The following is a 144,179-nucleotide window of genomic DNA, read 5'->3' as shown; positions in this document are numbered from 1 at the left end:
TTCCTCTTCCTCCTGCTCCTCCTCTTCATTTTTGCTCTGCGCTGGGTTTGAAGCCAGCCTCAGCATGGCACGCAGCTTCTCAACATCACTCATCTGGCTGGCATCAGACCCTGCAGTGAGAGGGGCGTTCTGCTGGGAGTCCATGCCGGTTCTTTGATGGAGACTCTCGATGTACTCCAAAGCTTTCAGCATGTCGGCATTAGGCATCTGGTGGACATTTCCTCTCGGGGAGTCTGATTCACTTCCCCGCAGTCTGTGCTCTCTAAGCGAAGACCCGTGAACATCACAAGAACTGAGGAAGAGAAGGATCGAGAGGAGGTTGGCAAAACAGATGAGGAAAGGCTTTCCTGTCGTGGGGGTCTCGGGGAGTGACAGCATGGTGACGCCTGTAGAGGAAAGACAAAGAGACACATGTCAGTGCTGACCTTTACACATTAATCTAACAGGTTCGCAACGGTTACCGCTCTGGCATTTCCTAAATGTCTTTTGCTCGCCACTTTAAATTTCTGGCCTGATCATAACGTTGCAAACCATTGAGACATTTGTATTGATTTTGAGGAAGTAGACCTATTTTTATTTTTTTATTTTTTTTAATGAGAGGAAAGCTTTTGATCCATGACTTTTGTGGAGTGATGTGGACTAGGTGAAAAATAAATAAATAAATTAGTTCAGTCTGAATTATCTGACAATTACGATAAAAAAGAACATTGTCAGTGTTTTATATTAAATTTTGCCTCTATTTAATATAAAACAGCTTTTTACATAGTTTGTATTCTTGTTTTATGTTTTACATATTTTTTTTCATATTGTTTTTAAAGAACATGCAAGATTGCAGGGAAAATATATACGGTACTTAATATATAAAATAAATAACCTAATGTAAAATAGCCTAAATATTTAAAAATGTATAGATCTTTGTATCTCTTTGAGTATAACAGTATAATCAAGACTGTTAGCGTCCATTTCCCTGCCTCCTGCCTGTTGCTGGTCTTTGCGGATCATACTGGACCCATGCCTCCAGCGGCAGTAACAGCAGCGGTATTCAGCTCCCGTGCAAATCTCATTAGTCGTCAAATTGCTGCTCTCTGTGAGTCACGGCCCCGTTGTCAAGGTAACCCGTTAAGGCTGATGTTCCCGTGTTACCTCTCGTTTTCTGTAAACATCACCGCTTTCCAGGCTTTAAGTCCTGTTTCGCCTTAAAACAAATTGTCTTTCAGTGGGATACAGTAAGAATTCACTGAAATGTTTTTTTGTTTTTTTTTAATTCATTGAAGACTTAAGTTAGTAATTTTGATACAGAAACTTAAAAAGAGGAGGCAAATACCATTACGTAAAATATGCTACCCAGTAGCAAGGACGCGTAAGCAAATACCTTGTTTACTTTTTTTTTTTCATGTTTGAATTTAAATAGCCGAACTTCACCTAACCTGTTTCTTTTTTTCTCACTATCATTGTGGTAGAGGAGTAGACTAGTTTTTGTAAGCTACAGGCGGTTTAAATTCAAATGAGGCTAAATGAGAACAAAGACACACTGCGGGCAACGCAACCCCTTCGCGTCAACATCTGTGGCGGTGCATCAGGTTGGCAAACAGCGAGTAAAACAGAATCTTAAGTAAAATAATAATAATAATAATAATAATAACAACTCTGTATTTATCAATAAGAGTGTTATGGAATATAATCAAAGGAGCTCTGTGTGAGGTATGACACCAGTAACACCGAAGTCTTACCTTTGTAGTTAATTTCCGTGGAGCGCGTTGAGTGAGCTGAGCATCTCTCTGCCTCGCAGTGTGAGTCTGGTTTCAGCACCGCGGACAGCTCCTCGTGCTATTAGAGGAGCCACCTGACTCGTGCGTCAGAGGGGATACGCAACACGCGCGCACGCGCTCACACACAAACAACACGGCGCGAGGGCGAGCAGGTTAATTTGAGTCAGCCAAACAGACCCGCTCCTGTGTTTGTCTATGGAGCGAAACTAGTTTTCACCCAGCAGCAACAAGATAATGAAATGAATGACAATAAGGCTATATTTGGGACTGACTTAAATGATGAGTCTCAGAAGGCGGTTATAAGCATGCATTACATCAAAACCTGCGGTTTGTTGTGGTCTTCAGACATGGCGGTGAGTGGTAAAGAAGTAAAGCTTCTCGGCTGATTCACTTTTTACTAAAATGCTAAGTGAATGGCGTTAAGTAGCAGTAAAAGGCTCAGCGACTGCTTTTATGGTAGCCTATGCTGTATATACTATGTAAGTGTTTAACCAGGGGCCGTTCAATGGCTGATGTCACTGGCTGCTGTTTCTGCTGCAGCACGGAGGGACAGAGACTGTTTAAGTCCATCGATGACTCACATACGGACTCCGCCAGAGACCGAGACGGGCGGGGTGACAGAGGGACTGCGGAGGTGCGTGCGTGTGCGTGGGTCTGTGTGTGTGTGTGTGTGTGAGAGAGAGAGAGAGAGAGAGAGAAAATTAAAAGAGAAAAAGAGAGACAGAGAGAGCACTTTTGCCGTCAGCCAGTGCGCACTGTGGTCTCTATTTTTGGCTGCCTGTCAAATCTTGTCTAGCATATATCAGTGTGTGTGTGTGTGTGTGTGTGTGTGTGTACGCGCTCTTGCCGTTTCATTCATAAATCTCCTTTGCTGCTGCGTTGGATATGAGCCCCAGCTCTCCTCCGCTGACCTGCTCATCTACGCAGCTCTTCTCGCTTTCAGCTTTGTCACAGTTGCACTACAAAAATAGCTCTTTTTGTGCAGATAAAAAACAGTTTTCAGCATATTCAGATTCGATGCCCTTCCCATACCGACTTACAAACTGTTGTAACACATTGTAAACCTCCAGGAAGGAGGTCAGTGTTTTTTGGTAATAACATTCTTTCAATGTTTCTGGTTTGGAGCTTTTAACACAATATAGAACCAAAATAATCATATGCTGCTGGTTTAAAAGCCACCGTGCTTAATGCGTTCAGAGAGAAAAAAAACACACACACAAGGATGAGTCATACATCCTTTCAGACTCATTAAAGAGCTTTAAACGCTCAGTCCTGTCACACTCACAGCTTCTAGATTTGAATTCATTCTGAGTCACACGTAATATTCAGCGCTGATCTTTTTTCCTTTGCTTGTTTTTCAAGGGCCACAGTGAGCGTAACCTTCATAAGAACAAAGTTCACCTTTCTAATGTTTCAAAATCCAGAGACCGGAAGAAACCAGGACAAAGGAGTTGATTTTAATCTCACGTCTCCTTCAGCCTAATTACACTTTCCCTCGTGACCAACACACATCCACATGCATACACCCACTGTGCCAGTTTTGTACATATGAAGCTCAAGCCGTCTCGCTAATTGCTTGTGGTTGTGTCCGTGGCAGGATTACCGGTAAACAGAAACCAATTACAGCTCAGTTCCATTTCTACTGACTGTCTTCTGATAAAGAGGAAGGGCTTTCTCAGGTCAAATGACAAGTTTCTTACTGGCAATTAACATTTTTCTCCTTCTCGTATATTGTGTGACGGTTTAGGGGTCACATTTTGTACGTAATAAGTTGGATTTTGTTTTCCAGTACAGTAAGTGGGAGGATTTTTGCCTCTGGTTGCAGTCTTCTTGTAATATAAGCAAAACAGCTGAAGAGACTCACTGGGTTCCAGTCCTCTCTCACAGGGATGATAGTTGAACGAAGATGGAAATCATTTACCGCCATCCTTTATGTCATGAAACAAAAGTTTCAAAGTTCATTCTCCACCTCACTCAGCGTCACTTTGTACTCATTATATTACCTATTGTCTTCAATATCTGAATAAATGTGAGCAAAGACATTAGAAAACAAAGCATTTTTACGTGTGGATATTTAATGATTCATATCAATCCAACACAGAGATGATGTCCTAAGTTATAGGTTTACATTCTGATTTCATCTGCTGACAAAGACTTTTTGATATGGCTAAAAGCTCTGGCACACATGAGTAAGGGGACCATGGATGGGCAAAGCTTTGTCAAAAAGTTGTATTGATAAATGGCTTAAAATAATTGTAAGTAATAATTGTACTTGTTTGTAGAGGCAGTACACACAGTGTGGTTTTCTGGTGTTATAGTCAAATCCTGCAATAAACCAAAAGCCATTACCACCAGTAATTGGGTTCATAATGCCTAAGAGAGTGGAGACATTATTCTCTGGATTTTGGTGCTTAAGACATTTAGGCATGTGGGCTTGAGTGTATCTTTGTAAATAAAGTAAGCCAGGTAACTGATTTATCTATTTAATTATTTTTATCTTTTGGATCTGTTGTGAACAGGCAAGGAAAGCAACTACTTGTTGCCCCTGGCCAGTAAGGCTAGTAGTACCCTCGAGGGCTGACAAACTTTCAACCACAACAGTGACAATGCGTTAAGCTTTCACTGACACAAAGGGGACCTCCCTAAGGGGCCCCAACCTGACACAACTCTGCATACTCAATCCCGTTACATGTCGAGTGCACAGCTCTTTAAAGTAGTGAAGTATCAAAACAAAATAAGTTATCTCTCTGGAGATGAAGACCAGAAAAGAAAAGAAAGCAAGACAATTAATGTTGTTAAATAGCACACTGAAAGCTACTAGTCTAACCTTAACTATGGGGGAGAGACATTTGGATAAAATGACATCCACAAATGACATTTTGTTAGCTTTGCTAGGAGGCTGATAGAATGTGAATAAGATAGAACTTTAAGTATTAACACTTAATAATGAGCCAACTTAGGTAGGACACTAAACAGTAAGACACTAGAGGGGGATCATTTGGACAATATGTTTTTCCTGTAATGTGAATTAACTCTTAAACGTAAATCTGCCTTGGGCCCCCAATACTTATGGGAGCAATGAATTTCCAGACTGTTCCTGTCTTTGCACATATGCACACTTGTTGCAAGGAGTTCTAGAGCTACAGTATATAATGATTTTCCTTGGTTGATGCAAAGAAGAAGAACGGTCCAAAACAACAACGCCTAAACTCCTTCCTCAGGACCGGATGTGAGTAAGCAGACTTCAGATCAGATTCTGACTCAGATGTTACTAAATACTGAATGGTGCATTGGTGCATCGCCAAGTGACATCACCTTTTCCTTGTAGAGTACGCCCATTTTAAATCTCAGCTAGGAAAAGACAAACTGCTCTGAATTTGGCCAAAAATGAGTTTATGTGGGATCTCATTGCTGATAGTACGCAAGCGTTGTTTTCAAGATGCAACCAGTGAAGTGTATTAATGCTGCTGTTTGTGGGGTGTCAGGTACAAAGCAGAAGAGAATCTGTATTTCAAAGTGCTCTTCACACGCAAACGCTCACCTCTCCTGGTTGAGGGCATCTCTCCTTTCTTTACTGTTTCTCTCTGTGTGTTTGTCCCCTGGCGACTGACCAGCTGCTCCCCATTCATTACTCCTGGGCCTGACAGCCAATAATTCTGCTCCTTAACTCAGGTTGTCAGAAGCTTGGCAGGCACAATGTAGAGACAGAGGCAGAGGGAGTGGTTGTGAATGGAGCTTTGACGTCATCCTCTTTACATGGGTCGATTGTGTGTGTGCGTGTGTGTTTGCAGGTCTGGGAATAGGTGTGATGTATCAATTTTTGCTCCTTTGTGAGATGGGAGATGTGGCACCAGACTGTGTCAGAGCCTCTCAATGGCGGTTATAGCACACCAGGGCAGATACACAAAATGTTCCCCACCACATTTGTCACCTTTCTCTGAAACGACGAAAACAATGATGTCACCAGTTCTGGAAACGACATGTTTACAGCCCTCATGTCGCTCTGCGAGGTTTGCACATCACTAAAGGAGTCTGTGTGCTGCTGAGAGAGAGACAGAGGAACAACACACGACGCCTGACATTTATGAAATGTTGTTTTTGTGAGACAGCCATTAAAAGACATTTATGCAACTGTGCTCAAGCCCATTTTCATGTCGCATTTGCTGTTCAGATGAAAAGAAAGAGACACACTGCAGGTTTTTTAAAAAAACCCCAACAAGATAAAAAAAATAATCATGTATCCATAGGAGCATGAGTCACTCGTTGACTGATGCTTTGTGAGGAGAATGCAGTGGAAACAATCAAACCACTTTGGCTGTTTTTGAACATCTAAATGGACTTGGCAGAGGTTTTAGCATGAATGCAGAATTACAGCAGGAAGCAAAAAGTGCAGGAGCAGCTTTGAATAAATGCTCACGGGTGTTAGTGACATCTGTAGCAGATATTAACACTTTAAACCTTCAATAAGTATGAAACATTTCACATCGACTTAATTATCACTGCCAGTTTTAACAAGTCTAATTATGGAGGTGGGCATGTATGTATATGTATATGTATATGTATATGTATATGTATATGTATATGTACACTGATCAGACACAACATTATGACCACCTTCCTAATATTATGTAGGTCTTCCTTGTGCCTCCAAAACAGTAGTGACTCATCACAGAATGGACATGGGCCTTCTGAGGGTGTCCTGTGGTGTCTGGCAACAGAATGTTGTTAGTGGGGGCCTTTGGGTCCTAAGGGTTGAGGGGAGGGGCAATGCAGAACATTGTATTTTCACAAAATGGTCAATGTTATTTACTTCTCCTGTCAGTGGTTTTAATGTTGTGGCAGATTGGTGTATATGCGCATGTATGGTGTTTGACATTTTTATTTCACGTTACATGTTATTTATAATGTCACCTTTCATAACGCCACTTCTTTTTTTTCACAATGCCACCACGCCTCATGTTTCATCTAATCACAGGCTCCCAGCCTCAGCTAGCTCCTGTTAGCTAGGGCAGTGTTTCCCAGCCTCTTCAGCCTGTGACATCTTTCTTCTGCTTAGCTCGTCAGTTAATTATTTTGTGACTGTAACATCTTGTGGGCTTATAAGCTCCTGGCAGGTAATTGCTAAGGTGGACTAACACTAATGTCAAAGTAATTCTAAATTAACCAAAGCAGCTGACCCATGTGTCATGATAATATAACAAGGCTTCACATGCCACGCATCTTGAAGGAAAAGTAGCTACGGACTTGCAGCTACAATGAATATTCATCCGTGAGACTAAAATGTATAATAGTGCGAGAAAATACACGGCTATCAGCCATAACATTATGACCGGTCATAATCACTGGTCAAGTGAATAACACTGATTATCTCGTTGTCAAGGCACCTGTCAGTGGGTGGGATATATTAGAAAGCAAGTGAACAATTTGTCCTCAAAGTTGATGTGTTAGAGGAAGGAAAAATGGGCAAGGGGAAGGATTTGAGCGACTTTGACAAGAGCCAAATAGTGATGGCTAGATGACTGGGTCAGAGTATCTTTAAAACTGCAGCTCTTGTGTGGTGTTCCTGGTCTGTAGTGGTCAGCATCCATCAAGAATGGTACAAAGAAGGAAAAGAGGTGAACTGGAGGGTAGGCTGGCAATTTCTGAAAACGTTAATGCGGATTCTAATAAAATGACAGTTTACACAGTGTATCACAGTTTGTTCTGCTTAGATACAGACCAGTCATGGCGTCCATGCTGATCCACTGCTGAAAGCTTCTACAAGGTGACATGTGAACATCAGAAGTGGAGCACGGAGCAATGGAAGAAGGTGGCCAGGTCTGATGAACCACGTCTTCTTTGACATCACATGGATGGCTGAGTGCATATGCGTCACTCAGCTGGGGAACACAGGGCACCTGGATACAAGTTACCAAGGTCTGAAACAGCGTTTTGGTGGTGATACCTATCAAAGTAACATTCACATGAATGCCAGGACCCAGGGTTCTCTGAGGAACATTACATCGTAAAGAGATCAGTCATTCACTTCACCAGGTGGTGATTATAATGTTGTAGCTGATGAGATATTATAGCCGAGTAAATTACCAAATTACCAGCGGGTCGTCTCAGAGCTGCTGTCTAATAGGTGTCCTGGGGTGAAAACTATGACAACTCTGATGCTGACTCAACAATTCGAGTTTTGCTGCTGTACAAATGCCAGAAATCAATATTTGTGAAGTTAATGATGTTACATTTACAGAGGAGAAAAGGACACATTGTGTATGTTGCCACACATATTAGTTCATTTTCGAAAAGAAAAAGCATTTGGGCACATTTTGGATTTAATGATCAACACAATCAATCAGAATTGAGAGTTTGCCAAAGACTCCCAGTTCTGTGTGTGTACTTTATTTTACAGCAGTGGCTCAGGATTGCTTTGATGCTGTTGCTCTAGGAAACAGGAGCTAAGTGGCTAAATTTGACAGCAGCCGCTTGTATCAGGCGGACTGTGATTGGTTGAGAGAGGGAGGTGTGACTCGTGACAAATCCAGTTTTAAAAGGAGGCGTTATGAAACACATGTCACTTAAGGTGCTATATTAACAAGAATGATGAGATCACATTTCTGTAATTACATAATAATAAAACAAGCTTCAACCGTGATAATTCCTTAAATGAGGAATTAATTTTGCTTTTTTGAGATGTTGCTTTTCTGTTCTGTTTCTGTTTTCTATTACTCGTCTGTACTGTAAACACAGTTGGCTTTCCGCGAAGTGAACTTCTCGAACCAACACGGTTCCTGTAAGACAATGTTCTCTTATCTTCACCACCTACTCACTTGTTTCTATTCCCGGCCACACTTAATCAGTCTTGTCACAGCGCATCACACGGCAACATGGCTTTACCACAGCAATGGGACAATAGTGCATGATCTTTCTTCTCTGATGTATTAAGCATCTCTGTTTTCTCTCTGCTTTTCTTGCCTAAGGCAGCTGATGAGTCCCGGAAAAAAAGAGGCAAGAATTAAAAAAAAAAGCACAGATAAAAAGAAAGTTGTCTGAAGGGATTATAAAGAAAGAAGCATATTTTCCTTCCCATAGTCTGCTGCATCTTGAAGTATTACCGTCTACGCTCAAATTATTGCCGCCAAGTTACACGATTAGGTTCACTGAACTTTGTTTGAGCGCTATAAAAAACATCCACACTTTGCTCATGAAAAACAGTACAGTGAACCGTTGCATGTCGTTGTCCTGGGCTTTAATGTTGCGGCTTTTGAATACGCGTCCTGCCTCATTCCTCCATCTTAAAGTCACAGAGCAGATGTTGTGTTGTCGGCACTAAGGGAATACTGGTTGTTTACCTCCTCCTGAAAGACAAAAATAAATCTGCCCCTCCCTCCACCGCCACCCCACTGGCATCTCCAAGAAGCAGAGTATATCTGCTGTGACACACCAGAACACAGAAGGGATACTTGTAAAGGACTAGGGCTAAATGGGAGCATTATGAGTAAATATAGATATCCATAGAGAAGAGGTGCAGAGGTGCAGAGGTGAGGCCTTGACACCATTTGATGGTCGGCTTTTGTATCTGGTGTATCTGCAGGGACAATGTTGAAGCTTTGAGCCTCCAGTCTTCACTCTCACCCTTTGCTCCAGTGCCAGAGTGGACTCCATTTGCACCATAAAAACAACAACAACACATAATATAAAAGTTGCACAGTTGAAAAATGTATAAAACAAACAGATGGTCTGTCTGTGAAGCCTTTAATGTTGCAGTTCTGCAACATTTCTTCTTCTATAGTAAACAGATTACTCATCAAATAAAATTTCTAATCATCCCAACAGTGAGGCTCTTGGGGCTCATCGCTGGTCGTGTCACACTTTTCACACTGAATTATTTCAGAAAACAGTAATCAGTTGATTAATTTTGTACAAACAAATACCCGCAATACCAACCGATTTCTATCAATCTCTACTTTTCACTAGCGCTAATGATCAAATTTTAGCATGATGTTAGCGTGACCATGTTTAATAGCAGTTAAAATGATAAAAAGCGCAAATTACCGCACTACAAAATATCATCTGATGAAAGACTGTGTATAAAGTTTTAGTGGGAATTGTTACCTATGACTGATTTTAGCCAGGAGTTCCTTGCTTTAGTAATGACATTCATCTCGCCATATGGGATACCCGTCTGTGATGCAACGTCCTGTTTTATTGCGTATCCGTATGATGTTGATGGTTTCTATAGCAGTATTGTCACAATGATCGTATTAAGAGGTGTTTTGAATAAGGTTGGAGGTCATCGAAGGCCTAAGTGGAAAATGCACGGCCCGCCACTGGTAATGCCTGAACAATAGCTAAACAATAGGTTGTTGGGAACACTAATAACATGGCAGTACGGTGGTGTAGTAGTAGTATTGCAAGAAGGTTCTGAGCCAACTGGCCTTTCTGTGCAGAGTTTGCGTGTTCTCCCTGTGCCTGTGTGGGTTTTCCCTGGGTACTCAGACTTCCTCCCACAGCCTAAAGACATGCTGAGAGAATGAGAGAAAATCACTGGTGATCTCTAATTGGCCGTAGGTGTGCACGTGAGCGTGAACGGTTGTCTGTCTCTTTGTGTCAGCCCTGTGATAGACTGGCGACTTGTCCCGGATTACCTCGCCTCTCGCCCAATGACAGCTGGGATAGGCTCAAGCCCCAAGCAGGACAAGCGGTTACAGAAAACTAATGAACACTAAAAACCTTGGTTCACTTTTAAAATGTGGTTTGGTAACATCTGCAAGGGTTTTGAATTCTCTGCTGGTTTCAGTGAGCAGTAAATGCTCAAGGATGTCACGGTATTTCAACTGGTTGTAAACTCTTGGCTATGACTTTTTAATCACAGTTGTTACATAATCCTGGACTGTTGTCAGTAATCTTTAAGATATGTCTCAAAGAAAAAAATAAATGAGAGAGTGGTGAAAGACACTGATGGACTTCTGGGAACGAGGGAGTCAAGCTATTTCCAAAACCGCTTTGGCCTCACAAACTGATATGGCCTCCCACTTCAAGTCTAAACTTCTCTCTCTAGCTCTTTTTCCATCCTCTACATAGCCAACTCTGTCCCTTTTTCACACCAAGAGCAAGAGCAACTAGCACTGTCTCACTTGTCTTTAAAGGACAACTGATAAAAATGTACACCACACCAGATGCAGCACTAACGGTAGAAAAACTACATTTACGATGCAAAGTGTCCCAGGTATGCTTGTCTGTATGTAATTGTCTGAGGCAACATGATGATGATGATGATGTTACACTGCAGCCGGTTGAGTCATAGGGTAATGGGAACCATAGCAGACATCGGAAAGCTCCACTTATAAACCAGCTAATGGAAATGTCACAGTTTACGTCTGAGTGCTTTTATGTCAGTTACGTTTTACAGCCCCCATCCATTAAGCCCAGTGATTCTTTGCATAAGGCCCATGATATTTATATCCAATCATATCTATGTGCGCTCTCTTCATCAAACAGACTTGCCACCGCAATATTCATTTCATTCAGTCGCTTCTTTTCAATCTCTTCGTTTCAGTCTCTTCATTTCACAGCTAGAGGAACCATAATAATTTAGCACGCATATGAATTCAGCCGCGTTACACATTTATTGCTCAAGATCATCTATTTTGATTAGATTTCTTCCCCTAGTTTGGTCTTTCTTTTTTCTCGCTCTGAATCTTCAGTTAAATATCTTTCTAAATGAAATGGCATTGTTCATATTTCATCTTTTGGTGTATATGGAGCATAATGATGTAGCAAATGTGATGTCCAAGTATCGAAAAAACCCACGTAAGTAGTTGCCTGCTGATCGTAAAAAGAAAATCATAAAAGAGTTTCCTTTTATGAGCTTTCACACTAACTGTGATCCATCTGTTTTTCGAGCACAGGGACAAATTAGAAGGTGCAGCGTCAATGGAACGAAATCTCTTGTGGAAACTTGTGGGAGCAGATGGTGGGGGAAGCCTGCGAGAACGGTAACACGGAGCTCCTGACACTGGCCAGCAAAACATAAACCAGCCATACAGTCAATACTGTCTGCACCAGCTTCCGTCCCCAAAGGCTGGAGAAGCAGAAGCCACAACTTTTCTGAGTAATCTTCCTATTTTGGCCCTGTTGCTCTTTTTAACGTGCAGAGTGTGCAATCTTCCTTTTGGTCATTTAAAAATGTTGCCACAGATGGGGTATCTGTTGCTTCCTGTTATTGATTCTCTTGATCCCACCGCTCTCACTGCACACATCTCTTGAATCATTTATGGTCAGCTTTTTCCTTTTCTCAGCCTGAACGGATATTCAGGTCCTCTTCTGTGGCCTCGACCGCCTGTTAGAAATGTTGCCTTGCAGCTAGAAATTCATGGTCAGGAACTGTAATAAATGCAATGCAAAAGGTATACACACACTGGTGGCTTTTAATTTTACAAGCCTTATCTCGGATCGCAGGATTTCCATCGGCATTCAGTATGTTCAGATTAGGGCTGCAGTGACGCATTAACGTAATTTATATACACAATATGTCGACACGTCGGGATGTTTACGTCCATACCCAATTATGACAGCCAGGCATGCTGAGAACAAGAATGAATGTCATTTGACTGATATCCTGTTAATAAACAAAGAACTTATACTTGGAGGAAATAAACATCCAGTTGATGTACTGGTTCATTAGAATTAATTGAAAAGATTATGGAATCTTTTGTGGACCACCTCTGGTGCATAAAAAATCTCATGTGCGTAGGTACTCACAGATATACACACAAGTATTCAACCAAACTCATTTTTAGTCAGCGACCATTGATTTCAAGGCTAATGGAAGCAACCAGGACCAGTTGCTATTTTCTGCAACTCTAAAAAATTTTAGCAAATGCTCCTTAGCCTCTACATGAACCGTCGCATGTCATAGTCCTGGGCTTTAATGTCGCGGCTTTTGAATACGCATCCTGGCTCATTCCTCCATCTTAAAGTCACAGAGCAGATGTTGTGTTGTCGGCACTAAGGAAATACTGGCTGCTAATGTGCATGCAGTATATGCATGAGTATATGTTAACAGTGCTGCATTCTTGGGAGGTTGGATCCAAATGCAGGGCACAAAGGGAGGCAGAAGCAGGAAACAAAATAACTTTTAATAAAAAAAAAAACATCAGGAGCAAAAAGCGCTGCAGTTGTGAAGCAGGAACTTCCCAAGACCAAAAGCAAGACGAGAACCCAGAAATACAAGGAACTGAACATGAACACAAGGGAACATACACAGAGGTGACTTCACATACTTGACAGGAGTAACAGAACAGACAACTTGAGGAAGGGAAAGGCAGGACTGTATAAGCACACATGGGCGTAAGGAGTAGAGAGACACAGATGAAACTAATGAGGACGGACCATGCAAGAAGAAACCAATCAAACAATGGGGGAAACCAAACTGAATTACAAGAGAGGTACCACAAATACAAGATCACGACAGACAGGGCAGTAGGTATTTTGCCTATTGTTATGCTTCATAGTTGTGATTGCTTAGCTTTGTTGGACTTTAATTGATTTTGACTGTGTGGGTGTTTAATGAAACTCAGACATGGAAAACCTGTTGTTTTCCGATTAAACCGTCTGCTCCCTCATCGTCCTTAACACAAAGAAAAACAACAACAACAACAAAAGAAAGTCACAACAACAGAGCTCATCTCATGAAGGTCAAATGCCATTTCCAGCAGACACAACTTCTGCTGCTTACACCTCGGGCTGGCAGGTATCCCAGAGAGGTCCAACAGCCTTTGGTTAATATTTTCACCTCGCTGCTCCTCAGCCATCAACACCCCGGAGGTACCAAAAATGGTCAATAGGTTATTCTGTCTCGCCGCAGGGTGAGAAAGAGCACCGGTTCTTTCAAAAGGGCTGGACAACTGTTGATAGATGATGATGTTGAAGCGGTTGAATGTCGAGCTCAGCATCAGAACAAGCCCCGTATCTCCACTCATTAACATCCGACCAAAGCATCTGATATCGGAAAGCAGCAGGGGTGGTCACAATAACATAGAAACTTGACATTTAGGAAATCAGATAGGAATAATACCCTTTAACAGCTTTTGTTTCATATTAACCATACCTCAGCTTCCACTAAATCTGTTTTTATATTGTTAATATTGTAATATTGTCCAGGAGAAGGTGTTCATATGCTTTTCAGTTGGAATGTGGAAACAACATGTATGCTATAAACAAGGCGTGTGTAATGAAGTATTCACAGTATGAATACAGTCAGTCAACAACATGACAACCTGAAAAACCTGCTGATTATTTTATTGCACACACCACCCGGTGTCCAAGGAAAAAGTCCAGAAAATGCAAAACACTGTCCGTGCACTGTTTGTATGGCTTCCCTGTGGCTCAGGTGCGTAGCATCTCAGCATCTCCACTTTGATTCTGGTAGATAACCCATATCAGTACTGCCCTCTATTCACTTTCTATCAAGTCATTCTAAAATGACCTCAAAGTAATCTTAAGAGAGTGTAGGTGCTTGGGCGGACCAGTCTGGATCAGCTTCCACACTCGCTAACACACTCTGAGGTTTGCCCTCATAAGCATATTCCTTCTAGACCTGGCCAGGCTTAACAGCCTGTCATAACATGTAACATCCACGGAAAGCGCAAGACTTTTTGTTCTCAGTGTCTGTGTCAGTGTCGCTCTCTGACGGCTGCATCTAGTTATGAAACCTTGGTAAGTGTTCGTATTTTCCTGCTGACTGGAAGCTGTTAAGATTGTGACATGTACCTTTATAATGTATTTATAACATATCTGTTATTTATACAAAAATACTATATAAATAACTTATAACTCTTGTAATTCTTCAGTGATCTGACTGCAAGTGTGGTAGCAAAATTTAAGCTGTGATTTCTATCTTTGTGTTTAAAAGAAATAGAGGGCTAACGATTGCTAAAAGGTGAATTAAACTGTCACTTTGAATGTAATTTATACATCGCCATCACCAGTGGCAATCAAAATTCAGTGAAGATGCTTTGCAGAGCCCAGAGCCTGAAACATTCAGAGCAAGCACTAAGACGATGGTGGCAAGGATGAATTCCTGTTTAAAGGGAAGAAATTTTATGGTTTTGAATTTTGAACATTTCCTGCTTTATTTTCAGTGTTACTTTCTGTCTGTTGCAGATGCAGTGATTCCACTCACCTGTCTTGCCTCGTGTCTTTTGTCTGCATGCTCCTCCCCTCATTGGTCTCAGCTGTCTCTCATTATTCCATCAGCCCGTGTGAGTGTATATATAACCCTGCCTTTCCCTTTGTCAGGTTGCCTGTGCTGGGCGTCTTGTTCATCTTACCGTTCAGTTCCTTGTGCTTCCTCGTTTCATTCATTTTGGATTTTTCATTCATTGTAACCGCTTGTCCTCCAGAGGGTCATGGGGGGCTGGAGCCGATCCCAGCTGTCTCTGAGCGAGAGGCTGGGTTCTTCCTTGTGTGTTCCTCACTATATACAGGATAAACATGGAAGCATATAAACATGATCTAAACATGATTACACGACGCATGGCGCATCATATGTTGATGACTGACAGTGGAAAAAGTCGACAGAGACATATTCTTGTTCAAATTAATTATGAAATGTGGTTATACAGTGTGCTCCTAAGGTTACTACATTAAACAAATGTCCAGTGACATGTGTCAAATGAGTTTATCACCACTGATAAGAGCTGATGGCCGCCACGATAGGCTCTCCAATCTAATCCATCTTTATTTATAAAGCACTTTAAAAAAAAACAACAAAGTGCTGTACAGAAGAAATTAATAAAAGACATCAATTAATAAAACTAAAACATGAGCTACCAGCATGAATGGACGCTACTGGGGACATTTAAAGACATCTTGGCAAAATTCTCCAAATTAAGTGTTGACAGTGAGTTAATTAGGCTTAAAATAAATGTCTGTTTTAATGGAAGAGGAAGAGCTTTTGCATCTACATTTGATAGACAGCCATAACTACCTGAAAGGCAATTTAATTAACTGCATCTCATAATGGTTTGCTAAATAACAGTCCTCTTATAATGGTTATAAAAGTAGTAATGTATTCATCAAATTCATAGCGTGTATTGTATTTCACTTTGTTTGATTTGTTCTTATGTAGGCATTCTAACTCTGTCGGGCTACAACAGCTCCCTCCAGGCTGATGTATTTGAGAGTGTGTGTGGCCCAGAGGCATGCTTGCAGTCAGCAATAAACGAACCACAGACGATCACTTCAGGAAACACACTGGCCAGCTTCAAATTCCCATAAAGCCCGAGACCAAACAGATATTTCTATTCCAACCAAACACTTTTGCATCTGATTTCACATGTCCACCCTCCATCCCAGACTGGAGATACCATTGATTGAAGTCCATTTTCACAATCAGGGGTTGTGGGTAAATTTTCAAAGCTTTTGTTTTGTGTTATCCGATCCTCTTCCTTCTCCGCAATTGTGAACAATGACAAATTGCCCCTTTAATTGCCAGTTAAGCCCGCCCTCAGCCGAGCAGTTGCTAAGTGCCCGGAGAGAGACAGGAAGCAGCATTAAGACTGCGGCTGTCTGCTGCATCCATCTGTGACATCCAGTGGGTTAGGGAGGTAAGGAGGGGCGTCTGCAAGTAGAGCCAGGATGACTCATAGGTCAGATTTGCGAGAGTGAATGGGAAAGCGTGTGTGTGTGTGTGCGTGTATACCTGAGTGTGCTTGTGTAATGACATCCCTGCATTTGCACATTATGCAAAGTTGTGGCTCTGTGTTAATTTATTTTTAAGAGCCGGCAAAAAGCATTCATTTGCCTCCACCCTTCTCCGACTGAATCATTCTCCAACTGCGGTTTTACAACCCCCGATTAAAAAATACATTAAAGTCATATTTGCCTTTGATGGAACATTTTCTTTTTATAACGTCCGTTCTTTCAGAGCGAGTCTCTTATCACAGACAATTTACACACAGAGCCAGTGAGCTGGCGCGACTGTGATGCTCGTGGAGCTATTTAAAGGAGACCTTATGAAACAGTCTCTTCCATTACCGGCTGCTATGATTACACCTAATTGCTGCTGGCACTATATTTTATAAGAATCCAAAAATAAAGGTTATGATGGGAGCAAAAATCAAAGTAGGCCACGAGTTCTGGTTCCCTGTGTGGATTACTGAGTAATAGCAGAGTATCTCTTCAAGATGGGTGGACTTTGTGCCCTACACACCAGGCTACACTGTAGGTAAGGCTACATCAGAGCTAAGCCACAGCTATGACATAGCCTGCGCCATGATGATGTGCAGATCACATAGGGATGCAGATGGCAATGCTCATGAACCGGTCCAAAATCCCTTTCCTTGCTTATGAGTCTTAGTGGCCAGATGCTGGGTGATAACCTATCCCAGCTATCATCGGGCGAGACACAGGGAGAACATGCAAACTCCACACAGAAGGGCCCATGGATTCGAACCCAGGACCTTCTCACTGTGCCGCCCTCTGTGTATGCAACCATGGATAATACCTATCTCCACATTTTAAGATGGATCTTCACCTCAACACCAGGTGTTCCAGTTTGGAACAGCTAACATATTTCTCTGACATGGATAACAAGAGTACTTTGCAAGCATTCCCTTCTTTAACTCTTTAAGCATTTGCCTTTTATCTTATTTAAAAAAAGACAAACCATCAGTAGCCTCATTAAAACCAGCAAACATTCAAGCACATAAGTGGCTGGCAATGGTGGAAGGTCCTCTGGGGTGGAAAGGATTGGGAGTCTACAGCCACACTGAGGTTGCATTACAGAGATTAACACCAAAAGCACAAGCTCATCACTCAGAGCATGCCCACTGAGAGAAAGAGAGAGAGAGAGAGAGAGAGAGACGCCCCACTCTCTTGGGCAGCAGCACAAGATAAATACGTGCGCTATTTTATTATTTTTTTTCCAGGTTCAGGGACCAAGATGAATTAAACGTTGATCTGTGTGATATTATAATACTAATAATGACAATACAACAAGAAAAAGCAACACGAAGGCGACAAGAACAGATTACCGTATATCCGAATACAAAGCTAAAATAAGGCTGGACTTGTTGAGTTTTCTTTAAGATCCCTTGCTACTCATCCAAGTGGAGAGACTCAGGTGGATTTTCACTAAACCCTGCATCTCCGTGCGCCTCAAAGTCAGCAACACTGAGGCCAAAACATTTTCACCCAGGCAAACACAGTGCAATGTAATTCATGCAGCTCAGTGAAGTGAGGAATGCACAGACATTGTACACTGGAGAAACAAAACAAATCAATCAGAGACACACGGCTCGACAACAGGAGAGTCAGCCCATCATGCCAGGATTCAGCTGTCCACCTACACCTGAAGGACAAGGGACACTCTTTTGAGGACAACAACATACACTTTTTATTCACGGTGAAGGAAGCCATGTATTTAAAACCTGTAAAACCCCACTCTGAACAAGGGTGGCGGACTGAAATATACTAAATTAGTCACTTAAAAACTGTCTTAACATACGTCCACAAAAAGACCCATTCACCCTCATTCACCACTTGAGGCTGTAGTTTCTAGCCATTGATAGGTTGTTAGTGTACCACTGATTATGGAAAAGCTGATTCCATCCAGGATGATCTTGATCAAGTTCAACGTCTTCAACAACTCAACACCCCATGCTGTGTTATAATCTCACCTCGGATTATCAACAGTCTTCTTTTCTTGTTTCTATAATTTTTTTTTTTATAGAAGCTTACAAACCATGCCACAACAACAACCAGTCAGTACTTTCTTGGCTGTCGGATTCTGGATGCGTCTCCATTCCATCTCCCTTGTCACACATCAGATGGCTGGCGCACCCAAACAGTTAAAATACTCAGTTGATATTTCTTTTCATTAGCTGCATATTTGTCTCCCCTTACTCTAAACAGAGCTGCAGCCAGAATGCGCGCCTCCGATTTGGGCGAAGAAATTCATTGTGAGAACTGACTAAACAACTGCATGATCTTGGGAGTGTTGACGGGGGTGCATTGGGAAATCAATTATCTTCTTCGCGCCAGAGAACGGATGCGAGACCCCGCGCTTTTCATGTCATATCATGTTGATGCCCACGCAAAAGACTTTGATTACTGAGAAAATCTGACTGCAATTATACTGAGTCACTGGAGAGACTGAGGGAGGGTGTGTGCATGCACGGAAGGAGCATAGACACGCATCGCCCTCTGTTCTTATGGCTACACTGGCCCCGTCAGCTCATTTAAACAGCCGCCGTGACGCACACACATTCACGTACACACACCTGCATGTATTATCACCAGGCTGTCTTTCACTTCCATCCAACAATGAATCCCTCTTTGCTCAGGTGCACAGCTGGTATCCATGGAGACCAAAGATGGTGCCTCTCTGGATGGTTGCCCTCCTGAGGAGCAGCTAACATGTAATGTCATTGGATTGGCAGTGAGACTCAAGAGAAGCACAAAACACACACGCAGAGTTCATTGTTGATATCCCAGCAGGCTGTGGGTGCTTTTTATATTTTATGAAATGTTTAGGACCAAAACAATGCATTACATAATGTAGAGGAAATTCGTTTTCTGTTTCCAGAACTGAGTGACATATCTGAGTCTTCAGCTTCAACAGGTCATACATGAACAACAGAACAGATCGATGACCGGAGCCTCCCCATGACAAACAGTATATTGCAAAAACAACCTTATGACCGTGAATGAAGCATAAATTAAATTAATGCCTGACTTTTGGCCAGGAAACTGGGGCTCTTGTCCAGAGATGGACTATTACTTTTTCACATGACTCACTCATGACTTCTGAACCACAAAGCTATTTGTGGTGCAGACTTTGCTCCCTTTTATTAATTCTTAAGAGAGTTACATTGATGACATGTTTTTATTTTGGAAAGGAACAATATCTACTCTCTATGACTTTTAACATTCAGTAACTATTCAGGCTTCAAATTCACTGGATGCATTGATTAACTTTCTTAAAAATATATATAAGATATAAATGCATCTTAAATCTTCTTTTCGTCTCTATAGACGAAACCCACAGATCGAAACACAGTTCTGCATGCTAAAAGATTTCATCTCCTCCCCTTAAGAAAAGTTTATCTATAAGCCAGCTCACCACATTTGAAAAAATATGCAAAAGTTCTGAAAAATATAATAAATCTAAAAAAAATGCATTGGTTTAACAAGTTGTTCCATATACAAGTGTTGCTATAGCCTTGCCCTTTTTATATTTCTTTTCCTCCATGCACCTTGATATAAGGTGAACTCCCACCAAAAATACAATCTTTTACATTGTGGTTAGGCTTAAGTTCCCAAACTACATAGATGGGTTTAGCTAAGCACCGTGCTTTGTGTTAAAAAGACACTTAAACATATGTTATATGGCCAACTTTTCCAACATGCAGCAGGCTTCTCCACCCTTCTCCTCAAAGTCATTTCCTGGCTGAGAAATTTTGCATGCACTTATTGACACGATAGCAGCAGGGCACAGAAAATTCGACAACTCATATTTATAGTGATTCTGTGCCAGGCTGTGAATTGCCCTCTTTTCACCAGCTAGGTGCAAGCTTCGTTCTCTGAAAACGATACTGATGAAAGTGGTGGGACTGAACCGACACAGTTGATTTTCAGATTATCAGGCAATAGCTCAGGAAGAATTACAGTAACTTTAAATAAATAAATGATTCAAAATATAACCTGTTGACAGGTGTCAAAACACAGAGCGATTCAGAAATCTGTCAAACAGCGACTGACAAGACTACTCTATTGCCTTTAAACTATCTCTCATCTCATGCTGATACTTTTCCAGAGCTCCTTATAAGAGCTGCCAAGTGATAGCTTTGAGACTTGGATTTATGAAAAGAAACCTTTTCGTATAAATATCACAGTGGACGGAAGGTGTCAATGCGGAAAAACAGATATTGAAAAAGAGGCTGTGTGAAATGTCAAGGCCAGGTAGGACGAAAGACCTTTCACGAAAAGGTTTCTATCGATGTGGAGATCCATTCTTGATGACTGGGCAGCGTGGGGACAAATGACATGCCTAAAGCTTTGTTTGCATGTAGAGAGACTGTAAAACTACAAAACTATTCTAAAGAGAGTAGAAAGTAGGGCATCTCTGAGCATATTCTTGTTAAGGCCGGAGAAGTCCTGAATTCAGCTGGGAATATTGCTGGAAGGTAAAAAGAGAAGTCTGAGTTACTCTTGAACGGTACAGAGAATAAAGTAGGAAGACTGTGAAGGTCAAAGCACGTCTTCTTGCCCTGGTTTATTGTCAGTAAACTCCTCAGAGGCATAGAGGCGGAGATGGATTAGATTGGATCTCGGACAGTGGAAATTGCCAGGCTGCTGTGGTCATCACGTCTGTTTGGTGTCTGTGTAGGTATTGGGTAGCAATAAGATTTCCTTTTGTTAATTTTACTTTGGAAAGTTTTTTAAGGTGCTTTCTGTGCAACATCCACCCAGAGAGCTGTCACTTCTTCCAGTCCATTCATTACCTGTACCATCAAAGAATTACAATAATTCTCCATCAATAATCAATCCTTTGAGATCCAAACTCCCAACAACAGTAGACTTCAAAAGAGGCTTTGGATCTTCAGTTTTTCTGTGTGGTAAACAATTTTCACCCTTGCTCCTGGTGGTCTCTAGCTGCACTGATAGCACCACTTCTGAGACTTTTTCTTCCACACCACCACAGTGGAAGAAAATGGAATTTAGTTATGCTGCCGAGCATACAAATGGCATTAAAAGGACTCAAAAGCAACAGTTCTTTAGCAATCCTCCCAGACAGCCCTCATACCTCTGTGTGATTCATTATGTTTTAATTAGTTCCGTTCATTTCTGCTGCTCCAAGGAACGACTACATGTTGCTTTTCACCTGTTCAGTAGAGCGGTCCATTGCGCCTTGCTGCTCATATCGATAGTCTTTTCGAAGCTCGCACTTTAAAAATCAGATAGTTAAAAAAGACGTTTATAGTCACTACATGGCAGACACATAATGCTAGTAACAGCAGCCCTAATTTAGTTATTTTTGGAATGGATGGGCCAAAGCCTGAACTGATAGCAAGAGGTTTTAAATTGCTGGAAGAGAGAGAATTTGGGTTTTATAGGTGCCACTAAGACTGCCTACTACCTGTATCTATTGTGCTGGAATTATTCATGAATTTCTTCCTCTTGTATTAATTCAAATACACTGTATTTCATAAAATATTATGTTTTATCTAATAAATTAATTTAACCATACGAACCAATGGTGCATACAGTCACGCCTTCAATAAAAGCTTTATAAGATCTCAGATTGAAGTATTGACCTCTGCAAGAAATACATCCTTTTTTGACTTTAGTGAAAGTAAAGTCTGTCGTTCCATTTCAGCTTGTTCTCAGTGTAAAACCCAGGGTATTTAAATTCCTCAGCAGCTCTCTGTCTCACACAGCATCAGTCGTGGACCATAACAATGTCTGTCATTACTGAGCACAAAGTCAGCGTGGAGTGAAAGTCGGGGTGGATGGATGGGCCAACAAAACATCAAGCTTGAATACAAGAGACAGTGGTTAAAATATTTTCTTGCTTTCTGACAACAGCATTGGCTTCATATCAGTAGTGACCACAGTCGTTAAAATACATTACTGGGGCAGTATAACCACGACGACAACAAACCTCCCAATCTTAAATGCTGTGAGAGTTTGGGATTTTCTTTGTGTACGTGCGGTATTCTCTTTCCCTTGTGTTTCATCCAAGGAACGACCTCCGGGGACAGAAAAATGCAGCTGGGAAGTTCCTCAAATGACCACTGATGTTGACAAGTCAGAACTTGACCACAATTTAATCGCATGGTTGTTGTGACAAAACATTTCTTTTGCAGTGATTATGGGAGGCGCAGGGAACCCATGACGTCCATGGTGTCTAATTACAAAAAGCTGTGTCATTCCACAAGTTATGGACAAATTTAGTGTTTTTTAAATGTAATTTGGATGATTTATCCTCAGCCCAAATGAAAGGGAAGCAGATTTCACATGTGTCAGAGTTATGACTGAGGTCTGACTACAGTGGGAAGCTGCACTGGAGACCTATTGTCAGCTAGAGCATAATCTCAACAGAAAACACTAAAATGGACCATGCTGGAAAGTAAAGGCCTGTGTTCTTGTGGATAATACAGCTTGTTGCTCTTTCTCTGTCCTTCTTTCCTCTGTAGTTGAATTAATCTCCGTTCCTGACGCAGGAAGATATTGAGTAAAACCGTGTGTCCATGCGAGTTATCATTGTGTGACATCTTCCCCTTGCAATTACTGTTGTTTTGTCCCTCTGCCTATAAATACACCGCGAGCATGAGTCATTCAGTGCCATCCACTCACTGAATGCTAAATCTCGGCCTCTCTCAAATAATGCAGGCGACAAAAACTTTAATTAAACAAATACAGCGCCAGCAACAGTAATACAATAACCATGAAATAATGAGTCGCTTGTTCTGACTTCTCACTTCGATCTCTCTCACCGCCACTTTCCTTTCAGACTGAGAGTTGCCATTCAGGTTATTTGCGTTGGCCTCTGAAGCCACACGGATAATAAAACCACAGCGGCCGGTCAATTATCTGCCCAGACGGATGGAGGCAGCAGGCAGGAGGATATGCTGGAGACGCTGCGGAGAGTTCAACCAATAAGGCTGGTTGATTATTGACGTTTAAAGCATTTTATTTAATCATTGTTCAATAAGTGATGTTTAAATAGATGCTGGCATGGATGGAAGAGATGAAAAGAGACACGCTGAAAGCAGGTCCCAGGCCATTTTAATCATCTTAATTACAAGTAGGTGGCGTCCTCTATCTACCGCTAATTATTTGGTTTTTCCTTCCTCAGTAGCACGACAAGATAGTAGGGAAACAGCAGTATTATGTCTGTAAAAGGTTCTTAGTCAAACTATATAATAAGGGGATAAAACCCGTCACGTGACTTCCAAACATTTTTAAGACAACCCAACAAGTCCAGCTGTATGTCTTATATCTTTCAGCTTCACTTTTTTACACCTTACATAACCCAGTAAACCAAATATGTCAGGCATATGCCTAATTAGCAGCATTTAAAACAATAAGGCCCAAACTAGGCCAAATCGCTCTGCTGCGTTTACAGGATGAGCTGCAGAATAATAGCTCACCGGGAGAGACACCTGTCGCATAGCTAGAAACAGGATCCCTTATAAATATATGCACTCAGGAAACACTCCACTGGAAACACCTGTGCTCTTGCTTATTCATGCAATAATCAACTCAGCTGATCGTGCAGCAGCAGGGCAATGCATAAAATCCTGCAGCATTGTTGCTGTTGTCGTTGTGTCGTTGTTGATGTGCCACGCTGCTGCCAATCGCCTGGGACTTTTCCGGGTGTTTACTCAACGCGGTGTGAAAGCGGAGTCCAACCTCCAAGCAGATGAGCAACAAGAGTAGGGGACCACATGTGGTTCCACTCCTGTCAGTCAGAAACAGAAATGTGAGGCTACCTGTTTTAGACTGTATCATTGTCTGATGAAATTTCAGCTTTCATTATGATAAGGTCAACGTTAGGCACGAGGCATGAATCCGTGGATCCGTGGATCCGATCTGCCTTGTGTCATCAAGTGTTTGGGTGATTTCTTGGGCTTTAGGTTGCTCAGCACCAACCAGTCTCATTTGAATGCCCCCGTCTATGTGAGTATTGTTGCTGTATGTTCAACATTTTACGGCCTGTGATGTGATGCAACCGTGTCAACATGGAGCAAAATCTCAAAGGAGTTTTTCCAACGACTTGTGGAATCCATGGCACCGAGAACTGATGCTGAACGCCTCCACAACCTGTTGGGAAAGAAAAGGAGGAGCAATAAAACAAAGAAGAAGAAGAAGAAGAAAATGTGCGATTGGGGGATTGTGGACTGATTGAAAAAACAACTCAGCTCCTGTGCTGTCTTTGCTGTCAGGTTTATGTATTCCTAGGTCGATTTAATCTTGGTACTCTGTTCAGATGAATGAATGTGTGTGTGTGTGTGTGTGTGGCAGAGGTCCAGAACAAGAGCTGGCTTGTACTCGTCCTTAATGTCCCATATCTTTAGATTTGCACAGCCTTGACTTCTTTCTTCACTCTCATAGCCTGGCTCTTTCGTCATCCTCTTTCACACACACACACACACACACACACACACACACACAGCCCCTGTTCATTAATATAAATAACTGTTCTGCAGACCTATCCAAGCACACGGCCCATTCACAAGGCTATTACGCAGCTCAGTGCTAAAGGCCACAACCTGCTTGATGGCAATCATGCACATGATCTTGGTGTTAATGAGAAATTGTGATAAATAGCTAGATAATATAATCCGTGTCCAGAAATTCTTATTGGCAACCGTGTAATGTAAATATGGAATTGAGCATAGTGAAATGTTTTAAATGATTGGTGACGGGAAAAGGAAAAATAATTAAAACTTAGAAAACACTTTTGACCTGAGAGAAACATGGAAGTGTCTAATGCTTCCTTTAAATGGAACCTGTGAGCTAGCGGTTACCACATGGGAACTTGTGTAACCAGAAAAAAAACTAGAGAACCCCCTCTTGTGCTATTTACAATCTTCTCTGTAAACATGACCCCATTTCAAGGTAGAATACATCAGCGTAAGACACTAGTAGAGCTACTTTATGAGAAAACTTTTAGAAATGTGCTAAATACGGCCCTGGTGGAATTACAGCGGAAGCAAAAACATTAAGCTGTATGTATTCTGCTAGGCCGCCGTAAATGTCCTCTTAACTGCAAGCCACTGCGAGAGCGACAAGTCAAAAACAAAAAAAACTTCAATCTTCCATCCTCCACAGTTAAAAAAAAATTAAAAATGAAAGACTTGTGACTGAGAGCAGAAGGCCCACTCTCCGACGGAACAGCAACAGATTGGGATGCATAATTGTGAGTGACATCGTGAAAAACAGGCGAGAAACAGCTTCAAATATCACACAATATTACCAGATACAGCACAGTTCAGTCAAAACATGATCAATGAGTGTGTGCACAGAGTGACATGATGGAAACCATTCATAAGCTCAAAGAATTGCTTTTAAGCAGCACAGAAATAAAGCAGCTTTTTAAATCCTAGTTCAGTTGAGACGTATATGATGGCAGAAACGTTGTGTGCAGAAAGACAGGGGAAGAAATCCAACTAGATTGCATATAGTATGTATGTTATGTTTTTTATTTAAATCATGATCTTTGAAGTAAATAAAGTAATGTTGGATGTAAACCTGAAAAAGAAATTGCCAAAAAAATCTGCCAGAACCAGGCCTTTCAACGAATAAAGCTCCAAAGCATGCCAGCCAAGTGCTGAAAGTACTTCCCAAAACCCTGACATACCAACTTTCCCACCACAGGAACTTTATCAGAGTTTGGCACTGATGAAGTTCCCCCTGTTTTGTGCATCGGGAGTGCAGGATCTCAATACGATAAAATTGTTGGGTGTCTTTTTTAGCTCCTACTTCGGACTAGGCACCGAGTACAATCTTGAGTGACATATGGTAGACTATTCGCTGAACACATGAACCTTGCACTGGCAAGCACCGTTTAAAAAAGACATGTGAGCATTGGTAAACTTGTAAAATGTTAAATGCCTTAAAAAGTGGAATTCAATTCATTATTGGTTGTGCGAAAGCAGACAAAGACAAGTCCTTGAAAAAAAAAATATATATATATATACATATATGTGTAGTTCCTCCTTTGAGGTCTCCAGGATTATTTGCTCTGAAAGTGCCAATAAATCCTTTAGGGTCCCTGTGGACTACCATGGAGAAGAGAATGTCAGCTCATTGTTGCTCTTGTGTGGATGAACTAAAGGCTTAGCTGATTGAAACATGGTGTAAAATGTCACCCTCAGAGGTTACTGAGACTGACTGATACCCTGCCCAGACTGCAAGCAGAAAGATGGCAAACTTAACTCTAAATTATTATCAGCACACCAACTGTACATGTGTTTTTAATTACCCAAAATCTGGAATATTTTAATCAAGTGCGGTTGTGCTGCCAATCTCCAAACTAAATGCCTTCTTCTATGACACTTGGTGATCTACAGCAATGCAGTGTATACATGTGGCTAGTATAGTGTCCAGCTACTTTTGGAGTTTACTTCAGCGGCAGTCAAAACCTTTTGTTTGTGTGAGACTATGACTATGAATTTATTTTTTAAAAAGCACTTTAGTCAATTAAACCACTACGAATGTTCCTTTTCAAAGCTGCTGATGTAACAACCACCAGATAATTCAATATTCCATCTCAAAATGTAATAGAACTCTTTTGCTAAACTTGTTTGCGGTGATGTAACATTTTCAGTTAATAAAATGCTAATCATCCATTGATGAAATAATATGGCGTTATTAGGTGCATCCATCAAGATGTTCCCATGTGAACAGGCTTTATTAGATTCGCAACCAGTGCAGAATCAAATTGTGGCTTATAATTACTAATATTATATGGCAGTTAATACACAATTACCCTCCTCGTACCCCTCACATAAATCCAAACAAGGTGTGATTTAGAAACTGATTGACAGAGCAGCTCTGCAGAGGTGTCAGAGCCATCTACTCACTCTGCAGCGGAAATATTTCCTGCATGTACTGTACGAGTCCTTGGCACACTATGTACCGGTGCGCACCACAGTAGAGTACATGTGACTCAGACTCGGTGGAGAAACACCACACCGGTCACAAGATCTGATTTCAGTTCAGGTCACAGACCATGCAGACCAGATCGGACCGAACTGTTTCTCTTACTTGTTGCAGTTGTGTTTATTAGCGACACTGATAGAGTGCAGCTTTCATAGGGATAATGATGGAGAATCTTGCATCGGTGTATGGTTGTCATGGTAACAAGCCTATGGGGGACAGCTCTTTGAGTGCTTGATTAACCGCTGTGGCTCAATTTGCCGTTCATTAGACAGGTGTGTTTAAACAGACCGTAGAAAGCTGTGTCTTGTGCAGTCTGCTTTGTTTGGCTTCAAAGAAAGCGTGTGACTGCATGGATCAGCTTTGGTCCAGCGAGAGAACTAAGGAGGGATCTTGCTCTTCGAAACCTTGACAGTGAACCGTGACTGTGCTCATTAGTAGTAACCCAGGGAAAAAACTGGCAGGAAGGCGCAACACCTCCTACTGACTTAATGAAGCTTTACACACAGCGCTTACAAAGCCACGGCCAAGTATTTTCAGACCTGGGTGAGACTTGCCATGCCTGGCTTGATGTCTCATGTGTGGCCACGCACCCCCAATGTGTCACATTAGTCAGAGTCATTTATTAAAGGAACAGCTCATGGAGTGGGTGACATGATATTTCAAGGGACACATCACATCTCGTACTTTTGAGAAAGTGTTGTTGTTTTGGAAACAAAAGATAGACGGCAGAAGTTAGACAGAAAACGTTTGGTTCTAATGTGAGCCCTCGATGAATGTGATATGATCTTATTAGACCACGACAATTCTAACAGTAGAACGAGTGCAACATCTTGGGAGATACCCATATTGGTTTTGTTTGCCGGGCGTAAAATAAGTTGATTGATACCGGATGCCGGACAGTTAAATTAGCTTGGCTGGCTAGCATTAGGCTGCACTTTTACATTTATCAGTCTGATTTAGAGTAGCATCATTCTTCATGTATGATTTTCACAAGAAGTGTGGGACAATTCCTTTAAGCATTAACTCACATCATAAGCATGACCCAACCAAAACACCTTTTGGTTGACAAAAATGCTCTTACTGCATTAATGCATTTTGGCCACTTGGGGGCAGTCTAAACAGCTAACCTTGTATAAACCGGGGGTGTCCAAACCACGGCCTGTAGGTCAACTGCAGCCCCTAAACATGTAATGAAATATGGCCCACACAAAGAACTTGCGCTCGACTGTATTGTACTATTCAGTTTTAACAGCAGGTGGCGCCAGCGTCTTCAACCCTAACCCTTCTCCGCAAAACAAGATTGATCAAAGAAGACTTTTGCCACAGGTGACCAGACTTGGAAGAACCAAAGAAACACAAGGTAGCAAGTGAGTGCATAACATTTCAGACATGGTAGAAAAATGTCTTCACAGACAGTGAGGTGAGACTTACTCCTGCTCTTCCAAACATCCTTTAATCCAAAGCACCACTGAGTTACAAGGAACAATGAGTTAAAAAATATATTCCTATTGAAGTCTTTTAGGACTGAAGAAGCTACTTGGATGAGTGGTGACACAATCCCAACAAGCCCAGTTGTCTTTGTTTCAGCTTGGACATACTATAACCTCGATGACTGAGAATCTTCCACAATGTCTGCCATGATTGTACAGTAGCCCAGAGCAGGCAAAAACAATACTGGCTCTAGAGAGGGACACCTGCATTTCTAGCAGCCCCCAATGGTTCTTCATGTAGATGAAACTAAATCCTATATTGGACCTTTAAATAAAAATCCAAATGCCAACCAGGACCATGACTGCACAGTGGTCTAAAACCACAGAGGTAAACATCGATTCTCCTCCAGCTAAAGTACAATCAGCAGAAAAAGGAAATGAGCCACGAGTCCCTCTGTAGGTTCATTAACATTTACAAGAGATTAACTGTCTTTTCCTTTTATTCAGCATTACAGAGCCTCTTTTTTGTCACGACTGGTAGCCGTGATCCCTCCAGACTAGCAGCACAGATGCAAATTAGCCTTTGGCTCACGTTTCCATAGTAACCCTCATTAGATAAAATGTTGACTCCTGGCTGTTGTTTGCGTACAGGAAAACAAGGCTTCTCACACCCTGAAAGAAACACATTTAATTTCCAGACAGGCCAACATTCAAGCCTATTTGCTTTTTTCTTTCGTTGGGGATGACAGGTGTGTGCATGCGTTTCCTAGTTAAGGAGCCGTTGACAAAAAGTGACAGAATGACGGTTTATTCAAAAGAGGAAGAGGTGAGCGCACAAAACAACAATTATTGTGCTTCAAGGAAACACTAGAAGAACGCCTTGAGCTGAAATCTCATTAATTTGGAGATTGTGAAAAAAGGAGAATGGAACTTCAGACAAACACTATATAATGAGAAGCTTTCTGAGATTAGACACTAATGGTCTCTGAGATAAAGATCAGAAGGTCAGAGTCGATGTGTGAACTGGAGAGAAAATTGTGGTTTTCATAACAAACCCATCAGCTGTGCATCTCTAAGTACACCTCCATAACTGCTGCTTCCAAAGACCATGCTATTACTTTACAATGAGGCTGTGAGCGCTGGTGTATGTGAAGTAGGATTAGGGTGACATGCTGAAATGCAACAGCAGGAGACTGAAGGAGGAGCTTGGGACAGAAGTGTTAGCTAATCTTAGTTTAGCCAAGTCTCTCCATACCAGTCAGGTCAAAAAGGAAGGCGTGTGAAAAACACTTGATGGAAGGAAAGCAGCAGAGATTACCTGAACTCTGCACACACACACAAATATTAGAGCATCATTAAGCTGTCGGACGCTCTTGACCAAGTAAAGTTACCTCTCAGAGAGATTTTCAGATTGTTCTCTATAATACCTGTCATCCCTACTAAGAGCCTGAGTGACGCAGACCTGTTACATTGATGTAATTGCTTTGGGTCTGTATTATAATTCACTCCGTCTCCATGACCCAGAAAAGGTCTGGCAATTTATCACAGCCAGGGCAGGCTGCCCTGGCAGCCGAAAATTGATTTAGAACTCAGATATGAATTGGACTGAGGCAAGCAACCAGCTTCACGCTAGCTAAAAGTGGATGGAGAACCATGAGCTACATTTATGAGGTATTTAGTAAGTTGCTGTTGATATTAGTTAACAGCAATAACTGCAGGCAACATGCCAAAATTTGAAAATCAGAACTACGCATACACTGAAAGACCCTAAGATTCAGTCTGAAAGAGATAAAGAATAACAAAAGATTGAAATCTTTTTAAAGATGTTTAAATAGATTTACGACCACTAGGGGGCAACAGAATTCGCTGTGGACACAACACTGATAACATTTTAGCTTTAAGAGTTAGAAAACAGGTCCTAAGGACCCTTTATTTGGAGTTCTGTTTTTAGCCAACTGACATGTGAGTTCAATATTCGCTCTTCATTTACTCTAGAACTACGTATTTGATTTCATGGCTGTCTATAGCTACACTTCCCTCCCTTTCAACATTCAAATATTTTGTTTCACTCCCCCAGAACGCTCAATTCTTTGTTTTTTATTAGTACAGATGACCTCTGGTTTGCTGGTATTATAAGGATAATGATTATAGCAGCTTTAAATCTGTATTGTTGCATTTTGTTTTTTGTCTCCATTCGCTGCCTAGTTGCCTCGTTGTCTCCACCAGCGTATTGCTGACTTCTATTGTCCTGTTGGTGTGGGGCAAGAGGTCAATTGGGTGGGCGGTTGATAAGAGCTGAGGCTGTAGTTACGTGCGAGAAAACTAAAAGCTAAAACAGCCTCAACAGATCTAAGAGGAACTGCAGAGGTGGCTAATAATAGCTAACAATTGCTGCTACTACATATTTTTATACAGTATGACATATTTTATAATGTGTATATCTCACAAATTCCATATATCAGATGTTTTATACAGTATTACTATATCTTGTATAATTTCATACATACACTCATATAATGTCTTTGAAATGATTTATTGTACACAATATTATACATTTTATATTACCACAAACCTTCATATCCATATTTATTGCATTTTATAAATGTATTCTTGTATATTATATTGTACATTTTTGTGTATCTTATATATACCATTTTATATATATTTTTTGTATGTTTTATATCTTTAGACATTATACTTTTATTTTTTATTTTGAACCCTTGTGGACTGTAATTCCTCCTGTCCCTGTGTAATGATGCTACTGGTACCAAATTTCCCACAGGATAAATTAATTAGATATCTATCTATGTATTAACTGTCGGTTCACCACTACATGTGACCCTTTTCACAACATATTGTTCGCATAAAAACCCTGACAAGTGCAGCTTTAAATTTGATCACATTTGGTTGAAAACACGAAAAATGTCACTGGAAATACAACTACTAATATTAATGCTAGTTTTATTGAATCTCGTTTAATGAGATTTCCACCGACAGCCTGTTTTTGGGGTGGATCAGTTATACTTTCTTACAAAACCCAATTTTTTGAAAGAATCTCCAGTCAGAGTAATGAGGTTTAGTGAGACGACAGAAGGGGGACGGAGGGTGGGAACAGGGAGAAAGGTGGTGGGTTTTGAAATGACTCATTTCCAGACTCATTAATGGCGCGTATGTGTGAGGCAGGACGCAGGCCCCACCATCGACTCCCACCGGGGGACACTAATGACAAACATCCTGCTACACAGGGCAGGAGACGCTCCATGCATCACATCTGCTTCTTACGCTCGCTCTCCTCACTCTCGCTTACTCCCTTGTTTGCTGTCCCACTGAACCCCCCCTCCCCGCGCTGCTGTTGTTGCACCCTAAAAGAGGACAGCGCAGTTCGGAGACATATTCCCGGCTGGCTGTCAGAGACGCAGCAGAGTGTTGCCTTCAACTTCCTTGTTGATAATAAATGAATGGTTCAGTATGTGGTCGGGTGTGCTTGTTGAACATGAATAATTCAGCGGCGTGTTTATGTTGTGTAAGAAATAAGATTTAGAATGCTTCAACAAGTCTGCATCTGTGTCAGGCTGACAGGAAGTTAAGAAGATGCGGAAAGGCACACAGAAAAGCTCCTGTGTTGCGTTTCCTTTCACACCAGTTCTCACTGCTTTGAGCTTGTGGGTACAGAGATACTGAAATGATTCTCTCTTTATTTGGTCTACAAACCCAAGGAACGTGTCAGCTAAGACTATCTAAAGGAAAGGATGTAAATATATAATACTTGCATATGTAATTATTCTTTTACTAAGATACTCCTAAATCACCACTCAGAAGTCAGGGTATTAGTTTCTTGTGGATGATTTTAGTGTACACTATCAACTTTTGGTGAGTCAGAATGGAGTAAAAGAGGACCTTGACCATGACACACATCACACCGACAATGACAACAGCCCAAAAAGCATGTATAAGTATGGAAGTAGACAACATAGTAGGTGGCTGCTGTGTCCAAATATTCCTCTTTTTTCCTCCTTGTCAGACAGCCTTTGTTCTACCTTTTGTGTTCATCACTCCCCAGTGTTTGTCCTCGGTTTATTCTCAGGGCTTGTCACCTGGTTTTTGGAATATTGTGTTTTCGCCTGCTCCCAGCCTGGATGTCTTATTTCTTTCTTCTTTCAGATTGCTCATCTGTGTAGGACTGTGTGGATCTCAAGAACAGGCTTTGCATTTCTTAATTTAACTTTGACGCCTGAGTTGATCGCTGTGCTTGAGTTTCTGCTCTACCCATGTACACACCTTGCTAGAAAGAGAAAAGGAAACGTTGCCAGGTCTGTGAAACGTTTCGTTTTGACCACAGAGGCTCAGATTGGAGTTCCTGTATCTAGAGTACAACAATAGCTGGCTGAGCATAGACTGTATATAAAGATGTACTACCCCTTCGTGTCGTCACCCACAGGATTAAAAAAGGATATGAGAATCGACATGGGTGCCACCATCTTTGCAGTCTCAAAAGTGGTCAAACAGAAGGAGGGTGAGTGGAGTGAAGACAGCTAGCAATCTGAGACGGAAACCACCTGTCACTCAAATCAGCCATGACCACAATTCAGCATAACTTGGATTCATTCAAATGGGTGGGTTACATCAATATTCGCCCTTGTACAGTTGTTATGAATGGGATAATTAACTTTATATACCATTCATTCATTCATTCATTCATTCATTCATTCATTCATCTTCTATACCCGCTTATTCCTGTTCAGGGTCGCGGGGGTCTGCTGGAGCCTATCCCAGCTGTCATCGGGCGAGAGGCGGGGGTACACCCTGGACAGGTCGCCAGTCCAGCAGGGCCCTTGATATACCAAACAAGTATATATACAGTATATTCTTTTATAAATATGACGCTGCAAACATGTTTATTTCTACTGTCATTTTGGACAGTCAATCACGGAGCATGTTTTTGACCCTTCTGTCTTGGCTTCATCTTTCGCCACTGGAAGTTGCTGTTTGCTGGAGCTTCATTTGGGCTTTTATTACAGAGAAAAAAATAAAAAAAAAAATAAAAATAAACCTGACATGGCTTCAACCCCATTTAACTAACCACAGACTAGTTGGGCCTGCTGTATATAAACAATGATGCCAAGCTCAAGCATACAGAATGGCTTTGCGGTCGATAACATCGTTTCCATTGGGAGCCAAATATGGAAAGTGGTGTGTGGAAGGACTGAGGGAACTGAAACCTGCTGAGGGTCTGTTAGTACCATTAGCTGAAGCCATAATTTCTATGAACCCAAAACTGATTAAAGCAAGCTATCAAGCATCCAAATTGTCTGTGGCAAATATATTGTCTACTGCTCCAACAAGCAGTCATTCTATCACAACTAGTTCAATGACCCAAGACCAGACATGTCTATCAGTATCTCTACATAAGCCTCACTTTGAGGTCTAATATCTAATTACAAAGGAATTATTTTCAAACGGTCCATCATCACACTGAACAAGAGGTAGTGAATTTACATGATGACGCCTTGGTTTCAAATTCAAGTTGTGATTGTTGCCTTTAGGACTAAATGCTATTCTTCAAGCCCCAGTGCTGCTGCACTCAGAAATAGCTTCAGATCCATGTTAATGTCCTGAGGTGACCTGCGTCAGAGGCGAGGTCTGTAAAGAAAAATCTGGGCATGCAATCTGACAGAGTTGGAGTTGTTTTGCAGAGAAAAAAGGATGAAAAGCTGCAGAAAAGACGACGCTGGCCTAATCCTAATCCCCCAAATGTGGCCGCAGAATGTCGCTGTCAGTGTCAATTTAGTTATAATGCACATTTAAAAACAACACATGTTGACAAAGTTCTGTACCATTCATACTGTGTTCTGTACAGACAAAGTAGTCAAAGCATGCAAATATACACCCATCAGGCATAACATTATGACCAATATTGTGTAGGTCTCCCTTGTGCCTCCAAAACAGTTGTGACTCATCAGAGAATGGACATGGGCCTTCTGAGGGTGTCCTGTGGTGTCTGGCAACAGAATTTTGTTAGTGGGGGCCTTTGGGTCATGTGGGTTGAGGAGGGGGGCCTCTGTGGATCATCCCACAGATACTTGATCAGTTTGGGAGCACAAAATAGAGAGTTGTTGTCAAGTGGTAGGGCAAAAAGGAAGGAACTGGGATTGGGCCAAAGACTTTTACACACACATTCAAAGCCAGAGACTTATCTACTAATATGGTGAATACTTAGGCAGTGAAGTCATAGCATACAATCTTTTCTTCATAAGAACTAAATGTCTAAAATCTAAGGAGGAACAGAGAAACAAAATGACATTGTTACTGATTTCCTGCCTTTCAATTCATTTATTTACAATGGTCCTGAAGTGAAACTGATACATGCACATGCAACTGACCCAGACCCTTGCAGACACCTTTGGGCCCATCGGGACTGTTACGCTGTCAATACGTGTACGTCACCAAACCTAATGCGCGTGTTCCCTCTGGCCGTGACTGTCGCTAATGTTGCCGTGGCGAGCTGTCATTGCAGTGAGTTGTGGGACTCAGAGCCCGCAGCGCCACTGACAGCCCGGGTTTGTGTGCAGGCGAGTGTGTGCACGTCTGAGAGAGAGGCTAGGTTGAGCCATGCGGAGAGGCAACACAAAAGAGCGAGAGGGGAACTTGGAACTGCCTCCTGGCGTCTTTTCCCTTTCAGACAGGATATCTGTTAAATGAAAGAGAGTAGAAGGGCCTGGGTGAGCCGTTGCTGCTGTGGCCTTCTATGTCAAATCCGCATGTGATGATCCAACCTGATAGGTCTGTACACGTAGTCCGGGATCCTTCAGGGGGCTCAAAATGTTAGAAATAAATGAACAAACTGAAGAAATTGTGTCTTTGTGCACTGTCTCTGTAAGAAATAGAGGATTAAATGAGGGTATGTGCAAAAAAGATAAGCTTTGGTACTGATTTACTTATTAAATGCCTTATTCTGCATTTTTCTAATGGTAATGTAGATATTCTATTAACAAAATGACAATAATAAAGTCAGACTTCTCCTCATTTTATCTTTTTAATGTTCCTCTTTTGTAAGAAGAACACTACAACACTGCCCCCCACTGGTGAAACGTCAAAGCGCACGGTGAAATGAAAAATGAAAAAAAAAAAAAGATAGTTTCAGTTCAAAAGGATTGATTTATTTTCACTACACACTTAAATTACAGAGTGACAAATACAAACCATATGTACAGTGTATTGCTTTCGTCAAGTAAACCTAACTCAATGATTGTGTGTATGAACAGCGTGTGTGTCCATCATCAAGCTACAGCTAATACATCTCAGTTTGAACAACCTTTCAAGTGCGTTCCAGGTACGTTTTTTATTTATTTTTTTATTTTTATTTTTTAAAATACTCGAGACCGAGTGGGCAGGAGCGAGTCAAGTTCAGTTAGAGAGCATGCAGCTCAGGAAGCCAGTCTTCCGCTCAGTCCCCTGCAGGGTGAGTCATCAGCCCAGACCAGTGCAGTGGTTCTCAGTGCGGCGTCAGGAGGGGGCTCCAGCAGGGAGGGGTCACCACGGAAAGAGGCGAAGTCATGGATATACAGTCAAAGTGTACAGAATAATAGTAAATAATCTGCTTTACGTCTACCCTGTCTGGCTATGTTTAATATTTACATGAACTGGGCGACTGGGCAAATTATCCCAAAATATAACATTTAAAATGACCATTGTGACTTGTCATTTAAATGAGCATAAATATTTAAAGGTCTTAAAATATCCACATGAGGCCTAACTGCATGTGTGGTTTCGTGCTGGGTATGTTGAGGCTTGGCACTGAGTCAGAATGTGTTCTTACTGTCATAAATGTGGAGAGCAGCGATTATTCAAAACACATTAAAGAAAAAATTATCTGAGCAAATGCCTCCCCTGCAAGTCTTAGTCTTCAACTAAGATCTAAAACAATTCACGATCACAATCTTCTTTGGCAGTTTCCACTCTTTCATGGATGTCATCTCCCAGATGACATTGTTTGGGGAGCTTTTATTACAGTTACAGGGTTTAACAGCTGATGGTTAGACTCTCTTAAATATGAGGACCTCCTGGTCTTCTCTCCAGATGCTGCATCTCCTCTGTCTAGTAGTGGATAGGTAACACGCAAGTTTTTCGGGGCAAAGTTCAGCCTGAATCGTCTCCGCTGTTCTCAGGACCCCCCTTCGCGTTCTCCTCCGGTCCCGTGCCGCTGTCCGACTCCTCCTCTATGGTGATGCGCGTGTCCGCGGAGGAGCACAGAGAGCTGATGCTGCTCTGCTCCGTGCACAGCGCGCACGCCAGCGGGGAGGGCAGCGCGCCCTCGTGACGCAGGTGCCCAAAGTGGTTGCCGTGGTTGCCGCAGAAGGGCAGGGACACCTGCACCGAGCGCAGCCCCGAGACAGCTGCGGGGAAGGTGAGGCTGTGCTTTTTGGGCAGAGCGCCCCACTCCCGCTGCTCCTCCTCGTGCACAAGGCGCGTGAAGATGTTGATCCTCCTCTTCTCCTTCCTCTTGGAGCGGAAGTAGCCCAGCATTATACCGCAGAGGAAGACTCCGTAGAAAGACATGACTATTAAAATGTACAGATACGCGTTCCCGTCGCTTTTGCCTTCCTGGGAGTCCGCGTTGCTCTGTGTGTGCAGGGAGAGGGATTTGGATGATGCTGTGGAGTTTTCCATGTGCTCCATTTTTACGTGCAAACTTTGTGGGGAAACAAGAAAGTGCGCTGAAAAAAAAACAACAACAGAGAAATACATCAATAAATGTTAAGGTATTTGCGCCTTTACGCACGCTTTACGCACGAGGTTTCCAATGAGTAGAGTTTGTCTTTACGCAGGCTTTACGCACAAGGTTTACAGGTTTTTGTACAAGTTCTAAAACTAAGTTTTTGAAAGGATGGCCATTGCAATGGAAAGCAAAGACAATGCAAAAAGAAAAAAGTTTCAGTTCTAATAAATCTAATAAATGACATTCCGTTCAGAGAAAAGTTTTCGCGTCTCGTTTATATTCTTAAATATATTCTTTTACAAAAAAACATTTTACTGAGTTTCTTTTGAAGGTATGCTCATATATTAATTTTAATTGATTAGGCAAATTTCATATTGCTTTTTTTTTTTTTTTAGAAAACAGTCAAGAAGTTAAGAAAAAGTTATAGAAAGCTAAATTAACAATCTGTAAACAGTAAGTGCCATGATTTATCAACTCACCAAACTGAAGAGCTATGTCCAATGCGAACCTTTACCACTTGTGTCTTCTCACGGCTCTTCTGGAGTTTGGCAGGGCTACTAAATGGATGAAGTTATTTATACATAGACCCTGGAGTGTCATCATAAGTCACGTGGTATGATTGTAAGACGATCCCCGAAGGGGTGTTGATGTTGAAAAAAAAAAATAATAAATAAAAAAATGCGATGAAGTACACATTTGAACATTATTCACGCCTCTGGGGAATTCTTATGAAATCATCACATGGTTATGAGTAAATCAGAATACTGACAGAATGCTGAGGAGTCCAAGAGAAAGAAGCCCAGAGGGGACGTAATGGAAAAATACAGACTGTTCGAAACTGGCGCTGAATTCATCGAGTCACCCACACAAATTCTCAAAGATGGCACTGGCATTACTGGAACAGCCTCCTTTTTTTTTTCTTGCAGGCTTCTGTATTTTCTGGCCCACAGACAATAAATACATCCACTGCCTTTGTCTATCACACAGGAGTTTTACAAACCAGCCTAAAGCTTCTGAAGTATATCTTGTAAAGTTGTAATATCAGAGAAAGACAGGCAGGAGATATACCATGTACTGACAAAATCTTTAGTTTGGTAAAAGAACTGATAGAACAGTGAAGAAATACTCTTTTAGGACTTTAACACTTTTAGTTATTTAAAATCCTTCTTCAGAACAAGTACGTTTGCATTAGCAAAATGTTCTCAAAGCACCAAAAATGCACAGTCTTTTTGTGGGGAAGCTGCTGGCACTGCTTCTTTGGGCTGTAGATCTTTGCTATGTTATGCTGTCATGATATATTGCATGCTGCAAAGAGTCAAAGAGATTTATTTAAATGAGACAATTTTAGGAGTATGTATTTTTGGTGGAACAAGCAGCACACAGTGCAGTGGTTAGTAGTATAAGGAGGTTAAAAGTTCAAACTTGTTGGTCAGCTGGGGTCTGTTTGTTAACCCACTGCCTGCACTTGTTTTCTTTGGATGCTACGGCTGCCTCCCACAGTTTAGAGACATGAATATTAGGTCTGTTTGTGTCTTTGTGTTAGTCCTGTAATGAATTGAAAGAGAGATTGAAAACACATCTGAGCTCAGTGAGAAAAAAACGACACAGCCACCACACGCCTTGCCCGCACCATAACAAGTAGCCCTGACCATCCCCTGAACCGGTTTTTCACCCTACTCCCATCTGGCCGCAGATACAGAGCCCTGGACTGGAAAAAAGCGCACTTTAAGAAGAGTTTTGTACCCTCAGCCATCACTGCATTAAACAAACTCCAGTGACAATAATCCATCCCCTCTATTCTTTTGTGTTTATGTTGTCTGCACTGTCCACTTTTGCTTGCACTGTGTTGAGGAGGGAGGGTAACTGGGGGGGGGGGGGGGGTATGGCGTGTCATATTATATGTTATATGTTATATGTGATGTGTGATTTTTTGTATGAGACTGTGATGTTAACATCAAATGCTGCTGTCTTTCTTTTATGGAATGAATTGATGTGTGAAGAAGAATATCCTTTATAGGACAATAAAGACTCTATCTTCCATTTTTATGGCTCCCACATGCTTGTATGTATGCCTAACAACATCAGGGCATTCTTGTAATGAGAAGACGGATGGTGCCCTGAGGTATCTCTGTCCAGATCTGGACCATACCTCACTACGCTGCTGGACAGTCTGATTTGCAACCTAGCAGTGTCAGAAGAGCCGAAACATGACATCCCAGAGGTGTTCTATTGGATTTAGGTTAGACGAGCATGGGGGCCAGTCAATGGTAGCATTTCCTTTGTCCTCCATGAACTACCTGCACACTCTCAGCACATGTGACCGGGCATTGCTGTGCAACCCAGGACCCACTGCACCAGAGTAGGATCTGCCAATAGGTCTGATTATAAACCCCCTCTGCTACTTAGCTAATACTATTCAATTCAATTCCAATTTCACTGAATGGTGCAATAATTCATACTTACAAATAAACGCGAGTAAAACTAAAGAAATGCTGATCGATTTCCATAAAAATTCACCTGTCCCAAAACCCACTTTCATTAACAGTACAGCTGTGGAGGTTGTAAGCCAGTACAAGTATCTGGGCACCATCTTGGATAACATTTTTGAGGCCAACATGGACTATATCTGCAAAAAAAAAGCCCACCAGAGACTTCTTTTTAAGGAAGCTGAGGGATTTTAGTGTTGACAGCTCCTAACTTTTGCAGTGATTTGCTGGTACGGGAACCTCAGGGAGTACTGTCAGACTTTGCCAAAAAATCACTGGCACTAGCCTTCAGCAGCTTGACAATGTTTATCAAGCAAGAGCCATTCAGAGGGCAAAGGTCATCTTAGCCGACCCACATCACCCTCTGTATGCTGAGTTTCGACTTTTGCCATCTGGAAAGAGATAATATCTCTTTCCAGATGGCAAAAGAAGCAGATATCTCAGATCATTTGTTCCCTCAACTGTAGTAGTAATAATAGTCTTCACGGTGTCTGTTTCAGTGGAACTACACAAAAACGCAAACCACAAAACTATTAATTTATTATTTTATTATTGTTTTCCTTGTTGTTCTATGTCAATTTCCATCACCTCCTCATGTTTTCCTTTCTTTTTTTTTCTTTCAGGGTGGCTCTTCAAGTGCCTGATAATTCAATAGTCCGACTGAACTCCACCCTTTTAAACCCAGACAGAGCCAAGGATCAGCCTGCCAACACTGGGTATCCACGCCTCTGTGACTGCTGAGCATTAATGGTCCAGTTGAATTAGGCTCCAATTACTCGCTACAATTATTGCATCAGTGAAGGCTGATTTCACACATTCACTGGCGTCCAGATATAAATGAATATAATCATCCGCCTGTCTTCTGGTGGCATCCATTTCACAGCCAATGAGGCTCATGTGCTCAGGACAAAAGAATTATGAGGCTTAATTCTTTCAATTTAATTGATTAGACGTGGTGGGTGTGGCAGAAACAAAAAAGCTCTCACATGTAGACCAAACACAATCTTTATTTACTTCATTTGAGTACTTTTTCAAAGGCAAATTACAAATAAATAGTTGGATGCACTTATGTTACAAGGCAGGTTTTCTACAAAGAGAGGGAGTGGAGCTCCCAAATTGTTCTCTGATAATTTAAGTTAAAATAGACATTAAACATTTGCTTTCTCTGCTGATCACAGCTCCACATGTGTTCGATTAAGGAAAAACAGAATCAAATCAGTCAGAAATTACAAAGGCGCAGTTCGGAATCACAAAAAAAAGGCAACAGGTGTCACATTGTGAGGGATGCTGGGGCTGTGTTTGTGCTGTGTATGGACATGATGAATCACTGTCATTCTCATGCAAATGACAGAAAATAGGCACAGGGACAAGGCTTTAAAAGGAATGAATGACTTAAAAGTGTGCTCATTATTCAGCTACTGCACCGCACACACACATTTGGAAAGTTATGTTTATGTCCTGTTTGCCTTGCAGGCAGAAATGGTACATTTTCCTATTGCACTGCGATTTATCAAATGCAGCAATGATTACACAGTAATTTCCTCTGTAAAACAAGCAAGTAAATGTGCACTAGGAAAATTCAATAGAGTAAACAACAGTGCATCTCTTTCTTTTTAAATAAGCCTAGCAGTTGCAAGTGTTTGTCATTTCCTTAAACAAGCCTCGCTGTTGAAGGGTGAGAATCATTAGAACACAGCTTAGGATTTTTTGACCAACCTGCCCTCATTTGCCCTCAAACGACTTTGTGCTCAAGATGTGCTGACGGGAGAGACGTCCCACGAGTGTGAAAGTCACACTCTGACTGCGGGTGGGAGACAAAATAAACCGCTGACAGAACTCAAAACAAGTAACAGACGAGAAGAAGAAAAAAAGAAATTAACCATCTCCCGACCTGCAGGAAATGCAAAAAAGAGCACGAGAAGGAATTTAAATGCTGTGAGTCGAGAGCCCCCGGGGAGAGTCAAAAAGAAGCCGATCTACACGTATGCGTAACACGAATCTAGGGTGAGCACAAAGCAATGAGGCGACAAACTGACCTGAGCTTCAACTGTGGCAATGACAAGAGTTCAACAGACGACTTCAGCTAAAACAAGCTCTGTTTCATAACTCACATCTGAAACAATAAAAAACGCAGGGGTCTCACACCTAGACAGAAAGCGGACAGTGTTTTCCTATAAGCATTTTCTCAGCCTGCCTTTCACAACAAATTCAAGTAAAAGCCACAAAAGCTGGTTAATCCTTCTTTCTTTGAGATTTTAGGATTATTTAGATTTACCACAGATTTAGGTCGCTGTGGCTCTTTCACTGACGGGGTAGACGGTGGGAGGAAGGGTGAGAGAGCACCGAGTTTCACTGGAAAGTGTTGTTCAGATCTGTGCTCTGAGAGTAAACTACGCTGTGCTGGTCCTGGTCTTTATTTCCCACCGTACATTCTCTCGATGTCGTCCTGGTAATGTGTTTTCAGCTCCTTGCGTTTGAGCTTGAACGCGTCAGTCACTAATCCTGTCTCAGGGGTCCACGGGTCGGGGCTCAGACGGATCTTGCGAGGGATCTCAAAGCGCTCTAGCTGGGCTACAGCGGAAGAAGACGAAACGTTTACTCGTAACTTGGTAAAAGCAACCCATGCCTGGGGATCTGAGATAAAGTTCGACTCCATCTCACCTGCTAGTGCAGCCTCAGTGATGACCTTAAGGACCAGCTCCTCCATGGCCTGGCTGTTGCACAGCTCTTCCAATGACCCTCGGATTCCATACTCACCGGCCAGAGCCAGCAGGTGCTTCTGATTAGGGACCACAAAGCCGATCACATATGTTTCATCACTGGAAGAGAGCAGCAAAAGAAAAATTATGTGTAGTAATTATGTAAAACTAGTCTCTAGCTAGTCTCTAGGCCAAAAAAGGTCATGAATGTGAGTGAGGAAACTGTCAGTTTACCCTCATAAGGAGTTGGAAACAAGACACGACTGAGCAGAGTGAGAACAGACTGAAAACAGTGGTACTGGTCCTGTGGTACTGAAAGGAATAGGAGGCTAAGCCACCTTCACAACCAATTCTAATGTGGATGCAGATTTTTAACAGGACCCTTGATCTTCCTGTGTGTGGCGTCAGCCATCAGCACGAGACTGTACCAGTTCCTCACATACAGGCGACAGTGAGGAACCTTCCCAGCATTAATTTTAAGTTCAGGCAACCTGATGAATAGCAGCATCTGTATCTAGTATCTGTTCTTATCAGTTTAATGCCTCATATGTCCAGGGAGCATATATTAAATAGATTTTTTGACGGAATAGGAGCTCTCTCTGTTCACTCCATGCACGGATCAGTTATTGCAGTTATTGCAACTCTGGGATTTTTCTGAAGAAGCTGTAGCCTGGAAGCTGGACCAACGTCCCAACCCAAAAATCTTTAATGGGGGAAATTTAGCCTGGAACAGCTTTGTTGTGAACTGATTATGCTCTGGCAAAAAAGACCAGACGGACCAATCAAATTGTTTCCATGTCACTAGTTTGATAATCCGTATGTTCTTGGCTGAGGTGCCTCGAGCAAGCACCTAAAACCTTCCAAACTGCTGCCCAGGTGCCTGGCATGGCTGCCTACTGCTCAGAGTATGCTCACTTGGATGGGTCACACACCTGTTGGCGTAGGCACAGATGTTGTCAATCAGAGGACAGTTCTTCAACATGGCTTCCACCTTGCCCAGGGACACGTACTCTCCCGCCTGGAGCTTCACCAAGTCTTTCTTCCGATCTGGAAACACAGCAGAGTCAACTGCTTGTACATGCAAATGGCCACGTGCACGTGTATAAGTGTGGAAATGTGTGTGTACATTTCAAAAAGAAGGGAGGAAGGACCCATTTGCTACTGAACTGTGCGTATCTGACTAGTGTCATCTAGATAAAAGGGGAAAGCTGGGAGGTTCTGGCTCTGAAGTAAACAGGACAGGGGAGTCATTTTTAAAACTGAAGCACAATCTGATTTGTTAAAAGGTTTCCTGCCAGAGAGATGAATGGAAGTGGAGCAGAGAGGCTGTCTGGAAGAAACCCAAAAGTGAGATGGACAGTGTTGATAATTTGTGCTTTTGATGTATTAGTATCTAAACCAAGGCAGAGGTCCTGAAGGACACTTTGAATTTGTATATATAACCTCTAAAGCACACTCAATCCACACATCTCCCCACGCCTCCTCACCAATAATCTTGAGGCACCCATCTTCCTGAATCTCTCCGATGTCTCCCGTACAGAACCACCGCTGGCCGTTCTCATCCACAAAGAAGTCGTCGGAGTTCTTCCCCTCCCTCTTGTAGTATCCCATGGTTACGTTGGGTCCACCAACGAGAATCTCTCCTCTAGGGTGGGGCTTGTCAGTGCTACGGTAACCACCTGAAAACAGGGTTAAACATCAGTGGGTCGCAAGTGAAAACTGCAATAAAACAATCCTTCAATCCTTCTGATTCTGCTACACGGTAATTTTGTGGAGATAAAGACCAGATGGTGTGTTTGGTTTAAATTATATTTCTGCTCCGCAAGCCAAGAAAGCCATAAACTCAACTTGATCAGTATCAAGTTTTAACAGAGCGCAATAAAAATGAGTAATGATCTATTACGCAAAAAGATGGAAGTTGTACAGGAGTGGGGAGAAAGTGGTATGCTTCCCTTACAAGGTAGTGATCTCTCTTGAAATCTCTCTCCAGTGTCTCACTAGCCTGGGAAATGTGGAAATCAGTGGTGGATGCACTGGTTTGTGTGTGTGTGTGTGAGAGAGAGAGCTATTACAAACAATATTTGCACTGTTCTGTGTCCTGGTGAATCCACGTGACACTGTGTATTTGATCATGAAATCTGTGAGTGGGTGTATCGCCTCTCCCCGTCTCACTTACCCTCCACCCAGTCTTTGAGCTTGATCTCACAGCAAACCAGCGGCCCTCCCACTCTCCCAGTGCTGTAATCCCACACTGGAACAGAAAAACGCACACACATACGCACAATTAGGAAGCCCACTAAAATCAAGGCACGACATTTATTGCCTTAGCAACACGACCTCACTTGCTCCCTCGCCATGGAAACCCCATCCCAAAGGAGCGTTCACAACACAGTGTTTTCCTGGCTCAAATGACCGCGGTAGACATGACGGGCAGTGAGGCACTCTGTTGGTTTAGTCTGCCTGGGAAAGACTGTGAGGACTGCTCTTACTTGACAAAAGCTTTGGCAGTGAAAGCCAATACTAGCTGCATAGTTCAAAACATATTACTGGAACGAAAATCAGTGCCACAGATAAGAGAGGTTCTTCTGAGCACATTAATGAGAAAATTGGTTTCGTGTTCACAAGGAGCTCTTGGGAATGTCTGCATATTCTTTTGGGGAGACATTCATTTCTGTTTATTTTACAAAAGAGTAACGCAAGCTGAAATCCAGATACTAACCGAGTTCTCAGTGTACAATGATTTGTTGCTAGTGTGGATTTTTCCACACCACTCTGTCTTTTCAATACAGATAACCCACTCTTTTCTCTGTCTTCTGCAACCCATGCACAGCAGATCTGCTGATTACCTTCCCTCACCCTTACCCTCATCCATTCTCCAATCCTGGCTGTAAAATACTCATTACTCCCTTCCAGTCCCCCTAATCCTTTTATCTCTGCTGTCAGGTTGGAGGGAAAAAAGAATCATTTCAGTAACTTCCCACAATTACTCAATAATGTGCAATTTTTCCATCTAATGAATCTTCATATGGTGCGAAATAATATTTTTATTTCCTCCTAGCGACAAAGCAGCTGTTACTGCTGACGCAATGCTGGGCTTTGTGTTGATTTATTGCAGATAAAGAAGACCAACAGCCTCCAGCTATGCTAGCAGCTCTGTCATACTGACACAGCACTGCCAAAGGCTGACATCAACTTGTAATATTTTTCACCTAAACAACGCTAACGTGCTAATGTATAGAAGGTCCCATGTTTATTATGATTCACAACTGAGTTAGCATGCTAACAGTTACTAGTTTGCATTATTTTAGATTAGTTTTAGCTAAAGGTACGTTTATGACACTGAGCTAATCTAATGGTCCTACAATAAACTCATCCTAAATTATCATATGTTGGAGGTGTTTCTGTCATTTTATGTTAGCTTGCTATCCATTTCCCAGTAAATGCAAAAGGAGATATGAAGGCTTTGTTGCAGAGGAATTTGAAGATAGCTGGACATTTTAAACTTTGCATCTTAGCCTATTCCCACTGTCCTGGAACCATGCAGCACAACCAGCATATTAAAAGACACCAATCTGCTGGAGCAGCACATACTACATGCTACTAGTATGTAGCCGAAAATCTACAATCTCTCATCAAGTAGAAGTGCACGTTTTGTACTTCAGAGTCCAAATATGAGCCTCTGAAGAAGAAGTGTCTGTTCTGTTCTGCTCAAGGACTTATAATAAAGTGAGCCGATGTATAAAGATCAGACGACGACTGTGCCATAACAAGAACAAGGCAATCAAAGCAGCAGCGGTCAAAAGACAACTCACTGACAAAAGTGGTTTGACCTGCTGCTGGTGCAAGATTGAAAGCAAGGGTATTCACAGTATCCTAGGGATAAATGGATGCTCGCAACATCAGTGACTGACATGTAATATATTTCTTTTCCTCCTTTGTGTTTTGCTGGATATCTCTAAACATATTGCTTGTATGCTAGGTGTGCCCTACAGTAAGCCTGTCATTTCAGCTTACGCTCGCTAATGGTTCCAGCACCGCAGGTCTCCGTCAAGCCATATCCCTGACCAACTGGGCAGCAGAGACACACATTCATGAAGCGCTGCGTGGCTGCAGAAAGCGGCGCGCCACCTGATAACAAGACCCGAGTTCGACCTCCCAGCAGAGAGCGAATCTTCTTGAACACCAGTCTGGATGGATAAACAAATGAGAATATTAGAGGGATGGTTCTCCTACCACTTTAGGAAATTATATAACTTTTAAAACTTCTCCAGAAATCGCACAAATGCAACCATAACAGTTTACATACTTGTCACACAGTGGCGTGCTGTATCCTTTGGCAAGTTGCTCCAGTTTGTAGTTGTATGCCAGAATGAAGAGAGTTCTCTGGACAAAGCTCATCTCCTCGACTTTGGTCATTACATTCTTATAGATACGGTCCATGATTTCCTGGAGGGGGGAAAAGACGCAAAATAAATTAAAGAAAACTAGCAGAGGCAACAGATGACTGAGACAAATTGGAATTAGACAATCAAAGCGAAATGACATGGTAAATGTTGGTGAGGAAATCCAGTTTTTATACTTAACTACTTAGACACAGGTTTGCAAGTCATGAAGCTTTAAAACTATAGATTCCTCCTATAAAATCAAAGTCAAAACCATAAGATACTTGAGGTATTATTAATATTTGTAGCCGTTTCTCTGTTGCCAGGTTTTCCTTTTTTTATAAAACTGGAAAATTTAGGTCAAAGACACTGGAACTAGGTCTGTTCTCTGGAGGTATTTATTCAAGCTAAAGAAGATTTAGTCTACTGGGAGACTAAAATACAAAAATGTAAAGAACACAACTTCATCTAAACACAAGTTTATACAACAAGTGAAGAGGAACACATTAGGACAACATGGAACCCGTGTGCTTATTAAATGTAGTTGCAAAACTCAAAAGCTCCCCAGTGAATTGCAAACAGTAAGTGACCAACAAAAAGTCTTGGGTTATTCCAGCTAACTGAACGTGATTCAGCTGCTCCTTTGCTGCGTCACAGTAATACGTGGTAGAAGCACAAGGTAAATGTGATATGTGAATATACCATTTAGTCTAACCATTAACTGGGGCAAAACAAAAATGACACTGTGACAAACCTACAAAGAATTTTCCCAGAATGTGCAGCTCTGCTCAGTATTACAGCTTTAAAGGGAGTTTCATCTTTAGGCTATTTGATCCTTTACCATCCTGTTCATACTAGTTAATTCTAACCCACCTTTAGAACAGTGTCTTTGGCCACAGCAGGCAGCTGTTTTGAGTGATCAAAAAACCCACTTTGCATTACTTGCTCAGAACCAAATAGCAGACACAATTACTATTTAAAAGATTTAATACTTGGCTGTAATACAACAATGCCCAGTATATATGGTAAATAAAAGCACTGGTCATTACTGAGGAAATACAGAACATGAATAAACATTCGTCTGCTTTAATATCAAGTGCACACAGAACATCTTAAGTGTGCAAGTCTAATATGTACACTGCGATTTGTGCTGGTTAAGCTTCGGGTCCACCTATTTCTACCAGTGTTTGAGAAAAACAAATATGAGATGTTGAAACTAAACAGTATGAGTAAGAGGTCAAAATGTTCTAGAGAGCTGCTGATAATTGTGAGCAATGAAGGAATGCTGTGACATTACATACATTTATGTGTATTTAAGTTAATTTTCTTTTCCATTAAGGATAATCTGTATAAAATGGAGTGAGCACAGTGCTGGGAAGAGGTATATTAATCATAGGAAGTGGTAATAATGAGTTCTGTCAAAGGAAATGCAATAGCGTGAACGGAAACCCACATATTATGAGCTCTTCATCATCCAAATCAGAAGAGTGTCTTCAAAAGCTGGACTGGGGAAAGGGCACAAACCAAAAAAAACAAAACAATAAGAAGCAGCTGGTCCCGGTGGGTGCGTGTATGTGTGTGTGTATGTGTGTGTGCGTACGTGTGTGTATGTTTGGAGCTAAAGTAGTGAGAGAGGAAGTCGACGCAGGATTCATGCAGCAGCCCGTTGTCATATCACAGCAAACAATTTGTATGTGTGTGAGTGTGTGTGAGTGCGTGTCGTGGGGATAACCACATGGGGCTTTCTCACGTTCTGTTTACAGCTGTGAATGGTTCCAGAGACTGGGGCCCTCTGCCCTTTACCACTACGACCACTGGGAGATGGAGGGTGGGGTGGGGGGGGGGGGGGTTGGGGGGTCGTCCTCGTGATGTGTGAGAGAGACAGAGAGCACAGCGGACGGGATGTAGCGTCTACTAACTAGCCCCGGTCCAGCTAACATGAGACAAAATTATTAAAGCCTCCCATCATTTCAATGTTCTTTGTGGCATTGAGCTCACAGTGAGAAGCAGTACCATCACTCCAAAGTCAGGATTTCACAATTTATACAGGCCTTGACTTTGAGTTAATAAAGCTGGAAAATATTAGCAAATCAGATAATGGATGGAGGCAAGATTGTAAAAGTAATTGCGCTTTTTATAGTTAGCCAATCATAGGTGTTGATTGTGAATATTTATGTAAAGGCAAACTGACAAGCTACAGCTGATCACTTTAAAGAAAAAAATTGAATGTATGTAATTGAACAAGCTCCAAGCACGAAACTTTATCCCTTCATAAAACTGATGGCACTGAACAGGCATTAGCTGTCTTTTGGTGTCATGATGATGACGACAGGAGGACAGCTTAAAAGTTGCATGCTATAAAACCAAAACAATAAGAAGAAAAACACTAAAATGAGGCATAAAGCTGAATGGAAGGTAGTTCCTTCTGTGTCAAGCGGTCACAAAAAAAGTTCGATCAAATTCTTGGTAACACTCAGAGCGAGTGCAAACTTTTTATTTTCAGCTCACACTGTGTGCCCTACTTTTTCAATTCCCTGAACTATGAACTCTAAAACTAATAAAGCACTTGCTGGAAGGGCGGAACAACTGCTCTGCTCTTTCATTAACAAAATAAATACAAGTTCTGAGGAAAGTCCATATTGGCTGAATGATGAAAACACACTTCAAAGACCAGCAGGACAAGCCAACCTCTAATATGCCTCTTTAACCTCTGGGTGTCTGACAATGTTTTGTGATAAAAAGCAGCCCCGACCAGCGGTAAAATGCACCGCTGTAAGTGGGTATGAGGATGGATATTTACGTCACAGTCTGTTCAGACGCAAATCCGACAGATCCAGGCCTGCTGGACTATGTCGGTGATAATCCACCCCTGGACTATGAACAAAGACGAGCGGAAATCTGAATTTCTTGTGTAGACGCCAGACTCAAGTCGGCAATAATGTCTGACACACAGACATAAATGAGAGTGAGTCAGTGAGAGATACTGTAAATGCCAAGCCTTCTCTACTGAACATGTCGTTATGTTGTGTTGAGTGTACTGTCTTGACGTACCGGGACAGCTGCCATCAGAGTGGGCTGCAGGACGCTGGCGTCTCCTTTACTTCCTTTCTTGATCTTGGTTGACTTTGGGTGGGAAAAACAAATGTCACATTAATGATTGCACACATTAGATTTCCAGGATCATCAACTAACTTCCTATTAACAAACTCAAACTTACTGTGTACAGTACACTAATGAAGTGTATTAGTTTGACATTATACATTTGTAGAGGCACAGTGAGCATATTTCAAATTCTCACCACATAATAAATGCTTTCTTTAAAGTCTCCAGACACTTTGATCCATTTTACGATACAACAAGTACACACATTCTGTGAGTAATGACCCGAGAATCAAACTCTGGTCTGAACAGCACTTTCCTGGGATATGCATAGTATAAAATACATTAAAAGAAAACACAACATTTCTTGTGATTCTTCCACAAATTCTACTTTGATTCATGCAATGACACAAGCCAAACTTCAACACTTTAATTTAATTTTAATATGATTCACTTTTCTGTCAAGAGATGTCTCTATAGTAATTTACAGGTGGAGGCTGCAACCACTTAGTTTAGCTTAGCTTAGAATAGAGTCTGGAAACATTAAGAAACAGCCATTTATGTTCAGCATTTAAGTTAGCATAACCCAATGATCGGGATTTTTACAAAAAAAATGTAGCCAAAGTTGTGCGTTTCAGGGAGTTTATGCCTTGTATAGAAACTGGTACCCTCCTTGTAGCTGCTTTTATACTTGGTCACTGCACAGCGAAAACAGCCCACATATAATGTGCTAATTGATGAGTTTTAAATCCCAGACACACCAAATCAATCACCAATAAACTAGTGTCAACGGAGGATGACTTTGGCCTCATGTCCCATGTATCCAAACATTTGTACTTGAACACACCGCAAGCACTACAGCCAACTAGCCAATATACGTCCTTCATCTGCGCAAGAGGAAATGACTCCTAACACCAGCAGGTGGCAATAGTTTGCATTTGTCATTTAAAAAAAAAAAAAGGCTAGCACTGTGGCTTTACAAAGGGTCGTACAGAGCTGGCCTCCTCTGAATCATGCTGAGCAGCTGGGTCTTCATTTCCTTCATTCCAGATGGCCATGTCATTTTAAAAATAATTCACATATCGGAATGCCGATGAAAATTTGAGTATTTCATGTGTGACTTCTTGATTTTGTCATTTGCTTACCATCACCCCTCTAGTTTCTCTTTTCCACCTATGCTGTAGATGTGACACGCAGCCATATATCAGGCTTCAGTAGGAGGATTTTGTTACCTTCGGACAGAGCCACGCTTTTATTCAGCTTTCAGTGATTTACAGTTTTCCATACTTGGGTGTGCGGACACATTTCATTGGGGTCCCCTAGAGTACACAGTCTGCTTCGGGTTTTGCAGTTACTTTACCTGGTCAGAAAGAGTTTGAGGTGAAGAATAGCCGATCCTACAGCCATGGGAAACACATACGAGCTCTGCACTCAGCTCCAGTACGTGGGCAAGAGGCAGGTAGCCAATGTATGTGTCCTCCTCACTGTAAACACAAAGACACTTTAATTGTATAAACTCGGATGTGGAATATTAGGTTATTAAAAACGGTGGGCTTGAAAACTGAATTTATTTTTTCTTATTTTACAAGCTTTCACAACGTAAACTTAATTTCAAATCCTGAATGGCCTGACCCATTCCCCAGAGAGAAGGTTTTTGTTTCAGCGTTAACACTTGAGTTTTATGATGGTACTGTATGGCTGAACAAGTGTATTTTCCATGAACTCAAAGTATTAAACTGACACAAGTATTAACAAGAAATTTGTGTAAAAAACATGAGTAGAGTTTATCTTAGATGGTTTATTCTCTGATTATACTCTTGTGGAAACGTCCCCAGTCTAAAAAGGCTAATACAGACTGTGTTTTTTACAAATATCTACACAGAGAAAGTCGGTGGCCTTTACCACAGGTTGGGTATCCTCTCTGCCATTCCTGTGATGCCAGCGATGATGTTGCTGTGGGAGATCATGACGCCCTTAGGAATGCCTGTGGATCCGCTGGTGTACATGATGACTGCAATGTCCGAGGGCAGCGGCTGCTTACGCTCACGTGCCGCTGTAATGTGAACAGAGGAAACGCACGTATGCACAATTATACACTTGAGCCTAACGTGGAAAAAAAGTGCATGACATTAATGGCTTACAGCATGACAATGTGATTTGTGTCTATATTTGCTAGCAACATGCACACACTAGGACATAGACTAAACAGTACAAAAAACACCCGCGTTTAAACACTGTCCACATTCTTGGAATCAATATAAGATTAACTGATTAAACAAATAGATTAAGTTGGATAAATTATAAGTGCTTTAAGTTCCATGTATTGCCTCTGTACTGGATGAACATATTTAACAAGAGCAGAAAATAAACTGCAGTGGATTAAAAAATGTGAAAGGAATAGTAATTCACTACACATGGATGGATTATAGTTAGGGCTGGTGTCAAACAACCAGGCCCCTCTTGGCACAGTGAAAAGCCTGTCTCTGAGTCTGCTTGCCAAAAACACTATTTCCACTCCTTTATTCATCTCACCTCTTTCTCTTATCTTGCACTTATTCTTTGGCATTTTGGCCATCCGGGATTTCTGGAGCCAGAAATGACCGTATTTGGCTCAGATGAATTAGAAAGGAGAGTGGTGTGGATCTGACTACGCAAGGACATTATGTATGCTCATACGATAGCATATCCTGCTTTGTTGTCTACTTTACCCTAAATGTGACCATTATTTAGAAAATGAACCTCATGCTGTATCGAAGAAGAGAACATACACTCATTAGGGAAATGTTTATTAAGAAAACTGGATAATTTTCTATACTATTGGACTTGTTTTGAAGCCAGAAGTGTTGTCCCCTGCTGGCCATTAGAATAAAACGCAAGTTTAAAGATATTCTATGGGGCTTCTGAGTCACCTAGGCGTTTGATTTTTAATCCATGGCCTTGCTTTTATATAGCTCTTTTCTACCTTTTGGTACTCAAAGCGCTTTACAGTCACAGACACATCTACCAACAAGCACTCACACACATTCACACTGAACCCCCACTGAACTGGGGGTTCAGTGCTCAAGGACACTTCGGCATGCGGCACATTCTGGGAATCGAACCGCTAACCCTCTGGATCGTGGACAACCCGCTCTACCTACTGAGCCACAGCCGTCCCTAAAGTATGATGATGATTCTGCAGCAGACACTAAATGCTGTAAGGGTGCAGGCTCTGTTGCAACTGTTGTAACTACAGCTTAAACCAAGATGTTGGGTTTTGAAAGTTACCAATGTTTCCATGGAAATATTTATGAGCCTGACAACCTTTTTGGGCAGAGAACACTGCGGTTTGTTTTTTTGCCTGATGCTTAGTGGGGTATGATACTTTTCTTATATGCAGTATGTCAGGGTCTCTCAGTGACAGTTGTTGTCTTCACCATATGAGAATCTATCTGACATGATTTAGGTGGATATGACGCCATTTACAATGATTTAGGTGGATATGACGCCATTTACAGGTAACACACCCAGAAAACTGAATAAAATGAACACTTTAGGAAACATTTGTGACGTAACACTCGTCAAGGTCAGTTGGGAAACAAGATTTTTTTCCCCCTACGAGTAACGTGTGGAATAAAAACATAGCTAAGATGGCAAAACTCGACCGGCCCCGACAAACAAACAGTTCAAAGAGGAGGACGAAGGCAGGGTACAGCACATCTCACAAGGGGAGGACCTTTCTCCTTTCTTGTTCGACTTAGTCACATTCAAGCCGTGCTGGAGTGCGTGCTCCGAGAGTTAATGTCATGTGAAGTTAACAGCGCTGTGTATAAACATGACCCTCCTTTGTATCCCAGTGCTCCATCCTCCCTTCCCAATCCTGCCTCCTTCTTTCTTTATCTGCGCACTACCAGCTCGTCATGTTTTGGGTCACTCAGTTCAAGGGGCCTCAATGCAAGGCAAAGAGGGGGACGGGGACTCTTCCTCATCCACCCACTGACTGAATATGCACGGTATCGACCTTAATCTCACACAGATGTTAGCACTTCCTCATTCTCATGACCTAATGGGACTGATACCAATCCACCCCCATACAACATGAAAACCCCCATCATGACAATTTATTTGTTGGAGGAGTGGGACAGTCTGACGGTAAAGCTAAGGGATGTTAAAATAATACTACAACAAGGAGGTTCGTAATTCATAAGGTTTCATCTGTTGGGGTTTTAAAGGGCATGCAAATGGGTAGCCCTACAACCATTCAGAGCCATTTTGTTGTAAACAAAATCAACAGCGTTCAGATGACTTGTATGGCTACGTTGCCGTTACTCTTTTGTCCGTCACCTCATAATGCCAGCCCAAACGATTTGATTGGTCAATCAGTTCTCAACGGAGCGACTCCAGACCAACTTTTTGAATATTCAAAGTAAGGCTTTATTGTTGTTCGTCAAAATCTTGGTCTCAGGTTTTCTAAGATGTTCACAGTATTAACTCCACTGAACTCTAGGGAGTAACATTAGCAAATTAAATGACACTTCATATTTTGAACAAACTGATTTGAATAACATCTGGGAAATACTCAGCGTAAATCAATAAACATGCGTTTGCACATACACACACACACAACTTACCATTTTCAGTCTGGGCTCCCAGCTTTTGAACAGCAGCCATGTTGTGGACAGTGATACCACGTGGATAGCCGGGCCATGTGGTCGGCGTGCTGTCCACTACAATGATATGCTGCAGCCTCGGAACTTCGATCAGGATAGCCTGATGCACACACACAGAAACACCAACAAATCTAAGCACTGGCACAAAAATGAGAAGCATACATCTTGTGTTTACACTGATCCAGGATGAAAAGCAGGTTTCTCTTTGACAAGTAACAGGAAGTCCCATACACATCATCGCGCACAATATTTGGGTTAAGAGAGGGACGCGTGAGAGTGAGCAGAGGAGCTTTGTGTTTATGCGACGGTGATAGAAGGAAGGAGATGAAACGCCAGGATGCATTTGTCTTTGGGGACTGAACCAGTCCAAAGTTTTCCATAACACCCAGCATGTGCAGTTATTATTCTTCCGTCTCTGTGGTGACACACTGCTCTGTCAGTCATGCCCTCGTGTGTTCTCTCTGATGGGTAACTGAGCCGTTGCCTTAATGTTCTACTTAGAAACCAGAAGTGTGCGACATCTGGCTACAGACATGTGATCATTACCATTCATCACTGCCTGATACCACAGAATTATTGAACTAGCCATGAACTGCTGTACATGAGAAGCCTCTGTTATAGCTGTAGCCAACAGGTTTACTGCTGATATACTTAATTTTCCAATCCTCCCAACTAAAACTTGTCTGCTATGCACACCTAGTCATTCTCCTGCTCATCCTTGAGGTACAACGGCTACTAACCTGACACACCTAAAAACTGTAGCTCGCCTGCTGCTTTGTAATGAACATCATACTCCCCGTGAAGCTGAAATGTGCGCAAAGAGATATGAAGAACGAAGAGCATCTTTGCAGCATTCTTTTGTGTGTTTTAACCTTGAGTCTCGTCTCCAGGAGCTCTCTGCTGGTGATGATGTGGCTGACTTGAGCCTCATTGAGCCCGTGAGCAATGGCCGGACCTCCCAGTGTGGAGTAAAGGGTGACCACTGCAACACACAAAAAAACAGCATGTCATGTGAAGAGCAGGAGGTTCATATCGATAAAGTAATCCCCGGAGAAAGGCTGACCAGGGCGAACTCAGCCTGCAAGACGACTGCAGGAAGTTTTTCATAGTTCCTACAACTGTTGGAGGAAGTCTCTCCTCTTGTGTGTGTCCACACTGCAGGAACTGAGAACACCCGTAGCACTTTGAATTTTTTGTGTCTTTTCTAGCTCCTACTTTAGGATTCTTGCTACTTGCTCAGCACAAGAGGTAACTAGACTGCAGTAAGTGTACGTTGATCGGTCCAAAGGTACATGTACAATACAGCCTGGGCTGCTGTCGTTTAAAATGGACCAGTGATGAAGTCCAGGTTTTATCCAGACTATGTGCGTCATCGATTCAACTGCCAGGTGGCTATTATGTCACTTTAGCGTTCCCACTGGCGGTGTGAATGTATTCAGACAAACATTCCTCGAAGGTACGGTAGCTCTCGAGGGTGCTCCGAAATGAGTAGTTATGGGCGTTTTCCAGAAAGGTTTGGTCGTGAAGCACATAATATTGTAATTCTAATACTGCAACTTTACTACTTCAAAAAGTTACTCAATGGCCACTGGTTACAGTAAATCAAAGTTAAGTTATACAAATGTGAGTCAGATTCATTGTCCCTTCAGCCATAACAAAAACATTACAGAATGAGCGCCCATTCTAGTACTTTATGGTATGTTTTAAAGCTATACTTTGTGGTGGTGTTGTGCTTGAAGCCTGTTGTGTCATACTTCACTATCATGCACAGGATTTGCTTTTTTTGGCAAATGTTGAGCATACAAATGCAGTAAATGACATGCGGATACCATAGACTGTAGTAAAAAATGGACGCCATGACAGCTCCTCAAAGGTGGTGCCAAAGCAAGTAGAGCTCCCCCTGGTGGATGGCTGCAGTATAGGTCATAAGCTCCACCTCCTCCGTGTAGTGAATGGGATTTGAGCCAAACTAAAACACTAAAATACACATCAAATAATAGTTTCAGTCATTTTAGGTAGTTAATATAACGCTGATGCATGTTCAAGTGTCCATTTTTCTGAGAAATAAAATTTTCGGACAGTACTGCGCAGACTCCAAACATGCAAGATGGCACCGCCCATATCTGGGGAATTCTAGCATCAGCTTGATGGATGAAAGGACACACAGGGCCACATTAATCCCACACTTAATGAGTGAATAATATGAGTATTCATCTATGCTGCATTGGCAAATTGTATTTCTAGAAACTAGCTTTTGGGACAAGTCTGCGTCTGTGTGTGTACAGAGTGAGTGAAACATGTATGAAACATGTACGTGCACAGCGTACACCACTCAGCGGTTCTGTGTTGACTCCTCCCACACAGATGACATCATCAGGCACCTCCAGAGGCCTCGGTTAAAACTCTCAGCCAAAGGGACGCAAGCTCTCACTGCCTGATGAGCTCTCCATTGGGGATATAAACACTACTGGTATGTGAGTGGGTCTGGTGTTGTGACTAAGTGCATATGTCTGACAGAACACTGGTTGGATCCACTTAGGAGTGTCACTAGCTGGAGCAATAGAAGGTTCCTGTTCCACTTCCATAAATACTGATACTGAATACTGAAGTATTTTTAAAAACTCTGAACCACACGCAGAGTTCCCTGCACGTGGTGTGATTTATATGACACAGTTTGATAACACTGCACTGTGTTTCTTTTGAACAGAGTCAGATCCCCTACATATCATAGCTGAACATGACTTTATAAAAGTGCGGGCTTTAACATGATGCTGTAACAGCATCCAGTGTTTGTGTTTAATCAGTTTTCGGAGGCTGGTTACAGGAACAACTACACTACAGTCTTGCTGAGACAACACTGATATTGCAGTGTATGATCAGACCTGGCTCATAGTCTGCATTCCAGTTCATGTCAGAGGTGCTGGATGGAACTGAGGGCAGGGCTCTGTGCAGCCCAGTCAAGTTCGTCATGCACTGGGCTTTGTGCATGGAGATAAAAGGCATGCTGAAATAGGAAACAGTCTTCCCGCAAATTGTTGAGACAAATTTGGTGGCTTCCTATTGCCTAAAATATCACTTCATGCTTTAGCATTAAGATTTTACCTTAATTATCAAAATTATATAAGAGCATGCCTGGTTTGATTCGACAGGCACAGGCTTCCAAACGCATCTTGCAAAAATAATTGTTTTTTTCTGCATGAATTCATGCCTTTGGACATTTCATTAATATGTTAAATTTCATTTCAGTCATTATTTCCCACTAATGGAAATAATCCAGGAATCCCTGGAACATGAATGAAGTTAAGGCCCCACAATGTAGCGTGCAGAAAAAAAGTAGATTGAAAAATTCAAATATACTGGATTATATCTATCGCCAAAGCGTGTGTGTGTGTGTGTGTGGCTAAAAGACCAGAGGAGAAGGGAGAAACTCAACTGTGAGAACTGCGGCATCTTAGGAAAAAACAGACAGAGGATGGGAAAAGAGGGTGAGAGTGAAAGGAGGTGACAGGAGGAGAAAGTGCAGAGGGAGACAAAGAGAGAGTAACTCTGTGACCCTGTGTCCCCACTCTGACACAAGGGTTTGTGGGACAGGGCTTTGTGACGTCACGTTCTTGCGTCACAGAGCTTCAACACTTCCTGCGTTGTTGCTGTGTATGTGTCTGAGCGTGTGTGTGGATGAGGGCCGTGACACCTCCAGCCGTGAGATCTAAACATGAGATTGGGCCCCAGCTTTGCAAACATACACGCAATCACACACTACTCGCTAAAAGTCCATTTAGTACAGGAAACACAGCAAACGTCTCCACCCAGCAGCAACCGACGAGGAATTTGCTGCTGCGCTGATTTACTCTTTAACCTTGTGTTAACTTGGCCGCTAGTTATACATCCTTGATTTAACACATTAACAAGTGCAGACAACTCAATAACGATAAGTGCATCTTCCTTTTGACATTGAGCCAGTGTACAGTGGACATACAATGAACTGTACACACACACCAAGTGTTTGAGTTCACTGGGGGCCCTTGGCTGACTCCTTGATGCCTCTGTCAACATCAGATGCTCCCGTAGACTCTCTCACCCCTCTTCTGACGCCATCCTCCCCCCCTGACTAGTTCCATTCTCTTGCCTCCCCTCCGTTTCCTCCTCTGTTCCTCTTTCCAACCTTAACCTCCCCCTTACCCCCTGTGCTATGTGTTATCCACTGCCCCTGGCTTTTCCACTGTTTGTGTTTGCAGGGGGGTGGAAAGATGCTTTATAAAGATGCTTTCTTGGCTTGTACTTGCAGCATATTTTAAAAGCATGACAGTTTAATGGAGCCCACTCTGAAGCACACAGACATAATGAAAGGTCCTTCGTGACCAATCAAAAAGATTTAATGGACTGCTGAGGATGCTTATAGCAAATAAAAAGTACTGTGATATTTGCTACACAACATATTAAAGAGTAAATCAGCACAAGGTGGAAAACTGCTCCAGTATTACTCCCTATAGGCAGATTGTGTTGAGTGAGAGAGAACATATAGTTAAAGTAATCCAAAAGGTCTTTAATGTCATAAATCTTGATGTTCCCAGGAACACTGGAACCAACTTCCTCCCAGCATTAAATGATTAATTTCTCAAAACAAGCGAGAAATGGCACTGAAAGAACCATTTTCTGTCACACGAGAAGCCTTTTTGTACGACAGCCACCGTACAAGTAACGACACTGTACGTGTAAAAAAAAAGTAAAAATCCTGTCATTATTTTAGTGTATTTCCATCACGAGAACATGAAGGACCACGGCGGAAAACAAAAGCGCGAAGGAGGAGAAACGGGACACTTATGTAACAGCGACGCAGCGGGGACAAACTGGCCTTCTTCTGTCTCAGCTGGGCCCTGCGTCTTTCAAATCAGACACTGCGACCAGCAACATGTGCACGCACGCACCAGCTATAAATCAGCCCAACTCAAACACATTTGGAAGCTGCTCAGTGGGAAAGACCAAACAGAAGAGAGTGGGACAGAGTAGCCTTCGAAGTTTCAGTACAGCACAATCTGTTAAGTACAGATCAACTGTGCGTACATGAAATAAATTAAATCTGTGTGTCCTTAATCTGTTCACATTTGTACAGTGTTACAATTTTGACTACACATATGACTTTAAAAAAATTGACAATGACAAAGGTCAAAAAGACTAAATGTGAGCCAAAACCGCACAGGCAAAAACAAAACATAATCTGACATGCAAAGTGGAATGGCAATCACATACAAACTGCATGTGCAAAGTCATGAATACAGAAAAAAAAAGATTTAGCATTGTAGCATGAGGTGTTAGCACCATTTATAATCCTCCTCCTTAGTCTAAGCTCTGCCGCATGTGTCAATACTCTTCCGCGTCCTCAACTTACATGGGAAGTTGTAAGTGAAGCAGGCCTGGGCTGCTATGATCCACTCTGCCCGTGTCTCACAGAAGATGGCGATGTTGGTCTTCGGCCTCTGCCCCAGAGATGCCAGACCACTGCCGAGCTGCGTCCCCGCTATTACAGTTTCCTCGTACGAGAGCCAGCGGTACTCTCCTAGAACCACCTGCAGAAAGACGAGTAAAACTTTTGTAAAGTTGGAGTGAAAAGACGGACGATAACGATGAGAAACAAACAAAAGGAAGGAAGGATGCAAATGTAAACAAACACTAACCTAACCCTAACCAAATCAACCACGGAACCATGGGGGAACACTGTTGCTATTATGTGTCTGTTTCAAATTAAGGAGTCACAGGAAAGGGATCAACAGTTCACTATAGCCAAACAGAACTGGTTCCTCCTCTACTTTTCATGGTCATCGTCTCCATGCGCAGAAGATGAGCACCGGCTTCTGGAAACGCTCTCCAACACACATAGTCTGGCAACATGAAAAACCTCCGGGGCTTCCTGCACATGTATTAGTGAGGCTATACCGACTCCTGATGGTTAATAAATGCCAGTGCACACAAACACACAGACAGAAGCACTGTGGTGATATCTGCTGTATATGGTGCTGTTTTCCACTCGTTGGAAACAATATCTAGGAGCTAAACAGCTAAGCAATGTGCTCTTGCGGCAATAAGTGTTTCAACAGCTTGCTTTAAATGGATTAGAAGGATCAAGTTTGTGGGATTAGTATAAGTAAATGCTAGGCAAAGTTGGCCAACTCCTGACAGAGCCGGCACTGTGCATACTGAAAAACATATAAATAACACTGTAAGTGTTAAAGTGAAGCATGAAAAACTAAAACTTCACTCCTTTTTCACACTCCTACTTCAATTTAAACAAATCCCTGATATGCTCCTGATAACAAAAATCCTTCTGTCCATTTGGTTTCCTTTTTTGTGCTCCATATTCTTGTCCCTCCCGCTATCCTCCCTCTCAACATTTGTAAGGTTAATGGAATTTAGGCCGTCTACTAGACTAATGAGCTGTCAGCTGGAAGAGTCACAATAAGTGCACCGGGTCAACTGGAAATTGAGCATTTGTGATTTGTGTCGACAGTGGCCAGAGAAAAAGTCACAAAGGGACAATTTGAAGACAAAGGTGTAGCTGTTTGTAAAAGAGTCAGCTGGCATGCTGACAGTTTAAACAAGACCCTTTTGATATAAAGGAGGGTCGGTTTCCGTTGGTGTAGAAAAACAATTCGAAAACCATTAAAGCAGCTTCCACCTGCTGTACTGCTCATTACGTTTTTAAAGCTGCCTGTCCATGACTGTCAGCCTGCTGATTGACTTGTCTGTTCACTTTGAAATGGTGGTCCTTCTATTCATTCCTCCTGTGGGTCAGACTTATTCCAGTGCATCCCACGGATACTTGATCAGTTTGGGATCACTTTCTTTTAGCTGTGGCACAAAAAGGGACTCTAGTGTATTTAATATCCTCTTGGGGATGGCTGCTGCCATCAGAAGTGTCGTTGCTATGGGGTGGGGGAGCCTAATGCACACGAATGACAGGACCACAGGTTTCCACAGCATAACGTTGCATTATAATGAGATGATTAACATGTGGTGTGGCATATTCCTCTATTACAATGCATTAAACATCTGGCACTGTACTAGTATTAAGTTGTTTAAACACGCAGCCAGTTCTCCAGAATCAAAAACTTTTGTGTTTGTATTAAAAAATACAGAGCCCAGGGGTTTCCAGAAACGTTTCAGCTTTATACTGAGCTGCATCATATGTGAGTTTTGGGCTCAGAGACACTACTGTAGCCATGGAGTATATTGGTGATAATGTGGTATTATCTAGGCAATCAGTTATAATGTAGATTGCAGTGGGCTCTGCTCAAGTTATTTTTCCTGTTAAAGGGAGTTTGTCCTTGATGCTTGCTCTGGGGTCTCGGGCTTAGGGTACAGTAAAGCGCCTTGATGCAGTTTTTATTGTTTTTGACGCAAAATAAAATTGAAGTGAATACGGGGGAGGTAGTGTTGTTCAGAGTTGAACTTGTATTTAGTGTTTCTTTCTATTTAATCTCATATAATGTTCCTTTCTAATTAGCAAGTGAATGAAAAATATCTCAGTTGAAGCGTTCTTTGAGTTGCTGGGGATTTTCCAGAGCCTACTTTGAGAAACTTTGCTATAATCCAGTCAATCCTTCCTTTTCTTTTTCTTGCCCAAGACCATTCTGCTCTGTGTACATTTTCCATCCCTTCTTACTGTATAATCAGTTGTTCAGTTTAATCTGCAGTCTGTTAAACATTTCTACACAGAGAGCCATTTCATAGGACTCTCTCTATAACTATTACTGCATTTATTTGTATTTTCTATTCGACATGATGTTGTTTTATGGTTGCTAAACTAACTTCTGGCTATAAGTTCATATTTAGGGAACACATATTATATGAGAGTGGTATGTTCCTTTTCCCAAACTGTCCTTAAAGTGCATCTGATGTTTTTATTGCCCCCCCTTTCCCCTCACTTATTTCTATTTGATTTCTTCTTCTGTTTGAACAACAATGCTGCTTTCCACATCATTGCTTACCTTCTTAAACACTTTCCCGTTGCTCTGTTCCTCGTCCTCCTCGCTTATCACCTCCCTCGTCCCGAGACAGTCTCTTTGGGGAAACCTTTTGGCTGCGTATTCGAAGACCTTATCTAGGGTGTCCACTCCAGGGTGCAGCGATGCAACCAGCCTCTTGGTGGCGCTTACTGCTCGGTAGGGTCCCTCGGGACGCCCCAGCACTGATCGAGCCTTCACCCTCTTGGCTCGCTCCTCCTCTGAGCCGTGGAAGCTCCCGTCAGGTCCGGAGACCCAGCTGAGGAGGTAGGAAGGCAGGAAGGTGATGATGGTGTAGATCCACACCCCGAGATGGAAGAGGAGCAGCAGCAGAGGGTTCAGGTCCTCTTTTAACTTCATCTTTGTGAAGCTGTGACAAGCAGGGGGGGGGGGGTGAGAGTGAGGAGGAAGCTCCTGTTCCCGCGGTTGTAGTCGTTTCCTCAGTTCCGTTTTAAAAAATGGCCACAGGTCCACAGTTCTCCTGGGGAAGTAAATGACATTAACATGTCATTAGAACAACAACTGACATTTTTTAAACAGGTTTCAAAATTATCCTTGTGTTTATAACAATCCAACAATCCTTTGCAGGATCACTGGACAAGAAACCCGGGTCATTTTGAAACCAGATTGAAACAGAAACATGTCCTATTGCACTTCTAAAAAGCAGAAGAGACTGTTTGGTTATCAGCAGAACATGGTGTTTTTAAATGTCCCTTTACTTCCCTGCAGCTCCTGTGCCCAGTGCACTTACGCCACTGAACACAGCACAGACACAGCACATCAGTGTCGCCTACTGTTAGCATCAAAGACAAATAAAATAACAAAGAAAGACAGAGACACAATGAGGAAAAGAACACAGAGAGGAAAATATAAGGACAAACAAATGAAAAGACAAGAAGGCAGAAGAGAGAGGGAAAAAACAAGGTCTCTCTCTAACAGACGTGGAGGACACTAAGTGTGAGAAGGCAGGTTTCTGAATGACTTATGGTGTTGTGTGTGTGACAAGGTACAAGCCACTAGACTGAAGAGGATGTCTGAGACAGGAGCAGATACGACGCTGTAGTTCGAGTGTGCATTGCCAGGTACATTTCATCCACCAGCTGCACCATACTATCAAACTCAATGATACAAGATTTATTTGCTTGTTCAGAGGCCCTATCTACCACAATGGGTAAAAGTGTGTGTACTGTACAATGTGTGTATTTAATAAAAGTGGTTGCATATCAAGTTTTGATTGTAACACCATCTTTGGATATACATGGAGAAACTACTACCATAGTGATGCTGGCTGTAACAGACATTAGACGCTGGCAGAGTTTGGGAGCTGTCCAGAGTTCTGAACAAAGACCAGTGTTAGTCTTCTTACGACATCAGGCTTCACTGTTGGGTTTACTTCTCTATAACCTATCAATGCTAGCACTAATTGGCAGCATTCATAATGAATTAGACGACCTATATACACTGTGTGGCCAAAAAAAATGTCGCCACCTGGAATTAACTAAGCAAATAGATACGAGCCGCCTATTGGATAATTACTGTATGAGCGATTATCGTTCAGCTGACAACAAGTTATTTAACACCAACTGATGCAATGAGTAGCTTCTCATTTCTTAAACCATGTTGAAAGTCACATCCCGTGGTCGTGGAAAAGATCGGAGAAAACATCTAAGGAGATTACAGAAACTACTAACATTGGGTTAGAACTGTCCAACGCATTATTAAAAACTGGAAGGATAGTGGGGAACCATCGTCTTCGTGGTTGGAAAAAAATCCTGATTAAACGTGATCACTTAACGTTTGTTGAAATCAAATTGAAGAAAAACAACAGTAGAACTCAGGGCTATGTTTAATAGTGAAAGTAGGAACATGTCCACATGTATAATGTGAAGGGAACTCAAGGGATTTGGACTGAACAGCTGTGTAACCTTAAGAAAACCACTACTCAGTGAAACCAGCCGGAAAAAAAGGCTTCAATTTACTAGAGAGCATAAAGATTGGACTCTGGAGTAATGGAAGAAGGTCATGTGGTCAGATGAGTCCAGATTTACCCTGTTCCAGAGTGATGGGGGCATCAGGGTAAGAAGAGAGGCAGATGAAGTGATGCACCCATCATGCCTAGTGTCTACTGTACAAGCCTGTGGGGGCAGTGCTATGATCTGGGGTTGCTGCAGCTGCTCAGGTCTAGGTTCAGCAACATTATGTGCCCAAAGAATGAGGTCACCTGAATATACTGAATGACCAGGTTATTCTATCAATGGATTTTTTCTTCCCTGATGGCAAGGGCATATTCCAAGATGACAAGGCCAGGATTCATCGAACTCGGATTGTGAAAGAGTGGTTCAGGGAGCATGAGACATCATTTGTACACATGGATTGGCCACCACAGAGTCCAGACTTTAACCCCATTGAGAATCTTTGGGATGTGCTGGAGAAGGCTTTGTGCAGTGGTCAGACTCTCCCACCATCAATACAAGATCTTGGTGAAAAATGAATGCAACACTGGATGGAAATAAATCTGGTGACATTGCAGAAGCTTATCAAAACAATGCCAGAACGAATAACTACTGTAAGCTAAAGGTGGTCCAACTAAATATTAGAGTGTGTGACTTTTTTTTGGTGTTTTTTTGGCCAGGCAGTGTATATTGACATTTCTATTCAGACTGAATGCATTTACAGCTGCGTTGCTAAAGCACTGCAAACACTGCGATTGTGCACAAACATAGACACTGTGAAGTCCCCCCAGCAGTTCATTTTAGTAGAACTTATTCATTATTCATACAAGGAAGAGGCTCATCTTGTTCCTCTGAAGCACCACATTATTCCCGTACTCCTCCAAAAACTGCTCGCTGACACACTCATACAGTGCAGCCACCTCCCTCCTGTAAACTCTCATCCCTCAAGTGTCCCTTTGAGACTCATAAATAAATCAAAGATTCTACCAGCAGTGCTCTCCCAGACTACCATCTGTTCCCTGTGGGATGTGGACTCTTTGCTCAGCCACGCTGTTGTTCTTTTAGGTGTCTTGTTACCCAGACGGGATGCCTTGCTTCATCACAGGATGCTGCAGCTTTCTAAAACTGTGCAGCCTAGTGGAACAGATGTTTACTCCACCTACTGCTGTTATCCAGTGTTTGTTTACTGGCTTCACGTCTCTTTGATTTGAATTTACTATACTATACTGAATTTACTTTTTTTCAGAAAGTCAAGCTCAGTTAAATAGAGAGGCCGCAGATTAGTAATGAGGTCAACAGTGTTAAAAAAAAACTATGGGAGAAGAGGAGACGGCAGAGCATGGGACTGCTGGCAGACCTCAACTTCTTCCACTGCTGTTTTGTGCAAAGAATGAGCAGATGTCTGCTAAATATATTAAGCATAGACAAGCAGAATAAACACACCAACAATTTAAATTTCCACTATCTTCTGCCAACCATTAAAAAAAGAAATCACCTGATTTTGGCAGTAAAGTGAAAGCATGTTTCCTTCCAAGGACTCAGTGACTTCTTTAGACTCTAGATGGTTATAAGCACATCAGCCACAATTAAGTGTCACTAATCCATCCATGTTGCCATATACTGATAGTATATCAGTAACCGGTAGTAACCTGACCTGATTAATAATCGGAAGCCTTTAAAAAAATTTGAATTAGATGTTCAATAGGGTAATGATTTTGTAATGTAGGTGGCAACCTCAAAGACTTTTATCTAAAGAAAGGTGTTGACAGACTTAATTCTTATCAGAATATGAGTCTGGCAATACTCCATTTGGATTTCATTATGTGTTGTGCTTGAACAAATACAGACGAAAAAAAAAACACTTCCGCATGCAATTGGAAAGTCATACAACCAATCACAGCCATTTTGTTGTAAACATATTCAACTCCAAGGTGATGACCTGGGCAGATCTTTGCCGGTGAATAATCAGTTCCAAACGGGGTGACTCCAGACCAACGTTCCACCTCAAGCCTTTTGCGGGAGAGGGAAGCTGGGCTGGCTTTCAGGCTAGTTAAGTCACAATCTATCACTAATTGGAATAACAGAATGGGTGATTGAGCCTGTTGATAGAAGTTACTATGACCTGGGTGCCTGTAGTTACATTCCTGGACCGGATTACAGAATGCTAAATTGTCTGCTAATTCAGACTGAACATCTCCATCTGATGCAGCTACAGATTAACATTTCCCTAGGGGACACTGACTTTTATTATGAAGTAGTAATGAAATGCATTGTGTTCGTTGGTGTAGTTTGTATACATTGACATTGTCTATCAAAAACGTAATTGACAACTGTAATTTGGGGGATTTTATATAGGCGGTGGATCAGTTTAACATATTGCAGGGAGTTGTGAAACAAGAAGGTGTAGCCACAGTGAGCCGTTAGTGGAAGGGCTGCAGGAGACAGGTTGAACATGTCCAACCACTCGGTGAGGTATCCAGCCCCTTTCATTGTTACCTGCTCTTCACAGATTTGTGTGTGCAGTATAGAATCAGATCACTGTCGCTCAGAGAAAGACTGAAAAAGGCAAAACTACTGCTTCTCCTCTTTATTAAAGTGCTGCCCCCAGAGTTCTGTAACAGGCAATATTAAACCTGATTTGTTTTTATTGCCTGTAACTACTGGTGTCATCACAACAGCCAGGGCTGAAACCCTCAAGACTGCTACTGTACCTAATGAAAGTGAGACCAAGAGAGAGACTGAAGAGACCAGCAAAAATATCAAAGCAGCAGAGGCCGAAACACTACACAATACCATACAAATTCAGTTACACACTCCCTTACTGGTAAACATTCATATGGATTACATTTCACACACCCACTTGGTGACTCAGACTGTCGGTTACGACTCAATCTAAGATAAGTTACTGTTTATACGGGTTGAGAACTACTCCTTTAAAAGATACTAACTATATTTTACATACAAAACAGTCTGAGCGCCCCTAAAAGACGTCCTGAATTTGAATTCTTCTATGATGTTTCCTTTCACTGAAAAGTTCGAGATCAGCACATTATACCAATGAAATCTGATGATAAGTAAAGATCGTCAGTTTGTTCTGGCTGAGCATCATTCAGTTGAGAGGCTGGACCCAATGACTATATGCTACCAAAAAGTATTGTTGAAGGACTTGATAGTGGGCGGTGAAGTTGTGCATGGTACCAGGTGCCACTAAGCCAGACGGACAAGGTGAGGCTGTCATAGAAGGGAGGATACACATTTCCATACATGCATCTGTGAGAATAGAACATAATGGAACATCGCTAGCAGCCCAGATTAGCGACTTACCGACCAGATATAACCAGTTCAACCTCCAAGCCGTTTAGAAAAGCAGGCTGGGGCTTTCAGAAAGATCCAGCCACGTACAATCTTATTAGGTGAACAAACTCATCTCGTTCTCTGAAAAAGGTCAAGACCCCAAATTGCACAACAGCAATACATAAGCAAGATCGACACTAATCAGCAAAAAACGCAAAAAAAACACAAGAACCAAATCTGTAGTTTCAGAATGCAGACTACTTGTTGCTCAATTGTTGGCTTTATTCAAGTAGCAGGCGCTTTGCAGGCAGCCTCCACAGACTGGATTAATTGAGTAATATCGTGGCATGGTCGACGTGAGCGGTGGGGTGAGCAGGCGTCTGTGTGCGTCCCTGTGTGTGTGTGTGTGTGTGGGAATCATTGCTTCCTCGAGAGATTGTGTGAATGGGGTCTTTTGTGCGCAGACGTCATCGTGCTTACGCCCACTCGGCTAAGCAGGCAGGCCGAAGTCTTGCAGAGGCTTCAACATGGCCATTGTGGTGAAACAGCTCACCAACACACGACTCGGTCGCCAGGGTCAGACTGAGTGTGTGCGAGAGCGCTAAAAGAAAAGAGATGTATGTGGTTTGTTTGTACGTGTGGGTGGGGTGTGTGGGTGCAGGACAGATTCGAAAATGAAATAATTTGAAATAATGACACAGTCGAAAGCTTGCAAAAACAACTCAAGTGTTTTTAAGCGTGATTTCATTAAGAGTGAAAGCACAGAACACAATGGATTATGTGGATCAGGCTGCAGCTTTTGTGTGCACATGGTGACACAAACTGTTGGCACTCATGCCAGTTACCAACATATTCCTTTTTTTTTTTTTTTTTTTTGCTGTAAGCTCTCTTTAAAGCTTCTGGGTTGGATCTCAAGCACCTAACCACATCAGATTTAGAAGGTGTTTGTGTTGGAATGAGAAAAACAAATTTCCCTTCATAATTATGAGTCTGAATCATTGATGAATACAGTAAAAGGCATGTTTTACAACACCATAATGATGTCATTTTTAATCCTTAGTCACACCTCAGAGTAATACGCCTTCCAGGCACATGGAGCATGTGTCTGCGTGTTAATCACATCTGACCATCCCTGCATGACAACAGTGTCTCTGTCTGTAGGTACAGGAACACTCTAATGGACCTGAATCATTTGATAATTGTCGCCACAGGCCTGTTCACTTCAGCTGTGCAAATAGGTCCCAATAGTGGCAGGCAGCTCATGGTTGTAAAAGTCAGTGAGAGGTCTGTGTGGGGTGACACAGTTTCACTTCTGGGCTTTTGCTTAAAACTGAAGCTGTTATAAAATGTGTTCCACTTGTCTCCATTTCCTAATTGGGTGAATGTGACAGTGACAAGAAAAGTGTGCTGATGTTCCATGTCCAAATATACACACCGCAATGGATGGGTTTGTACAGAAATAGGTCTAGTGAAAACTTAATGACACTTGTGTATCACTCCTTATTAAAGCTTAATACTGAGCCCAAAAGACAGAAGGAACATCTTGTGAGGTTTCACCTTAAGTGTGGGATGACACTTGATTTGAAAAAAACGGACTGAGCTCAACCCTGCATCTCTGACAACCTGTCAGTGACAGGTTGTCCACAGTCTCAGTATTTACTGGCACACGTTCCAGCTCCAACTTCCGGTTTTAAATTCCAAAATAAAACACCTCACTCGAATAAATTTATTTTGCCCTCACTGTTATGTTAGGACTGCCTAATTTGATCCACAAACACGTGAAAACCGAGCATTACATTTCCCTAAAGTAGTCTGACATTTTATAAAGCTAACGGCTAACTATCATTTAAAACACGGTGTTTCTCATTGTTCCCCAGAGAGCAAATTAATTACTTGTATTTCTGTTAAAACTCGGCTAATTATTTTTATTTTGACCCTCAGCCATTAACATTTAAATGCACTATCAACCAGATGGAATAAACTCGGTAAAGTAGGAGTCAAAAGGCTGTTTAATAATAAAATAAATTGAATAAGGTCAGCAACTTCCAGAGTTGTCTCTGTCTCCCTTGAGCACCGGCATCGACCCCAAAGTCTTGCGCATCTCCATACAATGATGAAACTTACCGGCTGAATGTCTCCGCCCGGCCGTCACTTCATCCAGGACCCAGCAGAGGAGAGCCGGCCGTCAGTGTCGCTGTGTTCAAGCTCTGCCTCAGACAGCTCCGTGTGTTAATTCATCCATCGGCTGTCAATGCGGGTTGTGCAGAGCAACGCGAGCCCGGAAGTAACACGCGCTTCGTGTTGTTGTAGGAGGATGGATGCTGGTTGGGAGGGAGAGGGCGTGATTCCCTGCGTTATGATTGGACTGATGGAGGTGGCGCGTGCTAGGGGCCGGCCCGAGACGGAAGGAGTGCTCGAGGTGACTGCAAGGGTTACTGACGGTCACAAGGAGGCAAAGGCCACGCGCACACGCACGCGCGCGCACCCCGGATGCTGTTCCGCGTGCTGTAATTGTAAACTGCTCATCTTTAAGTCTTTTTTTTTTATGTCACTTTTTTGTGATATTCTAGTAACATTTTAGGATATTGGATGAGATACTTAAGTACTATTGCATTAATTATTAATAAAACATGATAAAGAAATGGAATGTGTTTTTCTTACACAAAATATATGTATATAATATAATTAATTAAAAGAATTGTGACACAAAAAAAATGTGTGCCTGTGGAGGTCCACATTTGGTTGAAAGGACAAGGTCAGTCTTTAAAGGAATTCTTCCTAAATATTGCCACATTTGTTCGTGACCTCAGGTCATGACCTGTTCAGTGTCAAATTCTTTTCACTGCCACAGTGTCAGTCCATGCAAGAGAAGGCAGCAGATAAAATATTTTTTGTGACTTTTTTTGTGGTAAAACATTTAATACCAGATTTTATTTAATTATTTCCTTACACAAAGACGAATTTTATTTGCACTTTCACTTTTCATTATGACCAATTTTATTCACTTTTGTATTTTAGTAGCATCTTAAGTTAGTTATCATATCCAGCATTTTGACATGTGAGGTTCTATAGAAGCTATAATGAAAATAACGTTTTAATAATTTATAATTTTACAATTCAGAGCAGCCTGTTGAAGAGTCCACCTGTATTTGACCAAGTGGGACAGGGGTGAGAGGATTAGTTTTGCAGGTGAGTCGGTTGCTTTCATCCGTGCATCAAAATTAGCATGTGATTATATGTAAAATTATAACAATTACCAGTGACAACGACAATACATAATCTAAAACTTTAAAGATAATCCTAACCCTCTCTCAGTCACTACAATATTCATGCAGATCTAGACTAAATCACTGCAATCTGTGTTATATTTCTCATGCTGTGAATCATGCACTTTGACCCAGATAGTATGTAGAGTGTTCTCACCCAGCCAAAAGCATGTGAATGCACATGGACAGCTGAGATAACGATCTGTCAAAACACGCTGTAGCCGTTGAACAAGTAACTTCCTCATTCTTCCCTCATTTTCAGTTACACGTTTGGGAGATACTGATGCCAGGGAATTCTCTTGACAGAAAAGGAGTTGAGCTGGCAACCCTCTCATTTTAAGGCAGTGCATATAATAGTGATCCATCATTCTCCAGATGATAAGGGGGACTTCAAGCAGAGCACAGTTAATCTGTGTAATGTTTTTATTCTCTGATATCTGTTATGCATTATCAACCACGTTTATTTTTTTCTGTCAGGAAATCACTATGGTTATAGACCTAAGGAGTGGTGACTCATTACTGCAATGCCATGCAGTGGCAATGTGATATATCACACAGAGAGAATGACAATCAGCTCTTACTATAAGATTATTGTAAATGTGAAATTAGCCTTTCTGATCACGGTCACTTTTGTCTCTTTCGGTATCATAATAATACCGTAATCCTAAAATCCTTCCTCTCTATCCTCTGAATTGTAATAGGAGAATATGGTTAATCCATCATTTCATGATGACAGAATGTATCTGTCATCTGTTTAACCACAACTCAAGAACATTCTTTCAAATTTATAATTTGAACACCATCTGTTTTTAAGCTGTCTTGCAGAAATCATGAGCATTTTATTCTAATTATATTTCCCATGCACAACTGACATATTTAACAAATTTGTCCAACATTACACATTTTGGATTTACAGGAAAAATCTTGACAATCTACATTTCAAATATGCAGTTGCTGTTTTTTACTTTATTGTTTCACAGTTTGTCCTCAGACCAAACTTTGGTGCTATTTGTGATGGCTTGTTACTGGGACTTTCTTGAGACTATCTGGATCTGGAATTATTTCAAGCACATACACTTTCTGTTCCCTTCTCATTCCATCCTTGTTATGTTTCTTGTATAAAATTCCTCAAACTTTGGTACTGAGGCAACTTGTTGTGAAGTGTTGTGCAGGATAATACCAATATATTTTACTGACTTCTGTTTTTTAAAGAATGTTATAAAAGTATTGAAGAATTCAATCTTTAAAGGAATTCTTCCTAAATATTGACACATTTGTTTGTGACCTCAGATTACGACAAACGAGCAAATAAAATATTTGTATTTTTTTTTCTTTTTGTTTTGTTTTTTGCAGTAAAAGACCCATGTTCACAACAAAACTGTAAAAACCTGGATTTTACATTACTGCCTTTTAGAAAAAGTAAAGTTTCCATATGGCAATACCATCCAATAGAGGGTTCATTGACGATATGTATACTTTTTAAAATGATTGATAATTATGAAAATAATGTGGGACAAAAACCGAAGTTGATAGTAACAAATAAGGTAGGTTAATGGGGTATGATAAGGTAACTTATTAAAAAACAAACAAAAAAAAATTACTTTGTATATATTCAATTACATTTGTGTCATTTGTTATTTGTCATTTTTGCTGAAACAATCAATAGAAATGCAAAGTCCCTAAACTGAAATACTGCAAATGACCAGACCTTTATTTTCAAGCAGGCATCGCTTCAGACAGCTTTAAGCCGGCTGGTGGGGTCCTTTTTGACTGTGCTGTGGAGGGTTAGCATCCAACATGCCGACTATCGGAGTAAAAAGGGATCTTCTTTTCCAAGCTTTGGGCAGAACTTACAGTAAGCCTCGTTTATAACGTTGTCAAATGATGGATAAATAATCAGTCTTTTTTTCTCGCATGTTCTTTTGGCTCAAATATACAGAGGAAGTCAAGAGTACTCGCTGAACTAGGTGCATGACTGTTAGCATCGCAGCAGCTGCTCACTGACTGCTAATTTTAACTAGCTCTCTGACTTTATTTATAATCATCATGTATTTAATGAAACGTTATTTTTTTGAGGGCTTCCAAATTAAAATGTCACTTTATTTTTTATAGTTTAGGGTGCCACGAAGTACGTCCCTGTTATGTATGACAGCGTGATTGCATCATTTCCTCAGGCTGCTGTAATTTCAATCTGAACCTGTATACAGTCAATGATCTGAACATGCTGTTTTAAAGGGAAACCAATAGGAAGACAGTAGCATTTGGACGATACTCGGTATGTACGTATTTTAATAAGTTCTGTTTGGTTCTTATTTCAGCTGATGAGGAGTTTGACGAGCTGTGCTTTGAATTTGGGCTGGAGCTGGATGAAATTGTAAGTAACTGGATTCAAATGAGATCCGCCAGGTATTTACTAATAAGTCATAAGTCACAACAGCTTTCTAAAGGTGTGCATTTTAGGGAAATAATGTCTGTTATTCCTGTGTTTGTCACGTCAAAATGCCATCTGCAAAGGTCTACTATCACTTTCTTCATCTCTTGTGAAAATCTGTCTTCTGTTTCTTTCACAGACCTCAGAGAAGGAGATAATCTGCAGAGAGCAGGGTGACTCCAAGGCTTCGGGAGCGTCTGACGTCATCTTGTACAAGATTGATGTACCAGCTAACCGCTATGACTTGCTGTGTCTGGAGGGGCTGGTCCGTGGGCTGCAGGTCTTCAAGAATAAGTGAGTTGTATTCAGTAGAATTGGCATATTCCTTAATACATTTGAAGTAAACATTCTCGTCTTAGTTCAGTTAGGATCTCTTCTTACTTTAAGAGTATGAAATCTTATATTAATAGTAGAGAGAAAGATTTATTTTGGCTTTAGTTAGTATTAGTATTGTCAGGGTGATTGTCATTATTTCCAGATGCCGATGTCTTGAGATGTTGCTTTAATATATCGACATAATCTTCATTCTTCATGATACCATCTATTTTCTGAAGTGCACGAGTCCATCCTGCAGCCAAACACCCCCACAACATGACGTCGCCAACCCTGTGCTTCACGGTTGATCTTTGCCTTGCAAGCTTTTCCCCTTTTTCCTCCTTACATGACGATAGCCGGTACGGCCAAACAGTTCCGTTTGTGTTTCGTCAGACCAGAGGGCATTTCTCGAAAAAGATCTCACCATGCGCGTCCACAATCCATAGTCTGGCTTCTTTATGGCAATTTTTGAGCAGTGGCTTCTTCCCTGTTGAGCAGCCTTTTTGTTTGTGTTGATGTAGGACTCTATGTATGTATGTATGTATTTTTGTACCCTTTTCCTGTCTTCACAAAGTCTTCTGCTGTTGTTTTTGGATTGATTTTTCCTTTTTTTGGTGTATTTTTTTCCCATGATGCCAAACAAACAGGCTTTGAGTTTGAAGGTACAGGTTTCAAGTCTATGTAAAGTCCAACTTCAACTGTCTATGAAAAATGAATGTCCAAATTGCTTGAGCGCGTTGTGCTTCTCCATTAAGACTTTAATTCACACAAATGTTCTTCACTCTTGACACAGAAACTGTATTTGTGTTTCAGACGGGAGGCGCCACGCTACCGACGTGTCAGCCCAGTCAGCGGAGAACCTCAGAAATTGATCATTACTAAGGAGGTGGGTGGCACTGGCAAATGAATAAGTTGTAACTTCAGCAAGCATTAGTTTGGTTTAGAAATCAAATAAATACGTGTTTTACCGTCATAATCAGTTTGTTACTGGATGTTTGTTCTGCGCAGACGGCAGCAGTGCGACCCCACGCTGTCTCAGCAGTGTTGAGGAACATCACTTTTACACAGGAGCGCTATGACAGTTTCATCGAGCTGCAGGAGAAGCTACATCAGAACATCTGCAGGTCAGAGCCGATCAAATACTGATATGCATACCCAAGCGAAGTCGTTTGAAAGTACAGCAGCTTCTAAGGTGACAGTACTATCACTTTGGTTTGATAAACTTTGCTGGTACATTGTTAAATGCGCCTCCCTTGTTCTACTGGAATTTGTTTTGTGCGCTTAAATGGGCAATTTAAAAAGAAATTCTTGAAATAAATGTTCGTTGAGCCACTGAGTTAAGTGAGCTGTTAGATGAAGAGCTGAGGGAAAGAGGCTGCACACATCCAACAGCTATTCACACACACTCATGCAGCATAAAATCAGATGGCAGCTGCTTGGAAAATGATGCAATAAGGCACAATATTGTTTTGCCGGTTAACTTGTGCACTGATTGGCAGATTTTAGGCCATATCGTCACCTCTTCTTGCACTGGGGAGTAAACATGCCAGTCCTGTCACAGTCATTTAATGTCACCCTGTCATGCGTTAACTATGTTTACGTAGGAAGAGGAGCCTTGTGGCCATCGGGACCCATGACCTGGACACCATCTCTGGCCCTTTCACATATACAGCCAAACCTCCCGGAGACATCTGCTTCAAGCCGCTCAACCAGACCAAAGAGTACACTGCCACCCAGCTCATGAGCCTCTACAAGGTGAATAGCTGACAGACTGGATGTAGGTCAAACGAGCAGTGTGTCTTTTTGAGCAGTGCTAACTGTTTTGTTCTTTTTTTGTATGAACTCCAGACAGACAGCCACTTGAGGCATTATCTTCACATTATTGAGGACAAGCCCGTGTACCCAGTGATCTATGACAGCAACGGCATTGTCCTGTCTATGCCTCCTATTATCAATGGTCAGTGTTGTCCTGTCCTTGTCGCTCTTATTTCTGGTTTTGTTTTCTGCCTTTGTTTTACAACCAGCGTTTGACAAACTGCACCCACAGTGTTCTATGTCCAAGTAATTTTTTTTCAGCCTGTCTTTTTTTTTTTTTTTTTTTTAAACCTTTTATTCTTAAAATAAACAACATATTTTGTAGTTCATACATACATACATATATAGCTGAAGAATTCCAGTCTGTCAGTATTACATGTCCTTTAATGGTAAAGTTCACTACTCTTGCAGGGGACCATTCAAAAATCAGCCTCAAAACAAAGAATGTCTTCATTGAGTGCACGGCGACAGACCAGACCAAGGTACGTCTCGGAGGAGAAAAATTAAAATTGGTCACCTGTCACCTTTATGAGAAACCGGCTTAAACGTGATTGGTTCCCTACAGGCAAAGATCGTTCTGGACATGATGGTGACCATGTTCAGTGAGTACTGTTCACAGCCTTTCACGTAAGTCTGTTTCAAATCCTCGCTTCTCTGTCTGCACACTGACAGTATCTAGGACACCATCTCAGCATATTAAGCTGAACTCGTGGATTTGTTCAGGGTGGAAAACGTTTATGTTAGGCTATATATTGAGGAGCACATCAGTAGTGAATCACATTCAATAGAAAAGAGCTGATTTTGTTCTTTTTTTTTTTTCCTACCTAATCCTACAAAGTGAAATCACAGGAGCTGCTTTCCATCAGCTGTCAAATCCATTTCTCGGAAATCATTTAAATCCTTGCTCCTGCAGTCGGATTTCCTGATTCAAAGATTTGCTCATGTTACTTTATTTCATTAACTTCCTTTTTGCTTGGTCCTGCTGAACTCGAGCCTGCTTTGACTTCACTGATGAGGGTGTATCAGATGCCAAACTATTCTCATATGAGAGGATATAGTGGTTTAATCTCATATCCTCCTATGTTAGAGATACTGATGTAATTTCTTCTAACTGAACTACACACATACTTCCATCTTAAAAGGCCAACGACTTAGTGGGGCGGCAAGAGCATTACAGTTGGTGATGCCGTCTTCTCTCCCTTGTTCTTTCAGGGTGGAGGAGGCTGAAGTTGTGTACCCAGATGGCAAGACCTGCAAATACCCAGTACTGTATCCACTACAGTTATTTTGTACTCTGTAGTTTTCTTTTAAAGTGGCATTACTTCTTTTAATGTCTTCTAATTCCCCACTGTGTTTTCCTGGTTTGTATTTTAGGAGCTGGCTTACAGGAAGGAGAAGCTGTCTGGCGAGTTCATCAACCGAAAAGTTGGCATCAAGTAAGCCACGTGAACTAGCACTAAAAACATAAAGGATGTTGATATTAATGGTTAATGTTAAGTCCTATAGTAAGATAGCATCCAAGCTTTGCAGCAGATTTAGTTTACAAAGTATCACCACAGCTGCTTGTGTCAGTTCATCTTCACACCTTAATGAACAATGGTCTTTCTCCTCACAGCGAGTCAACTGAGAACATTGCTCAACTCCTGACCAGGATGTGCCTGCTGTCCAAGACCACCGGTGTCGGCGATGAGATTGAGGTTGAGATCCCACCCACGCGTTCAGACGTCATCCACGCCTGCGATATCATGGAGGACGCCGCAATCGCCTACGGATTCAACAACATTACCCGCACCACACCACGCACCTACACTGTAGCCAACCAGGTACTTGGCTCTGCTTGTATGTATGAATGCATGTAGCAATGCTGTTACCAAATATCACTAAATCTAATTAAATATGTTGTGTTGCTATGTATTTCAACAGCTCCAACTTAATAAACTGACAGAGCTGTTGAGACAAGACCTGGCAGCTGCTGGATTCACAGAAGCTCTCACCTTTGCTCTGGTAAAGAAAAAACTGAAAGACATACAATCATAGTACAAGTGCCGTTTTTTAACCCAAATGCTAAAAGAAATGATTCCTTCTTCTCATCCTGTAGTGTTCGCAAGAAGATATAGCAGACAAGCTAAGGAAGAAGATCTCAGAGACAAGGGCGGCTCATATTTCTAACCCCAAGACAGCAGAGTTCCAGGTAACGTATGGCACAACAGAGAGAAGCGTTTCAGGACTGTTTTTTGACCACATAATAATGGTTAAACTTTAGAGGTTCACTATTATCTGAGTCATTTTCTTGCCTTTAAAAGGATGAAACCTTGTGTAAATGCATCAAATTAATTGCATCAGTGGCAACCGGTTCTTCCTAGAGTGTGTGGGACAATACTATGTGTTGAAAAGTGAGATTGTATGTCACTTAGATGACTAGTTTAGTTTTAAAATGGTAACATGTGTGTTCCATCAAATGCGTATAAGACTACTCTGCAGATCCACCAGAGAATTGTACTCGGATAAAGACTGAGCGTGAGATGTAGTTTGACTTTACTGTAAATAAGGTTCCTGATGAGCACATGTGGATATTGCAGCATTACGTTCTACTGTAAGTGCTTGTGGACATAATATTTATAGCATCTGAAAAATCCTCAGTTGAAACCAGTTTTATAGCCGAAGAAAAAAAACTGAGTGCAAATAATAACCACAAAAAGTAATTTTGTTATTATTGACTTTTATTGATCTGATAAACTACTTTTTTCCTGGTTGAGTTTTCTTCTGTGAGCATCATTATCATAACCCCAGATTAAAACAGAGGAAGGTAAAGACATTTGGGCTTAAACTCCACACTCACAAGTTCTGCTGTTGTATGTCCATAAGAGGGCACACTCTTCCTCTCTAACAAAATGCAGCCGTGATTCCAACGTGGCTTTTTTTCTCTCCACCAGGTGGCACGCACCACCTTGTTGCCGGGATTGCTGAAAACCATTGCAGCCAACCGGAAGATGCCCCTTCCCCTCAAACTGTTTGAGATATCTGATGTGGTGCTGAAGGATGAGACCAAAGGTGGGCGTTTGAAAGTTGATTTAACAAAGAAGAAGAAAAAAAAACAACCTCTATTTGGGAAAACTGTTCCCTCACTAATATTTTAGGACTGTGTATTTATTCGTTGATTCTGGCTGTATACCATTTTTCTCAACTCTCTGAACATCGTTTCTACACCAGAATTATTGCTCACAATCATTACATTTCTACACATTATTACATCTGAACATTATAATCAACATGAGGAACTAATTATAGACAGCCAGCACAGTCTTAATGCTTCCATAAATATGTGTTTAAAATAAATGAAACACGAGGCATCATTCTGACCCCTTACGCTCCCTCTCCCTCATCCCACCGACCAGATGTCGGGGCGAGGAACAGCCGGCGTTTCTGTGCCGTGTACTACAACAAGAGTCCAGGCTTCGAGGTGATCCACGGCCTCCTGGACCGAGCCATGCAGCTGCTCGACGTGAAGTCGGCCCGAGGAGAGGGCTACCACATCCAGGCTGCGGACGGTAAGAAGCCTGGGGTGGAAGAGGGAGATGGAAACCAGCAATGGTATCTATTGGAATAGTCTTAAGAACTATCTTTATCGGTAAATATCTTAAGACTGGATTTATACAGCGGGGAGAAATCCACAGCAACAGATTTTAACTCATGTAATCTAGGACATGTTTATGTACAAGCTGGTGAACAAATAAATCTGGGTCATGTAAGGTTGGAAGGCAGGTTTTGTTGAGATTATGTAAATCCAGTCCACGACTAGCTGTGATTGCATTGCTGCGATTGTTAACAGGGTATTATGTTCATTGCTTTATTGAGGGGGCACAGTGAGTTTCCATGACGGTGATGTACAGTTTATTCTTAAGCTCAAAAAAAAAAAATTATTATGTTACATTTCGTGATGCGTTTAGATTACATCTACTGAATGGTTTTATGTACTGTTTGTATGTTACAGTTAGACAGTGGCCTTAGATAAAATGGTTTTGAAGATCCTAACACCATCTGCTTCATTGCTTCCATGGTGATTTAACTGATCTCATTTTGATTTTCATTATTGAAAACTAGACCTGGACGTATTTATTCCAAAACATATTTTGATAAAATATTTAAAGTTGAAGTCAAGACTAAATATAACCGCTCATGTGTATAAAAGGTTTCAGTCTAAGCAATGGTAAATGAATGTCTCATTTCAAGTCTGTTCAGAAAATATCACTATCAAACTGATATTGTCCTTTTCTCTGTTTTAGAATTATGTGTACAGATCATAGTTTTGTATGGGCTAAGTGCGTTTAAGGTGTTAGGTCTTTTCCATTGAGTTTCTGGACAATTTCAGTTGTCTGCAGCTGTTCCTCGTCTGTCCGACTCAAACTACAGTATCTCCAGTACCTGTAGTACCATCACTACCTTTGCTATCGTAGAAAGACAATTGCCATGTCACGTTTTTAGAAGTATTGATTTGTGATTAGCAGCTGTGATAGCGTAGCTGGTGCTATATCCACCCTATGCGGTGTTAATACATATATACGCAGATCCGCCACAACATTAAAACCACTGGTAGGGGTGTGGATATTACTTAGACATGTACCACCCACCCAGACCAGACCAGACATCCCCACCCCATAGCAATGACAGTCCTTGATGGCAGCAGCCATCCCCAGGAGGATGCAGCCTGACACAGAGACACAAATAAAAACGGTTTAGGAACAACTAAAACAAACATGAAGAACAGCACAAGGTGTTGACCTGGCTTCCAAATTCACTAGATCCCAAACTGATCAAGTATCTGTGGGATGCACTGGAGCAGGCCTTATCATCAGAGGCCCCTCCCATCAACCCATAGGACCCAAAGGCCCCCACTAACAACATTCTGTTGCCAGACACCACAGGACACCCTCAGAAGACCCATGTCCATTCTCTGATGAGTCACAACTGTTTTGGAGGCACAAGGGAGACCTACACAATATTAGGAGGGTGGTCATAATGTTATGCCTAATCGGTGTATGCTGTATGGTCAGCCAGTCTCTGGACAGATTTTGTCAGTATGTTGCACCTTAGCTTGAGGTAGCCTGAGGACAAATAGGTCTGTAGTTGAAATGAAAATGTTTCAAGACGGGTGTTGTCTGAGGCACTGTTCGGATGTAGGAGTAGTAGCATGAGTTTTAGGGACCTGCAACATGCCCAGATTATAACTGGAACCCAGCAAGCTTGCATAGGCGGAGTAATCCCCAGTAACAAAGCAAATGAATACACTGACTATTATAGATTAACTATTATTATTACTGATTACTAACTTAATTCCACATGGCTACTTTCCACACACAACATGAACACATTGATAATTAACCACGTGCGATAACTCGGCTTATGCAAGAGCACGCCAGTTGAGTATGTGACCCAGGGTGCATTGTGTGTTCACACTCTTGCTTATGGGTTAGAGTCAACATGGCCGGTATATTTTCTAGTTTGTCACCAAATTCAGCAATTGCCTCGCCTTACCCTGATAAATCATGGTAGGTCTGTGCTCTGTCCTTCAGATGATAAAGGGAAAGCCAATCGCATTGACGTCTGTCATCACTTTGCTGAGTGGAAATCAAAGGTGTAATATCGGCATTAGTGCTTCATGGGCTGCAGGCTAAGAACACTACTTCACTGTGCCTCTTAAGATGAAAAGCATCTGAGTAAGAGTGCAAAATTTCAAAGGGTCCTCACTTAAGTCATCACAAATGAGTTGAATGAAGTCACGTTGCATCAGCACTCGAAGTCTGTTAAGAATTTTGAGGAACAGTAATCCTAAAGGCGGGTTCACCTCCCTACGGAGAGCTGGAAATTGTAGAGTTCAAGTTAATTTGTTTCTTCACAGTCTGGCTATATTAACCACCACTGACATGCGACTGGCTTAATAATATTTGCAGTAAAACTGTGTTAAAACGCCAGATAGTGGCGTGACTCAGTTGGATTTAATTTGTCTGATGCGGCAGATCTGTTCCCGTGAGATTGCTAATCAGAAAGGTTGGACTTGTGTCTGAAACATTTCACAGTCCAGCCTGTGTGCATTTTGTCTTGTTTACCCAGAGAGACTCTCATGCATCATTTGAGTTTTGAATTCCTCACGCTCTTCTTCCTTTTCCATACTTCCTCCCTCAGTCTGCCTCTCCACCCACCTCTTTTTGCTCTCCCCACGGCTTGCACGCTCCAAGGTCACACTGTAGGATATCTCCTCTGCGTCTGCTGGCCCGTTCAGACTGCAAATCAATGGGCTCAAGTATCGGTGGATGAGAGATGAGAGGGTGAAGGCAGACAAAGGAGAGGAAGAACGGATGAGATGAGAGTAGAGAGTACAGAAGAAGAGGTGGGGGGGGGGGGTGACAGGAGAGTGACGGAGCCATAGCAAGAAAGGGTATTAGAGTGTGTAAAGTCTGCAGTGTTGGAGACTGCATGGGAGGCATATCAGCCACTGCAGTGCCGAGCAGCGACACAGACTGGCACATACGACACCCACCCACGGGTGCTCAGACTGGCCATCTGACAGGCGCAAAAACACACTTAAAAAGAAGATGAAAAGGACATCCTCTCACAGTGTGCTCTAACGCACAAGATACTCCACACACACAAGCACCCACCAAGTCTATCATCTCTGCTACTTTTTCCACACTCTGCACCATTAGCCTAATCCCCCCCACATATGTCAGCTCGTCTGTGACCCCATTACAAGGTCGTGACCCACTCTAAGAGCTCACCTGACGCAGACACACATCCTCAGGATGTATCCATCAGCAGGTTGAAGCTAACTCGCCATCACTCCCGGGGAATACATGTCAGCCGAGTTTCCGCCACTCAGCGGGCAGAATGGATGAAATGATGAGCCAGGGGATCGGGAGGGGAAGACGAAAACACTTAGAGACAGACGACCACGTTTCACTTAACAACTGTGTCCAATGCACCGTCTTGGCCCATTTGTTAGGGAAGAGGTCGTGGTCATGTGACTTTTTTTTTTTTGTCAATTTTTAGACCTTAAGTGTTTGCGAGTGTGTTGGAAGATTAGAACCAATGTTGAGAGATTAAAGCTGAAGTTTGACAATACTTGACTTTAATGCGTATTCCTACTCTAGTCCTACTTTGCCAGCCTCCCTAATTTGTATATAATAGTGGTACTGTACTCACAACGATCCTCAGATCTAGGAACAATGTGTCATTGCTAAAAATAAGTCTGTTACAGAAAACGCAGAAATTGTCCAAACTCAACTGGAGGAAAAAATTCTTACAGAGAAGAAAGAAGAAAATTGCACTTCGCAGTTTACGGACCAGCGTCCTTGTTCAGCTCTGGCCCACTGAATAGGTTGTTTCCTTGTGTTGTAAGGGATTAATACTGACCTTTTAGGAGTTCCTTGTTTCGGTTTACCTCCAAATTACATACTGATGCAGAACACAATAAGCCATTGAGCTTAGTATAACCACACAGCACTGTGTTCTCTTGTTACAATGATCGTGCTCACTGTAGTTCTTGTACAAATGCCACATTCACCATCATGCTACTGTAAATACAAGCACACCATAGAGAAAGAGTCCACAGCTGAAAACAGTGCCCACAAAATGTAGTTGGATTTTTATTACAATATACAGTGTTCAGCCGTTTAAGGAAATAGTTTAGTCTTCTGTTATGAATTAAAATTGCCAAAGTGAGTAAAGTGAGGACATGTTCAAAAATGTTAATCAGTTCAAGTCCATCGAATAGAGAAAATATATTTTGCTTTTAAAACCACACCATTACTGAATATTGCCAGCTTTCTCTGTAATAAGTCTCCCAACTGAGTTTTTTTTAGAGATGCTTCTGCCATCCTTATCTATTATTTCAGGGCTGCAACAATGTCCCCAATTATGGCTGCTCTTGCTGCCAGACACGCTGCAGAATGATGGTAAAAGCCTGAACCTGAAAGTCAGTAGTTTGGGATTTTTTTTTTATTTTTTTTTTTAAAACCCAACCATGTGACTGCTTTATAAAAATGGAACTGCCTGTATCAGCAGCACAAACCCTGTGCATAACATCTCAACAGAGATGATCCGCAGGCTTTTTAACTTCCAAACACAGAAATGGCAGCTTAGTTATTTGTACTACTTGGTTGCTGATTCCTTATGTTGTTTTTCAGACAAGAATTCAATAAAGATTCCTTAGAGCAAATGCTAATGGTTAGTATGACAACGCAGTGATGCACATATAGGCCTAAGATGCCAAGTTCTGTAGATTTTGTAAACGTTACATTCTAAGTAGGTGTATGCAAATAGTTGTGGTTATTATTAAGTGTTCAGTTAAACAAAGAGTTAATTGACTACTCAGAAAATAATCAGTAGATTAATTGAAACAATAACCGATAGATCAGTTCACTTAATCAATGAGTCAGGCCAAGATTATTCTTACTGAGCACCATTTTATTATAATTACCAGAAATTATATAGTCTGGAAGTCAGCCCGACCCTGGTATTTTTGCAGTGGAAAGTTGGTCCAGATTCGTTCCTTTGGGAAGATCTGCTGGGCCAGTCAAATTATTTGGATGGGCTTAATGTTACAGTAGTGTAACAGTGACATCGTTTACAAGTTCAATACCACGTTTGATTGGTTGTAGAACTATCCAGTGGTGTGCGGAGACATTTTTTCTCCATATAAGTTGAAACATGCTACTTGAACTGTCCTCCAGAAGGAATTGAGCCTGGCCACGCTGGCCGTGCTAGAAATGCCGTCCCAAAATACAAAAACAAGCCCTGGAATTAGACAAGAGTTTTTCATAAAACTCCACAGAAACGCCTCCGAAACACCAAACAAAGCCCTAAAACTCACTGAAAACAAGATCCATCCTCCTAGAGGAGGTTCAAATGTGGTCGCAGCTGTTTGCAGGATGAGGCCTTGGTGTGTGTGTGTGTGTGTGTGTGTGTGTGCGTGCTTTTATAGCTTCATTAAGAACTAGAGTGAATTCTTTGTGTGCTTAAAATAGTGGCAAATCCTATGGCACAATAAGCCAGTATACTGGTGACGATGCATCGATCCAACGCTCCCTTCTCCTGAAAGTTGGAGGCGAGTGGGCGGAAAGTGGCCTGGCTCAAGTGTAGGATTTTCATTGACTGATTGGTTATTTAAGACGTACCGGAGCTATTTATACAGTTGCCATGGCATCGCACTCACGGTGCAAGTAGATGACGTGTGAAGCGACGCAAGCGCATACCACCAATTTAATATACCCAACAGACACAGAAAAGGCAAGCGAAAGAAATGGTAGGAGTTTCCTGCTTTAGTAGCCTCTTAACGCGCACTTAAAAATACAGTGCATGTGTCTTGTAAGCCTTCGTCCAGAGTGATGAGTGAACATCTAAGCAGTGGGCTCTGGAACCCATTAGCTAGGCAGCGTGGGAAGCAGCAGTGCACTATGGGAAAATGCCATGTCTGTGTGTGTGTGTGGGGGGGGGGGGGGGGGGGGGGGGAGAGAGGGGGGGCTGTTGTCATAACAACCCCTGTATCTTGTTATCTCCTGACAAGTCCGTCTTTCTGTCTGTTTGCATGTTGATGTTTTTTACCAAACGCCTCTCATGTTGGCAAGAGTGTTTTTTGTTTTTTTTTTGTTTTTTTATTTCAGTATTGATGGAGGCTTTGTTTTTTAATTCCATCTGGAGTGAAGTGACCTTTACTCCTGACACTGGCAAATGTACAGCACCATCAGACTCTAATCAGAACGAGACTTTAATCAGAACGAGGAATGAAATGTGTGTGTGTGTGTGAAAGTGACCGAGACAGAAAATCCAATTATGGTCAAATGGCCTCCGGAGGTGGATGCTTCAGAGTAATCACCTGTGACATTTTCACATAAATGCTGTTCCTTTTTCTGCGGCGTAAGTGATTGATATCAAACAGTAATGGTTCCGATTATAACCAGGCCATCCAACAACTGCATTTTTCCACTTCTGAAAGGGCTTTTTTCTTGGGAACCCAAATATTTGGTGTACAGGAACTAGGTCCTTTTTGGGTTTTGGTCTTGTTTGAAATATGTACTGCAGAGGTGATCATTGATAATGAACATGGGTAAACAAATGATAATCAAGGAACAGGAAAGGAAGTGCAGCATCGCCCACACTGTACCATTGACTCATGATATGTGTGATGTGTGCATCAGGCATGGCACCAAGACGCAAAAGAAAAAAAAAAAAACACGCCTCGAGTAAACGTATGGTCACAACGTGAAGTGGCAGAAACTCGATCCAGTAAACACCCAGATCAAACAGATGCTTTGTTGGATAGTAACACACTGGCAAGAATAATTTGTCAGCATACTCTTAGGTTGCAAACAAGCTTGTGGAGGTGATAACTGTTTAATTTTTTTCCAAAAGAAAGGGCTTTAGAAGTCTGGGTTTTGGTGCCAGGTATAGTATTTAGCAGCCAAGTCTTCTGTGTAATATTAGTTGTGTGGAAGTGAGGCCAAACTCTTCTCGTAAAGTAACAGTTTATTTTTTATTTCTGTTTTCCTTTCAGATTCCACCTTTTTCCCTGGCCGCTGTGCTGAGATCTTTGTCCACGGAAAGAGCGTAGGGCGCCTCGGAGTCCTCCACCCAGACGTCATCAACCGCTTCGAGCTGACCATGCCCTGCTCCGCCCTGGAGATGGACATCGAGCCCTTCCTGTGATTTCACCTTCTTAAACCTAACCCCCTACTAAAAGCATACATGGCAGTTAAATACTCAGATAAAAACAGAAAGGAATGACATCTCTCAGGATTTGAATTTGTCAAAAAGCTTGCACGTGTTTATGTAGTTGAGGTGTGATAAAGATCTGTTTATTTGGTGAATGGTAAAACCCGAGGACCAATCTGTGCGGCGGCGTTGTGTGGAGCCATTGTTTTATACAAGTAACAGGGCTGTTTTTACTAAAGTCAGAAGAATTAAAAATTAACAAGCCTTCATTGTGTTTGTGACGTGAATTGTGCGCATCTGTGTGTGGGCTTGTGCATGCATGCCTGGTCTTGATTTAGACTGTTCATGCCTTGGGGTTAGAGCATGATAATTAAACTCAGTGACTCATTACCTGTTGCTTTGTTGCCTTGGTTCTTCCAGTGGCTGCACTGCTGAAATCTCCCTCACGCACGACGTCCCCGTGCAAGAAGTCATCAAGCACAAGTTTCCCACGCAAGATGACTCCCAGCTCGCCCCGCTCGCCCACCCTACTTCCACAAAAACTGTGTTTGGGGACTTGAGCACTCAAGCCGGTCTCAAAGCTCTCAATAATTTTCTGGCTGACAAAAGCTACATGGAGGGCTTTGTGGCCTCCCAGGCTGACACGTCCATGTTTGATGCCATCCCTTCTCCTCCCTCGCCGACTTTCTGCCACCTTCTGCGCTGGTACAACCACATTAAGTCCTTCCAGATGGAAAGAGCTCGTCTCCCATCAGCCAAGAGTCAATTAGTCCTCCCGGCTAGTCCCCCTGCCCCAGCAGACGGCACCAGCGATGACGACATCGACCTTTTTGGCTCGGACGACGAGGCCGAGAGCGCAGAGGCGGCCCGAATCAAAGAGCAGCGCCTCGCAGAGTACGCCGCCAAGAAGTCCAAGAAGCCAGCTCTCGTCGCCAAGTCCTCCATCCTGCTTGACGTCAAGCCCTGGGACGACGAGACGGACATGGCCAAGCTGGAGGAGTGCGTTCGCAGCGTCACCGTGGACGGGCTGCTGTGGGGGCAGTCCAAGCTGGTGCCAGTGGGCTACGGCATCAAGAAGCTCCAGATAGGATGTGTGGTGGAGGACGAGAAAGTGGGCACAGATCTGCTGGAGGAAGCCATCACCGCCTTCGAGGAATATGTTCAATCTGTGGACGTGGCTGCCTTCAATAAGATCTGAAATGGACTGGTCTGATTTCTTCTGGTCTTGGCTTAAGCTAGGTGCACCCCAACACTCATGTAATAAAACTCAGGTCCTTCTTTTAAAAAGACTCTTACCCTTTGATATAGGTACAAAAGATTCTTTCCCTCAAACATCAAATAAAGCCATTCTGACTTTTGAGTGCTTTGAATCATTTTTTTATTACTGGGTAAGTAGAGAGCAGACTTCCACATTTGATGCATTATTGGCAATTCAAAGGGAAACTGTTGCAGCCAGTGGACTCTCCTTTGAAAGCGAGCAGTGCAGATAACAGGGCGTCTTGTAAATGAAGTTTGACAGGTGCTCCGGCATTCCTTCAAACTCTGCTCTGGCGAAGGGAGGTTAGGAAGACAAGTGGTTTGCAAATGAAGTTGCCAGGTTTCAGTTAAACTGGTTTTGCTTTGATTTCCATGACTGGTATGAACTTGTCCTGTTTAAGGTTGGGTTCGTTGACACGACTGAGTGACGGGAACCTAGGACACATGTGTGCTCGGTATGAAAAGCTGCACTGAGGAACACCTTCAACCTTTACCACACAATTCAAAAACTAATCCAACAGAATTAAGGCATAAATACTTGTTTGCTATGAGCAAAATATTTTATTTTTCTTTGAGCTCTGTTTCAGGTCAGTCACAGGTCCACTGTTGTGAATCTGTGAATCATTCCTGTCAAGAGCTCTTATATAAAATTATTAAAAAACAAGATCATTTGATGCACATTGTAATAAATATGAGGTTTGTTTTTGTTCGTACTGTAATTCACTCTTGCATTTACATGTCATAGCAGCCCCAGGAGAATGAAAACTCTGTTGACTAATATAGAATTAACAAGTCCAATAGCTGTGTATGTGGTAAACTTATAAGGTACTTCAATCTCTTTTCTCCTCCTGGCAGTGTTGTCATTTTTTGGCACCCTGTACCATGAATACAATATATGCAGGCTTGCTGTTTTCATTATCTGCCGAGTTCCCACCAGCGCTGCAACCCCCAAGAGGAAGCGGGTAGCTCCCAGTGCCAGTGCATTTGCCGTGAGTGCGGGTAGGGGGACAGGCAGCATCCCCTGAGGCTCGAACGTCTGCCCCAGCTGCTCGTTCACCCAGTATCCAACGGAGCACCCGGCGCAGACTCCCAGAATGGTGGTCGTATCTCCCCGCGTGGTGGTGTAGTGGTCCAGCTCTGGGTACGTGTAGCTGAGGAAGAAGAGCAGCGGCAGAGCCACAACGGGGGAGATGCTGCTGGTGAGCTGGAGGCGATCGAAGGATTCCCAGTAAGGGTAGGTGAAGAATATGAGGAGAGCAGAGATCAAAGCGCCGCAGATCACATCCTGAAAGAAGAACAGGGACAATGATTTATGATGAACACTTCCAAAATTTCACAAAAAATGTTATGGTTTATACACCAATCAGTCAACACATTATGACCACTGAGAGGTGAAATGAATAACACTGATTGTCTTCTTGTCATGGCACCAGCAAGTGAACATTTGGTCCTCAAAGTAGATGTTAGAAGTGGGAAAAATGGGCAAGTGCAAAGATTTGAGCAACTTTGATGAGAGCCAAATTGTGATGGAAAGAAAGGTCAGAGCTTCCCCAGAACTGCAGCTCTTGTGGAGTGCAGTGGTCATATCAAAAGTGGTCTAAGGAAGGATTAGTGGTGAACCTGCGACAGGCTCACTGATGCTGGTATGCTGGTTAATGCTGGTTCGGATAGAGAGATCTTGGAACGCACAGCGCACCACAGCTTGTTTTGCGTGGGGTTGTGTAGCCTCAGACCAGTCAGGGTTCTCGTGCTGACCCCTGTCCACTGCTGAAAGCTGCTCTAATTGAAACTGAAGATCAGAACAGTGGAGCAATGGAAGAAGACGGCCTGGTCTGAAGAATCATATTTTGTTTTACATCACACGGATACGTCTGGGATACTTACGGCACTGGGATGCAATCGCCATGGGGGTGTGCTTGGTGGTACGTATCAAAGTTACATCCACACAAACGCCAGGACTTAGGTTTCCCAGAGGAACATTACATTGTAATGAGATAATCAGTGCTATTCAGTTAAATAAAAGCGCACTTTAAGAAGAGTTTTGTACCCTCAGCCATCACTGCATTAAACAAACTCCAGTGACAATAATCCATCCCCTCTATTCTTTTGTGTTTATGTTGTCTGCACTGTCCACTTTTGCTTGCACTGTGTTGAGGAGGGAGGGTAACTGGGGGGGGGGGGGGGGGGGGGGGTATGGTGTGTCATATTATATGTTATATGTTATATGTGATGTGTGATTTTTTGTATGAGACTGTGATGTTAACATCAAATGCTGCTGTCTTTCTTTTATGGAATGAATTGATGTGTGAAGAAGAATATCCTTTATAGGACAATAAAGACTCTATCTATCTATCTATCAGTTCACCAGTTGTTGGTCTAATGTTCCGTCTGATTGGTGTACTACAGTCACAGAAGGTAGTGGTGATGCTAAAGCAGTGGTATAACGGGATCATCTAAGAATCTCACTATACAACTTTTGGAAAGTAAGTAGATAAGCATATTTCAGATGTGTGTGTGTGTGTGTGTAGGAAATAACTCACCAAAACTGAGTGCATGCCGGTGTAGAGGCGGCTCAGACACACCAAGGACGACAGCGTCACTGCGATCAGCAGACCCACCTCGAACTGGAACTGAGATACACAAACACACACTTCTACCATTAGGATGCACTCCCTGACTGAGGGGTAAAAGATGAGATCTGCCAAAGCAGATAGTTTGCTGTTTACACGTCGTCACGCACAATCCTTCCTCGGGGAAAACACAAGAGCAGTTTTCATTTGGTGCTTTTTCCTGTTGGTTTGCCCTCAAATCATCCGTTCGTCAGTCACATTCATTTTGGTGTCTAACTCCTCTCTCACTCTCCGTCTTGTCTGCCTGGTTGACGTACCGCCTGTCATCACCTCACTGCTCCTTTATTCCTCCACTATCTCTCCATCTTCTGTCCCCTCCCTCCTTTACCTACGACGGCAGGTTTTGTTTCCCCCCTCCATTTCAATAACAGTGAGGAGAGGCCTCGTGTATTCATTCACCTCCTCTGCCCTCCCCTCCTGTGTCCCCCTTCCTCTCCTCCTCCCTGTGTCTTTTCCTGTCCTTTGCAGCTGGAAGCCTATTCAGTAGTAGTTCATGAAGAGGTTTTTTTATGAATGGCCACAAAGGATGCCTGGGACAGGAGGGGGTCACTCTGTGATTGACTGTCGTGACCTCCGACCTGCTTCGGGAACAGTTGCCCCGAGGCCTTGAGGCTATTCAGGAGTCTTTGCAACTGCCTGCTACTCATCTATAGCTATGCATGCTCTTTTCTTTCAGGACATTCCTTGAGGAATTTCAGACCACAGTTAAGTGCTCTACTGTACATGTCTCTGGGTTTTTTGATCTGACTTCCCCGACCATGAGAACGAGCACCGCAAGAAAACGTGACAGCCGACATGATCTCACCACAAATCAGTCTGACAGCTCTAGAGGCCGTAAACCACTAACTGAAGGATTCAGCATTCACTGGGTTCTTCATTAAAACACGGCGCTTGATTAAGACAGCCTATGATTGAGCCGCTGACTGTTTTATTGACTTGGCAGTGGAGTGAAGTAGATAAAGAGTCAGGAGGAGGAGGAGGAGGGAGGTGGAGATGTGGCCTGACAGTCATTGACTCAGTCGAGTCCATCAGAAGGCCAAACAGCAGCTCGACGGGTGTGGCTGATGGTGACTGATGGTGACTGCTGGCCCCGCCCCTCCCTGCCCATTGTCCAACGGCTCAGTCAGGACCCGTGATGGACAGCGGGGCCACTCCCTTCATCCCGAGCAGCCGTCCACAGGCTCCCAGTGCCTCGATTTCAACCTCATTTTAACAGTTTGATTCAAGAGAAGCTGCTCGTTTGCCTGGACTAATTTAACAGGCTAATTTCAAAGGAATCCATAAAATCCAATGGCAACTTTATAGCACATCTAATGAGATACCGAGTGTCTGAATTACACTTCAACATCCACTTAGCCTACGCCGCCTAGCTCTAATGGAGGCTGAAGTACATCATCTGCAGTCAGTAATGGTGGTAGTAACATTTTTCAAATTAATGAGCAGTAAAACGACTGACTATTACGGAGCCAGTAATGATGTCACTGTTAGCAGTCAAGAAGAATCCCCAAGTAATTGTTATCACCGCTTCTGAATGTCACACTGGTGTAGCTTCTTCCAGCTGAAAACAGTTGTGACTCATCAGAGAATGGACATGGGCCTTCTGAGGGTGTCCTCTGGTGTCCGACAACAGAATGTTGTCAGTGGGGACCTTTGGGTCCTATGGGTTGAGGGGAGGGGCCTCTGTGGATCAGGCTTGTTCCAGTGCATCCCACAGATACTTGATCAGTTTGGGATCTAGTGAATTTGGAGGCCAGGTCAACACCTTGTGCTGTTTTTCACCTTTTTCTGAGTTGTTCCTAAACTGTTTTTGTGTGGGTCTCTGTGTCAGGCTGCATCCTGCTGGGGATGGCTGCTGCCATCAAGGAGTGTCATTGCTATGGGGTGGGGGTGCCTGGTCTGGTCTAGGTGGGTGGTACATGTCTAAGCAACATCCACATGAATGTCAGGTCCAAAAGTTTCCCAACAGAACACTGAATTGTCACAAGATGGTCAATGTTATCTACTTCTCCTGTCAGTGGTTTTAATGTTGTGGCTGATCTGTATATGTACCATGACTGTGTTAAAAGCACTCAATGGCAATGGCTAAAATGTATACGTCGTTGTCCTCGAAGAAGTGTCCTTCGTCCTTTGGGTGGAGGTGGACAGCTGAATCCTGACCCAAAGAGCTGACTCTCTGGTGTTGAGCCATGCATTTACGAATGCGTTGTTTTGCTTTATACTGTAAAAGTCTATACATTCCTCACAGCACTGACCAGCGTAAAATACATTGCTCAGTTTTCAAAATTCAAGATTCAAGGTGATTATTGCCATATGCACGGTAAAAATAGCAGTTTAACAACACTTTAAAACCTACAAAGAACAAAATGTAAAAACAAGATGCAAGAGAAATCTGTTAAGTTAAATACTAAAAAGTTTAAAGAGTGCTTTGTGTGCTGTGCTACAGATGCAGTCAGTGGGAGTGATGGGGAAGCGAGGCAGCGTGTGAACTGTTCAGGAGATAGCTTGAGGGTAGAAACTGTTTGTGTCTAGTTGTCCTTGACTTCACACTCCTGTAGCGTCTCCCCGAAGGCAGGAGTGTGAAGAGGTTGCATTGTGGGTGTGTTTTGTCCTTGATGATGTTGGGAAATTAACTGCTGTTTTTATCACACGTTGGTGAGCCCCGCAGTTCGAAAACCACACCGTGAGGGAGATAGTGATGACGCTCTCAACCGTACTTCTGTAAAATTTGCTGCGGATTTAGGCCGACATGCCAGGTTTCCTCAGCCTTCTCAGGAAGTGCAGTCGTTGTTGGGATTTCCGTTTGGGTTTTCAGATGAATGGTGAAACGTCTTCAAGAAGCTCTACAAGTCCGGCTAACCTTGTTTCAGCTTGTTTTTTTTTTCAACTTGATCCACTATTCTACAATGCAACAAAAACAAAACGTGTCAAAGGCAGCTGTGATTGCAGCCCCATGATGCAGTGCACAGCATCTTAATCATGAAATAATTGCAGTTCAGCTGTCACAGATGACGCAGAAATAATGATACGTTTCCACAATCTGAATTTACTGCTCACTGTAACCTGTTTTTTAACAACAGACTGACGATGGCGTTCCACTTATTGCTTATGTGCATGATGGTTCATTGTGATGGATTACGGGGACGCCGAGTCATCATTACCTATGCTTCCCTGCTGTGACAAGTCAAAATGTGAGAGAAACTGTAAGCGTGCAAGGGAGTAATTGTTTGGTGCCTTCAATTGGTGTTGTGTTTAAGTGTTCACGAGTACACACCCCCTCTATTCACGACCCTGTCCGAGTTTACAAGTTGTGTAAATGACCTTCCATGTTGGTCCGAGCTCACAAAGGCTGCATCCGACGCAGCCGAACCAGGACACCAATGTTGGCTAAAAATTCATAACATACTAGTACATTAGAGGTTGATAGATGGTTATAAGCACAGCATAAGTGTGGGATAAATTAAAGGATTATCTCATCTTATCAACGTTGACACAATAATGTCAGTGTCACAAATGTTACAAAATTTAAGGCAACTGCACCAAACTGTGTTAATCCATCTAGCAGGTTTGATTTTTCACCACATCAGGGAAAAGTTTAGTCTGCTGGCACCACGTTCCTGGACCTGAACCAGCTCCATTTTCCGATGGAGACTGAGGACGCGGTTGAAAGCTCAGAAAAGCTAGCCTGAGTGTAGATTAATTTGTTAGATGTGACCTTTGCACCGCTTCACAGCTGCTAACAGAACTTTTTTTTTTTTGTAAGTGTTTTACAGCTATGAGCCCGTGCTCACCTGAATTCTGGAGGGGGCGCTGAGCAAAAACGTGAAGGAGATGGCAGTGGCGGCCATGGCGTGGGTGGAGGGCAGTCCGTACTCGGCGTCGACGCGCGTCTCCAGCTTGACCACGGGTGGGGAGACGGGACGGGGCAGCTTCAGGACGTCCTTCATCACCTGGCCAATGTACATCACCAACTAGAGGAGAAAGAGAGGACAGCCTTTTCTTGTGATCTGAGGTAACTTTCGGGTGCAACACTGAACCTTACTGTCTGCTTCATACCGTATCGATTTTATCATGTATGCATGACATTAAAAAAAAGGGGGGGAACAGAAGAATACTGTGGTGTAATGGCCACGGAAGCAGAAATTCGAGATGGAGGAGGAAAATGAAACAATGAGAGTAGGAGGAAGTAGTAAAAGTCTGATTAGACTGTAAGCTTTGAAACCAGCCACATACTTTCATAAATAAAACATGACCAACCCCACTCTCAGAAGAAAAGAATTAAAGAAAAAAAGTGCATGAGAATGTGTCCCCACCCTGGTATAAAGTGCAGATGCTGCAGATGTACAGTAACAAAATCTACAACAAGAAACTGAGAACTGAAGAAAGCAGAGTTTGCTGACGCGGCGTCTTCAGATGGTGGGCTGAGACTGAGCGCACAATGAGACACAATGACACAGTCAGTATCAAGGTGTGGGTGTGTGCGGTGGGTGGTGCATAGGTATTTGTGTGTGTGTGTGTGTGTGTGTGTGTCCTGCCAAATGAGCGGCCTATTCTCTTTCATGAGATCCCCAGCGGCCGTCGGAGAGGGGCAGCCTGCTCCAGCTCCAGGTTTATTTAAAGCTCCGTCTTGTATATTTAATGAATGGCTGTCTTAGCGAGGAGCAGGGAGGCGAGGGCAGAGAAGGAGCAGGGTCCTAATGTGTGTGTTTAAGGGAGGTGTTTAAGGGAGGTAGAACGGAGAGGTCGTTATTACCGTCTCCACCGACACTGTAATCAGGACGCACTTGTTACCATGGCAAATGAGATATAAAAGTACTCCTATTGACCCGCTGTTAGTACAGAGATATGGAGATACAGATAGAGAGGGAGGGAACATGAGTATGAAGGCACCACATATTGCCATTCTAATGTCATTCTAAGATGGTGTGAATTAATTTCACTGCCAAACTAAGGTGTTCGCTGATGAGTGCAGACAGAGGGAAGAAAAATTTTGCTCACTTTCAACCACGAGAGCAAAATTGCTGTTCGGCACAGATGTTGGATAATGAAGAGACAGCGTTTAACACAGAGGTATTGCGTGGATTTGAGTGACCTAGTTTCTATATGATAAACAGGCAAAAGCATTTCTTAAGAGACCTGTTATTAGGAATTGCCATGCTGGAACAGGAAAAAGCCTTCCCTGTTAAATCACAGCACCAATTATTGAAATATAATTACATGCGTGGCATTCAAATCTCTGTTAAAGACACAGTGCAGTGAAGCATCCATTCATTTTCTAAGCAAAGCTTAGCAAAGCATTCAGCCAAGGGCTTAGCAAGGAAAGTAGAAACCACAAGGAAAAATTGTACTCTTCAGAGTCCAGAACTGTAGCACAGCTAAGCTCATTAACATGCTCTATCACGTGATTAATATAATGTCACAAGGCTAAGCGGCCAGGGTAGCTCTGTGGCTACAGTAGGCAAAGCAGTGCTCTGGGCTAAACGCTAACATGGCCAACATCATTCACCATTTTAGTTTAGCATCTTCACATCAAGCTGCAACCTCTGGCACGCTCAATCTGCGCAATCTGTTCCGATTGCAAAACATAAAACAACTCTACAAGTGAACAGTTTTATATATAACTCACCAGTTTAATTTGTTTTAAGGCTTAAAGTTACCCAGAATTAAGAGTATGGATACAAGGGCGCTGTCACATGTTGCTTGCTGTCTAAACATGTTTGGATTAGCCCAGAGTTAGGTGGAGTAAGGAACCGCCAAGATGGCAACAGCCCACGCCACCACACTGAGTTTCAAAACTGCTCTATAGGAAACCAGTGGTGGACGTCACATCCATCTTCACACAGTATATACGCTATGGTTAACATGCTAACATTTTTAGCCTGGCAGATTCACCTTATGATTAAAAACTAAGAGGTTACAGTACCCTGCTTTGTTCTCCAACGAAGAGTTAGGCCTACTGACTGAGACTAAGACTACACAAACGTATGCAGACATACAACAGATTTCCTGCTCCACTTTATCTACAATACTAGAGCATTAGATTGCTAAATTTCAGAGGATTAAAATGTGTTCTATGTGTTTTAAAAGGCCAATTTGTTAATTCTGGAAATTCAAAAGTAGGACTTCAAAAATAAGTTGTTTGTTATCCATCATTTCAAGCAAGGGTCAACAGTGTCTGACAATCTCGAGAAATAAGACAGAACAGGATGAATATTTTCACCACAGTAACTGTCTTCTTGTACTCTGAGCATGCCTGAATGTAAAGTTTATCATTACAATATTTGATATGATATTTAGGTATCCGCACAAGCTGACCTACACACAGTCATAGTAATTGTTGCCAGGAAGTGGACAATAATCAAAAGGACAGGGAATGGTAAACCCATTTAGCACATGTGACCCCATTCATCCACCATGACTGTGTATTCATACAACAGCCCATACTGTGTGCACACCATACACTGCAACCCCACCCCTTGCCTTCACAATGAATCTGTCTTCCAGTTCAAGTGCTTGCATGATATGATACCCCTGCCCCTGGCACTCACCATCAACACAAACATCACATTCAGCTGCCTCCAGTAAAGCCATCGCTCCAGTGTCTCACTGGTGCCTTTGAAACGGTCGCATCAAAAGCGGCTGACTCATGGACAGTCTGGTCACAGTGAGGGAAGAGTTACAGACAGGTCAAGAAACACACATAATGTGTGGGATCTCGTGAATGGGTATACTGATTGAGGCTAGAGCAGCTTTGGACTTTGATCTGTCAACACGTGGATGAGACTGAGTGTGTGTGTGTGTGTGTATAGAGACGAGGGGCTATCTCACAGGTCACTGTTTGTAAGGAAAAAACACATGATGTTTGACTTGTTCCACAGAGATGTGACAAATAGCTGGACTCGCTACAAGATCATAGTTTTGCATAATGCCTAGCAGCCCAGTGACCTCCAAGATACTGCAAAATAATGTTATCCAAATAGATCTGGCAATAACAAATGACAATAGGTTAGATTCTGTTTATCTCTGCACACAGTAAAATGTGTGCATGCAATCTAAAATGTCTAGGATAAAGCATTGTACATAAAATAGCTTGTAGCTTTTAATAATACACTTAGGAGCAAGTAATAAAGCTTGATGTGTATAATAGGCATTTTAACTCTCTGGGGCCCAGCAAATTAACATGATAGTATTTTCATTGTGAGCATCCAAACACTGACTACATTTACATACACAAAATATTCAAATTTGCAGTCTTTGTCTTTCATCCTTTCAACCACCTACAGGACAAGTGTTCAATGCGGAGACATTTGTACATTTACTAAAGCCAGTTAATATCCAAGGCTACTGTGTAAAAGCAGGTGTGTTTTTCTTTTGTGCGTGCATCTACACCGATCAGCCATAACATTAAAACCACCGACAGGCGAAGTAAATAACATTGACCATCTTGTAACAATTCAAAGTTCTGCTGGGAAACTTTTGGACCTGACATTCATGTGGATGTTACTTAGACATGTACCACCCACCTAGACCAGACCAGGCACCCCCACCCCATAGTACAGTAATGACACTCTTTGATGACAGCAGCCATCCCCAGCAGGATGCAGCCTGACACTGACACAGACACACACACAAAAACGGTTTAGGAACCTGGCCTCCAAATTCACTAGATCCCAAACTGATCAAGTATCTGTGGGATGATCCACAGAGGTCCCTCCCCTCAACCCATAGGACCCAAAGGCCCCCACTAACAACATTCTGTTGCCAGACACCACGGGACACCCTCAGAAGGCCCATGTCCATTCTCTGATGAATCACAACTGTTTTAGAGGCACAAGGGAGACCTACACAATATAAGGAAAGTGGTCATAATGTTACGCCTGATTGGCGTATACTCTGGCTTTGCAAACTGTTGTGTACAACAATATAACATCAAATTTGGAATGGTTGTAAACGCACTAATGGTGTGTATGTTAGCCCCGTATATATTGTTCCTGCAGCCTCAGAGAGCGGCTAGCATGGCTGCAGACTCTTCAGGCTAAATCCAACGACTAGTCTAAACCGACAAAGACTGGACAAAACACACGAGGACTGTTTCCAACAGCTTGAACTGATTTTCTTAGTCGTCTTAGTAAATGACCACAAGAACTCCACTTGTCATGTGGCAAAGTGATGCCAACCAGTTTTTATGTGCTGTGAAAGCCAAAAAACAGTTTGTGGGTGAGCTGTACATTTGTGTTATCATGTACTATTTCCCAAAACTCCTCTTCTTTTATAAATATTTTTATTCACATTCCTCCATTGGGTGGCACACACACTTAAAACCTGCCATCTGTTTCTCAGATGAAGTCACAAATATCAAACAATATTTGTATGACTGAATCTGAAGGCATCCAATTAGAATTTTTACATTTCACACATACTATGTTTGACTGCCCACTGTCGGCAGTAGCTGGCCCAGACTGGAACAGAGCCAATAAATGCCACAACTGTCATGATGCATGCCTCCTCCATCTTTAATCTTATTCCATTCATGCAAGTCTTTCTAGTCCCAGACAGACATTTTCTGATGTTGGGCTTTCATCGGTGATGATGCAAGAGCTGGTCCAAGACTGATGAAAACCTCATGAAAAAGTTGTGTTTTCTGAGAATAGAAAGACTCATTTAAGTTGACCATAGTCAGTCATCAATAGTATACACCAGTAGTCCTGAATTCAGAAAGAAAACTTCTAACATACTCCATTTCTTTTTAGAGTTTGACCTTTTTGTTGTTATGTAACAGCACAACTAGAGATTTGATATTCTAAACAGCACAGTAGGCGTACAATTTGCATAACACTGCGCTACAATACTACTACTCTATAATGTAATTCATGACCATATGGTTAATGAAAGTTGCTACATAGCAAGTTGGCCAAAGTCACCCTGCAAGGAAAGCCAACAGAGGACATGTTGTCCTTCACTGCTGATTGTATGTGTGTGCGTGTCATGTTGGCGTGAGGATCTGCCACTACTGCGACTGTGTGTGCGAGACAGAAATGCAGAAAGAGAGTGAGCAACCCCTCATGAACCTTAGATAACTCGGGCAGCACAATGGCAGGGTGCTGTGAGGAGTTAGAAGTGCAGAGTGATGTGCCCCGAGGGCTGACAGACCAAATGGCGGGTCCAGCGAGAGAGAAAGCTCAAAGCGCTGATGAGGCCAATAAAACACACTGCTGGTGGACCAGGGGGAGGAGAACACAGAGTGAAGCTGGTAATGTCTAACTAGAGGGAGGGCAATGAGTGTGTTTAGCAGGCGAGATGGGGAGTGCGAGCATGTGTGTGTGTTGGTGTTTATGTGTGTGTTTGAAAGGAGTTCAGGCAGGGGCATGGTGCAGCCAGGATTCCAGAAGAATGGTATCTCTTCCCCTGGGGGGCCAAACAAGGGGTTCAGACACAGGGCACCCACCAAGCGCTCGGGGCGGGGACACAAAGGGCACAAAAACACACTGCCTATCACACACACTGCAGGAGTGAGGGTATACGGCCGTCTGTCTCAGTCTGTGATCCTCTGCAAATGTCATGTAGACTCCTTCTGGGATCACGTTTGACATGTTTTCAGGGACTCTGGCTGACTCTGTGCTGGATTCGGTCAGAATAAACATCTAAAGGGAGTTCCTAGCAGTCTTTTTCCACTGACGTGTCCTCATGTGTAGCCTCTCCCTGATCACGATGGCCCCTGTGGCCCCCTAAGGCCCGGGGATATATGGACTTGGTGGTGTCAGAGACGGGTCACTGGAAGGGGGAGAGGGATGAAAGGAGGTTGAAAGGTGAAGAGAAGGAGACGGAGCAGCAGCGAGAAGAGAGGTGGCATTGTGCAGGAGATGGACATCAGACTTGCGTTTGTCTGCGGTTGAGGTGGTCAGTCTCGCACACACACACACTCAGATTCTCTCTCTAGCCGTGACTTACAGTCCAAATGTTGACAAGGCGACGGCACAGGAAAGGGTCCAGGTTCCAGTGAATCCAGGGCAGACAGGTGATGTAGAAGATTTCGTGACCGAGGCCAGACGAGAACAGGAAGAGGAAGTGCAGGAAGCGGTTCCTCACCTCGTACAGGGGTTGGTTGCAGTCCTGCAATAATAAGCAAAGATGCACAGAAAAAAAACTTAGAATCAGACTAGGAAACACAGCATTCTTTGGACAGATGAAACTCTGATCAAATTGTAGCAGAAAGAAGTGGTGACAAGGCATGAAACAGCGTGTGATCCGAAGCCTACAACATCATCTATAAAGAAAAGTGTAGCCAGTGCCACTGGGTGACTATTGATTATGTGACTGAAGCAGCCGGATGAATTCTGAAGTGTATAGGAACATACTGTCTGCTCAGATTCAGCCAGAAAAAGCAAAGCTGAATGGACGGTGAGTCATAGCACAGACGGAAATGATCCAAAACAGACTATGCAGCAGTTTTTGAAAGTAAAGAGGTGAAATACTCTGCAATGGCTGACTCAGTTGCATGGAAAACTAAAGCCAGAAAGACCCATGAACAAACAACTGAAGACATCTTCAGTAAAGGCCTCATCACAAAGGAGGAAACCAATTACATAGTGATCTTCATGGGCTCCAGACTTCATCCATTCGTTGCCTGCGAAAGATTCTCGACATTAATCCTTTTAATTTAAAAAGAAAAGATGGGCGCACCAGATTTAGCAGGAGCTAATTTCCATCTGTAGTCCTTCATAAAACATATAATAGACACCACATAAAAACAAAATGCATGTAAAATATCCTTATGTACACACTCAACCCAGAGTTAAACAATGAGTGCAAGTACCAGCACACAATACCACACAACATATACATACCATGTGAACTGTGCACACCGCGCGACATATACTGCCACACGGCTTACGCAGCGCACACACAATGCCACATAGTAAAAACGTCATACATATATATGCTACACATTCACATGCTCCTGATAAGTATGAGATAAAACAACATGGGTGGTATCAGCAATCTGCCTGTTCTGAGTATATTTATTTTACGATTACGATTAAAATGTTTCATTTAAAAAAAAAATAAAACAAAGTGGGCATAAGTGCATTTGTTGTTCTCCTGTAAAGTACCAATGCCCAAAGTGCAATACTCATATAAAGTGCTATAGCAAGTGCAAAGAGGGGACCATTTTGAAGGTCTTACATTAGCTTTTAAATACCAACAATGGTAAATCATAATTACAGAGGAATAAATATCAGCAATGGTAATTCAGAGTTATTCTAGGCAGGAATAAAGTGCAGTGCATACCCAGCAGTAACAATCCCAAAGTACATAAAAAAAAAAAAGGATTTGTCCAATTACATTTCAGCTCAGAAGCCTACTTATAAAAATAGCTGTAGCTCCTACACCCTTCCTTCAGTTTAGATGTGAATTCTCACACATTCCATTTAATCATTTATACATGATGCAAACGAGTTATTCAATCTAGAGCTATATAGGTTAATATAGGTCAACTAAAGAGGCTGACACTCACTGATAGTCATTATTATGGCATTATTCATGCTCTTAAAATGAAGGGGAAATCCCACAATGCACCTGTGCCTCTTTCAGCAGACTTAGTCTTAATTGCCCCCTTATTTCAAACCCTGCATTTCCAGTTTATCATACTTAGCACACCTTATGTTAAACAACTGAATATGACTTAATAGTGTTCTATTTTCTCTATAACCTGTTCTTAAATTATAAAGGCTGAATGTAACTTGTCTGCATCTACCTCAGAAAAAGACGAGATAAAACTGCATCCGCCCAGCCCAACTTATCTCTGTGCAGATGAATATCGTTGAACGGAGACACCCAGACAAACGGGAAAAGCCTGTCACACATGGGTTTGCATAACGTACGTTTAAGAAAGTTCATTCATCTTGTTTTAAAATAAGGCTTAAGCCTAATGAGCACAACCCGTTCATTATTTTACATTTGATCTCTGGTCAAATAAACTTGGCCAAGTGGACAGTTGAGTTTCTCTGTTTAATGTTTCATTCATATATTTATCAGAATAGGAAGTGAAGAACTTACACCAGCAGCACATCCATTCTCCTTGTATTTATGGTTGGAGTTCTTGTCACGCTGGTCCCACCTTCCGTTCGGTTGTCCACGAGGTTTATCCTCCTTGATCGGGGCTCCAGCCCCAGCTGGGGTCCCGTGGCTGCGGCTGTGATGCGAGGACTCGACGAGGAAAAGCCCGCATCGTCTCTGGAACCGGGCCACGAGCTCGGAGTCATGGAGGTAAGTCAGGAGCTCCAGCGTGTCAGGTAAAGGAGACAAAGGAGATGCAGCTGGTGTGAGCTTCTGAGCCGGAAATGTAACGCAAAGTGTCGATCTGCCGGGACAAGGCGCATCCCAAGTACAAGGTACAGAGCTGCGGACAGGTGCGGCTCCTGTGTGTACAGGTGTGCTCAGAGGGGCGGGGCTACAACGCCGCTAAACCCGGTAGTCTTGAGTTGTAGTATGAGTTTGTACGACCTTTAAACTGTTATTATTCATATGCCACCATAAAGTATTTATGTTTATAGCAGAGGGAAGAGGATATATTTGTATCTGTGGAGCTGTTAATTTATATTAAAATATAACTAACAGAACAGACCCAAAACCCAGAGGCGTTTTGTGAGACTTTTGTCGTAAACTGTCATTAGGCCTACTTTGTCCACAAAACCATAAGTCACCTTTTTCATTGTTTTGGTTATGTTACAGCCCACAGATTCCATTACATTGTGGTCTACATTTGATTTTTTGCACATTTGTTAGAACTTTCTACATGAAGAAGAATAAAAAGCATCCTCCATCTTGTAGCTTTGTATTATGAAATGACTCTTTATCAGTATCTAATCTGAGCCACTTTTGAATTGACATATATGTTGTGTAGTTGTTTTTTTCAAATTTTTATCAGTTTTTATGTATGACCAGAAATCAAACCAAACATTTTGGCATGGTCATAAAATCCCATTGCACTTGTTTTGATTACCAATACATCTGATATTAAATAGTTCATTGTATAAAATGTCAGAAAACATTATTCCGCACAAAGGTCAACTTAATACATTCACATTTATTATAATTATTGTTTTTGGGGGTTTTTTCACTCAGGTTTAGTTTATACTCCCACAATGGATTTATGCAGAGCTTGCATCATAGCCTACACCAGTGTAAGTATATACATGTGATCTGATGTGACTGGATCCTTCTGAAATAACACTGCTAAAATGCTCATCCAAGTAACTTCTTCAGTTCTAAAGGACTAGTAGGGAACTGGAGTTTAAATCACCTGTGGGTGTTGCCCACCTGAGTCTTATATGACTAGAGTCTGTAATGACCAGATACTCACCTGTAGTTGGATGAATTTGTTTTGACCCTGTGAATGGTACTCTAATCAACCATTAGCAGCCAGAGACTCCAGTCTCAAGGTAGGTCTGGCCAACTTGGGTGGTACTCGGATGATCTGCGAAACCTCTTCAAGAAACCCTACAAGTCCAGTTGCCCTTGTTTCAGTTTGATTTTTGATATATTAGCGAATGGTTTTATTACATTCAAATGAATGTTGCATATGATGGGGTCATTTGCAGCTTTACACTTTGTCAATTTAAGTATTAATTCTATTTTATCATACACAGATCAAGCATACCGTGGCACAGTGGAGAGATGGTTAGCACTGATGCCTCACAGCGAGAAGGTCCCGGGTTCGAATCTATGGGCTGACTGGTTATGGTTTATACACCAATCAGCCAACACATTATGACCACTGAGAGGTGAAATGAATAACACTAATTGTCTTCATGGGCCTTTCTATGTGGATTTTGCATGTTCTCCCTGCGTCTGCATGGGTTCTTTCCGGGTACTCTGGCTTCCTCCCACTGTCCAAAGACATGCTGGTTAGGTTAATTATACTCCCGCAATAGATTTATGCAGAGCTTGCATCATAGCCTATACCGATGTTAATTAGTGATTCTAAATTGGCCGTAGGTGTGAATGTGAGTGTGAATGGTTGTCTGTCTCTCTGTGTTAGCCCTGCGGTGGACTGGCGACCTGTCCAGGGTGTACCCCGCCTCTCGCCAGATGACAGCTGGGATAGGCTCCAGTAAACCCTGAGACCCTTCACAGGAACAAGCGGTTACAGAAGAAGAAGATCAGGCATAACATTATGACCACCCTCATGTGGTTTGTAGGAACACTGTATTTAGAGCTAACATACAAACCATTAGTAATTTCTAACTATTACAAATTTGATGTGGGTCTAATATTGTTTTACACAAACCATCAATAGACAACAGTTTGCAAAGCCGGAATAAACACCGATCAGGTGTAACATTATGACCACCTTCCCAATATTGTGTAGGTCTCCATTGTGCCTCCAAAACAGTTGTGACTCATCAGAGAATGGACATGGGTCTTCTGAGGGTGTCCTGTGGTGTCTGGCAACAGAATGTTGTTAGTGGGGGCCTTTGGGTCCTATGGGTTGAGGGGAGGGCCCTCTGTGGATCATCCCACAGATACTTGATCAGTTTGGGATCTAGAGAATTTGGAGGCCAAGTCAATATCTTGTGCTGTTCTTTATGTTTTTTGAGTTGTTCCTAAACTCTAGGTGGGTGGTACATGTCTATGTAACAGCCTCACAAATGCCAGGTCCAAAAGTTTCTCAGCAGAACATTGTATTGTCACAAGATGGTCAATGTTATTTACTTCCCCTGTCAGTGGTCATAATGTTATGCCTGACTGGTGTAAGACCCACGATGAATTTGGAATATTTGGAAATGCACTAATGGTGTGTATGTTAGCTCCAACTACATTGTTCCTGCAGCATGGCTGCAGACTCTTCAGGCTAAATCCAACGACTAGTCTAAACCGACAAAGACTGGACACATCACATGAGGAGTGTTTCCAACAGCTTGAACTGATTTTCTTTGTCTTAGTCGCCTTATAGTCGCTTAATGCAAGAACTCCACCTGTCATGTGGCAAAGTGATCCCAGCCAGTCTTTATGTGGGGGTGGGGTGCCTGGTCTGGTCTTCTCCTGTCAGTGGTTTTAATGTTGTGGCTGATTGGTGTATATTATAGTACGTCCACATGTTAGGTGGGAAATGTGAATTTAATACATCAAAAGAGGGTCTTTCCAATAAAACAAAACATTTCTGGGAAACTGAAGGAGATGCAAGAAAACTGTTGCACCCTTCCCCACTCTACCCTAGTATCTAAATGAATATGATGTGATGGTCAGGTGTCACTTGTATGCGGTGACTGTTTTCCGGTACATTGTGTGAGTTTTGATGTTCTTTGTTACAGGAAACAGAGAACTGACTGACGCCCCCGGTTGACCAAATTAGCGCATCCTATTGTCCGTCATGGGTCTACGTAATTGTGATGGAGCATGGCTGTCATATGCTGCCTGAACACCACAGCACTGAAAACAACAACACACTCTCTCCCTTTAATGGGACTTTAAGCCCACACGCCTCTCTCTCTCTCTCCCTCTTTCTCTCTCTCCCCCACTCTGCCTCTGTGTTTTGTGGGATGCTCTGGATGGATGAGTCCTCGCACCGGATTCACCACCATTACATCATCTATTCCCACACAGCCGAAGAAGGAAGGAGAGCTTTCTAATTTATTTATTTTTTATTTTTTTTTGCATCGTTCGGACTGACGGCAGGCTCGCCGCTCTCCATAAAGGACGTTGAGGGGATTAGAAAAACACACGCCAACAATATCTGCGGGGATGATGGCGTTTCAATGAGAGGGGAGGAGAGGAGGGGGAGAGGAGGAGAGACGTGCACCGTCATCAGCATCTGTCCGCCAGCTCCCTTTGTGTTCACCGGAGAATGTGAATGGCGAAAGATGACATGGCAGAGGTAGATTTGGCATCAAACGGAGCGGAACCCCCCGGCGAGCCCCCCACGGCGTTCCCCTACGAGGAGTACGAATGCAAAATCTGTTACAATTACTTCGACCTTGACCGGCGGGCTCCTAAGATCCTAGAGTGCCTGCACACGTTTTGCGAGGAGTGTCTGAACACGCTTCACCTCCGGGAGGAGCGGCCATGGCGCATCAGCTGCCCCGTCTGTCGCCACCGGACTCCGGTGCCGGATTATCGGATACAAAACCTGCCCAACAACACCAAGGTGACGGAGGATTTCCCGCTCTACATCGACTCGGACCCCCTCCCTCAGGACGCTTTGCCGCCGTACCCTCCCCCGCTGCACCCAGCCCTCGTCGCCCTCCGCCGGGAGGAGGCGTCGGGGACGTCCAGCGTCAGCCAGGCGACCCCGTCCACCACCGTGTCCACGGCCACGACCCTCTCCCAGGACTCGGTGCGCTACGACAGCTGTCAGAGCTGCAAGAGAGTGGCGCTGACCACCGGCTGCGTCTGCGTGATCTTCTCCTTCCTGTCCATGCTGGTGTTGCTGTTCATGGGCCTGATCTTTGTGCACAGTCACAGCATTCCTCCCTCGCCGGCGGGGCCCATTTGCTTGTCGGTAGCCAGCATCCTGGCCATGTTCTCCGTGGTCGTCACATGGCTCATCTGCTGGCTCAAATACAGACCGGACCATGAGACAGGCCGCGCGTCCGCCACCAGTAACTCCCGGAGAAACGCCTGACAGGCTGCTGGCTCTGACTATTGATGGAGATGTTGTGCTGTGGGTGTGTGATTATGTACATAGTACTGGCAACTGATACTCCTGCTCCCTTTACTTTTTCTAGGAAGAAATCTCGCCCTAAATGGCCTTTTATCAGTATAGCAAACACCCAAAGGCCTTCGTGTTGTTTGGAGCAATAGGCCAACATGATCCTTGATAATCTTTTCCTTAACTTATGCACTTGAATTTGCAGCAGGCCCAGCTGATTGGGCATCTTGATAGGAGAACTTAAGGCTTGGACCCCCTGTCGTTGGTCTAAGTTGTTTTTGGTTTGAAGGCTGATTGTGAAGTGATTATTTCCAGGGTTTGATACCCTCCCAACCTATCCTACTAAATAATATGCATATCCCACAATGCCACTCACTGTATAATAACTGTCCATGATGATTCACTCATATTTCAACAAAGCACTGTTGTACTGTACAGATATTTGGCAATGTTCACTCCTGATGTTTTAGGTGATGGGTTTTAATTTTTATGGAGGTTTACTGTGTGTTTATGAGAGGAGCCTCTAAAATGCCATCCAGTTCCAAACAACCTGTATCCACAATCCAAACTTGTAAATAGTCCACAAGTGTTGAGGAGTGGTGAGGAGAGTGTGATCAGCCTTTCTTGAAGACCTTCCTAAACCTCGTGCTTTAACTTCGTCTTACAAGACGGCACTGTTCCCACCTTCCCAAATGAAAGCTGCACCTGTCCCAGGCAGAGCGGTACGAAGAGATAGCTTGTCAATTTAAACCTGTGTTTTGCTACTTTTCTGCATGCTTGGCTGCTGAAAGGCCAAGACTTTTTCCCTTTTTTAATTATTATTATTATTATTTTTTTTTAACGGCAGCGACAACGTTTATCCTGACTCGTGTGCCTCACCTTGTTGCTGACCGAAGCAAAACTCCACTGTAACCATGATCAAACTCATTCACTCAATCCACAGACGGCATCCTGCTGAGGTGTCGGCAGGGAGTTCCTCCTCCTCATGTCACATCATTCATACTACGCCGGACGTTGAAAACAGGGTTTCCAAATGGTTAGCACATTTTTTATTTTTTATTTTTTTTAAATACCTATTGAAAAATGGTAGATTTTTGCATCTTGCTTTGCAGGAAAGAGAAGGGTGTCCATGCTCAAGAAGCCATAAGTAAGAATCCAATGAGACGTCTTTACAAACATGGTGAACGAGTTATAGATGGATGCATCCGGTGTCACTCTGGTTCCTCTGAGAGCATCGAGAGTCTTACTTACCTCTTAAAGAACCCCAGGAGCTGAGGTTAGAGAAAGAAAAAAACACAGGGTGATGGAGTTTGTGGTATTCTACCTGCGCTAACACCAATCAATCACTAAGCTATGCTAAGCTAAAACTGACCTACATGTTTTTTTTCCTGTGATAAATCATGGACTTGCAAGAAAACACTGAATTAACATTTCAGTGAAATCAGTTTCAAACTAAAAATTTGAAACTCAAGTGTCTAGAGTGGGCAGACTTCTTTTTATGATTATTGCTGTGGACCAGGTCTGTGAATGCTATTGTTTCTACAATCTATACAGTTATTTATTTATAATTATTAAATGTGACAAAGAGGTGGTCCCTCATTTGTGGTGCAGACCCCTCGTACAGACAAATGTGGTCCATGGAGCATGTAAACTGGAACTCACTTGACGGCTTTTAACATATTCAGAGGTGATTCGGACACCAGTGTTGTTGTTTTTTTTTTCTCTAAATCTGAGCACTTATTGCCCTTACACACTTGTGGTATCCCTACCTCACTGCAGGGAAAAAAAAAACATGGTTATTAAACTATACTCCCCTTAAATCAGATGCTCACGCTTGCCTCAATCAACCCTCTCAATCTTGCCCAGACTTCTATATGATGCACTTTCACCCTCTTATTTGACACAAGTAACGGGGTATATCCTTTGACGAAATGTAAGCCTATATTGTATTTATTTCAGAGGACCTAGAAAAAAAATGTTGTGGGTTTTTATGAGAATCTGTGGTTGTTGTTAAAGTACCAAAATGTATTTGCACAGAGAAATGTTCTTTTATGTGCTGTTTTACATACATAAACACATTTCAGTAATAAAGGAAACATGAACATGCATTGTGCTCATTGTTTGGCTCACCAGGGAGAAGACAACAGCTGATGGAGAGGCCTCTTACCAAGGCTACTGTTTGATCATGCCTGCTCTTACATAATGACTGGTAATATCCTGAATAACATCCAACTCCACACATTTAGCTCCCTGCTGTGCTTCAAATGTGCCCCCTACTGGCCGCCAAGGGATGCTACATGAAAAAAAAAAAAAAAAAAAAAAAAAAGAAATCCCACCCCTCAGTGTCAACATGCTTGCATTTCTCATGGAGGTCTAGTTGTGTAAACTTACGGTGGGTAAAGCTTGATTAAAAGTAAATACATTTTTCAGTTTGGCCAAAATGCTGCTGTGCCGTTATTATCACAAACTGAGATTTGTCTGTCTCCACAGAGCTCCCTTTTAGCTGATATAAATTAAGCCATTCAGTAATAAGATTTTCCCCCGTAAACAAACAGCAGAACAGATAAAAACAATGTAGAGTATTCACCATCTAACTGCTGGTTACTGTTTGGTCCATACATGCGCCACATCTTGAGTTAACCAGAAGTTCCATGCCACATAAATTAATGCCATACAGTGTATTTAGTCAAATAATACAGCCTACTGTGCGTCTCTTTCATAATCTCAGCATCATGTAAGCAAGCAAGCTCAACACTAAGGCCTATTGTACGCCAGCCTAGCTGTATTCTTCAATTAGACGAAGCTACACAGATCACTGGAAACGGTTCCAGGCAAATGTGTGTTTGCACAGATTAGCCATTAGCAACAAACAGAACCAGATGACATGTTTTTGTAAGGATGCTGAACTTTAATGTCTCTGATTAGATATGTATCCCAGTGTACAACTAGATTTAGTTTTTAACAGATCGAAATGTCCGCCCATTGATCTCGTGCGACATATCGCGTGATTTGCCAACAAACAGGCACAAAAATAATCAACGTTTGAGAAAATAAATATTGAAGACAAAACGCTGAAATGTTTTATTATTATTATTATTATTGCGTTTGGCCAATACTAACTGTAGATAAGTAAACTATGGTTAAAAATGCACATGTAATAATATGAAAAATCATTCTGACTACCAGTACCACCTGTAAGTCAAAAATAAGCTTCTTCTCAATCTTCGTATTATTTATTTATTTATACATTTATTTATTTCAGTGTTAGCCCTGTTTTATGTATCCAATAGTGTAAGTTTAACAAATACACGTACAATACAATACTCCATTAAAAGTGCGTTAATTTTATTTTTGCTATAGTAGCTGCCTATAGACATTATAGTTAGCAAAAACAATATATGCCTATTTGAATAATTACGAACTAAACAGCCCTCTATCATTCTGAGTACTACATTTGTCGCATACACCTAATGGAATATTTATTTATTTATTAATATTTATTTGCTTTTACTGCTGTTGCATTGACTTGTCTGGATTGAGGTCAGCTATTTGATTGTAGTTTGAGTACTTTGATCAAGTGCTTTGCAAAGTCTTGAACATCAGTAAAGCTAAAGCGTAAAAAACATTTTGAAATTGAGGCATTATGTAAGCTGAAACCACGTCCATGCTGTAATTATTACCCCAACGGACTGACGGACAACTAATTGATTTGACAAATGCATGTTTGCGAATGCCCTCCATGCAGAGCATGTGATGCAACTAATTTATTTCTCATCAGGAGAGATTTCTGACTTTGAATTTCATCCCCCGGTAATGGATTGGACACGGAGATTCAGTGTCGCTTTAAAAGAAAGGACCGAGGTATGCATCATGCCCCACTCTCTGTTTTCCATTTACCCCCTCTGTTTCTTTTAAAGTCTGTAATATCCAATTTCAATAAGATCACTCCCAACTCGCGAGTGATTGTTCTCGTTTTAGATGCAACGCAAACATAACACGTAACTTTTGTAACTCCAAAGTTATTTTACAATTTACATTGCTACTCAGCGTGCTCAAAGCGTTTGCACATATTCATTTACAAATCAACACTCACTCATTCATTTTTATTTGAGTAAAATGGATACAGCTTACTTAAAAAAACAAAACGAAAAAACTAATTTATCTGCAGTACAGCAATTAAGTCATCCATTAAAGCCTATCTGCTTCATCACAAACGCAAAAGCAGTCAAAGACAAATTCACATTTCCCCTCTCTTTGAAGCCGTGCTATGAAAACCTGCAGGATTCATTCATTTCACGCATGATAATAATCTGCCTGGAGATAATGACACCCTCCTTAGCAGGTGAAAAGACCCCCGTTAGTCCTGCTTACTTTAAACCCAGCTTCCAGCCATTGTCCGAGCGCGTTTTCGACAGCAAAGACAACTTTTGAAGTGTGTCTCCACTCAAAGCCACTTAAGGAGGCGAATGTTAATTGAAACCTACTTATCCTGTGGGATATCTCTTCCCTGTGCAAATGAACGCAAATGACAGTGGCCTCCCGCCGAAGTCCCGTTATAGCTTCGTATGGCCCGTAGGTAAGCGGACTGAGACATTAAAGGGACGATCAGGTGCTTGAGGTGCTTTTCAGATTTAGTTTTGCATCAATCGAACGAAAATTACAGGGCACGGGCGGTGAACCAACTCAGAGTCAGAATCCCTGTCTCCACGGATATATATGTATATATTTAACAATTTTGCTTTATTGTCTCGGATACTTTACATATCTAGTTGAGGGACATCAAAGGTATAAAACTAAATGTTATCGAATCAAAGACGGGCTGTCTCAGCTGTGTCAAAAGAATTAAACTGAACGAATGAGCCTTATGTTTTAATTTTTACTCACAAAGTCATGCAACAAATTTAATTAAAGATTAAGAATACCAGATGATAATAAAAGTGAAGTGAAGGAGTTGCTAGAGATTCCAAAGATGATGGTCAGTGATGTAAAACCAGCTTTTATTTTATTTCAAAGCTCTAGCGCAATCTTTGCTTCACTGGTTGGTTACAGACTAAACGGTCCCGTGATCCACTGCTGTCTGTATTGGTGACACTATTGATTATTAGACATTTGGGCATGAAAATACACCCACTTTTCTATAGTGGCACAGAGCTAGACTGGCTTTACGGCCGCCCTGGCGTCGTATCCTGCTGTGGCGCACGTCCCCCTTCAGACTGTTCTCGGATGGTTGGTGCTCAGCCTGAAAACCACAATAAATTCCTTGAGGAGTGCACACTTTAGCACCATTTGTGCCATATATGAGGCCATGGGGCGGAAACAAATTAGAGGTCGAGTGCAATTGCAGGGACACTTTGGAGATGATATTACGCACGGTTGGAATCAGATGGATATCTTTTTTTCTGTCTTAGTAACTCGTGCTTAATAATGTGCAAAGTTTGAGCGTTGACTCATTAGGCTTCTGTAGGTCTGAATAAGGTTGCAATCTCAGAGAGTGAGCCGAGATGAGGTCCAGTTCATAAAACTGTAGTCGAAAACACACACCATGCCAGGAATATTGTGTGAATATGTGGATTATACGTGATCTATGTGTGCAACAAACTGATCAAACGTGAAGCTGTTGTCAATCGTCGCTAGATTTGATGCAGAAAATGAGGCTAGGAGTTCTGGTGTCAAATCATGGAAGAACAATTGTGCAATGCAGCTAAATAATATTGATGCATTTCAGTGAGCAATATAAATAGCAATAAATGTTTAGCATTTGTTCGGACTGAAACTCATACTTTTGTCATTGTATAGGTTGTTGTTTAGATGCATACTTTTAGTTCTGGTGTTGTATTGGACTGAGAGGCATTTGTAATATTTTGTCCATCTGATTCACAGATAAGGAGCAAGTATTTCACAAGCGAAAGTTACAAAAATGTTTAATTTATTAGGAGTTGCAGGGGACTCCATTACACTGTTTTCTGCATGTCAGACTTTGTCGCCTAGTAAACGAGCTCTAGGCTACTGTGCCTGCAGGTCTGTGTATTAAGGCTGCCATTTATTATTATTATTATTATTATTATTATTATTATTATTATTATTATTATTATTTGGGACAATGTCGATTCATCCAGAGTTAATAACAATTCATGGAAAATTCTTTGCAACATCAGGACCAATGTGTGCGTCTCCGCAAAGCAGTTTGGCTTCCTGGTAATAATTAATCACAGTCTAATGATTATACCTCGATAATTATGTTGTGTTGCTCCACTTTCCGTCCAACAGTTCACTCAGCACACAAACGGATTTTGAGAGTTTTTTGGTGGTCTAACAGCACACGCAGCGACTCTGCCGTAGCTTTGATTTTTATGAATTGAAGCCCCTGTCCTGTCCGAGAGGAACTGTGACAGCGTTCCCGATAGGCCGAAAGTTACCACCCTCAGCCAATCCCCGCGCCCGCCTGCGTACCGGGTGTACCCGCTCCACCAATCAGAGCCGGGAGCGCAGACGGAGAGAGAAGTGCTCCGCTACTTTTGACGCTCTCCTCTCACTTTGAACGGGTGTCAACAAACAACAACAACATTTTTTCCTTCCCTTGGCAACCACGTCCCCGAAAGCCTTAACACTGGCGAATAAAGCTGAGGACATTCAGAAACGAACTCTTTCATCACCCTCAAAGCATATTTTTTTCTCTTTTTTTTTTGTGTCAAATCTGCCTTCTCGGAGGTTTCGGGCTGCCCCGGGACGCTGGTGCTTTGGCTGCAGCCCGGACGCGGCTAACCCTAACCGAGGCTAACTGAAGCTAACTTCCAGGAAACTTCTTCTCACGGGCAAGGCGATATATTCTTTTACAACGTCCTCCTGCTGCAGAGTCGGTGTTGGAGGAGAAGCCTCCACGTTAGGAGGTTTCTGCAGTCACTGGGGTGGTGGAGGTATGACTGCGTTGGCGGGGTCAATACCCAGGATGATGCGACCCACGCTGGCTCAGAACTACCCCCGCAGTGGCTTCCCACTGGAAGGTAAAGCATCGCATAGAAGGACGGTTTAGTGCCCTGCATGGGTGTTGACAAAATATATTTTGGGTTTCAGAGTTTGTTCAAAAAAAAAAAAAAAGTACTTTTATGGAACTTTCCTCCAGTCATGTCCCAAACTTCAGCTCAGAAACAAACAAACAACAACAAAAAATAAATAAATAGCTGCACGGATACGACGTACAAATTTATTTGTTATTTTTTTCGCCCAACTTTGGTAATTTTTTTTGATGTTTTATTACTGTTGCAATTTTTTTTTCTTATTTGCAGGCCATAGCTTATCTAATAGGACACTGGCCCATTTTTAATTATCATAAATCATTTTCCTGTTACAACACGATGACTAGCCCGTACCCACATTTATTTTTTTATTTACATTATGCCTAGTAAAATATTTATCGTCGCTGCAGTAAGGCAGAACCTTACACCTCACTCATCCGTGTATTCATTTGTGTCAGTCAGCTCAACTTGTGGAGTCCGGTGGTGACAGGTTCCTCTCATATTTTCATTAAATATCTAGTGTCCACCCCGCTGGGTCAAGGCCGAGTCAACCAGCTCGGAGGGGTTTTCATAAATGGCAGACCTTTGCCCAACCACATCAGGCATAAGATCGTGGAGATGGCCCACCACGGAATCAGGCCGTGCGTCATCTCCAGACAGCTCCGGGTCTCCCACGGCTGCGTGTCCAAAATCCTGTGCCGGTACCAGGAGACGGGCTCTATCAGACCCGGGGCCATCGGAGGCAGCAAGCCCAAGGTATGGACCAGAGAGGCTTCTGCAGATAATGAAGGATTAACATGAGCATGGATCTAATGATTGCACATTGATAGTGACCTGTTGATTTTTAAGTTAGAATAACCTCTGTGTAGGACTTTGCCCTAAGGGCCACAGCAAGTGAATAAACTCTGCCACTTTTCTGACCTCTGAAGCAGGGGACCACGCCGGACGTAGAGAGGAGAATAGAAGAATACAAGCGGGAAAACCCGGGTATGTTTAGCTGGGAGATTCGGGATAAATTACTGAAGGATGGGATATGTGACCGCAACAACGTTCCTTCAGGTAAAATAGGGCAGAAATGAAATAATGTTTTTAAGTCTTACTTTATTTTATTTTACTGAAAGTTAGTTCAATAAAATATATATATATTTGTTTAAAATATGTATTTAGAAAAAAATATATAAATACAATAGGCCTAATAAAACTTTGTTCTCTTTACCAAATCTCACATATCCTCTATTTCTTTTATTCTATTAATTTTTGGACATTTTTGAAAGTTGTTATTTAATATAACAATGAATAATATTTATTTATTTTTATTTTGTAGTATTTTTAATTTAATTATTACCTTGTGAGTGTAACTGTTGTTCTGGACATAAATAACGTTTTATATGCGTAATTCATTCGTACTTCTTTTGTTGTACGACCTTTTCCAGTGAGCTCCATCAGCCGCATCATGCGGAGTAAGTTCGGGGGGAAAGGCGACGAAGAGGAGGATGAAGATGAGATCGAGAAGAAGGAGTTGGAGGACAGCGACCGCAGGGCCAAACACAGCATCGAGGGCATCCTGGGAGACAGATGTGAGTGAACTCCTCGGGCTGTAAAAGACACAGAGCTGTGTTGTTAACTTTTTCATATGAGTCACCTCAGTTATAGAGCCAGTGAAATGCTGCTGATCAGGTCCTGCCTCGGTGAGCCCATGTGGTTTTTAATTTACTGTTCTGCCGCTGAACAGTCATTTAAAGATGTTATTTGGGAATTATTGGTTTAGTGAAAGTGAAAACCCGTTTATAATGCATAATTGGGAAAATTGGAGAGTCATTCTGGAGACATTTGAGGGATCGCTGAGACTCTAGTCTCCACGTCTCCAACCTGTTGACTGCGTTTGAGCTGGGTGTATGAGAGAATGGTTTTATTTCGTGGCACACTACCCTGCGTGTGAAGTTTGAGCATGCTGTAAAGTTGTTGGATGTGGGCGGAGAGTGTGCGTGGCCCTTTGTTAGGAATTCTTTATTGACCATATCGCTCCAGCTAATGTTTTTCCCATGAGGCCACACAGTAAATCAAACAGCAGGTGATGCCTCTGTGCGGGAAAAGGGAGAATGTGTGTGTGTGTGTGTGTATTGATGTGTGCCCTCGGCAGTGTTTAGAAGGCTTTGTGTGAATGGACGACCATGTTACAGTAAGGAAGGATATTAGGATGTACATTTAAAAAAAATAAATTAAATCATGAGCAGCGTTATAAGTTATCCGCCACAGAATAAGTGTAACACGTTTGTAAATTATAGACGCACAATTTACAGTGCGCTTTGTACATCATCTGACCGTTGTTTTGTGCAACAGATCCATTTTTATTGGTGTTGAAAACTGCTGCGTCCACTGTAAGAAGTGTCCACAAGTACCAGCTCCACTTTCCCAATGCCATATGTAATGAAACAAAATAATCAGCTTACCTTTTTTAGTGCTATGAAGTCGAATAGGTTTAAATAATTTTGAAATAAATTTAAAAATGATCGCCACATGTAGCCTAATGTTTACAATTGTATTAGTATTAAATAAGAAAAAAGTATTGTGAGACTATATAAAATATTTTACAGCGAAGGCCCCAAGTCAAACTTTTTGCTGAAAACGCTGGAAAGTGGCACAGGATGTGTCCAAGAAATAAAACATGACATGTTCTCTCCATTTCCCCCCCTGGTCTCTTTCAGTAGCCTATTTGGAGATGTGTTATGTTTGAGGTTTTAGGCTCATTACTTCATAGCTACATTAGACCCAATTAGCCTGTTTCAAATGTCATCACTTAATTTCTTTACTTACGTCATTAGAGAGGAAATGCGTAACGCGTGGCAGTCCTTTCTAATTTGGTACTTTCCAAATTAAATATTACACTCCCTTTACTGTGAGCGTACTGTACATGTTTTGTATTCACATGCGGGCAACAGACTTTTGTGTGACTCTGAGGATAATGTGCCTGTCAGAATATACTCGATTATGTACATTTAAATATAATAAGCTGCTCCAGGAAGTGTTAATTATGATTTTCAGTAGAGCTCATAGGCTCAGCTAATTTGAAATAAATCACATAATTCAAGGGGAAAACACTGGAAGTGATGGTTGTTTTCAACCGGTGACACTGTTAGCAACTATTTTGGCACTGAATTAGCTATAACTATCCGTCTTTGGCATCAAGGCCTAAACAGCTCAAAAAAATGTGTCAAACAGTTTCTAAGTTTCAGAGCCAAATGTTAACACTTAACCTTCTATTTCCCCGTGAGGATTCCCCTGGTCTCCGCCTCGGTAAAATAGGGGAGGAGAGGTAAAGCACTCTAGTTTGAGGAGACAAAATGTCCCACAGATGAGTTGATCAAACATTTGTTCAACGGTTTCCATCTCCGCACAAAGACACGCCTCGCGCGCACAACGGGACGCTCAGGGATGAACTTGGGAGACAAAGGCGCGAGAGTCTATTTGCGACTCACGCTTGGGCTGCGCGCGGACAAAAGGCCAGCTTGGAAACAGCTTTGGCCGCCGCTAAAGAAGAAGGCGACCTGTTTATAATTCAGCCAGAGAAAGGGAAGGGGAGAGGAGAGCTTCTCCTCTGAGAAAAAAAAAGGGCCCGAAGAAACACATTGTGAGGGCAATGAAGGATGAATTATTCAGGGAGCGCTCCGGCATGGTTTAGAGAGCCCGTTCACCGAGAGAAAATGGCCGTTTTCACCTACAAAATGTTTCCTTTTGGGGTCAGCTAAAGGAGCCGACTGCCATTCAGAATGACAATTGAGGCCTCTGAAATCTACTCACGTAGAGCTCAAGGATGCGTGCTCGCCCCCTGATAATGCGCACACGCGGTCAAACTCGTGCACGCGCAGAAAACACTTGATTGTAATGTGGGGTATCAGCGATTTCTGCACACGTAACTTTTCAAACGGCACATTTTAAATTGTTGCGCACACATATTCAAGACAATAAAAGCATATGAAATCGAAAGTTAATAAGAAACATTTTTTTTCGCCAACACAATTTAAATAAATAGATGTACATAATGCATAGAGTTTTGGCGTTTGTTTGTTTTTTTCTCCCTGAAGCCAGTAAACTTTTGATAACTTGTTGTGCCGCATTTGTAACCCAGAACGTTAAAACAGTAAAAGCAACATTGTCCCGTTAACTAGCATTTGATGAAGCCTAATTGCTGTGTTTGTCATAATATGTAGAATATAACTGGTCAACTAAACAAAGAGGCCTTCTCCGCCTCGACGGATGACGCTAATAATTCCGAGCCGTCTCCAGCCTGTAACTCATGATCTGTTATTGATTCTTTGATGAGTGCCGGCCTTGCCCCCTCGAACATTAATAATGTCTTCTAAATGATGTCGATATTGTGCCATGTCACATTTAATGACGGAGGGAGTGTATTAAAGAGCGTTTTCGGTGAATGGGGACCAATGTTCTCCCCGGAGAACCCCGGTCTGGCCCGGAGCGCATGCTTCACAATGGGGGCCCCCCGCCACCCGTCCTGCGCTGGATGCGCACTACACCGAAAACTCAACCGCCCGCACCCCCCTTTCCGCTCCTCCTCTACCCCCGCTTGCTCCCCAAATCTCTTCAAGCAGATTAAATCGACTCTTTTATTTCATCCCACTTTCATCTGGAGAGCAACACCGCCCCTCTCCCTCTGTTTCTCTCTGTCTCTCTCAGCCTGCGGCGCTCAGCTCGTTTAATATCAGGGCCGCATCCTCCGGAGCGCACAAAGGAAAGTCAGCCAGTCTATAAAGTTTTCTAATTAACTACTCTGTCAACCTTTTGTAGCTTGATTATGCATGTGTTTTGTAGAAATTTCAAGAATAATTTATGAATTAAAATTCATGTCTAAACTTTTTTCATCTTACTTGTGACGCAGTGCAACAACACAGGTTCTTCCATCCAGGGTGGATATACTGTATTTTGGTTTCACCAAATATTAAAACCATGAAAATAATGAATTTTAAATATCAGATGAAACATATAATGCGCAAACACTTTTGGGCCCATTTAAAATGTATTTTAATACCTGTTGACAGCTTTTCAGATGGCTTGCAGCTTTTTTGGATTGGAGCATTTATGTAAATTTTGCAGTCACAGGCTCAGAGGTCAGACTTTAAAAGGGCGCTGCACCATGCGTACACAGCTTTAATAATTAAGAAAAACTCACCTTTTGACATAAAATATGTAAATACACTGTAAGTAAACACATGCTTTCCAATTCATGTACATATGGTAAAACTGAAAGAAAGTGTTCCAGTAAAATGCCAGTCCATCCTTCATTTTCACTGAGATAATTCCATACCTGACTGGTTAACAGTCCTCCAGGCCTGTTGCTGGGCTGAACCAAACTCCCAGCGTCATAGTAATTAACCCTGGAGATAAAGTTAATGATTAAAACCTTCACGGTGTTCCCGCCTCCTCCCTCCTCCTTTTTCACATGTTCACAGTGTATCTTTTAGAGCCCATACTTAGTTAGGTGAAATTAGCCAGATAATACAGAATACAGAGGAGCCTTGTTGAGGGCCAATACATTTCCATTTAGGCCAGTCGTGTGTGTACACACACACACACACACACACACACACATGCACATTCCACTCTGCAATGCAAACAGTCAAAGGGATAACTTTATTTGGTGAAAGGGGATCCTGGAAAGGGCTAATTGAATAAGCCCGGGATCTTTGAAAAAGCCCTACCATGGTGAGCGCAGTCATCATGTCATAATTAGGTTTATTGAGGCGCATTCCTTCAATCTGCCTCCATTCTGCCGGGCTCATTGTATCCACGGCCCAGGCCAATGGCCGAGGGACAAAAGGGAACCGTGAGCAGACAATACATGAAAGAGCCATAAAGATTTAGCTGGCTTTGTCACAGAAACTGAGCAGGACTTTGTTTGTGTAAATAATTCGAGTGAATGAGGAACTTGGGCTTCTGTGCCACTTGGGGTGAAGGATGGCGTGCTGCAACTGTAATACGTGGGCACACACTGGATCAGTGCCACGGTCAGAAGAGAAGAGAGGAGAGGAGGAGGGAACAGTGAGTTGGTGGAAAAGGAGTGAAGCAGAAAATGGGTTGAGAGCAAACAAAGTGGAATATGATTAGTGTGTGGCGACAATGCTATAAGACATTTGAATATTAACTCCCTCTTTAAGATGAACTTTTACACATGTCAGTCAAATTGCATATTTCTATTTAACTATTTTTATAAATTTTTTGCTTTCCAATTGCCGCGTCACAATGTTTACAGAATTTACTAATTCCAGTGTGTCCCACATTTTCAGGTTTCAGCTTCTCTAATATAATGATTTGGCACTTTTGGCAGATGCCACATTAGATTTCAGGAAATTTCCAATGAGTGTCTTCTTCTACATTTTACAGCGCAAATGAAGATAATCAAATGACCGTGGAAGTAATCAGCAGATTAAATGGAAATGACAATAATGGGCCAAATAAGTTGCCAGTTGCTGCTTTTTCATAAAATCTGACAAAGACAGAACCAATAAGCTCTTGATGGATCCTATAATAGCTATTGGCTATTACTGGCCTGAGCCAAGTGTCTGGTGAAGAGGGCTCTGTCTGTCCGTTGAAAGAATGAATGTGTCACTCAGTAAGTCCCTGGGCACGAGGGCAAAGGGGGGCACGAGGGCCAAGTGGCGAGCACCAAATCACTCTCCTCTACCCTGGGGCTCTCTCTGTCTCTCTGTCCTTCTCTCCTCATCCCGCACTCCTCCCTCTCTCGTGAGTTTTTTCTAATAAGCCCATGCATGATGACTATCCAAGCATGAAAACATAGTTATCTGCAAATGAATGGCTGCTCTATGCTTCATTAAAGCCTCTTTTTCCTTTCACACTCTTATTGTGACCCTCTGATATCAATTCAAAGGGCAATTAATGAATGCACACCAACTTTGAAGTCAGGGTGATTTCTGAGAGGGCGGGGCTTTCGAGTATGTGTGCGTGCATGTGTGTGTGTGTGTAAGGGGGAAGGGGCATGGGGTATTTGGGGTATTCCCCCTTCAAGACCCGCTGTAGCGCCTCAGCCTTCACCCGTGATGGACTAGCCACATTGAGCTGAGACTGAGCGAGGCCCAAAGACGGTTTGAAGGGAGTGAAAGAGTGAAAAGGCCCAGCGAAGGTCAAGTAGAATGGCTCGCCTTAGAATAAGGCCCCTCTTTATGTGCTGCAAGTATGCACTATAGGCACAACAGCTGGGGGGGGGTGAAAGGGGGGAGAGAGGTTGTTTTTTAATGTGCATGAGCGTGTTTGTGTGTGTTTCTGAGAAAGTAAGGAAGAATGTGAGTGCATGTGTTTTCCTCTCACATATCTGTCCGTGTGTTTGTGAGCATGATCGTTTTTAATGTGTGCGCATGTGCGTGTGTGCATTGAGGTCAGGGTTGAGTGTCAAAGTTTGCAGAGGCCAGCCAGAGGCCAGTAAACGCAGCATCTATGCTGCCGACGGGGGACAGGCAGCTGTCAATCAGCTGACTGATGAAGCCTGACTTTCTTTCACAGCTTTGTTAACTAATTAGCAAAGAAGCTTTTGTGTCGTGTCGGCAAAGAGGCTTAAAAATTGTGTTTATGCTGTTGTAAAGCCACGCGGGAATATCTTTTGTAATAACTGCTGTGCGTGCTCTCAGACTTGAAGGCCTCACATAGACGTGGAACCGTGTCATCAGAACTTGTCATTTGACTGTATTAATTTTTTCGGGAAAAGCCCCACACACAATGAAGTCATGATGAATTAAGGTTGCTTGAATGAAGGTACCACTCTGTGGAAGGTGATTACACATATTTCCTTGTTTAAACAGCGATCCACTGCCAAACCAGGAGTTTCTTGGTAATGTTTCCCATCTGAGGCTTGAGGAAAAAGGTTTAAAACTCAAATCTATCTTCAGCCATATAAAATGAATGCACCACTATACAGTACATTACTACTATTCTAAATTCCCCACTAGATTGTACATGCATTTTGCATTAAAAGTGACAGTTGCATGTGCATTGCTTTTGTGAGATTGTGGATTAATAGCTGGTTTAGTCAGTGAGGGCAGCCTGCCAGGGGGATGTGGAAGATGAAGCTGTCAGACTCCCTCCTTGTCAACAAAAAAACTTGGAAATGACAGTGAACCCAGCTCACAGCTCACCTTGTCGGGTTTCAACACAGACTGGAGCTGACATTCATTTCCAAAAGTTAAAAGACACAGAAGAACTGCGGGGTCACTGGGCCATGGAGGGTCAGTCTCCACCAGCGCCGCACAGGAAACAGGGTTAGGAACACATTTAGCTACAAATGACAGGTTAGTACTTCCTGGCCCTCGACATCCTTCGACAACTCCCATAAGTCTTTACTGACAGCTTCAGACCAATTTATGCCTTTAGTCATGTCACTTTTTGCACCATTTCAAGACTTTGATGGATTAGAGTCTGCTTGTGTATGTTGTATATTTTTTTATCCACTTTCCAGCTAACACACACACACACACACGCACACACACACAGAGTACATCTCTGGCACAGTCTCCTTTACGGGGCAGCTGTGAAGGTTGAAACTCCTTCTTAGCAAGTCAAGTGAGTTCACCCTCCTACCACACCCCCCCCTCCCACACACTCACCCACATACAAAAATCTACATGCGCTCGCGCATACACCCACACACCATCTTTTTCTTAACCCGCCAGAAAGAGTCGCAGATGGGTCCGTAAGCTGTCAGTAAAGCCATTATCCGGCCCAGCATCTGCCTGCCTTGACTTCTATATACTGTTTAATGCAGTCGGCCAGTCACTTAGTCCCCTGGCTCCTGAATAGGAGCAGCATGGTCGGCCCGCCCAAATAAATGCTGCGTTTGTCTCCTCTGCCTTTTGTTTTGTGTTTTTTGAGAGGGGTAGGTGGAGAGAAGGGGGGCAACGTGTCATGGACTCAATTTACCCTCACTATTAACCAAAGCCCCAGAAGAGTTACTGGGATGTCCGAAGAGGGATGTAAAAAGCCCACATATGGTCAGCCAATTCCCCTAAGTCCCAAAATCCACGCGTGACACATCCCCATTCGCGCCTTCTCTTGCGCATACGTTCTCAGTGCTTACTGTCTCATGTCTCAGAGGACATATTTAAGCCTTTCTGTCTCCATCCAATGTCCCCCCCCCCCCCCCCCCAGAACTTCAGCAGTGCTGAAGTCTTTCCTGTCCAACAGCTAAATCCTCCCTTCTCCTTCTCTTTCTCCTACTGGTTTTTCTCTTCTGGGATGGCGTTGCATGGTGGGAGCCATTTTGGGCTTTCTTGGCTCTGGAGAGGTTGTTTTGGCCTGGAGTCCCTAGCACTGTGTGCCTCTCAGGGCTTCAGTTTGGTTAAATTAAACAGTTTTCTTTTCTCCTCTAACCCCCACCACCCAGCCCCTCCAACTGCTTCTCTCTTATTTTGCGGCTTAATGCTACCCAGCTCCCGGACAAGCTTTCCGAAGCTGCTTTTCCAGGCCTTCAGATAATTTTACCCTTTTAAGGCTCCTATTTTCTCGTATTTTGATGAACTGACAAGAGCCAGGACCACATCTGCAAAACCCTGCTCCTTTAAGATGAGGTGGAGCAAATGTATACAAAGAGAAGTCAAGTGTTTACAGGGGTATTTTAAGATATAGCATATGTCGACATGCAGCGAGAGATATGAAGGCTAGAGTGCATAATTTGATTGGCCAAGGCTATTTGACGGTGCCAAAGCGATATGATCAGATCTTGGGGATAGCGAGGCGATGACGGCAAACAGGGCACTCTGAAACCACAGGTTTACAAGGTTGGAAAGGATCTGGGAAGTAGGGAAAAGGTTTCGCCATCGTCTCTCCATCTAAACGTCCCTCTCTTTCTTTGTGTGTCAGTAACAGAGGTAGTGGACAGTATGTACGAATTCGTATTTGGCATTATATTTCATATTGGAGCCCGTGGAAAGTATTTTGTGCGCGTGTGTGTTTGTGCTTGATCACAGTTAAAGCCATGCGAGAAGGGAGCGCATTAATGGACGCTAAAGTAGAGACGCCTCAGGGCTGACAAGCTCGATTAACGTAGCCTTAAAATGCATTTAGAATGAGGGGAAGCCCAGCGCTCCGCACGTGTGTGCAGTCTTTGTGTGCATGTGTGTGTGTTTATGAGAGCGTATTTGTGTGTTTATGAGCTCCTTAACCAAGCTGTGGGGAGTAGTGAGCTTTAGGGCTGATTGGGTAGCTGCCCTCTGTCCTGGCACAGCTTTGCCACCAAAGCTCCCCTTACACCCCATGAATCTATAGCACCACTTCCATTTGCATGACATTATATTTTAGAATTTCAGACATGTAGTCTATATTGCCAAGCAGTGTTGCATTAAATAGTAAACAGTGCAAGAAACCCCCTTGAAATTAGATTTTGTTTTACAGCAATCACGCAAAAAAGAATCCACCAGGTTTTTGTGTGTTTTATGACAATTTCAGATACGTCCTATTGAAAATGTGCCTTTCCTTAATTACGGATTTCAAAATGTAATATAGCAGAGAAATAGGAATCTGTCTTTGAAACCATTTTGGTTTATGGGAAACTTTTGTTCAAGGAGTTTTTAAGCATAGTCTTAGGACTTTCAGGATTTTGTAATATTTTCTATAAAATCTATTTAATGCCGCAGATCAGTATTAATTAATTTCCTGATTTTATGTCCACACGGTAAAGTTAATTTCTATTGGAACAGGAAAGTTAAATAATATCTTTTTTTATATATATAAAGAATTTTTTTTTATTTGCTGTTTTAAACTAAAATTTTACGTGGATATATTTTAAACATTAAATATCACTTTCATTTTTGTTTATGTTAATTTTTATTATATATGTATTTTTTTACTGTTGACAATAAATTGATACGATATATGTTTTCACAGCTGAGACACAGCCAGATTTCTTCCTTTAAAGAGGCTCCATTATTTATTTAAAAAAAACGCTGATATAGCGTTGTATTCTGCTTTAGTGGTGCTTAAATGAAAGAAGAAGAACTGTGGGAAGAGATAGAACGGATTTGAATATTTTAGAGGAATATATAATACGGAGAAATCATTGGGAGGGACGTATACTGACTCTCACTAGTGTCCGAGCATTGAACAGTGGTCACAAACTGTTGATATACAGCTACAACCAACACAGATGCCCAGACAGACTATCCCCATGGGTACATTTACAACCACAACAACAGCCCCCGTTGCCCCCACTTCCCTTCTCAACCCCTCAGGTGCTCTTACAGTTCCCTCTGGAAGAAAGGGGGGGCTCTATGTGTGTGTGTGTGGAACTAGAGAATGCCCCCAGCAATGCCCCCATCTACCCCAACCCACCCCCCAAGCCCGCTGCGGAGCCTTTTTATGCCCCCCCCCCCCCCCCCCTCCCCTCCTCCCCCTCTCCCCCAAACCCCTCCCAAGCTCCCCCGTGGGGCAGGTGACAGCCCTCCACTGTGAAGGGCTGAGGGAGCCATGACGGATTCCACAGATGGAGCGTGGAAATCGCCGGCAAAGACCCCAGCTCTGTGGAGCAACAAAGAGCCCGAGAGTCAGAGAGAGAAATATGGGTGGAAAAGAGAGAGATGGGGAGACAAAGAGAGGCTGAGAAGGAGGGAGAATGAGAGAGGGAAAAGGGAGGAGAAGGTGGTGCTTGTTTAAGGAGGACTGTGTGCCAAACCGCAAGAAGTGTGTGTCTGTTGGGCGAATTAGCAGTTCGCTATAGTTTGAAGTGAAAAATGTGCAAGTCTGATGTTTTCTCTTTTCAGTACATGCTGTTGGACGATTTTATTCACCGAGCGTCTTACATGGTGTTCAGTGCAACGCATTTGCTGCCTTGGCGCGATTATGTTGCACTGACCAAGCTTCTCCACAGACATCGTTATCACTTGGGCCCATCTTCTTATCTTGTTCAGTCTTAAGATCAGCTGATGTAGCGATCCAGCAGGTGAAATGAAACTAATGAGCCTGCTTCAATACAAAGGATTGTATTGTGACTAGACTCCTGAGACTTTAGGAGGTGCCACTCTGTCGCTTCTTTTGAAAAGTTCTCGAAACCACGGTAGCAGTCATAACCGATAGGTAATTCCAAAGTGATTAAGGATTTCCCCGGGCCGCCTCAGCTTTCCCAAGGCCCAAATCCCTGTGAAATGCCGAGGAACGTGCATGCTGGGGTGGAGTGGGGGGTAGGTAAGGGGAGGCATTCCTAGCGGCCCTCCTCCGTGCACGAACTGGAGGGGGAGGCTACAAAAGGCCTCATCTCTTGTTTTTCAGCCATCCTGTCCAAAACTCCAAAGCCCCAAACTCCACACCCCGAATTCCTTTCCTCACCATCTGAAGCACAAACCCCGCTAGTCATATAAAAATACGACCTACAAATCCACAGCTTACCCTCCACACTGTGATGACCAAATGTAAAAAGTTAAAAAAAAAATAATAAAATTGCAGTGGCTATTTATAATTGTATTGCTTTTGTTTGGAAAGCTGTATGACCTTCTTGTGCCATTAAAATGCTGAACACACAGGCTAGTGAAGAGCTAACAATCTCTGAGTGCAAAATTGCAAAATATTCTGCCGGGGCTTAAGGTAATGTCTCCATTTCTCTCACTCCCCCTTTGAAAATATTTTACTTATTGCCTCCCTCATGCTTGAATGTTTCTTTACCAATTTGCTCCTAATGCATGTTAAGTTGACTCCCACTGCTATTGGTGTTGTGAGGAGAAAAATCGCCAAAGGGGGAGAGAGGATCAGTTTCACATGAGGGGCCCTGAGCTATTTGGATTCTCTTGTATTTTATTGTTGCTTCTGAGGGGGGAACTAATACAGTGTTGCACACAAAACTTCCCCTACGCTGAGGGGGAATTAATTAAGTGTAACACAAAAAGTGGGCGCTTTGGCCTTGGTGAACTTAGGAGGGAGCCAATGGAGTGTTTGAAGTAGCGAGTTAAAAACCAAGCGGCCGGCTTATAGAACATAGACCACAATGGTATTAATACTGATCTGAGGTAGATGAAAAGTAAAAAACAGAAAGGCTGTCAAGACACATAATATCACGGAGGCTCAGTCAGCCTGAAGATCAAACTTCCGGATAAGTGTACTCAAATGTGTGGCATCAGTGCTGGATTTATTGACTGATTAGTAAATCAACAGAACAGGACGGAAATGACACATTTGAAATAAAGGAAATTACATTTATTAAGAAAATATGAGAACTAATTATCTGATTGGGTTAGGGTTAGGGTTAAACTTCTCCTAGTTTATGGACTTTGGTTTGACAAAAACAGCCCGTTTGTAAATGACACCTTGGGTTTATTGACGTGTTAATGGACAGGTTCTACTATTCAAACAGCTAAACAATAAAAAAATAATAATATCAATAGATAGACAGACAATATGAATAACAATTTCAGTTGAGTTTAATTTTCGACCCTGAGGGTTTACTGTGTTTACTGTTACAGGTAGGAGTCAAAATGTTATCAGACTGACACGTACCTCAGGGTTTTTTATTTTACTTTTGCTGCTATTATAAGTTTCTACAGACCTATTTAGTCCTGGCACATCAGTGACTTCAGATGAACTTGGCACTTGGTCGCGATGACATGTAACTAACTTGTCTGAATTGTCGCATTGTTTCGTGAAATTATAGAAAGGAAAAGAGAGCGTTTTTTTATTTTTTTTTTTAGTGCAGTTCCTGGTTCCCTTTAGCTCGTATACCGTGCCAAGCATTCACCTGACTGTAAAGACAGTTTGTCCTTCATCGAGCCAACTGCTCTAGGGCGTCCAGACTACAATTCACACGCACACACACACTCACTCACTCACACCCTCACACACGCTCATAGAATGGCCCCTGGATCCAAATTAGCCTTTTGTGAGGCTTTTAGTCCACCAGTCCCCCTGTGGTGCCCTGGGAATCTTGTCTGATGGGATTATTCCTTAGGCCTGGAATATTCCTCTTGAATGGAGGTCTGTTTGGCTGATCAAGCGAGTGTGTGTGTGTGTGTGTGTGTATAAAGAAAGTGGAAAACACCATCCATAAGTGTTTCAAGTAAAGACTTGTTATTCCTTCTGACTAGTCATTCATTGTGATGTTACTGTCTCTTTCTTATCACCAAACACGGCACTGAATGCAAGATAAAGTTTTGAGGAACTGAGCTGAGCTGAGCAGAGAAGCTGCAGAGTAACACTAAAATCTCCCATGTTTGAACAGCGAGTCACTCAGACGAGGGTTCAGACGTGGAGTCGGAGCCCGATCTGCCGCTGAAGAGGAAGCAGCGTCGCAGTCGGACCACCTTCACCGCGGAGCAGCTGGAGGAGCTGGAGAGGGCCTTCGAGAGAACACACTACCCCGACATCTACACCAGGGAGGAGCTTGCTCAGAGGGCCAAACTCACCGAGGCCAGGGTGCAGGTATGAACCAATTTTTCTGGTTCTAGTTAAAACAGATTCAAGCTTGTCGAACACAGGAATTCACATGACTGGTATTTGAAATATAATTCCCAAAAGGACCATGAAAACCTCGATTTAAGACACCAACACGCACTTGTTAACCCTCCAGCACACACTTTTAGGTGTAAACGTGGCTTTATACACCCTCCGACCATTTAAAGGCAACTGGCTGATCTCTGTTCGCTCCATACAATAGCACAAACCCACCCACACATGCATCTCTCATCCTCTGCTCCCAGGGGCCCAATCTGGACTTTCCTGTTTCTGATGTGGAGTCCAGTAAATTTTCCTCCACAGGCTCCATATGGGGAGTGTAAACAGGCCCAGCATGAGCCCCGTCCATATGGACACAGCATGTCACTCCGCGCAACCAGCCATGATACACACACATACATAGACGCACTTTTTTTTTTCTCACACTGTCTCTCGCTTTCCTTTACAACTTTACACCTTGATATTTGTAAATGTGAGTGTGAGTGTGTGTGTGCTGTTGAAGAAAAAGAGTACATTCCTTTGTCATTATTACAGCTTGTATTGTAATTATACACAACGTGAGGTTTTAAAAGCCCTAATATAATACGAGAATTGTGTCAGATGTCGGAGTTAAATTATTGTCATCATCTTTTCCAGGTGTGGTTCAGCAACAGGCGAGCTAGGTGGAGGAAGCAAGCTGGAGCCAATCAACTCATGGCATTTAATCACCTGATCCCAGGGGGTTTCCCGCCATCGGCCATGTCCAGCATCCCACCCTACCAGCTCTCTGAGAGCACCTACCCTCCCTCATCTATAGCACAAGGTAAGATCAGGCTTAGGTTGTTACTGGTGGTTCATGAAATGCGTCAATACACATTCCACCTCTAGTGTGAGTATAAGATTTAGTGCTGAAGCAAAGGTTTTTTATTGGAAAATAAAAGGATATATGTTCTGTTTTTTGGTCTTAGTTTGATGACACAGCTTTTTTTTTTTTTTTTTTTTGCTTTTTTAAAAAAAAAAAAAAACTATTATACAGTTTGTTTTTTTCTTTTCTAAATCTATTTATGATTTAATTATTGCCACAGAGTGACAAAGAATCATTTCATAGAGGTTAAAAGAGTTTTTGTCATGGACATAGACATAGAAGTTGTTTAGTAATAAAAATTAAATCACTCACTGACAAACACATTGTTTTTTATTGTAAAGTCATTATTTTGTATAATCTTGGAAGTTTCATTATTTAAATTAAAGTCAAGGACATATTGTGATTAAATAATGTATATAGTATTTACATATAATAATTTTTTTTACTAAGCAAAGATGTATAAAAAGTTTCAAATTAATCTTTTTATTGACTGCAGGAGTATTGCATTCAGATGAAAGTTTGACATTTGAAGATCAAGCTTTAGTTCTAACTGTTAATACGTGTTCTTGCAACCAAGTATATCGAAAGTGCTCTTATGTCATCCGTCCTGTCTTTAGTGGTATCTGAGCCTCCCAGCACGGTGCATCGTCCCCAGCCTCTGCCTCCCTCCTCGGGCCACCAGTCCTCCGGCGGAGGAGGTCAGGTTGAAGGAGGCTCTGCCTACTGCCTCGCTTCTGGACGTCACTCCTTCTCAGGCTACTCAGACAGCTTCGTGAGCCCTGGAGGGCCAACCAATCCCATGAATCCCGCCATAGGAAATGGGCTCTCCTCACAGGTGAGACACAAAGTAGAAATTACGCTAAACTCAGATGACAAAAATGCAAGACTGCACCTTAATAAAAGTAATTTAACCTTTTTAATGTGGGGGCTTTTCATAATTTTGACTCTTTAGAATCTGTTATGAAATTTTGTTTTGATTTGTACAAATATTCATACTCCTAAACTTAAACATACATTAATTCACACTGACGTGTCATTTTGGATTATTCCAGGAAGACTTACTTAAATTAACTAAGGTAAAATTACATGTAGAGTTACGGAACTGGCGTGTTTTGTAGACATGTGTGTTTGACAGTTTGTCTGCCTCCAGAGACAGAGGTAGTTTTACTACAATGAATAATACTAATAATAATGTAACCTTGGATCACACAAAAATTCACTCAGTTACTCAAGAGCTTTATATGTTTTGTTTTTCACCTTTTTTCAAATAATATGTCACCCAGGTTAGTTCTGTTTAATTCATCGACTCAGTCAGCTGTGGGTGAGGATGTGCCACTCGCCGTTGTAGAAGTAAGATGACTCTAGAAGGACAGAGGACAATTGAGTGTGTGACAAATGAGAAGTGAAAAGACAATTACAGTCAATTATCGAGGCATGAAGTCCCAGCGTCTCCTCACCTAGACAGATGGTGCAGCAGAGGAGACAGAGGAGTTAGAGACCCTAACAGGCAGAAAATGAGATTTCAGCCTGGCGCAGTCTGACTCCTCAGCAGTGTGAAGACACACACACCCTCGCGCTCACACGGACACACACATGCTCACAGGTTCACGTAATTACACACGCACGGTGTAGATAATTGATCAAGTCCATAACATTCAGAGGATCAGTTAAGGATTTTGGAACAACTTTTACACAAATATTACATGACATGGTTGAGCGGCATGCCTAAGTCAACTTTTTAACCTTCTGTTTAGATTGGAAGATTGATTACTTCATTTTTTATTATTCCAAAATTCAGCAGCGAGACAAGGAATGAAAGTAGTTTTCATTCGCAAATGAGTTCATTATAATTTAGTTGTTTTGGCCATTCTGGGTTATGGGTGTTATGGGAAGATCTGGGAGAGTCAGTGCATATCTAGACATGCAGAGACATACTCCTGCACGTATATATATGTACACGAACAACGTTAATACACTTCACACACAGTCTTGTGCAAACATGGGCAGCTAGACTCTGGATTGTCATGGTCATGTGTATGCACACAAACACTGCCACACACTCGAAACTATACTACAGCCCTAGGGGAAGCTTCTTGTGATTGCATTCTTAAAATGTTTGCCTCAACATTCTTCCATGTGAAAGCAAAGGTTCTAATTTATTTGTATATATTTCATACGGCGGGGAAGGAATGTCCCGTCTCAGATGTTTTCCCCCGTCCCGACATTCTTCCCCGCTAACTCCTGGACGCGCTGATTTAGGCCGCTGGCAACGGCAGCGCTCCAATATGAAACACCCTGGACAGGGGCAGCCAGCAGCCATGTCATGAGGCAGGGAGAGAGAGGGGTGATGGTTAGGGGTTTGGTTAAAGAGATGTAAACAGAAAACAAGGGCAAGCACAAAAACACCCAAACTAGTTTGCATCATTTAAAAAGATGTATATTACTGCTCACTGTAGTTTGTTGCAGCTTAGTTGTACCCGCAATCTCTTTCTGCTCAAACCAAATCTTCCAAACGCAGGTTAATTTTTTAGGAAAATGTTACCAGGCATGGGAGGAAACACAACTCTCCTCTCAAAATCAACATGGACTCCTCCACTCACCTCCCCTACTTGGGAAATGACTTAAGCAGGACCATGTGTGTGTGTGGATGTGGAATAATATGTCACTTAGAGGGCCAAGAGGACACAAGGAGCAGTGTACCTGCTTCTTATTAGGACAACTGGAAGAGCCCTGGGCCTTTGCTCAGCTGAGGAGAGGGTGGGATATGATACATTTAGAAGTAGCAGGTTCAATTAAAGTTACTTTCCTAAGTGACAAAGGTGGTCTCAATTCCTTATTAACAGTTTATCGAGCACTTTGATGAGGGACAGGTAAACCCAACCAGTGGAGACGGGGGGTTGGTAGTATCAGGTCTGTTTTGAAGTCAGTTGAAACACTTTGCCCCACAGCTCTTTTCCATCCTTTGCCGGCCAAGGAATATTCCCCCAAATTCGATTATCTGGTCGCTAATAAAGACCAGGTCAAGAGCTAACGGATTTCTCAAACTGCAAACCTATGCTGAGGTTGAACAGAGACGAGCTCACATAGACTTCCCTCTGTGTTATCTTTGTCAACATATCTCTCTTGGAGATAAGTTGTTATCTTGTGCCAAGGGTTTGTTGGAGCGGTGTCAAGGAGGAATTTTGGAATAAGTAGAGCCGTGGATCAGAGACAAATTGTTTAATTCTTCCTTTCTGGTGTTATCGCTGTCTGGGACTGGCCTGCTGGGAGCCTTTTGATGTCTGCGACAGGGGGATTTCCTTAGTGGGCCTGACTATGTGCGTTTGTCTCAGATACATATTACACACTCCTGCTTATATCCTAAAAGAATTACATATTTAGCTCATTATACAGGCTTGTCAGAAGCTAAAGAGATGTCTGAATGTCTCAGGAACAGAGCGACATGTCTTCCACTTCGGATTCTCCACCACTCGGGTTTAAAATAGATTACCGCCAACATTAGAGGCATTCTCAGCACTCTGACAGAACACTAAGTGTAACCCCAAATTAACGTCCATTCATTCCTTCCTTCCCTCCAATTAGGTGATGGGTCTGCTGAACCCGGGCGGTGTGCCACATCAGCCCCAAAGCGACTACGCCATCTCCCCTCTAACAGGCGGCCTGGAGCCCCCCGCCGGCATGGCCGCCAGCTGCAGCCAGCGCATGGATCACATCAAGGGCCTGGAGGGTCTGACCAGCGTTCCCTCCATGTCAGCGCTGCCCTCCCTGCCTAGCTCCCAGTCCTACTGCCCTCCGTCCTACAGCTCCCCGGGCTACACCGTCGACCACGTGGCGTCCTACCAGTACGGCCAGTACGGACAAAGTAAGGTCAATAGACTTCACCTTTTTATTCTCACCTTTTACTATATACGAATTCAAACACATGTAATTTACACAATTATTCAGTCGTTTAAAAAAACTCCCAAGAGACAATGCATATAGAGAGATCTGGATATCTGCTATCCAGTTTTCAAAGTAAACAGTTCTTTATTTGAATAACGCTAATAATACTATCTCTTTTAAGTCATTCCAAAGACTACCACAAGGTTATCATCAAAATGTACTTGAAGTATTAAAAGTAAAAGTACTCATTATGCAAAATATATTAGTATTGGTATTATGCAAGTGTATTACTTGAGCAGTATTTTTTTAGACACATACTAAACGATAGTCTAATGTATGACAAACCCAACTTTTATAAACTAATCATATGTTCTCTCTGAAAAAATCTTAACCTTGTAACTATAGTTGTAAGCTGTGCCGTAAAAATTATATATATGTATAGTATAAATTAAATACATCTGAATTTATTTATGAGTTAAATAGAAACATACCAATAATTTAATGACTTAAAAAACCTTTAATTTGCAGTTAAGTGCAGTACTTAAACTAAATTAACTTAGTTTAGTTCAGGTTTACCACTGCCACTAACAATGCACTCCATCCACACTGAATGCAGTTATTATTTAATTATCACTGTGTATTTTTTTGTCAGTAATTATCCCGTCATGAAACATTTAACCACAACGAATTAGTAATGAGGTTCTTGTAAGTTTCTATCCAAAAACATCTATAGTCAGCACATTTTAGGCTCCTGAAATAACCATTCAGAAGGAAAGGACCAAAACGGAGGGAAAAGACGAATGCGTATAGTATATCTCAATTTGCCAACAATGTAAAGCTGCCATATTAACAGCTGATCGTTGCTGCACAGTTCGATTCAGTGACAAATAAAATCAAAACATTATAGTACTTTTGCTTCTCTCGCTGGTGTACTTAATGTAACTTGTGTAGTCAACTACATATATAATGTATTTTTGAGACATGAAGCCTCAGATTTTCTTTAAATCTCTGACCTTCAGCTATTTTTCAGTTTTATAGCAGAAACCACAGTCGGGTCATGTAGAAAATTTCCACTAACCTCTAGTGAAAAAATAAGAGTAAAACATTTGAGTCAAATCAGGGGATAGTCTGAAAGTCCAGCGGTCTAAGGTCTACACTTTAACCACAAATTCCTTGCTTTGATTTCACACATGGAAAAAAAAAAAAGCTCTTGTACAAGCAGCACACAGGTAGCTGCAGCACAGCTTGTTAGAGTCGCCTAACATTTTGCAGGTTTCCAGTCGTGCCGTCTCAAGTGTTGGGGTTAATTGTGCAGATCTGATTCCAGCTGTGAAACGATTGGCCCTGCACTGATACTGAGCTCTGCTGTCAGGTATACAGCACAGTCAACTCCCATCAGGGTAGGGCAGAGCTGCGGTAGTGTCTGATAGCCCTCCTCGGATTGTTTGCCTTCAGAGAATCACTGTAGTAAGAGGCTCTTTTCACTTCACATTACTGTTACCTTAAGGGTTAAGATCTACTTCAAACAAGTCTCCGTCTAACTTTGGAAGGCAACGTCGTTTTCCGTCACAGCGTGATTACAGCGGCCGCCGTTTCCAATTTTGGTCCACAGGGGGTTGACCAATCAGGTTCATCCACTGACCTTGAGGCAACCTCAAGACAACCGGGCCCTTCAAAGAGCATGGCAACGGTCCAACGAGTCTGACTCCGTGTAGCTCTGTGGGGCGGCAGGTATCAAATGAATATCTAACTTAATATCCGAGAGCAGCGAATGTCTAATGAAATATCTCGGTCAAATATCTTAAAGTGGACAGAATAAAGAATTAGGGCGACACACACGATGAACCGCTAGCATGTGGCGCTGTGCACACATGCACACACACACCTCTGCAGCGCTACAAGGCCGAGCAGTCCATCTTGATGTGATTAATCAGCGCGACTGGATAGCTGGTGTGCAGTTGGGTTTGGAGCTGCAGAGGAAAGGTCCTTTCAGGGGGTGGACGGATCCTAATAGCCTCTGGCAGGGCGGCTATTAGAAACAGGTGCTAGGACTGAGGTCAGCTGGGGAAGCAGTGTTGAGCAGTGCTGCTCCGGGTTCCAGCGCAGCGTAAAGAAACCGCTCCGTACTGTCGCACACTTACACGACACATAGCTCTCCCTGGGCTGGCTCATGTAAATTACAGCCACAATCTATGAAATACTTAATAATGTTTTTATTTAGGTAATGCCTCTGTTGCAAAGCAGATATAGCTATGGTGTTTTTGGTATGGCACTTTGCAGAGGCCACCTGTCAATCAGAGGTTTCCTGTTGATGAAGTCTCCCTTGATGGAGCACTTTTCTCTACCTGTTCTGCTAGCTACTCAGGTTTTCCTGAAACCAGAGTCAATAAACACATCCCTCCCTCTGACCACAATTAGTAAAGACCCACGGCCGTTGACCTGTCATTTTTTTTCTTTTTCTGTATCACCTCAGTGGTCATCGTTTCACTGCAAAAGATGACACATTGCTTCTGTTTTGGATCTCAAAGACCTCAGCTGTAAAACATGGTTCAATACGACGGCTAGACGTGCTATTTCTCTGTGACTGGTGATAACATTACCACTAACACAGTACTGCCCATAATCAACTAATATGAAATTACCTGTTGTAGTTATAACACTTAATTTTCATATTTTCAGCAGTATACAATTTTAAGTAAGGCCAGTTTATAGCAAAGGTAGAGACTATTTCTCTACAAATAAAGCCCTAAACAATGAGGAAATGCTTTTTTGTATACTTTTGAGGGTTTAAGCAATGTTGGGGAAATCGAATTAAAATATTAAAAAACAAAACTGTTTTCAAGATGGCTGTTTTATTGCCCCATTCCTGTATTTTGAGTTTTTATTAATTACAGACAACAGTTAGACGCAAAAAAATTCTCAGAAAACGCTTTAAAGCAGCACACAGACCAGCTTGGCAACAGTCACAAGAGGTAGTATTTAAAATACATTATGCAACCCTTAGCGTATGCTGAATATGTTCTACATTTTTCCGCTTTGCTGATTTATTCAACTGAAGTTTCATTTCTTCACACATCCCGCATCTCCCCGCCCTGACCTACTCACCCTAACCACTGTTATCACATGCTATGCTAACAACAGCCATATGTTAGCGGGATGGAACGCTAAAACATATGCCTAAAATTTATTGCGGCCATATATCTCTTTTATCATCTTTCCACCTCATTTTTAAAATCTTCTTTCACTGGGGATCATTTAACAACTGTTTCTTTTTTTTTTTCTCTCTCTCCCAGGTGCCCTTCCTTATCTGAGGCCTGAAATCACCTGATCTGCAGCTTCACACTTCATAGAGGGACATTTGGTGTGTACAGCAGTAGAAAGTTCTTAAAATCTGGACCAAAATGTTCTACTATTTACCGGAATACATCCTCTACTCCAGGAGAAATGGACAAAAAAAAAAAAAAAAAAAGAGAAGGGACCAAAAGCAGGAATATGAGAGCAAAAGCTGTCGATTGACTGTGACCGTTGCTGCGTCAGTATAGTTGACGGACGGGGGAGATTTCAGCGCTTAACGTGGTCGATTCAGGGGAGCTGTGACCGTCTGCTGTGCCGCAAAGAGGCACTTTCCAGAAGCGAATCCAGCGACTCAACACCATCTCTGTCTGTGGCGCTTTTTTGGACAGCGAACCCAAATCTATCATCACAGACTACCTTTAGGCCAACGGTTGAAGGATCATGTTTACATATCTTAGCGCCACATGAGCGCATATAAAATTCCATGTATCTCCAAATGAATCCCCAAATTGTAGGGGGTAAAGAAAAGGGCTTTGTTGATTTTATTGCATTTATTTGAGGTTTCTGCATCCCACACATTCCAGAGAGAAGGAAAACAAACGTGAGCTAACGATTCTGTGGGTTTTTATTGTATCAGAAACTTTAATGTACACCACAGCTGTACGACAGAGAAAGTCCATTCAAACATTCCTCCTTCTCCTCCTCCTCCCCCTCCGTTTCTCCCTCCCTCTCTTTCCCTCTCTGCTCTCCTGCCTTTCTGTCCTTCTGTCTCATTGATGTTGCAGACGGTGAGGCAAAGATCCCGGCCTTTTGTAGTTAAAGAGAGGAACTCCAAAGAGGTCAAGGGGCGACTTTAGGGAAAGTGACAGATGAGAGAGCGGTAGAGGAAGGCGGCGGAGAAGTGGCTTTAAAGGAGGGTGGGGGGACAGGCAAGATCGATCACAGGGTTAAAGAACCCTTAAAGGATTCTCTCCCGGCGAGAAAAAGGCACCGGGTCACAAGTCACGACCAAGAGACACTTGAGAAACCAAGAGAGCGACAGAGTTTAGACTAAAGCCAGCCAGCTGACCAGAAGTGCAATATCATGTATCTTAGAGTCAACCTCACCATTAAAACTGTTAAAAAGTCAAATGTGCCTCTTGAAGATTCACCAAACTCTTTGGATTCACACTTGGGATCTTGTTTGGGAATTTGTAAAGGAACAACACGCGTGCCTTTAATGGCTATTGGGTCCAAAACAAATAGAAATCACTGTTAATATTGCTGCAACAGCACTCTGAGGGGACCACATGGAAGGACTTGAGTCAGCATGGTGTCACAGGAGAAAGAATGAATCAAGGGAATGCCAGTGTAAAGAGAAAATGAAGGAATGACAAAGCCAAAATAGTATTTTTTTATTTTTTGTTTTGTTTTGGACCTTTTGTTTTACTTCCTTTTTGCAAACGCGGGACATACTGATTAGGTTTCTGATGCATTCCGGACATATTTATTTGTGTCAACATCGAGGACTTTTCCACATTTGTGCAAGTGAGTGATAGAAACACAAAATGATGTATCCAAATTGTGAATGACATGTTCCTGCAGGAGCACTCGTGTTTGGTCCATCTGTCTATATTAGAATGAACCAGTCCTTTCATTCCTCTGATATATTTTTTGTATTACTTGACAAAGCGATATGACATAATGTCATGTGTACAAGCGCATTATCATTACTATTTATAATAAAATAAAACTTCTGAAAATAGCTGTTGCTTCGGTCTGTTTCCTTGCTGGTAATTGCTAAATGGGGCCTTTGTATTTATTTTTGCCGCAGTTTGAGAAAAAAAAGAAAACAAGTGACTGTCATTCACTCGGCAGGAGAATACAATTGCACTCGGAGACAAATATGTACTTTTGAAGGGGCTCATGTGAACCCTCCAACCAAAATAGGCCCGGCCAAATGGGGATCACCAGACATTAGATTTGACACTGAACACAACAGGCTTTCTCACGGATGGCTGTAAATGCTCAGACATCTGCATTGGTGTGTATTAATACCCCCGCTGGCCCCCCGCTACTGTAACAAACTGACTTTTGTTTAACAACCTCTGCGATGAAGAGAACAAGCCTTAAAGCGTTTTGGACAAACAGCACGTCCAGCCCCTCCAAAAGAAACCTCTGCAACCCATCCACCCTGCTTACACACACAGGGCCTCCTCTGTGTGTGCGTGTGTGTGTGTGTGTTTGTGCACCACATGCATTCATACATTATGTTCATGTTCGCTTATAGTGTTGTTTCTGTGCGTGTGTTCATGCGGCCTGAGGGTATTAAACCTAATTATAACATTCTTCTGATTAATCGTGTCTGCTCGCAGGCCTCAGAGGGGTGGTGCTGTGTGTAGATCATACAGCGGGACCACACACTCTATAAATAAAGTCTGAGTCAATAACAACGTTATGGATCACTCATAGTCTTGTCAGCTCTGTTTGCTAAGCCCCAATAATTCAGCCAATGAGAGGACACTGGGACACACATGCCAACACACACACACACATGCTGGAAAAGTACAAACAGTGGCGCTCTAATCACCTGCGGTGCGCAGAAACACTAACGCGGACACACACTCGCCGAATGTAGGTACTCACACGCACACACTGTTTGCTTTCTTAATCAGTCCATACCATTAAAGATGAAGACAAATCACACCTGCAAAGCTCCTAAACTAAGACATTACTTTTATTAATGAACGCTCCTCTGCACTGAAAAGGCTATTATTTCTTTAATGCACCCCAGAGTGTAGTTACATGGAACTATTTTAATGACATTTCATACTGCCGGGTAATGACACATTTTTGGACAGGTCGTTTTTGCTGCACACATACTGCTATATTCAAAGAAATCCAAATTGAATAACCTGATTTTTTCCCTAAAATGATTTTTTTTTTCCTCTTTCTTTTATGGAAAAAAAAATCCTGTGTGTTCCAAAAATAACACAAAGCCTTACTATTACTGTTAGTTCACTCTGTTACTACTTCAGACTCATCATATTACCACTGTGCACAAATTGCACTACACACCGTTGCACTAACTTGCACAACATTCTGTCTCTATTTATTTATTCAAATACTTACCACGTCCATATTAACTGACTTATCTTGTATTTTTCACTTGTTTATATTTTTTATATCGCATTTATCTATCTTCTGAGTTTGGTGAGATTAGTGTTTTATTATATACGGGCAGTACAGCTGTTTTCTCTGGGTTGCAGCACCTTTATCTAACAAGGTGTGAATTTAAACCATGTTCTGCACAGTGTGAGTTAATAGTTTTGCAGTCTCTCGTGCTGGGGCAATAAATAATAATATAAAATAAAAATAAAAAACTGTGCTGGTTTAGACTCTTGATGTCCTGTGATAAAATGGAAGAAATAAAATGTTAAGACCTCTATCACACACTCTCAACCTCCCTTTCTTGTTTTCACACACACACAGAGGCAAACACTCACAGTCTTGTATGACCATGTGATCCAGTAACTCACATCTTAGACAACCCCCCGTGTTAAAGAATTTGTTTTTGTGATCTAACATGACCTCCAGATCACGCCAGCAGCTGCTTCTGTCATTCTCACCGTGTTAAATGAGAGTGTGTGTTTGCGCGCGGACCCTTTCTGATTTCTATGTCTCTACCATGTGTTCCTGGATCTTTCTTACATTGTTTGGGCAACTTTAAAATAGTTAAAGAGAAGCCCGTTGGCACACAGGCTCAGCGGTTAACACAGAGGGGTTTCAGTTTGAAACTGATGACCAGCAGGCTGCTGTTGACACGGTCTTCCGCTGTCTTTATGTGTTTGGCCTAGATTTTCTGGCTAGATTTTATTATGGAAAGACATACAGCGTATTGTGAACGATAGGAAAGTATAGCAAGCAGCAGACGTGAATGAGTTAATCTGATTCCCAAAGAGCTAGTTAAAAAAGAACGAAACATGGGGAATCTCTGAATATGTAACAAAGCTCAGACATATACGGTATACCAAAAGATGATGTGACAACAGACTTCTGATTAGTAAAAAAAATTGTTCATGGGCATAGAAACACACCATTTGGATTTCATTATGGGGTGTGTTTCAGCTGATACAGAGATTAAAATACCTCCACAAGCAATTGGATAGTCCTACACCCAATCAGAGCCTTTTTGTTGTAAACAAATTCAGCTGCATGTTGCTCTGTTGACGTGTACGGCTATATCATCGTTACTCTGCTGTCCATCATCACATTAAGTTCTGGCTGGGTTCCAGGCTAGTCATGACTATTGAAATGGGTGATTTTTTATTTATTTTTTTATTATTCATCCATTTAAATTGTATCAAGGCTTAAATTTATGCATAATTAAAGGGTGACGGCTTTGAGTGACAGGCGGGTGCTCCCACAGGTTGCTAGCTGTCTGCCTAATAGGGAATTTATGCTTCTACATCAATCTGACACTGTAGCTACGGTAACAGCCCAGACCCTATGTAGACCCTAATGGCGTAGCCTGACACAGCCCACAAGAGCTGTGACTGGCCCGCTTGGTAGCAGCATTTAGTATTTCCGGCTGCTTCTCCATCTCCAAACAATTTCGATTTCGACGATGTTTTGGATCAATGAAGATGGAACACATCGGGGAAAGAATGACTGAGGATGTTCAAAGGTACAAGCACTTGTACGACTTGTCTTTGGCGAAATTTCGTCGAAGGTTTCAGTCGCCATTTTTGAAAGTGAAGCAGGAAGTAGAAACAAAAATAACCCGACTGGCAAAAACGACAGCGTCGACTAGCGTTTAGGTGGCGTTTTTACAGAGCGAGCCAGTCTGACGAGCGCACAACTATAAATGGCTCGCACTGGCATAGGCTACGTGCGTGGGTTACGCCGTCTAGTCCTGCAGAGGCATAAACCACACTTAAGCATCACTCACCCAGGTCAAGTCCACTCCTATTTTTGGGTTAGCCTCAAGATATGATGCGATTGTGTTTACTGTGTTCACATGAGCAGTCCATATAAATGCCTGCATTTCTTGTAATTTCAACCTTTAAAGTGAAAAGGTTGAAGTCACAGAGAGTTCCTCCATGTTTATATATAGACTACAGTTGTGAGTAAAAACAGTCCTTGTCTCATAAGATGTCAGCAGAACTGTGACTAATCGTTGATGGCAGATCCAGTATGAGTTTACTGTATTATACTATAGCTAGAAAATGATGAATATAAACACTGAATAGAAGTGGACAGAAACATGCTTCACATTTTTGGAAAGTTAAAAATAAATGAACTAATTTGGCTTATGAGTCCACCAGATAGTATGCTGCTTGCACCCACTTAACACTCTCATGTAAATAAGCTCCTGACATTGTGATTAATTATGCAAAATCCCGTTAAAAAAAACCAAAAAACAGAAGCATACCTTGCCTCTCTGTTGCAGTTCCTTTAAACATCAGATCAGCCCCGTATTTTCCGCGCACCAGGTGGAAGTAAAGGTTTCGGGGTGTCTCCCACATAGCTGAGGAACCCTTGTACACACACTTAACCCCTGACTCTCCCCAGCATTCACACACTCTGTCATCACAGGTCTCGGCTGCTGCTGACCTGAGCACTAACACATGCTGGGGACAACTTAACCTCTGGACCTCTGGACGAAAAAACACATTGACAGAGTAGAAGGAAGGCATCCGAGACGAGGGAGGAGGAGGAGAAAGGACGACAAGAACAGACAGAGGATGAGGGATCAGTGTTGTGTACGAGCGTGCATCAGTCTATCTATCTACGAATACTGTATTTGTTGTGTGAGTAAAAGCATGTGTCATGTAACTTATCTCGCTTTTCCTTTAGCACCATCATGACTTATGAAATGTCCATCAGCCTCAGCTGTAGTTTGTGTTTACCACTAATTAGCATAGATGCTTACTCCAACTAGAACCATTTACTGTTTCCTTCCTCATGGGGATCGATAAAGTTTTATGTTGTTTTTTTTTTTAAACTAAAAATGACACAAAGTGAAACACTATGGCCACCAGAAGATAAAGTTGTTACCCTTTGTTTTCCCAATTCCCAACCCATATATTACTGAAGTAATTTTAGTTTGAGGTAAATAGTAGGAGTAGTGCTTTCACTGATGCCATCCATATTCAGAAAGTCAATATTTATCTCCAGTTCATTCATTCTCCAGTTTCCATTCATATTTTTCAGTAATCTTTGCTCAAACCTACAACATAAACAATCTGTAAACACTCCTTTAAGTTAATGTGGTAACCTTTTAAGTAGTAGAACTTTCCGTTTTAGCATTTAGCACCTAAAATATTTACTTAAGTAGCAAGAAGAACACAAAAGCAGGTACATCATTCACTAGCTTGAGCCTGAAATGAAGTACATAGTGGGTTTTAGAACTGCTGGTGAAAACTATGCCGATGTAAACAAACCTAAATGATCGTAAAAACAATGAGCTAAAACGCTTTGCAGAGGTGAGGAAAACTGCGGCAGGTGATAATTCTGTGTTAGCTTACAGCTATGAGTGACTCCGTGTAGTTTAAAGAAATGGAATATTGTTGCTTTAAAAACAAACTTTTTTCCATCATGGAACATGGACAGATATGTCATTTCTTGAGTCCAAGCTACTTTTAGATACAAGTATAAAACTTATAAACCTTCACCAGGTTCTTTTTAAGCCAACAACTTTGTGAAGAGAGCCACTTTAAAGGTAAACTGCTTCAGCCAAGAGACTGTTTTGACAGCAGTGGAGCCAAGCAAATACAGGACGGACTTGATTCATTTTTTTTTTTTAAATTGAATCACATGATGACAGAGAAATGACGTGAGGGAAGGAGGGAGAGAGAGAGCACACAATATGCACAGTGTTGTACGGCGAGGGTCAGCGGAAGCTGCATACAGTATGTGTGTCGCTGCTTGCATGTGTTTCTCTGTAAAGGCAAAAGACAATTGGCAGACAGTGACGCAGATCAGAGGGAAAGGGCTGGGCGAATGAAGTCAGACAGGAATTTTCTAGGAAATGATGGCTAGCAAAACAAGAGCAACGTGACTGCATCAATAAGAGAGCTGTACCATTCTTCAGCTGTGCACTGGTGCTGCTTTCAGGGGCTTACTTTGCCCAAAGAAAATCACATGCCCTGTCTGTGTGTGTGTGTGTGTGCATGTGTTTGTGTGTTAGTGCTTAGAGTGACCTCAAGTGTAGCACAAGTTGCAGTTCTGAGAGTGTTAATATGATGTTATAACATGCCACGAACTATTTGAATGCGGCTAGGTGATGCAATTGAGTGTTGATCGCAAGCACCAATGTTAAAGCTCTGAAAATGTAAGAAGTTAAAACAGACTTCCTGGCAGGACTTATTTCTGTTTAATCTGTCCTGACAGTCATCTGGACTAACATGGAGACATCTGTTGGCAAACACTGCTCATGTGGACTTCAGCTATGATTCTACTCAAAGAGTTTGTACTCATCTTGGAGCACAAAATATACAATTCCTCTTTGTTTTT

At 42.3% G+C, this 144,179-nt stretch overlaps 7 protein-coding genes across 9 annotated transcripts in view; 3 read left to right on the top strand and 4 right to left on the bottom strand.

Moving 5' to 3' along the window:
- Positions 1 to 378, bottom strand: part of scg2a (secretogranin II a) — a gene marked incomplete at both ends in the record, with an annotated part of 1,947 nt that extends 1,569 nt beyond the window's left edge. The window contains one exon of the mRNA XM_084559514.1: positions 1 to 378. This exon is cut by the window's left edge and continues 1,569 nt beyond it. Within this exon, the coding sequence (XP_084415640.1) occupies positions 1 to 378 (378 nt within the window).
- Positions 379 to 35,886: 35,508 nt separating this feature from the next.
- Positions 35,887 to 38,195, bottom strand: kcne4 (potassium voltage-gated channel, Isk-related family, member 4). The gene is made up of 2 exons (XM_084559612.1): positions 38,060 to 38,195; positions 35,887 to 37,578 (listed from the first exon to the last, which is right to left on the bottom strand). The coding sequence occupies exon 2, from the start codon at positions 37,538 to 37,540 to the stop codon at positions 37,001 to 37,003; it is 540 nt and encodes a 179-aa protein (XP_084415738.1). The 5' UTR covers positions 37,541 to 37,578; positions 38,060 to 38,195; the 3' UTR covers positions 35,887 to 37,000.
- Positions 38,196 to 40,652: 2,457 nt separating this feature from the next.
- On the bottom strand, positions 40,653 to 63,319 carry acsl3a (acyl-CoA synthetase long chain family member 3a). 2 transcript variants are annotated; one of them, XM_084559572.1, is made up of 14 exons: positions 62,878 to 63,319; positions 60,282 to 60,459; positions 55,768 to 55,877; positions 54,857 to 54,995; positions 52,149 to 52,299; positions 51,607 to 51,730; positions 50,199 to 50,270; positions 47,072 to 47,211; positions 46,780 to 46,952; positions 44,942 to 45,016; positions 44,253 to 44,444; positions 43,698 to 43,812; positions 42,728 to 42,885; positions 40,653 to 42,637 (listed from the first exon to the last, which is right to left on the bottom strand). In XM_084559572.1, the coding sequence occupies exons 1-14, from the start codon at positions 63,250 to 63,252 to the stop codon at positions 42,480 to 42,482; spliced, it is 2,160 nt and encodes a 719-aa protein (XP_084415698.1). In that variant the 5' UTR covers positions 63,253 to 63,319; the 3' UTR covers positions 40,653 to 42,479. The 2 variants fall into 2 exon arrangements, with proteins under 2 accessions (XP_084415698.1, XP_084415699.1); XM_084559573.1 differs by lacking the exon at positions 40,653 to 42,637 and having other exon boundaries at positions 42,735 to 42,885; positions 43,681 to 43,812.
- A 9,782-nt stretch (positions 63,320 to 73,101) lies between these two features.
- On the top strand, positions 73,102 to 88,029 carry farsb (phenylalanyl-tRNA synthetase subunit beta). The gene is made up of 18 exons (XM_084558273.1): positions 73,102 to 73,259; positions 73,723 to 73,778; positions 73,975 to 74,129; positions 74,964 to 75,036; positions 75,159 to 75,274; positions 75,755 to 75,905; positions 75,999 to 76,107; positions 76,377 to 76,447; positions 76,531 to 76,592; positions 77,178 to 77,229; positions 77,340 to 77,401; positions 77,581 to 77,788; positions 77,889 to 77,969; positions 78,064 to 78,156; positions 78,899 to 79,016; positions 79,361 to 79,513; positions 86,512 to 86,659; positions 87,090 to 88,029. Exons 1-18 carry the CDS (start codon positions 73,202 to 73,204, stop codon positions 87,865 to 87,867), a joined length of 2,544 nt encoding a protein of 847 aa, XP_084414399.1. The 5' UTR covers positions 73,102 to 73,201; the 3' UTR covers positions 87,868 to 88,029.
- Positions 88,030 to 88,067: 38 nt separating this feature from the next.
- On the bottom strand, positions 88,068 to 103,056 carry sgpp2 (sphingosine-1-phosphate phosphatase 2). The gene is given in 6 exon segments (XM_084558274.1): positions 88,068 to 89,211; positions 90,467 to 90,556; positions 94,345 to 94,524; positions 100,502 to 100,663; positions 102,608 to 102,855; positions 102,858 to 103,056. Coding segments are annotated over 6 exon segments (1,299 nt in total). The 5' UTR covers positions 102,931 to 103,056; the 3' UTR covers positions 88,068 to 88,665.
- Positions 103,057 to 106,403: 3,347 nt separating this feature from the next.
- rnf228 (ring finger protein 228) lies at positions 106,404 to 107,174 on the top strand (the record flags this gene model as incomplete). Its single annotated transcript, XM_084559513.1, has 1 exon — positions 106,404 to 107,174. The coding sequence occupies one exon, from the start codon at positions 106,404 to 106,406 to the stop codon at positions 107,172 to 107,174; it is 771 nt and encodes a 256-aa protein (XP_084415639.1).
- A 6,943-nt stretch (positions 107,175 to 114,117) lies between these two features.
- pax3b (paired box 3b) lies at positions 114,118 to 136,761 on the top strand (the record flags this gene model as incomplete). Of its 2 annotated transcripts, none has more annotated exons than XM_084558241.1 (9): positions 114,118 to 114,202; positions 114,735 to 114,970; positions 115,144 to 115,273; positions 115,648 to 115,791; positions 128,430 to 128,629; positions 129,299 to 129,464; positions 130,124 to 130,341; positions 133,089 to 133,368; positions 136,682 to 136,761. In XM_084558241.1, the coding sequence occupies 9 exons, from the start codon at positions 114,118 to 114,120 to the stop codon at positions 136,714 to 136,716; spliced, it is 1,494 nt and encodes a 497-aa protein (XP_084414367.1). In that variant the 3' UTR covers positions 136,717 to 136,761. The 2 variants fall into 2 exon arrangements, with proteins under 2 accessions (XP_084414367.1, XP_084414366.1); XM_084558240.1 differs by having other exon boundaries at positions 130,124 to 130,353.
- Between the last annotated feature and the right edge of the window lie 7,418 nt (positions 136,762 to 144,179).

The sequence above is a fragment of the Chelon labrosus genome (genome assembly GCF_963514085.1).
Source record: "Chelon labrosus genome assembly, chromosome: 13".
In the NCBI taxonomy this organism is placed as follows: Eukaryota; Metazoa; Chordata; class Actinopteri; order Mugiliformes; family Mugilidae; genus Chelon; species Chelon labrosus.
This window is presented reverse-complemented; position numbering and strand designations above follow the sequence as displayed.

Coding starts and splice junctions, on each gene's coding strand:
- kcne4 (XM_084559612.1), bottom strand. CDS start 37,540: ATGGAGCACATGGAAAACTCCACAGCATCATCCAAATCCCTCTCCCTG.
- acsl3a (XM_084559572.1), bottom strand. CDS start 63,252: ATGAAGTTAAAAGAGGACCTGAACCCTCTGCTGCTGCTCCTCTTCCAT. Junction 42,886..43,697: donor ATCTGTGCCTACGCCAACAG/GTGTGTGACCCA, acceptor GCTCTCTTCCAG/TGATGAAACATATGTGATCG. Junction 42,638..42,727: donor CACTGAGGCTGCACTAGCAG/GTGAGATGGAGT, acceptor CTTCCGCTGTAG/CCCAGCTAGAGCGCTTTGAG.
- farsb (XM_084558273.1), top strand. CDS start 73,202: ATGCCGACTATCGGAGTAAAAAGGGATCTTCTTTTCCAAGCTTTGGGC. Junction 75,906..75,998: donor AGCTCATGAGCCTCTACAAG/GTGAATAGCTGA, acceptor TATGAACTCCAG/ACAGACAGCCACTTGAGGCA. Junction 76,108..76,376: donor TATGCCTCCTATTATCAATG/GTCAGTGTTGTC, acceptor CTACTCTTGCAG/GGGACCATTCAAAAATCAGC.